Source organism: Athene noctua, chromosome 12 (assembly GCF_965140245.1).
Source record: "Athene noctua chromosome 12, bAthNoc1.hap1.1, whole genome shotgun sequence".
Lineage (NCBI taxonomy): Eukaryota > Metazoa > Chordata > Aves > Strigiformes > Strigidae > Athene > Athene noctua.
The window spans coordinates 12,157,664-12,286,614 of record NC_134048.1 but is presented as its reverse complement, the minus strand read 5'-3'; the positions used below and the strand labels follow the sequence as shown (position 1 = coordinate 12,286,614).

Genomic DNA, 128,951 nt, shown 5'->3' with positions numbered 1-128,951 from the left:
CCCTCTTCTTGGGGTGCTCTGGATCTCGTTACACACTGGGGGAGAAATGACATGGAGCTATGAGCAGAGGCTGTGTCCCACTGTCCCCCAGGCCCCTACGCAACAAGAATGCTTCCTCTGCCTCTCACCCCCTGAATCTTGAAACACTTAGAGGCTACCTCTGGATGAGGATCAGCACTCTGGCAGATTGCGGATGAGAGACTCAATCAAGGTCTGCTGAGTCCGGTGATTTTATCACTAACAGCACATCATGCAGTGGCTTTTATCAGCACCTCCTCAGGGGTCATGGGGTTAGTCCTGTCAAGTCAGGACATTGGTGTTCCTTCCATTTTTTTTTAAAGCATGTTGCTTCCTCCCAAGACTGGAAAGAAAAACATGTTTGAGAGCACCCCAAACAGCCTGGAGAGCATGGCGCAGTGGAAAGGAGCCTTATCCCTCCAGGAGCTTGTTTGTAAATGTCTCTGTGATTATTAAACATGGTATTTCCTAGGCACCCTCCTCATTTCTAAATCCTGGGAGAGATTCACAGGAGACTAGGTCTGACAGATGCTGAGTGCTGGACCATCTACCAGAAGTCACACACAAGGGCATGGCACTGCGACTCCACTGCGCGAAGTATCCCAGGATTCAGACTCAGGCCAAAGCACCTGATTCCAAAAAAAATGTGGCTGGAAACCTGGGGCTCCAATCCTTTTATGATCATGTCCTCCCAGGGTAGGATCCACTTGTGTCTTGTCATTTCCAACAGTCATCTGCAGGCCTGAATATCTTCTCTACTCAATGGAGCAGATTTTCATGTCGTTCAAAGGCTGGTTCTTGTTGAGATAAAAAAACCCCATGGGCTGAGAGATGCGGTTTGATTATGCCTGAATTTTTTCTCTCCCCTCCTCCAAAGAGCATCATGAGCTCTGGTTCATTAGCGTTTGTGAAAAGCACAGGGTGGAAAGTGCCAGATAAGGGGAAAGGCTCATCACATGTTATTGTCACCACAGTACTGGAAATATCACTAACAAATCAATCAGCCCCTTGATGTGCAAGGCCCTGCTCCACATCTCCTCCAAAGCAGCAGTCACACCATGTGGGTCCCACTTTATCATCTGAGGAGCAGAGCAAGCAGATGAAAAGGGTGTGGGCTGTCCTGCTTTGATGCTCTTGAGAGCAAGCTCTTTCAAGGGCTCCTTTTTTGATAGGCCTTTGGCTAATTTTAGCACCGGTGAAGAGCAGCTCAGCACAGTCCAGGGGAGCAGGGGCTGTGGTTTGCCAAAGCAGGTGTCCATGTTAGACACTCCAGCCAACACGTGGGCAACCACAGAAACGGCTCTGTGGGATCTCTCAGACAGCCCTGAGCTTGCCATGCCCATGCTCCAAATCAGCCGGGGACACGCCAGCTTCAGTCCCAGAGCTGGGTGGCAGTGAGACCCTGTGGGGACAGCTTAACCCAGGCTCTGTGACACAGCAAGCCCGCTTTTGGCCACCGTGTTTTCTAGCAGTAGACTGAATTGCTGCCTGCTGCTCATAGGCACCGGGCCAGCCATCTGAGTGCCCTGGGAAGTAGCTGGGTGCTTTGAAGAGCAGGGTGGTTCGCTGACACGCATGAAGCAAATTTGTGAGCAGCACCAGCTAGGGGCGAGCCTTCCTTCTGCTCTGCACTGACGGCAGCTCTGGAGTGGGACAAGCTCCCTCTGCACCATCCGCCACCGAGGGTTAGTGGGTGCTGGAGGGGACTGGTCCCTGCTACAGAGCAGGAGGGCACCTCCAATAGCCCATGACCAGATTCAGCTGCAGAGCAGCTTCATGACAGGAACACAGCTCTGCTAGTCGCTGCTCTGTGTCTGGTCTTGTTGGCACTGAGACTGAGTGAAAATACAGACATTTTTATTATCACTGCATGAGGCTCCGGATGCGGAGCTCTTGTGCTCAGATTCATTTCTGCAGCCATCTCCTTTGGGTCTGTGAGGCCATGTCCGTGTGGTGGCAACTGACACTTGGTACAGGAATGTCACGCAGCGAGGACGGCTCTCCTTGATTACAGGTGCTGCCAGCCTGGTCCAAAGCCCACTAGTACCTGGGGAGAAGATTAAAATCTTGTGTGACTCAGGCACAAGACTCGTCACCTCTCCTAAATGAGGCGGTTCCCCTGATGTCACAAGGTATCTTGTGATCCTGCCTTCAGCAGAACACAGAGTTCCCCCGGGTTCCCAGAGGAGGGGAAGGCGTGTGGTGGCTGAGCTGTGGCTTCCCACAGCAAGCCCATGCTACCTGGGCTGATGGAGCCAGGTTCCTAGAGCTGGCACCCAACCTGAGATAAGCAATTTACATAGTTCTGAAGCTTCTCAGGAAAATTCAGACATGTGGGACCTACCTCCCCTCTGCAGGGAGACAAAGAAAGGTCTGAGACCAGAGGGGAAGAAATGTGTGTTTGACATTCACCCATGGAGTGCAGCAGGTGACAGCGTTCTTCTGTCCTGTGTCACTGCTGGCCAAAAGGTGGGCAATGCATCCAGAGCATCCCTTGGATGCTGTAGCGATACACTAAGTCAAAACAGCTGCCAGGTCCTGGCTGGGAACTCTTGCCAGCCATGGCACTGGATATCCCCAGCATCTCTGTGCTGCTGTACCAGAATGGTTTCTCATGGCAGGTTGGGACAGGAGCTACAAAAAGGATCATCCCCCCGAATGTCTGTCCCTTTCCTGAGGATCAGGTAGCTGCCAGAGTGATCCACACTGTGACTGGTGTGTTCAGTCTCTGGAGCACATGAAGGCTTGTCAGTCACCTCTTTGAAAAATTATCCTGAAAATAAATGTTTCTAAAAATAGAAATTTCTCCTTGTTTCACCTCTGCTGGACCCTCTCCCAAACAACAGAGGAGAGAGACCATAGTCAGATCGTCCCATTAAAGCTGGTGGAGTCACATCTCTGTACCCAGCAGCTGGTACCCAGCTGCTGAGAACTGGTGCATTGCAGGGAATGCCAGGCACATGACAGCATCTCTCTGCGTGCCCTGGGTGCGAGGATTGCGTTATCACCCCGGGGAACTGAAGATGATGTTCTGAAATCTCCAAACTCACACTGAATTCAGTAGGGCTGCCTGGCTATCACAATGATAAGATCATATCATCAGACCGTGTGACAGCAGGCAAACAGAAGACACTGGAGTCAGCCACTGTGTCTGAATAGCCAGCTCCTGCCACCTCAATAGCCAGCTCCTGAGCTGATTACAACTCATTAAGTGATGGAGAGGAGACATGCACGCAGAGGTGCAGGCTGGTGAAAGATGTGGGACTGAGTTCTAGCAAAAGAACTTATTTAAAATGTCTTTTTGTGACCAGAACATGTGTTGTGGTTTCCATGAATTCCCAGACTCTTTTTTCCTCCTCTGTCTCAAAGACATCACTAGGTGGCTGTTAGCAGCAGAAGTATTTGCTTTCATTAGGCTGTATCCTGCCTGAAAATCCGGAGGAGACCGGCCAGAGGGATGTTCCCCATGGTGAGGCATTCCAAGAAGTGCTTCAAGAAAGTAGTGAACTTCAGTTAATTGTTATCAACTATTCTCTTAAAAACAAAGGGAACAGGACCATTTCATGGTGGCACAACTGGTCTGGCACACAGCACGGGTCACACTGAGCCCTGTGTGGGGCAGCCTCCCCTCCCCTTGGGTGAGGACATGGTGTGCCATGTTCTGGGGAGCTGCCTGGTCTGTGGCTTCATCTCAGGCAGTGGTTTGACAAAACGTAAAGATCCATGTGGCAGCTCATCTAGGCCAATATCCTGGCTCCAGCTGTGGCCCATGGCAGATGTTTACCGAGGAACAGAGTAAGAGTGCAGCAAGATTTCCCAAAAATAGTCCCCCAGCTCCCACCAGTCCTCCAACTTTAAGGAAGGGATGGTTGTTCTTTGTATTTAATAACCCCAAGGATTTTTCTTCCATGAATTCATCCAGTTCCTGTTTAAATGCTTTGCATCTGTCACATCCTGTGGTGAGGAGCTCCATGGTTTAACTATACATTGCACCAAGAACCACTTCCTTTTTCTTGTTTTAAACTTCCCTCCAGGTAGTTTCGTTTGGAGCTTGTACTCCTATACTGGAAGAGGTGGTGAGTAATCATCCCTCTGTACCCTCACATGCCTCCCAAAACAGTGTAGATCTGTTATCATACCCCTCTCCATCACCCCTTTTCCTGGCCATGGAGACATTCCTCACACAGAGGCTTCTCCAGAACTTGGGTCATCATTCCTACTTCCCTTCTCTGAGCCTTTTCCATATTCCTCTTGAGACAGAGGCAGCAGGGAGAGCCAGACCTGCACGCACTCTCCTGACCGTGGGCACATCGCCATCGTTTCCTTTCTCGTCTTGTTTCTTTCCTATTCATTTCCAACATTCAATTTTCTGCTCTCTCTGCTCCACACATTCTGCAAACATCATTTAGCACCTCTCCCAAGATCTTCTTCCTGGGAGATGCACTGGTCAGAGCCCATCACTGGGCTACTTAGGACTGGTTTCTGTGTGTTTGCCCTGTCCTTGCCTGTGTGGAGTTTCCTTGGCCACCTTACCATCCCACTGCTCAGTGAGAGGGACCCCGCAGCTCCTCACAGCCTGTCCTTGTCTGCTCTGCTCTGTAAATCTCAGTGCTGGTGGCAAACCACTTTGCTATCCCTGATCTTTTTCAGATAATTTCTGGACACACTCAGCGGTTCTCCACAGGTAACACCTCTCTGCTGTGAAAACAGAGGTTTTACTTCATTCAGTCCTTCCTTTCCTGCATGACTGATCTACCTAGCAGGTCTTTCCTCTCTCCCTCCCACACAGCCCCATGTCCCCCAGGGCCTGTGGTGGGAGGCCTGGATGGACATCTCACAGGACAACCCAGCAGACCATGTGAACCATCCTTGCTGGATGGCCCTGTGATCGCCCTTGGCCCAAGGCTTGGCAGAGGTGGCTTGGGACATGTTATGGCTGGTGGCTCTCCACCATCACGGCCTGGGGAGGAGACCTGCAGCTGGGGCGTAGGCTCGTGAGTCAAGGCTGGTGCAAGAGCTGGAGTTGTCATCTCATCTACACACATTAATAATGGAGACATCCCTCTGACGCTGCAGTCATCTTGTGGCTGGAGGGAAGGAGGTGAAGTAATGGCTGCTGACGCACAGGGGAGCTCTGCTTTCAGCCAAAGCGATTGATGGGCAGAGCACACCCAGGCAGGCGCTGCTGCTTTGGCAGGAAGCCCCACATTGCCGGAACACGGATAAACCGACAGGTGTTGGGGGGGGCTGCACGGGTCTGGTGCCCAGTCTGACCAGAACTCTCCTCTCAGCTGCCAGACCTCAGTGCCGCCAGTGCATGGGGCTCCTGGCCATTGTTTTATATTCCATGTTGTTAGCTGCTGGTTTTTTCCACAGCAAACTCCTCCCTGGTAAAGCATCCTCCTTGTTAAGATATGAGGAGGTGGGTAAAGGAGGACATGTGGGCAACACCATGAGCTGGTCCTGCAGCCCCTCTACTGTTGCTGGGGCTTCAGCAACCCCTGGACCTCTGCTTCCACCTCAGCCTCTTTCACCCTCCTCTGGGTTCATTTGGCCACATGTCTCTGCATTCTCAGCCTTGGCATGTGGCAGCCCCACCAGCACTGCCCTGCCAGGGATCTGAAGTCAGACCTCCATTAATGCCAGGCAGCTGCCTACCCCCAGCTCTCCACAGCTTCCAGTGGAGATGCCCAGTTCTCCCTCTTTGGTTGTTTATCTGCTCATTACATGAAGGGGAAGCCCAGGCATTAAGTTGCCCCCATGAAAGGCTCTTGGCCGTGGGCTTCCCCATGTGCAAGAAGATCGGGGGCTGCCCACCCCTGTGCTCCTTCCCGGCAGTGCATGGAGCTGGTGGCCTATTGCAAGGTCTTTGCTTCAGGCATCCTTACTATGCTGTGAGACACATCACACCAGCTAGGATTCCTGGGCTGGGTTTCTGCCTTCAGCACTGAAACAAGCACACGATGATCCTTCTCAAGGGGGCAGCCTGTGGTGGAGACACAAGCCCTGTCATGGCAGAGGCACTCCCAGTTGCATCAGTGGAACAAGGAATGAAGAGTTTGCACATGGACTGGCTTGGCAGCTTCAAAGAGCAGCTCTTGCCTCCCTCCCACCCTTGTTTCTCTCTCAAGCAAGAGAAGTCAGCTCCTGCAATGTCTCCTATGCAGGCAGCAGCTACTGCGTGACTCCAGAATAACCACTCTTGCAAGAATTTGCCTGGAGGAGCAGTGTTGGTGGGACTCCAGAGGTACCTGATCCCAAAGGAGAAGGTGAATCTCGAGGGGATGCGTCTCTGCTTATCTTCTCGCGCCCTCACCTTGTGCAGGAGAGCAACTGCACCCAGGGGTGGGGTGCTGGCAGTGGGGTGCCTGGGTGCCAGGGTGTGTGGGTGGCCCAGGGCAAAAGCATGGCGTGCGGCTGGGAGAAGGCGGTGGTCACATGGAGCTCCAGCTCAGCGGGTGGGTGGTTGTAATGACTCGGCAGGAGCAGAAACTGTACAAAGTCAGGCAGGGAGATGTTGGTTTAATGAGTGGAAATGACTAATCAGCATAAACCACCAGAATTTTCTAAACTCTTCTTACGTTTCTCACATCTCATTACCTGCTCATTCCAGACAGAAAGTGCTCGGTGGGATTGTGCACCTGCCCCATGGGGTGCTTTGGCAAGGAGTGTTGTTGCTGGTACTGCCCAGTGATGGCATGTTGGTGGCCCCAGCTGGGGCTGGCCTGGCCTGGAGACACTTGTCCTTCCTCCCAGAGCTGCACGGTGCTGCAGACACCTCTATTCCTCCCTGGTGCCCCTGCCCAGGTGTCCGTGAACCATGCACAACTCTGTGTGCTTCTTGGCCATGGCTTTCCAGGCCGGGCCAGGGCAGAGGCAGGGCCTAAGTCCCTGTCCTGCTCATAGGTTTGGAGACACCAACCCCAAGGAAGGGCCCAGGGTGTCCATCCTTGATGTGCAGGGGTGGGAGACCTTGCAGACCACAGCCCTTCTGAAATAACCTGTTTGCTAACTGGGTAATTGTGCTCTCCAGCAAACTGTTGACCTTTACCAGCAGAGATACCAGCAAGAAAAACAGCCACTAGCATCCCTGTATTAATGGGAAGAAGAAAAGGATTAATATCAGCACTGCTTGGTTCACTGAGCTAGAGATTGCAGAGGGCTCCACACTGGTCCTGAGAGAGCAGGCACCACTGTCTGAGCAGAAAGGCAGATACCTCTGCATTTAGTGCCCTCAAACCAGTGTCTGGCTTTCTCCTTACCATCAGCTGCCTCAGCTGATAACAGGGACATGGGACAGGTGGGTGAAAGGCCCAGAGCCACCAACCCTGGGAGAAAAATTGAGATCTTGGGGTAGGAAAAGAGATACAAGACAGCAGGGACTCAGTGGGGAGAGGGAAAGACCACAGAGGCTGGTAGTCATGAAGCATTAAAATGTGGATACAGGAGAAGTGAGCTGCTGTAGCTTCAGAAAGGCCTGGAGGGTCTGAAGTCTCCTCCATGAAGGAGGTCTGCCTAAAGCCCATAAATAACCCTCTCAGAAATAAAGAGCTGACTCTTAATTTATTCCACTTGGATCAAATTCTATCTGCTTATTTTTAGGCTGTGCTCTGCCTCGTGGTGCAGGCAGTGCCCCCCAGCCATGAGGCTGGATGGAGCCTGCAAGTCCTTCCAGACTGCTGGAGCTAACACGATTTCTACCTGCTTAGGAGCCAGCCCTCGGCACAGCCCTGGTGAAGTACGTGGATGGGATCATCCCGAACAGGTACACACAGCCCTCCTTCCCTCCCACAGAGGATTTAAGCACAGGTTACCTTAGCTGGGAAGGGAAGAAGGAAAAGAAAGGAATGACATCTATGTGGTTTTTCAGGTGTTGCTCATGCTGACAGCCAGCTCAGCACAATGAAGACCTTTCATTTCACAGGATTTTTTCCTCCTTTCCCTAGTACCTTAGCTCAAATTTCCCTGCTTTGCACAGCACACACAAGCAAGGGTATTGGAGGCAAAGTCCACTTCCTAGACCTGCAGTGTGGGAGGAAGTTTTGCCATTAGGATGCACCTGCAAGCACATTCCTGAGTTGCTATTTTTTTCCCCCATGTTTTCATTTCTACCATGAATGGCTGATAGTGGCATGTGGTCACAAAGTCCTTTCAAGACAGGAAAGAAATCCAAAGAACAATAATAATGGAAAAGATTAAATAGAGGAAATGTAACTTTCCTGTGCAAACCTGCTGCTCGGAGAGGAACCTCCGCCTGCTGTTATTAGGCATAGCCTGAACTGTCGTGCTTTGCATGGCTGGAAGTTGTTTATTTTCTGAGCAAGCCCTGACTAACTCAAAGCTTATCTGGTGTGTTCCCAGAGAGCCCCCTGATGGCTTTAGCTTTCATCCGAATAGTCTGAGCTTTCGGTTTTGAGTAGCTGGGAAAATCCTTGTTGAAAGCAGCTTTCCAGGAGCTAGCAGAAGTTCGGGGCAACATTGAGAGGGGCAATAACCACCCTCTTGGCTGAGATGGTACCTTCTCCCCAGATGGCTGCATACATGCTGGGCAGCCGCATGTTCCTGCCTGAGCTCGGCTCAGGCAGCTGGCAGCCTCCCACCCTGCAAACCAGCCTCCCTCTTGTTGATGTTTTTACTGTGATGCCTGTTTTGAGTGGAGCCCAGCACCATCAAGCAGGTGTTTCTCCAGCCTCTGAACTGGGCCTGTGGTCATCACACAAGGAGTGTCACGGGGGACCTTGTCCCACCAGCAGCTTGGGGTCGTTTTTTTTCTTAAATACTTCCAGAAATGAGCTGGCAGAGCACTCCTGCTGTGGCAGTGGGTATGAAGAGGGCCAGGTGGTGCCATGGAGGTGGCTCACCCTTGCTCCATGAGAAGCATCCTGTAAAAACAGTTTTGCAATGAGGTTGCACAAACCTGGCTCTGTTGTGGGACAAGGCAGTCCTGACTTCCTGCCACCCACACAGTCCTACAACGTGGTCCCACGCCTTGACACTGCTTGCCAGGTTTTGTGTTAGCAGGGTGGGAGTGCTGGCTGCCCACAGGGGTGATGATGCCCAGAGTGCCAGGGGACAACCCACCCTGCTGGGACCCTCAAACTGGGCTTAACCTGAGCACAACATCTCGCCCTGGGACACAAACAAGTGTGCTCCACCAGTTGGCGCCTATTTGCTTTTCCTTGTAAGGAGAGCCAGGCCAGGGCAGAGAGCCTGCTCTCATGCCTCCCTGGGGAGCCCTGGGGTGGTGACAGCGCTGTGACACTGCTCCCGGTCCCCGAGTCACCCGGGTGAACCAAGCGGAGCTGCAGCAGCCCCAGCCACCAGGGCTGGACAGGAGGAGTGTGGGGCCAGCGGCAAGTCAGGAAGGAAACAGCTTGCACCAGGGGGAAGGAGGCATTAACTGCTCCCCACAAGTCTTGATGGCGAGGCCATCCTGCAAGGAACTCATTGGAGCCAGGATACCCAGCGTCTGAAAAACTGGACCGGAGTTGGAAATATGCCCGAGGTGACGCCTGTGGTGTGAGCTGGCCAGGGTGGAGAGAGTGGCTGGCGATGCTGCCCTGCTGTGCTGGCCCTGACGGGGTGAGGACACTGTCCAAGGGGGGAATGCTGCCCCGCTGGGACTCCTTCTGCAGCCACAAGAGCATGGTTTGTGCCCTGGCATGATCAGTCACAAGATGCTGATGGGAGCAAGGTGGTGGTGACTTCACTGGCTGGAGAAGTAAGAGCACCTGCCTAAAGATGGAGCTGGGGAACTCCTGACATCAGTGTGATGCCAGCCCAAAGGTTGCCTGGCCAGGCATTTTGCTGCTTCAGAAAGCGCCTGGGTGAGGACTGAATCCCTGCTGCCTCCTGCAAGGGAAGGACAACATCTGTGTCCCCAGGGCCACAGTCAGGTAAAGCCCTCGCTGCCCAGCCTTGTGCAGGTCGCTCCCATGGCCATGTGTCTCTCTCTAAGCCCATATGGCATCGGCCAGCCTGGGGACAGCTCTCATGGGGTGGCTTTACCCCAGTCACCCACCCAGCCAGGGGACATCACTGTGCATTGGCTTCTCCCCTGAAGACCTGCCTGGGTGTTAGTGATTCTGCCTCTTCCCATCCCTGGCTCCTTTTGCCATGTTGTTGTTAGCGATCCACAACCGCTCCTTCGTGCTGCAGCATCCCTCCAGTGCAGGGATGAGGGAGGGCAGTTTCATGCTCTTGCCTCAGGGGCCCCAGCACCCAGTCTCTCTGTGGGCAGGATGGGATGCAGGCAGGGAGGCAGAAGGGTGGGCTGACCTTCCCGGCACCAGCACTGGGTGGAAGCCAGAGTGGCAGATGAATGTGGACCCTCATGCTGCTCTGCCCAGCCCACATCAGCCCCCACACCTCAGCTAAGGGGGCTGGCTTGCACCCCCAGAAATGGACCCAGAGGGAAGTGCTGCACCAGAGAGCTCATCCTGGCTGGTGGGGAGCTTTGACTCTAAACACAGACGCTGCCTGTGACCTGTGTGAGTCACTGAAAGACTCAGAGTCCTTTTTACTGTGACACTTTTTGGACACTGTGGGTCAGCATGGAAAAACCCAGGTGTCACTGTCCCCTCCCCGCAGCCAGGCCACGGGCAAGCTCCCAGCTGGCTGCAGATCAGCCTCTCTTCTCAACAGGTTGTTTATAAGGGTACAAACACCTCACGAGCAAAAAAACCACTTCATGACAAATAGCCACTAGTTCCTAATGGCCCAATCTGTGCGACCATTTTCTCAGTTATATATTTTCATTTCTGTTTGCCCCTTCTCTGTGGCTGAGCACCTGGGAAGCAGTGGCAGGGCAGAGGGCCATGTAGCTGGGGACGTGCCCGCCTGGGGGGTAACACGGGGAGAAGCCTGGCATTCACGGATGGGCTGGGGGAGCACCAGGGCGCCAGCCGGGCTGCCCTCGCTCCTGCTGAGGCGGCAACACACTGGGGCCGTGGCGAGGCCATAAGAAGACGCTGAACACTTGTCCCTGTTTACTTATGGCAGGAGCGAGCCGGTGCATCCCCTGCTCCGCAGCCCGAGCCGCTGCCCGGCACACGCCGCCGGGGGTGCCGCTGCCTGCGCTGCCCACGGTTTGAGGACGGGCAAGGGGAAAAGGGGGGGCTGCGGCTGCCGTGCCGGGGGCTAATACAGCCGCAGGTGCGGCGCTTGGGGACCAGCTGCCTTTGCAGATGACAGCTGTCCCCCCCGCCGCCCGCCCCGCCGCTGCAGCGAGTCCCCCGGCTCGCTCTGCCCAGCTCCCCGACACCCGCTGCCCCCCTCCGCGCCTGCCCCCCTCGCCGGCTGCCTGCCCCCCCGCTAGGCCGGGCTTGCGCAGGGCGGCGCGGCCGCCGCCTCCCGCGGCCCAGCCCGCGGCGAGTGGGATGGCGGGGGCCGGGCTCGGCGGCGGCAGGCGCCGGGCTGCGCATTCCCCGGGCCGCGGGCTCTCTGCGGGCCGCGGGCGGGCCCGTCCTGCCCACGCCGGCCGAGCCGCCCCGGCCGCGGCGCAGCGGGTTTATCATTAACCTGCCGCGGGCAGCGGGAGAGCGGCCGCGGCCGGGCGCAGCTCCCCGCAGCCAGCCCCTGCCTCCGCCGCAGGTAAGAGCCGGGGAGGGGCGGGGGGGGCAGCGGGGTTTGGGGGCGCGGAGGCGACGCCGGGGCCGGAGCGGCGGGGGGAGCAGGGGAGGGGGGTGCCGCAGCGCGTCCCGCGGGGCGCAGGGTCGGGGCTGCGCGCTCGGGGCCGGCACGGCCCCGCCGTCCCCGGAGCGCTGGGGGGGGGGGGGGCGCTGCCCGGCCCCCGCTGTACGGAGAGGGATGCTCGGAGCCCCCGAGGCAGCGGTGACGGCTCGAGGGCAGGCAGCTGCCCGGGAGGAGAGCTCGAGAATGAAACCTGCCCCTACTCCCTCCGCCTGGTCCAACGCTGCCCAGAAATGCTTGGGTTCGGTCTTGGAAAATTCCAGTGTTCCTCTGATGTTTCAGGCTGGGGTGGGGAGGGATAGAGGCTTCCCCAGCTGGAGGGCAACCTCCCAGAGCAGCTGCATGCTCTGGTAGATGCTGGCGCAGGGACCAGTGACACCCCAATGCCTGCATGCCCCCGAGCTGCAGGGCATCTCTCCGGGGCTCAGGGGGGGGGTCTCATCAGGGCTTTCCACCTGCCTCCACTGCAGCCCTTCCTCTGAACAAAGATTTTGCTGTCACCCCCAGGCAGAGGATGCTGGGCTTGTCCCACAGTCCTTGATGGGCATCCTTCCTGGACACCCCTGAGGCACCCAGAGGGGCACAGGGAAGTGTCTCCTGCTCCCCTAGCAGCCAATGCCATGCCACAGGCAGGGGCAGCAGCCAAATCTGCAGAGGGCAGGGGTGACAGCTGGCAGGGTAACATGCCCCTGTAAGGCAGATGAAGGTCCCATACCTTCTCACATGCATTTGCTTGCTGTGCCAAGCCCTGCTCCCCTCCAGTGCAGCAGTGGGCATATGCCAGGAGGGGATGTTCGCCCTGCCTGGTGTTTGCAATCACTTGTTAGCTGGATCCTCGCCCAGCGGAGGCTCGGGCTGCCCTGCCAGCCCCTCTCCCTGCTCTCACTGCAGGCATCCAGGGCTGCAGCCACCGAAGTGGGCACCTGGCATGTTGCAGTCCAGCTGATGGTTGAGCACAGAGGTTGGCACTGGCTGGGCGGGTGGCAGAGGGCAGCAGAAGAGCCGCCCTCCCTGTGCTGCTGCTTGTGCCGTCTCGCTTTTATCCTGCCAAGCCACCTCTGCCCTCCCTTCACTCTTCACCTCCTCCTCCGCCTCCACAGGCAGGTGGCCTGGCAGCATCCCTCCCCTGGCTGGGATCTGGGTCTGGCTGAGCTGTGTGCTGGACTGGCGTGGGCTGTGCTGTGTATTCTCTTTCTCAAGGCCTTCTGCCAGAGACCGAGCACTATCTGTGATGCTTTAGGAGCTGCTCCATCCTCTTCGGTATCAGTTAGAGCAGAGAATGCTCCCTGGGAATCAAATGGCACGAATTTGCTCCAATGTTTTGTACTCTCTGCAGGCAGAGAGGAGAGAGGAGCGGGCTGTGCTGGGCAGGGCATGGGCATTACACACCAGGAGCTGCAAGTGTCTCTGGCAGAGGTGCCTGTGGCTTTGCCCACATCTCCTCCCATCCCCGTCACTTTTAAACCAGCTCTCCCTGTCACAGAAATGTCTCTTGTTCAAGCACTGCAAAAACACTCTTTGTACTTTGAATAAGACTCTTGAACATGAGGCAATGTGCCAGGCACCAACAGCCAAGGCAGGGAGGGAACAGCTAGCCTGGCAGCAAGGAGCAGAAGCAGAGGTGGCAAACCCTGCGCTGCCCTCAGGGACCAGCCCCTGTGCAGTCCCAGTGCTGGGTAAGTGCTGCCAGGGCCCTCTCTGCAGTTGGGGCTCCCCTTGCCTCCACCCTGGCCCTGCACGTTGTCGCTGGAGTTTGGGCACGTGTGTGTGGCAAGTCCCTGCCTGCCACACGTGGGTGTCTGCCAGCCGGCTCCTGGCTTGCAGTGCTTTATGGTTTTATGGTTTTGCAGTGTCATCTACATCTCGCTTGTAAATGCAGATGGCTTGAGTGTCCCCAAGGACTTGCTGTGGGGTGCCCACAGCACAGGGGAGGGAGCACAGGCACTGAGCAAGGTTGGGCATTGAAGCAGTGGGCCCAGAGCTGCCTTTGCCATAGCCTGTCCCTAACCCCCTGCCACCCCCTGCAGAGTGTCCTGCCAAGATGGCGAGTGCCCAGGGGGCAGAGGACGGGCCCCATGCTGAGGACACAGCTGAGACTGAAGAGACCATCTACGAGGAGGTGATGCCCTGCAACAGGATGGAGCTGAGCCAGCGGCTGGCTGTGGAGGAGCTCATCACCACTGAGGCCAGCTATGTCCACAACATCCAGCTCTGTGTGTCGGACATCAGGGCACACCTCCAGAAGAAGCAGGTGAGTCAGGGTATGTCCCCCTGCCCAGGGGATGGAGACTGCAGGGTGCATCTGTTGAGAGCTGTGGGATCACTGCAAGGAGGTCATCATGTGTTCACCTTCCACCTTCCTGGGCTCCCCCCAATCAGCCAAGGTCTTGGGTTGGGTGGACACTGGGTCTGACCCCATATAGCTATCCTATGGCTTTAACCCTGCATCTGTAACATGGAAGGGCCTCATTGCCCCACTCAGGAGCACAGCCAGGTCTCAGCATCCCTAGTGCCTCCTGAAACAGAGCATTGCTCCAGCTCCTCAGCTGTCATGTGGGGCAGCTGGAAGGATGCAGGTGCTTGGGAGGGCAAGTTCCTTCAGAACACACAGTCCACCTCTGATATATTTGGCTTACCCTGGGGCATCTTTGTTCCCTTCAGCTGCCTGATCTTGACCTGGAGGGACTCTTCTCTAACACTGACGACATCCTCCATGTCTCTATACGGTTTCTGAAGTGTCTTGAGGCCACCGCTACCCAGGAGCACGAGCAGCTGCTCTGCATCTGTAAGTGGTGCAGTGCCAAGAGCTGACCCGCACCCACCCATGCCTTTGCTGGTGCTGGCAGTGCCACTGCCTGGCACTGTGCCCGGTTTCAGCCCCCAGCCCACCCTCCCTGACACCTCCTGTCCCTCCCTTGGCTCCGGGAAGTGCTGCTGCCTGCACACCACCATCCACAGGCAGCCACCCATACTCACCCCACAGGGGCAAGGCAGACCCGTCCAGCCTGCAGAAAGTGAAGGGGTGGGCAGCATCAGGCCCAGCTTAGCAGAGGTGTCCCGAGTGCAGAGCACTGCCCCAACATGTTTGGCTGGCAATGCTCTGCTGGCTTCACCCTTCCAGCAGGCTGTGGAGAAACCTCTGCCTTTCTCTGAGGCCATAGGAAAGGACCACCCTTTCCAGCCTCACTCTCCTTCCCCAGGCACTGTCTTCCAGGAGTTCAAGGAGGAGATGGAGACCGTCTACAAGATCTACTGCGCCAGCTATGAGCATGCCCTTCTGCTGGTGGAGAGCTACCGTAAGGACCCCAGGCTGCAGGAGGAGATCTTGGAGACCCTGAATGCGACAGTGTAGGTACCTGCTGCTGAGGCCACCACCTCCCTCTGCCCGTTTTACCTACTGGTCTTGCCCTTCTCCTCTCTGGACAAGCCACCAGGCTGAGTGTAATATCACGGCCATCATCTTTGTGGCATTGCCTGGTGTAGTTCATGGCAGCCTGTCCTGCATCCTTGGGGTCACTTGCCAAAGGGGCACTACAGGTTTGGTGATCTTTTATGGTGGACCCCAAAACAAGGGATGGGGTGGCACCTGCGGCTCCTGCCTTATCCACAGCCTGAGGCTGTGCACAGGGAGGGCACATATTTATTTTCCAGCTTGACCAGAGAGACAGGCTGGTCCTGGGGGACCTGCCAAACCCCTCCTGAGCTATTGGGGGGGTCATAAACGTTGTTGGGGCCAGAAGAAGCAGGAGTGGCAGCAGATGAGCTGCTGGGATTTGCTGCTCTGTTTCAGGGTACTGGTGATGTGACTCCCAAATGAGAAATGCCTTGTGTGCAGGGGAGTCCTGCCTGCAGTCTGCCTGCACTTTGCCCTCACCCTCCCTCCCTGTTGCCCCCGGAGCAAGCGCTGATCCCGTGCCTCCTAGCTAGACAAGGGCAGCACTGTTCAGGGAGGCAGGGTGCCCGCCCGGGGCTGGCACTGCCTTCGTGACTGGCAGGGATAGCGTCCCCCTGCCAGCACTCCTGGGGGGTGGCCCTGCAGCTGGCAGGGAGTAGGGGTTCACAGCCAGAAACCCCCCGACAGCTGCTGGGCACAGCTTCCCTGTGGGTCCACGACAGCAAAGCTCCCCTGCAGCTAGAGAGGTGCTGCTTTCTCCCCAGAATGCTCGCAGAGAAGCTGGGAGGAGTGGAGGGCAGGAGGGCAGCCCTCCACACCGACCTTGAGTGATTCCGCTCTCCACCAGGCCTCACACAGGTGCGTCAGACCTCAGCTTCTTTCTGGTGATGCCAGTGCAGAGGGTCACCAAATACCCGCTGCTGCTGGGGAAGATCCTGGAGAACACCCCCACCAGTGCCAGCGCCTACCCGGCCCTGCAGGCAGCCGTCCGTGCCATGGCCCAGGTCAACGCCAACATCAACGAGTACAAACGGCGCAGAGAAGTAGGTGAGCGGGCAGGGGGCACAGTGCAGGCAAGGGCCACGGCGTCTGGGAAGCCCCAGCCCAACCCCAGCTGTCTCCTCTTGGTGTTGCACTAATTCCCACTTAAATCAGTTCAAAGCTGTCCTGCCCTCTGCCCATCCTGCCTGGTGGAGCCACAGACTCGTGCAGGCAGCTCCTGGCACTGCTCTGGTCCTGCAAATGCCACGCTGGGCAAAACCTGAAGGCTGCAGGAGCAGGGTGGCAAGAGAGGGCTGAGCACAAAACCGGTCTGTCTGCATTCCTGGAGCTGGGGAATAGGGAGGAACAATTCTGCCCTTGGGATAGGAGAAATAAGGCTCCCCACAAATGGAAGCTTACTCTTCTTTTTGGTTTTCATAGTACCATATACGTAATACCCTGGGGCTGCCCTTCTTTGATGTGGATTGTGCTTATTCTATTGATCGTGACTTGTCAGCTCTGGAGCTGGTGCTGCTCACTCGCATTGCCCACTCAGGCTGCTGAGGATGCTGCCCTGAAGTTTCCTCTTCTGATCTTTTTTCCTCCCACCTTGTGTGCCCCGACTCGAGGCAGCAACCAAATACAACAAGGCCGAGCACCTGACGCTGCGGGACCGCTTTGCACGCCTCAACACACACTCCATCGCCAAGAAGACCACGAGGCTGAGCCGGCTCTTCATGCACGAGGCCGGCATCGTGCCCAAGGTGGGCAGCCTGCACCCCACTGCCTCTCCTTGAGTCGTTCCTGGGGCTTTCTGCTGCCTCCCGAGACACCCCTCCAGCGGGACGGGGAGAGCGGAGCTGAGGTGGCTTGGCCAATGCTGACACCCAGTGGTGGCCCGTGCTGTCACATGAACATAGTCCCATTTTCGAGCAGCCTGAGGGTGGCTCCTGGTCCCCAGTCCCAGCAGGGTAGGAGGGATGCAGGTACACACCTTGGTCCCTGCCTCAGAGTGATGCAGGGCCCCAGAGGACCCACAGGATCCTCAGGCACCCCAGCAAAAGGAAAGTCACCCTGGTGTTCCCATCACCACAACCACACTGAAAGTCTTGTTTCTGCATGCATCCCAGGCACCCTAGATCTTGGCCTTTTTCAGATTCCTGGGGCCTCTTAGGGTCTCCCCTGCCTGTCCCCAGCACTGTGAGCTTCAGGCAGGTGGCTGGCTGCTTTTTTTGTTGGCACCCAGCGAGAGGCATCAGCCCTGCCTGAGGAATTGCTGGCCTGCCCGTGCTTGGGATAAGCTGCCCCTTGCCTTGCAGACAGAGGACAGGGAGTACGATGACTTGGAAGAGAAGTTCCAGTGTGTGGTATCCAGCGTGGCTGTGCTGAAGGAGAACCTGGCATCCTACCTGGGCCACTTAGAGGTAAAACCTTGATAACTTGCAGGGGGTTGGGCCGATGCAGGCCTCAGGATCTGTTTCTTGGGGTTGCAAAATACTTTCAAGCCCTGTGGAAACCAGTGTCACTTGGAGATGTTCAGTGACTTGCATCTCTCAGCTGAAGATACTGTGCCAGGGGCTTTGCGCAACACCCAAGGGTTGCTCGGGTCCAGCTGAGCTTAAAACAAAGTCAAGGCTTCATTGACACAATCTGAGCTGGGTTACATCTGAGAGTAATCAGTCCTTGAAATGATCATTATTTCAAGGCATTAAATAGCTAAGAAGGCTTAAGTGTTGTTCAGCCTGGGAATTCTTGCGTAAACAGATGTAAAGCAGGAGTGTTCCCAAATCAGGAAGACAACAAGCTTCCCTTCTGAGATGACCTGGCTGAGTAGCTGCAGTGTTTTTCTCATGGAAATTCCTTGGGGCATCTGAGGGAAATTAAAGTATGAGCAATGGCAGAACTTGAAATCTCCAGACACTGTTATCAGGAAAGCCTCAGGAAATGGCAGAGGGTTCAGAAAGCAGCAATTCAAGGGCTGGAAAGACCTCGTCATTAAAATATTGACAAGGGCTCCCCATACAGGATTGGGAAGCAGGAAAAGGGGACAGAAAGACTCTCTGTAGCGCAAAGAGTGGGTAAAATAGGATTAGAATAGAAAACATGAGGATGGCAATCTGTATGACAGTGAGATGTGGCATTAGCGAGGAGGACAGGGTATGACCATTCCTTGAGACATCGAGTGCTCCTGGGGACCTGCCTGGTGCTGCCCCTTGGTGAGCTGCATCTCTGCAAGCCAACTTCTTGGCTTCAGCCAGGACAGCAAGTGTCTGCAGATAAGGCTGGACAGCCTAGATAATAAGCTGTGGTTAGGAGTCATGTCGGGGCTTGGATGCAGTTTCAGGGAAGGTGGTGGTGGGGGAAGGTGGGGCTGCATGCATGCACTGTCTCTCCCTCTTTGAAAGTTTCTCAAAGGCATCCTGAGGAGCTGATGAAGACATGTTCTCATAGGGCAGAGACAGCCTGGACTCTCTTTGTGCTGGCGGGAAGTTCCCTCCTGTGCATCTGTCTGTACCGGTGCCCCCACCACAAGGAGAGGCAAATCTTGGTGCATACAAGATCATCACAGCCACCCCTGCTTGTGTAAGAGCCCCTGTAGGGTTGAGGAAGAGCACACAGGTCTCAGAGCTGCTGCCTTCTGCTCAAAGGGTCATAGAATCACAGAAAAGACCTTGAAGATCTAGTCCAACCATTAACCTAAAACTGACCGTTCTCGGTCACGGTCAGTCCCTTTCGCGTTTTATGCTTCTGACTCCAGTCCCTCCCACGGCAAGGAGGACTACAAAGCAAGGGTCTCCTAAACGTGACCACAGGCAAAAACACAGGATTAAGGACCAAGATCAGGGCACTCCGAGAGGCCCATGGCAGCCATGGTTGATGAGAATCAAACAGAAACTGCTCCAGGACTGACTGCAGAAACAGTGCTCCAAGGGGCAGTGAAGACCAGGAGGAGCAGGCTGGGGCTCTAGGAGCTCAGTGGTCCCTTCTCAGGGTCTAGAGGTGGTGGGTCAAAGTCTGCCTCTAGGCAGGAAGGAGGCTGCTGCCCACAGAATTAACATTAGAGCAGTCTTTCAAAGCAGAGGAAGGTCTCCACCCAAACCATCCCTAGCTGCTTTCCTTTCCCACCAGTCTTACTCTCCATGCAGAGGCAGGGGGAAGATTTTGTACACAAATACAAGAAACTCCATGGAGCTCCTGGAGCAGCAAACCCAAGCATCAAAGCACCAGGCAACATCAAGCTGGGGCAGCCTTGGCCACCTTGCTGGAGTCGGAGTGCTTTTTCAAGCCAGCACATGACCTCTGCTCAAGGGGAGAGGTTTATGAACACCTAAGTGAGCTCTCTAGCTTGCAGACAAGAGCATCAGCCCCCCCGGGCTGCTAGCGCAGAGCACTCAGGCTGGGACATTGGCATGCCTTTAGGAACACGGGGATAGGTTACAGATGGGTTAGCTAGCATTGGGCAGCTTCTGCAGGTCAAGTCTGATGGCTTTCTCCCTTCCAGGCATTCCTGTTGCCCACCCCACACAAGTGTGAGCTGCAGATCAATGAGGGACCTGCCCAGCAGTACCGCCGCTTTGCAGAATACCTCCATTGCACTGTTTTCCCAGAGTTTGTGAGTGCTCCTTCCTTGTATACCTCCTTCAGGGTTTCAGCCAAGCACTGCTCTCACACCTTCTGCCAGGATTCAGCAGGGGCTGGCTCCAGGGCAGGGCAGCCAAGACCCAAGGGCAACCCCAAAGCAGGCAGTGTCCTCACCAACAGTCACAGCCCCCGGGGCCTCAGCATGAAGGGGCAGGTAACAGGGGCCATCAGCAATCCCAGACACACAAAGTGAAGAACCAGCTCTAGGGTCCAGCCAGGAAACAAAAGGAGACAGGGCCAGACACATGGCTACAGCACAATTCTAATCTAGGGCTGGAGGCAAACTGCAGGGTCCATCTGACAGACTTGTCCAGGAGCTGAGCTACCTACAGCAGAAGTTCAGCATCCACCCAGGAGACAGAGGCAGAAACCAGCTCACCCACAGCAATGCTTAAGTAGCAGCTGAAGGCCCTTAAATGGGCTGTGGGCAGGGGTGTGGGTGATGGCCCCAGGTGAGGCTGGTCTGGGCCATTAAAGACTATTTGTGCCTTCAGGGCCCTGACATGTTCATGGCCAGCCATGCAGGTAGGGCTGCAGCCGAGCACAGGATGGTGGGAAACCAGGCGTAATGTTTGACTCATACATGGTGTTTGCCACCAAACCTCAGCCCAACCTAGCCGCACTTTGTGGGCATCCGTATTTGCCTTTGGGAGCCCAAGAGTCTCCCATCTGTCTCCTTCCACCACCCCTGCTTGGTTCTCCAGGACTCCCTCTTGGGCAGTGGTTGCCACCATGAATGCAGTCAGGGAGGTTTTCTGAGAAATGAAGAGTGTGGCAGGGCAGCCTGAGCCTCACCCCTGGATGCCAGCATCCCCAGGGAGCACCAGCACAGGGAGGGAGGGTAGCTACATGGGATAATCACACAGTCCCTGGGCTGAGGGCCTCCATTAAACCAGGACACTGTGACCTGCATGGGACACTCACTGCAGCACCCACCTTGGCCCATGGGACCTTGCGTGTGAGGGCCCTACCCCCTCATTTTTGTGGAGCACAAGTTTTGAATCGTGGCACGCATGACTGCCGTCTACCAAGGGTTTGCTTTGGCTGGCAATCTGTGTGCCTTCGAGGAAGGATGCCTCAGATGCTCCCCACTCCATACAAGCCCTTCAATGCATCCCCGAGCCTCTTCTGTGTAAGACAGTGCCCCATGCAGATAGCTGGGCCTGTCTGGCGGGTTCATGTGGAGACTTGGGTTCTCTCACTCCACAGAAACAACGGCTGGACAGGCTGGTCTGCCAGCCCCTCTGCAGCCTCTCAGACATGCTGGTGGGGCCACAACAGCTGGTCAAGAAGCGACTGGACAAGCTGCTGGACTATGAGGAAATCCAGGAGCGCAAGAGTGAGATGGGCAGCGTGACATACGATGAGGAGGCAGCCATGAACACCTACCTTGCCATCAATGCCTTGCTCGTTGCCGAGCTCCCACGGTTCAACCAGGCGGCTCTGCAGCTCCTGAGGCAGATAGTGTGCTCCCTCAGCACCCTGCAGCGGGACTTGGCTGCCCAGATCCTGCACCAGGCAGAAAAGGAGTTAGAGCAGGTGAGAGTGAACCCTTGGCATGTGTGCCCAAACCAGCACACATGCTGAGCCAGACCTGCCTTCTTCACGCTTTGGGACATCACTTGAATGGCTGGGCGCTGGAGGTTTGCTGTAGCCCAAGCCTGCCCTTGCAGACACACAGCTCCCTGTCTAGCGTATGTAAGTGGTCTCTCCTCCGTTTTGACTGGAGGAAGGAAAATTGTGCCTTCACTACCAGGAACTGTCCTGCTCGCTCTTTGAGGACACCGCTGGTAACTTATTGATGTGCTGTGTGAGAGATCAGTGTTAACTCTGAGCTCCTGAGAGCTCTGTGCTGGGAAGGCAAGGGGGAGAAGGACAACTCCTGGCCTGAGGAACGATCATCCCTTGAACCTCCAGCCCTTGGGAGATATCTGCCAGGGCTCCTCACTGCACAGCTCGCTCTGAGCCTGACATTTGCAAACGCAGTGGGTCAGGTCAGTCCAGAGCCCTGGGGCAGAGCATGGCCCTGTCCTGACACATGACCAAGGTGAGAACAAGATGCAGCTACATGGAGATAACCTCTCAGGCACTGCTCATGAGGGTGGATTCCCCTTGATTAGTCTGGGATGCTTACGCTGCAGATATCTACCTTGGTGCTACATCCACCTGTGTCCCTTTTTAGTCAGGTGGGATGGACTGTGGGCTTGGGGCAGGACAGCAGGACCCAGGGTCTGCTGCGGTAGGCTGGGTACAGCCCAAGAGCCCCACGTGTGACTGCCCTGCCCCTAGCAGTGGGCTCAAAGCCAGAGAGCAGCAGCTCCCCCTGCCAAAGGGAACCACATCCTAGATGCAAGGTGTGTCTCTAGTGACAAGGTCTTTCTTTCTCACCTCTTTTCTTCCTGCTCCTTTTCTTTTGACCCTACCCACAGCTCTTCCCTCTCCAGGGCTCACTCTGATCTCTGGGTCTCTCTTCACAGATGCCCCATGGCCGCATGCCTCTGCCCAGTTTCTGGAAGATGGTGGAAGACACCTTGCAGCAGTCTGGTGCTCAGCTCCGTACCTTCTGCCAGACATTTGAGACAGTCACACCAAGCCCTGTGACACAGGTAGGAGCTAAGAAGGGGTGTCTCAGGGCACCTGGATGAAGAGGTAGGACTGTGGCTTCCCAGTGCAGCACATCTCCTTGGGGGGAGGATGGCTCAGAAAGTACCACAGGACATTGCCACAGCCACAGTATTTCCCTGAAGCCTCTGGCAGCAGCTGGCTGGGAATAACCAGGGATGAAACAGTCTCAGCTCTTCTGGTTCTGGACACTCGTCTCCAAACCAGGAGGTAGAGCAGATAGCATGAAGGAGTTTCTCCTCTAACCTGTCACTGGGATGTGATCCTGCAGAAAGGAGGGCACACGTACATGGAGGGCCTCAGTCTCTTGCCTGTCTCATCAAGTGCTCCTGTGTCTCTTGCTCTCCAGCAGCCTCTGAACCCTGCTGAGGAGCGGAAGGTTCTTTCCCTTGTGAGCAAGCACGGCCCAGACAAACTTTACCAAGTGACAAGCAACATCAGTGGCAGCAAAGACTTGGACCTGACCTTGCAAAGGGGACAGATTGTAGCTCTGCTGCAAAGTGTGGACACTAAGGGAAACACGAGCAGATGGCTGGTGGATGCTGGAGGTACTGTGAGTGCTATGGGCAGCCTCTCCCTGTCTCAGCACCAGAGTCAGAAACCAAAACTGAACCACTTCCTCATCTTGGATGAAACAGCAGGCCATTGCCTACCGGGTCCTCCCTTCCAGGGTTTGCTCAGCCCAAACCCACCTCTGCATTGCCAGCTGCACCCGTAGCCGTTAGCTGTAAAGTTCAGGTTTCTCCATGAGGGAGCACTCGTGGCTCATCATGGCTGGGAAAGGAGAACTGTTCACACAGAAACGTCTTGAAAGCCCTTTTCCGGGGGGGTTGCTGCTGGATATCCCCTAGTGATGGACTAGGTTGAACAGGGCTGCTGTGCCATGACAGGCAACAGCCAAGCTATCATTCCTCTCTCCTCCAACCAGTCCTACATGTGCCGGGCAGTGGGGCCCCATGACCTGTGCGTGTGCATGTCCTCCAGGTCCCCGAGGGTTTGTGCCTGCTGGAAAACTCCAGCCCTATTGCCCAGTACAAAGCCAGCAGCCTGGGATGCAGATGCCAGCCCTGGAGAGCAGCACAGAGAGAAGGAGACATTCATATGCGTCACCTGAAGCTGCCCAGCCCCAGGTGGCCACCTTCACCCCAGCTTTCCAGGTGAGAGTGTGGGACACCCCCTGTGGCCATTCCTAGCAACCCCACCAGCTCCACGTTAGTCACTCTGCGTGCAGCGTGTGGGTGGGAAGGACCTGCTTTTCCAGCACACATGTGGTCATACATGTGCAGCCACGTGCCTAGCAGGGGAGTGTCAGAGCCCCTGGCTGTGTGCCCCACGAGGCTGATGTCTGCCTTGCTGGGACATGGGGTGGACAGAGCAAGTCCTTGGTGGGGTCCCCAGTGTCCCTCCATCAATGGCAGTACTGCTCTGCCTTATTGGAAACAGCCTCTGTGTCCTCTCTAGGTCCTGCCCTGCCATATATGTCCTTTCTCCCTTTGACTCTCATGTCCAGCAAGGGCTTTCTCCCTCCTTCTGCCTTTCACAGGTGGTCGCCGGCTTCTCCTTTGCAGCCAGGAGTCCGCAGGAGGTGAGCCTCCAGGCAGGGCAGCCCGTGGTAGTGCTGGAGCCACACGACAAGAAGGGGAGCAAGGAGTGGAGCCTGGTGGATGTGAACGGCCAGAGGGGCTATGTGCCCTCCAGCTACCTGGTGACTGTCCCTGTGCAGGAGCCCATGGGCTGGAGCTTGCCTGTGTGAGCATAGCCAGCCTGGCACCCAAGGGCACAGGCTTCATCGGATGAGAGCCATCCACTTGGCACCTGGGTACTCAGCACGGGAGATGCTGGAGGGGGGCAGCCATGGTGGCCCTGGGCCGGGAAGGCAGTGGGAGGCTGCTGGCAGAATATGGCCGAGAGTATGTGGGTGCAAGGGGTGGCAACTGGGAGGCACATTTTGATGGGTAGGCGTGAGGGTGCCGTGTCCCATTCGTGTTTGCACAAAGGAAAGGAACATGAGGGAGTGAGGGCAGGTGGCTGCAGTTTTTCTGGGATTTTCTGAAATCCATGTCAGTGACAAAAGTTTCCCTAGGGTTGGTGAGACAGCGTTGTCCCCAGTTAGATCAGGACCAAGCTGCAAAGGCTGCAATGCTGCAGAGGGGGTCTTCAGCCTGGCATGGAGCGTCTGGTGCTCTTGGGAAGGGGCTCTCAGGGGACTTGTTGGTTTGAGGGCAGAGACAGAGGCGAAGCAGCCCTGGAGACATGACTCCCCACTCTGCACCAGGGTGTCACGCCTGCCTGGGTGCCCACCCTGGTGTGCCATTGTGGTCCCTTCGGCAGCGCAGCCTTCATGTCCTGCTAAAGGGCACCACAATGCACCCAGCCACCCCACCAGCGATGGGAGGTGCCAGGCTGAGCACCGTGGCTGGGGTCCTCCCCAGCCCTCCTGGCCACCGAGCACCACTCCTGGCCTCAGTTTCCCCGTGCAGCACAGTGGGGCTGATGCTACTGACCCATTTGAGAGGCACTTTGAGTTCTGGTGATAAGAAGTGCTCTGTCCACCACCGATGCTATTTCATGTGACTGTGATGCTGACATTATACTATATTACACTGTCTCTCTGTCCACCCTGTGCAGATGAGCCCGACCCCATGCATGGAGCCATGCTGTGGGGCTGCGCAGTGCCTATGGCAGCCCGGTGTGGTGGCAGCACTGCCCAGCCTGCTTCCCACTGTGCCTAGTCAAGGGCACTGGGAGCACTGGTTTTGGGGTGCTGGCAGGCCAAGGAGGGGTTTTGCTGCTGTCATGGACTGTGCATGTCCTTGGCCAGCGTGGAGGCAGCCTGAGGCAGGATGGCTGGTGGTGGCTGTGTGAGCACGGCCGGGCCAGGGCAGTGGCTGGAGAAAAGTTGTGCAGTGTTTCCCTCCCTGCCAGCGCTGCTCAGGGAAGGGGATGAGGAGCACAGCTCCCAGGGCTCTCAGGACTCCCTGTCCCCCTTGCTGACCCACGCCAGTTTCCAGCGATTTGACACACACATGCTCTCTAGAAGCACAGGTCCCATGGAAGAGGTTTTTGGGAGAACCAACCTGTGTCGGTTTGTCCCTGACCTAAGGCTTAGTCTGAGGATGAGACTGTGCTCCCTCCCACTGCTGCTCGAGGCATCGCAGCTCTGTGCCTCAGCTTCCCCATGGCTTGCTCTGATGCTGGTGGGGCTCAGGGCAGGGAGCTGTGCCCATGGCAGCAGTGACATGCTGTCAGAGGGGAATTCAGGAGCTCCCGGCTGCAGCCTTCAGGGACCGGCACTGCGCTACCTCTGCGGGAGAGCTCAGCCACTGTGCCCACCCCTCGCCCACTGCGGGCAGTGGAGCACGGAGACACCCACCGGTGCAGCAGCCTGGCGTCGTCCCGGCTGCCCTGGGCACCTGCCGCTTCCCACATCAAAGGTGTGATGGCCCGGCTGGCGAGCGCTGGCACGTCGGCTCCTGCGCCCTGCCCGGCCGGGGGGCAGCACGCTCGGCCGCCCACGGGCTCCCCACGGGACGTGCTTTGGCGGCACAGTGGCTGGGCCAGGTTCCCGCAGTGCTGCCCTGCAGCTGTGGCAGTGGGCTGGGCAGGCGGGCAGAGGTGGCATGTCCTCACCCAAGCTTGCACTATGTGGGGAGGGATGGGGTGGGTGCCAGGCAGGTGGGGCAGGCCCCAGATGCTGCTCTGCTTTTGCTGTGTGCCACACATGTGGGTCCAGGTGCCTGGTTTGGGGCAGAGCTGCCTTGTGGGGCTCACCCTCCTCCATACCTGCAGGGTCCTGGCGCTTTATCTGCAGGGAGGATGGGGGCTTGCTACCTCCGCCCAGGTGCCATTGAAAGCCCTGGGCAAATGCTCGCCCAGCTAAACCTGGGCAGGGATGGCATCACCAGAGCTGGGGACATTGCCTGGGGATGCTCCCACCCTGGGGAAGGGCCGATGTGCTCCTCAGCCAGGGAAGTGGCAGGCTGGGGGCACGAGGCCTGATGCACAGGGGCTCTGTTTCTGAGGCTTGGCTGCCCAGTCCCAGCCCTACAACGGCAGGGTTTACACCTCCAGCTCGGTGCTGATGGCTCCTCCAGATTTTTCCGTTGCTAATCAAATCACATCAGGTCGGATTTGCCTCCCAGGTCGCCTTCCTGCCAGCTCAGTGGGGTGCAGATGAAATCAGCCCTGCACCAGCACAGGCGATGGCAGGAGTCAGCAGCTCAGGCAGGTCCTGCTCCACAGCCCATGGGTGCCTGGGACCCTTCAGAGGGTGAAAGGTGACAGCAGGACAAGGAGAGCAAGAAACTCCTGCTGCCTGTGACCTGATCTGCCTGCTGGAAGGAGACCTGGGGTGGACAGGACTTGATAGGTAGCTTATAAAACCGGTTGGGCTTTCTCTGTCCCACTCATCATGACTCTGGATTTCATGTGCTCTGAAACAACAGCTCCCCTTTTCCTCCTTTCAGCCAGCGCCGGTGCTGCCTGCATGTCAGTGCTGGCCAGAAGGAGCTCGTTGCCCTGCTTGCAGCTGGCATGGGGAACACAGGCTGTTGCGAGGTGTCCTAGATCCTGCTGCTTCTCCTAGGTCCCTGCTCTACCCATCAAATGTCCATCTGCTAGCACTTGCCAGGGCTGGCTGGCATGAAAGGCAAGGTGGAAACATCCCGTGCACATTCCACCAGGAGATGTACATGAGCATGTCACATGCCAGTGCTCTGCAGGAGGTGGCAGCACACTGGGGACACGCTGCTTGTGTCAGGCACTGGCCGCCTGTTCCCTGCCAGGTAACGTGGTTGTGCTCCGAGCTGGGTGCAGCCAAGGCACCAAGAGGCTCCTTGGTGAGCTGAGCCAGCCAGGACCAGCACTCTGCCCAGTGGTGGTGGCACTGGTGCCCTGCCTACCCCAAGGTCCTGGTGTCAGCTGAAGCACACTGTGGACTTCCTTGCTAGGAAGAGGGAAATTAGCTCGCGTGGCTCTTTCGGTCTTTGGACCCAAAGAAGTGAGCTGGGCTCTGCAGTACCCACCAGTCCTGTCGCCACCCTCAGTGGCTGTGAGACCTTCCCCACAGGGTCTGTCCTGAGGACATGGGCTAGTACTGGGCTGCAGGACACGGGGTGCTGACATCCCTCACTTCTCCCATGATTTCCCCCAAACTCATTGTACCTGCTGCTGCCCACAGGCTGGAAGTGCCCCCTCAGAGCCACCGGAGGGTACAGGGCTCTTCCAGCCTAAACATGAGGGGGAATAAAGGGCACAAGTGTGCCTTTAAATAGCCTGGCAAGGACAGGTTCTCCCAGGAGGAATGCTCTGGCTGGCCTGGTAGAACATGCTCGTCGCTGGGGGCATGGGGGGACAGCCGGGCAGGGACGGCTCCTCGCCGGGAGGTCAGGTGAAGGTTAGGCATTGCCCTGGCTGGGCGCCACTGTGCCGTGGCTTGGCACTGCGATAGCAGAGCCATGCAAGGGGGAGGGAAATGCATGCCAGGCCGGGGACAGGCCATGCCTGGGGCTGCTCTGCAAGGTGGCAGTGGAACCAGACAGGCGCAGCTGCCTGCACCCTGCCGGCTGGCCTGCGAGGGGTTTGGCACTGGCACAGCCTGGCTACCGGAGCAGCCTGCTGGGCATCTGGTGTTGTCCAGGAGTGGCTGCTGCACTCCTGTCCAGGCTGATTCATATCCTGGACATACAAGCATTTGGATACCATCCACCCGCGGGGTGTGACAGCACACAGCCATGTCCCTAGGGTGCAGGGTGCCAGCCTGGATGCGTGCCAGAGATCAGGGTGGTGGCAGCTCAGACCCCACTCTCCCCTGCTTTGCTGGGGCATGCTGGTCCCCAACCACACGGCAGTGGCCATGGGCAAGGTGGGGAGACACAAAGAACATCTCCAAATGGAGACACTTGGGTCACGGGGAGGATGGCTGTGTGCCCAGGTGTTGATGTGCCCGCTGGCTCTGCTGGGGCGCTCAGGTGGCAGGGAAGCACAAGAGGAAAGCAGCTGCCAGGGAAACCCCAAGCCCCAGCTCCCAAATCCAGACCCATCCCCTCACCATGGGGTGCCAGAAGGGGAGTAAGGGGTGCAGCAGGGATGCAGTGGGCAGGGAAGGAGGGGAGCAGGGGGGACCCAGAAGGAGCGGGGTGGTTCGAGTTCACTATCACTGCCAAGCAGAGCTGGCTCCCGCTGTTCCCAGGCACCCACCCGTGTGTGGGAGCAGGGTGGCCCACGAGAAGCAGCCTGGCCACTGGCAGCCCATGCTGGCCCTGTTCACCATGCTGCCAGCTGTGATCAGCACGGTGCTGCATGGCCTGAGAGAGGGCTGCGCCCCACAGAGAGTGTCCCTGGGGCTGCGAGACAGGAACGGGGGTATGAGCAGCAGCACTCACTCCAGGCTTGCGCAGCCGGCACCTGAATTGTCTAATAAAGTGTGAAATTGCTTTCATGCTCTGCTACCTTTGCTGAGATGGACCATCATTATGGCCCCCCCTTCCCAGCCAGCAGCTGGCTGCCGCCGATGTCCCTGCTGTTGCAGCGCTGCCAGATGAGCCCCTGGCTGGAGCTGTGCCTGGCACGGCCCTGCAGGACCACTGTGCCAGGGGCTGCCGGGAGGTACCCGCTGTCGTGGAGATGAGCACCCCTTCCCTCAGCCCCTCCATTGCTCCCACGCCATGTAGAAGCACAAGCTGCTGCAGGTGCATCACCCTGGGCAGGAGTAAATCTCTGCCATGGGGCTGGGGGCTGCAGACCCTCTTCCTTCCCCCCTATCAGACACCCTGGGGGTGCCGGGGTTAGCTCAGGTCTGATCCCTGCCCTGGATCTGTGCCACTGCCAAAGCAATGCCCTTTCCCAGGAAGGGCTGGCAGGGAGCACGCCCATCAGATAGAGCCTGCAGGGAGATAGGGCTCCCTCCGGCTGCGCCAGGAGTGCCAGGAGCTGTTTCGAACCCTCGCTCGGGTGGCAGAGGGCTCCCACCTCAGCAGGGAGAGAGGGGCAGCCTGGCCCCCCCTCACCAGTGGGTGACTAATTGCTCCTGAATCTCCTGGATGTGCACAGAAACCGTTCTCCAGCCTTAATAATGATGATCAATCATCCTGCTCCTGCTCTAAGCAGGGGTTGTGGAAGGCTTTCCAGGACTGGGGAGCCAGCAGGGCTGGTGAGGGGAGTGTGGTGCCAGCGAGGGGGGTCCCCCTGAAGGGACACGGAGGTTTTTGCTCCAGCGGTGGTTTTCCTGCTGCTCTACCTTCCAGGAGGGCAATCCGTGCCCAAGTATACCCTGCAGGGGGAAGTGCCAGCTCCTTGACGCTGGCACCATGCTGGTGCACTGAGTCTGGGCAAACTGTGATTTTGGAGGGAAGATGGGGCCAGCTGGGAGCCCAGGCTGTCCCCAGGGCATGGGCTGCTCCCTGCCCCAGAGGGTCCTGCAGGTCCTCATGCCGAAGGGCCAGATGTGAGCACCAGGGAGCTGCTGAGTGAGACCTAGGAAAAGGAGCCGCTTCTGGGATTTCTGCAGGGATCAAGATACTTTGCCCCAGGAAAACAGTGCCACATTTTTCCAACCACTGATAATGTTAAACCCTTGATCTGGTTAAAGATTTAGCCCACAGGGCAGGCCTGGGTAGGACAACAATGCTGTTAGTGCCACCGACCTGGTGACACTTGCCCAGGCAGAGGGGACTAAACCCACTGCCACCCCCCACCCCCGCGGCTCACTCCTGCTGTCAGAACATGTCCCTGCAGCTGGACCCCACTGTCAGAGCACATCCCTGCAGCCAGACCTTGCTGTCCAAGCACATCCCTGCAGCTGGACCCCACCATCAGAGCACATTCCCGCAGCCAGATCCTGCCATCTCTGGGCTGCCTCCAGGCCCCTGCATGGGGGATGAAGCTGGAACATCCCCAGGCGCCAAGCTGAGGCTGGGCAGGCAGATGGCACACAGCCAGGGAGGGGAGCATCCTGCTGGGAGCTGCTCTTTCTTCAGTGTAACCTTATAACCCGCACCCCCCGCCGCCGCCTGCCCTGGCTGCAGCTCGGCCCAGTGCCACCAGTCGGGGGGAGGCTTTATGCCACTGGGAAGCCAGCCTGGCCCTGACGTGACATGAGTCAGCTGGAGTGGCTGGGCAACGCTACCCACCACGAATAGCTCAGCCAGCATGCCAGCCCCCTGCACCATGTGCCCCTGCCCCACCATGCCCCAGGGGGTCTCCAGACAGGGATACCCAGAGCCAATGGTCCCAGGGTGATGCACCCTTTTCCTTGGGGCTTCCTTGGCCCCATGGCATGAGGGGCTTCATCTGCCTGGCAACAAAAGGCAGATTCCTGTGGGTTCATCCTGTCCCGAAGGTCACTCTGCTAGCCAGAAAATGTCCTGGGGCTTTCCAGAGATCACAGGAGTTAAGGAGTGAGTGTGGTGGGGAGGAGGTGCAGAGCACCCTCCTGCCTTCCTGCCAGCTCCTGTGACACTCGCCCTTTCCCACTGCCCAGCCTGGCAAAGGGGACAGACACCCACGGCACAGCTCTCCTTCTGTGACCCTCGTGCCTGTGTCCTCAGGGTGGCTGCGCCTGGTTGTTGCAGTGGTACTTGAGACTGCAAAGGCTTCCCAAATACAACTGTTGGTCTGTCTTTGGGATGCTGGTTTCCCCCCAGGATGAGAAGGCAGCACAGCTCTGGAGCACAGCTCTGCTCCTCTCTCTGTGGGTGAGCAGATGGCTTCCCCTGCCTGGATGGGCTCGCCGCCCCAGGGAGAAGCTGTGTGTGTGATCCCTGCGTGCCACCAGGCACTGCCACCACCCCCTGCCTCAGCTGGAGCTGCCGTGGCCGGTCCTGCTCCTGAGCCAGAAGCTTCCTCCCCAGTCTGAGCCCTGCAGCTGCAGCCCCGGGCCCAGGTTTCCCTCATTATTCAGGGTGGGCTAAAGGGGCTGTTGAGTCCCAGGCAGCCAGGCCCTGTGGTCTGTAGGCACCGTGGCTCAGCTTCCTCAGCCAGTTCCCAGCTCAGCTGGCTGCTTGCTGGAGGCACGGCCCTGCTGGTCCATGTGCTGTGGCGCTGAGGAGATCCCAAAGGCAGCTTTATGTGCAGGTGGGAGGTGGGGATGGAGAAGAGGGAAGCGTAATACTGACTTCTGCAGATGGACTCAGCTGTCACGACACAGTGGGGGTAGCACATCCCTCTTCTGCACAGGCCCTTTCAAATAGGCCACCAATTCAGCATCAAGAGCTGTTTCAAAGACCTCTCCTCACATTAGGCACCAGAGGCAGAAAGGCTGCCTGATTCCCACCTCACCGCCCCGCTGCCCGGAGCCATCCCATCTGCTAGAGAAAACCCAGGCACTGGGAGCAGCCGGGCAAGTGGCACTCTAACCCAGGAGCATTCCCAAGCCCTCCTTCATTAGCATTCCTCCTCTCCCAGCCTGCACAGCCTGTTCCCAACGCCCCGAGTGTTAATTGAATTACTTCCCCCAGAACTGCTGCAGCTTCGGGGACTCGAGCATCTGCATACACCACGGGCAGCCTGCTCGGCACTGGCTCAGCCCCTCCCCATGCTCCCCGCTTTCCTCACGGGATGAGACAGCTGCACGGGGAAAAAACGGATCTGGCAATGGCAAGTCCAGGTTGATGTGAAGGTGCAAATGGCCTGACTGCAAAGACTCACGAACAAAGGGAATGGAGTCAAGTGTAAATCAGAAGCCCCAAGGGCCATGTGAGCCCCCCAGTAAGGTCTGCAAGTGTTCAGCAGAATGTAGGGCTGGGAAACGTCCTGCTGTTGCTAAAGCCATCGCTATGCCCACAGTCCATCGAGCCTCAATCCGAGGCTGTTGCTGCATCTCTACCCAGAGGAGGTGATTTGTTGGTCTAAAATTTGCCTCCTTTGGGCTGCGCTGGACTATGGCTTCAAGTTGCAGACACAAACCCCCTTTGTGTGCCCAACCCACATCCTGGCTGGGATTTACCTAAAACAGCCCTGGGGAGGAACATCTGGGCGGGGATGGGGAGAGGGGTGAGGGAAGAAGGCTGCCTGGTGTTTGTTTTTACTAATGAAGCCCCATAATCAAATCATTTCAATTTTAATTGTAAAGCCAGCAGGCAGATTTCTGTCTCCAGATGGGACGTGATAGGAATAGCTGAAGGCTGGGCACGTTCTGCGGCTCACCTTAATACATGGAGCAAGACCAATGGGAGCAGTCCTGGGGAGGCTCCCACCTTGCCTCTGAAGAGCCTGGTCCCTGAGGGGTGTGGGGACGGTACAAGCCCTCTTGGCATCATTCAAAAAAAAGGACTGAGGAAAAAAACCTAGGGAAAGAGAGGTTCCTTCACCCCGAGCCACTCCTGGGTGGAAGTGGGGGCACATCCAGCCATGGTGCCAGCAGAGCCTGGGGCTGTGAAGCTGAACCACAGCCTTGGAGCACCAGGCCAGCGAACTTGCAACCTGCCTGCACCAGCCTGGGACCTTGTCTGGTCCAAACCCCCCACGCCTGGGGGCAGAGGACACCAGAATCCTTGGGGATGGTGGCTTTCCTAAGCAGTTGGTAGGCAACATGGGGCTTGAGCTGTGGTCAGCCCTGAAGCGTCTCCTGCTTCTTTGACGCGGGTAAGCTAACCCCAGGGAGGATGTGCTGCCACCGTACCCGGATCTGAGCAGAGGAGGCTGCTTTCATCTCCTGGCTCTGTCAGGATGCGTGAAATCTATTTGTGCCTTCCACTTACTGTCTCATTTTTTGGGTGTTTGGACTTTGGAAAAAGAGAAAAATAAAGAAACTGGGTCATTTTCTATTTATTTGGAAGAACTAAGATGTTAGCCCTCCAGCTGCAGAGAGCTCTGCTCACATCTCTGTGGGACAGAAAGAACTTGGAAGCAAGAGATGGGGGAGAGGAGAACCCTCCTCCCCACCAAAGAAAATGTGTGGTTTGCCCAGTTTCTTGTTTAGGCTAGGGGGACACTTGCTGGGGGGGAGTGGGGTGGAACTGTTTGTTTCTCGTGATGGAGAAATGCAGCCAGGAGGGGCTGGGTTGCTCTGGGACTGATTAACTCCCCCAGATTGGGGGTATTCCCTGCTGCCTGACAGGCCTCAGCAATCATCCAGGGACAAGGGATGGCTAGACAGGTTCCAGCTGGAGGTGTCAGGGGCAGAATGTCTCCTTTTCTCCCCACCAGAGAGGTTTATTCCTCCCAGAAGAGCACAAGGTCAGAGGTCTGGAGTGGTACAGCATGATCCAGGCAGGTCATGCCAAGTATAAAGTACCTAGTGCTCTTGTTACTGTGATTGCCATAGCCATAATGGGGCAGAGCCCACCTCTTATCAGGGATGGTTGTTTCTGCTTTCAGCTTCACGGGGTGCTGCCCTCCCCATGCCTGCAGTTGTGCTCCCAGTGCCAACAGCATTTCTGGAATCCCCTGGAAGGGACCCAGGCAGGGAGGGGGACGCCGGGCACTGAGCAGCCAGCAGCATCCCTCTGGCCAGGCCTCTTTGCTCTTATCTGGTCTCCCTTTTCGTGCTTGAGTCATCAAAGACAAGAGCATCAAATCAGAAATAAAGTCATTAACTCACTAAGCAAATATAGATGAAAATCCTCACTTTATTTTTTGAAATCGGAGCCCTTGCTTCTCAGGGCTTTAACTGGTGACTTCCCTCCTCCAGCCTTCCCATGGCCTGGTCTGTTCCAGCCCCATGCACGTCCTGAGAGTGAGGAGAGGGGAGACACAGGCACCCGTCGGTTTGGCCCACAGCAGCCCATGCACTTGCCATCAATGTGGCACCCCAGCAGGGATGGAGGGAGCCCCATGCTTCTTGTAGTCCCTTGCTGATGGGCTCCAGCTATATGAAACCTCAGTGGCTCTCCCAGCCGGGGCTCAGGTGTGCTGGGCACATCCAGTGGGAGCAACGTGTCCCTCTCCTCCCCCTGCAGCACCCATCCCTGCTGCCATCATGCACCCTCTGCCTGGGGCTGGGTGCATCCCTGGCAGCTCGTGCCTCCCACATGGCTGCAGCTCGCTCATCCCCATCCCAGCCGATCTGTGCCGATCTGTGATTTCACTCATCTTCCTCTTTTTTTTTTTTTTTTTACCATGTACAAATGGGAATTAAATTGAGGCCACTAAACTCATTCGCGCTCGCAGCCGTAATGGGATTGCAGGAAGCGTTTCACCACCAGCTCTTCACAGCAGCTGCCTGTCTCTGGCTGGAAAACGGCAGCATGCTCACTCCTGCTGCCAGTGCCTGGCATGCCCCTGCCTGCTCCCTGCCTGCTCCCTGCCTGCTCCCTTGTGCCAGCAGCCGGCACAGGAAAGTAGGGCTAGGGTTAAACCTAACTAGACCAGAACACATGTGAGCAATTTCTGTCTCGTGCAAGCATGCTAGAGGCCAAAAGGCACCTCTCAGCTCCTGTGTGGCGTCCCGTGGCTACGCCTGGCCCAAAGTCTCATGGCACTGGGTTTACCCAGGGTCTCAGGGGTGCATGCTTGTCTGCACCCCTGCCCCGGGGAGCTGGGTGTGCTTCGGCACGGGGGCCAGTTCTCCCACTGGAGCAGTGTGGTGCGTTGCCAGAGGCAGGCTGGCCGCTGCAGTGTGGCTCAGCCTCTGAGGCTGAGGCACCATCACGAGGAAATGGGAATGAGCCAGAGCCAGGGAGGCAGCCATGGGGCACCCGTAACCGGCTCAGGGGCTGGGGGTGCTGGTGAGCACACAGGGCTCCTGCCACAGGGTGAGCACCCGGCCAGCCCTGCATGACCCACCGCACCGGGGCAGAGAGGAGGCACCATGGGGAGCTGAAGCCCTGGTGGGTGCAGACCCCTGAGAAAGGAGTAGCCCTCAGCTACCATCCCCCCAGGGATGACCACTTATTTTTAGCATAAAAATAAGAGAAGGTGGAGGAGGGATGCTGGGAGACCCACTCCCCTACCACCCAGGGAAAAAGCCCCCAGAAGTGCCTGTGGACAGCAAAGGAGAGCAGGCATGAGTGTGCTGGGAGGGAACAGCTGCTGGGAATTTAAATGACTGCCTGTGAATGCTGGTTTTGTTTTGTCCCAGCCATGGCTGCACTCTGCTCCGGCCAGGCAGCATTCACATACAGCCACTCACAGGGCTCGTGTCTGCAAATAAAGCAGGTTTGGAAAACTCGGGGAGAAACTGAGCTTGAGAGGAGCACTGGTGCAGCACCCTGCCCCTGCCTGGCCCTTCGAAAAGCCACGACCCCATGGGAGAAACCAGCAGAGCCAGCTAGATCGGGCAGAGCTGCAGCAGCAGGGCTGTGCAGGACATGGGCTGGGCTTTCCCCGAGGCCTCTGGTAAAGCTTTATTCCCGTCTGCCAGAAGGAAGAGAGATGGAAGGAGAAGGGATGCTCAGGAAGCGAGCGAGGTGAGCTTCCTGCTCGCTTCCCGCACGCTTCCAGCTCGCTTCCTGCTCACCCTGCCTGATGGGACACTGCCGTGGGGCTGGGAGCAGAGGCAGACTTTTCCAGGGACAACCTCGGGGTGAAGATTTCAGCTTGGGACATGAAACGCTGCCCCGTGACCTACCATGGCTCCCTGGGCAAATGGAGATGCCGTTGGTCACTGTGATTTATGGTCTCAGCCATGCACTGACTTGACACATGGATCCATGCCCTGAAAATTTAGTTTAGTATGGATAAACAAGACTTCTTGTTATTGTTGCTAATGTGGTACCAGTGCATTGCAACACTGATATTTTAATAATGCATAGTTATTTTAATGAAGGGGCTTAACAAACTATTTCACTTTCCAACATTTGTATATGTCATATTTGCTCATTTATTCTTATAATAAATGAAATTAAAGTTATGAAACATTTAGAAAATAACAAGTATACATAAGAAGTGCACTTGTGTATTAAAAAAAAATGCAGGCACTGCTTTTCCTGGCACAGAGGCTGCCTGCAGGCATGTGCTGCCGGATGTTTCCTCCTCTGCCCATGTGGTTACACAGGCTGGAGGGGAGCACAGCCGGGCATTGCCAGTCCCCCATTCCCAGGGATGCTGACAGTTGTGACAACCACTGCATTTTTATTTTTATCATCCCGACAATGTCGCTGTTTAGATCATCTTTTATTAAAAATAAATAACGCTTTTAAAATTAAGCTGGCACTGGGGCACCAAACTGTGACAAAGGCCAGGGACGCAGCTCTGAGGATGATTAATGTGATTTTTCCAGAAAAAAAATAGCAGTCCTCCCATGTTGAGGGCTCTGCTGGGGGGTGCAGGAAGGACGAAGGAGCTTGGTGCCGCTTGTAGCCCAGTGGTTTGTCTACAGAGGGCACAGCCCACGCTCGTGAGAGGTCTGACTGTGGTCTCACGCTCTCCTCAGGCCAGGCTTTGGTGAGCACGTGTCAGGCAAAGGCAGGAGGTTGAGGCACGGAGCCCTCCCAGCCCCTTCGTAGGTCCTGGCCCTGTATCTATCCCGCCTTTGGCAGTTATCCCCATGTCTGTCTCCAGCAGACCCATCTACCTGAGCTCAGCTGGGTGATGAACACAGCTCATCTTCAGGCTAGTTAAACAGGACATACAGTGTACCCTGAGAAGTAGAGTACGGGATCCCTGGCCTTCAGTGATGTCATATATCCATCGTTTCACCACGCTGCACAGGCTCAGAGTGGCCCATGCCAGGCACATCTGTATCACATATGGAGGCTTCCCCTGTATTGCAGCCTCTGGGTGAAGCAGTGCCCTGGGAAAACTGATGAAGGTTGTGCAAGGCCGGGCTTGCTTCCCCTGGGCAGACTCAGCCTGCTCGGGCTTCCCAGGAGGGTGCATCCCATCCACCCCAGCACAGATGCATTTTGCTGCACAGAGCACTGGTGCAATGGTATAGCTGCCTCCACTTGTGGCCATAGAGGCTGGGCTGCAGCTGCTGCCCTGTTGTGACAATGCCAGTTGCAAAACCCCTGTAGCGAGTGAGGCTTGTGGCTGGAGCTTGTCCAAGAAGTGCTCACCGCCTAAGCTTTCCTCCGCTTCCTGATCACAGCAACCAGAGGGAAAAGTAATGAGCAAAGTCTTAGGCAAACATTTTGGGAATCAAAAAATCTCACTCTGAGCGCGGTTTGGCTTAACAGCTTGATGGGGGATGGTGCACACTCAGTGTACAGATCGGGAGCAGAGATGCTGCCCCACTGAGCTTGCAGTTATCTGCTCCGGCAGGGAAGGGAGAAGGCGCTGCCGCACATTGCTTTGCTCCTTTTATCCTGGTCCCTCCCTTGTCTTTCCAGGCCAGAGCATTTTCCGAACTCTGCTTTATCCCATCCCTGCTGCTTCGTTTCTAGTGCTACCAGCATCGCTAATAATAACAGCTCTAAATTCTCCTTGCCTGGCACTTAGTCGGTGGCAATGGGCGCAGTGCAGCACCGTTGCATCTCTCTGCACCTCCCCTTGGTCTACGTCTCTGTGTGCGCCCTTAAATACATAAAATGTGTGGGCAGTCACACACCACTCCCTCCTCCCCCAGTTGTGCAATTCGGGTGTTTGGATGCAATATCCAACCCCCTGGCTCTTTGCTTACGGGAATATCATGCCCATCCCTGTGGCAGGCAGAGTAGCTAGGCAGCTGTATTCCTTACCTCTCGAAGGAGCTGGGAGTGCAGAGAGAGAGCTGGAAATAGCCCCGGCTGACACAGATACCTGTGCAAAACAGCAGGGGCCTGCACTTGCCTTGGTAATTGCATACTGCATGGCGATGAGTCACCCGCAGCCCCGCTCCGGCGGGCAGCACGCGCCCTCCCTGCCTCCTGCTGCATGGTGCGGACAGGATTCACCATGCTCAACTTGGTACCGTTAGTCTGGGAAAGTGCTGCGCCCCTGCCCCACCCCGGGAAGTGGGGCCCAAAGCACAGGCGGTGAGCAGCATGGGTAGCAGGGAAAGGATGGGAATGAGAGCATCTCGCAGCTTTTTAAGCTCTCGAGATGCTTTCAAGTGCCAGGAAGATTGTGTGAGCTGTGATTTTGCTGCATTATTTCTGTTGCTAGCCATCTCGGCATGGGGAGCTTCTGTGTGCAGAGTAACTGCTTGCAGTAAGCAGGCATTCACACACCCTCCGGTCTGGGGGGGAGGCTGAGCCCCGCACCTGACATCACCTGCAAAGGACCAGGGACCACCCTGGGACCAGCCCTCAGCACTTCCCAGGACAGGGACCCAGAGCCTCTGAGATGGGCCCCCCTTTTCTCAGCCACTGGTACATCTGTAATTGAAGTAGCTGGGGAAGGAAGCGATGTGTCAGCTCACCCTGAACTTCTGGGCCACGGCCAGAGGGCCCCACCAGCAGAGCTCTCCATCCTCCTCCTCAACCTCCTCTCCATGGCGGGGGGCTCGGGAGCTGCCTCACTGCTGGCAATTGCACTGTCAGGAAGAGATTAATAAATAATTAGCCGGCAAACTTCCATCGGGGAGCTTTGTTTCTTCTCCTCCAGTGGTGCTGCCTGTTCAGAGAGTGAAAACCAGGGGAGAGCGGCTGCCTCGGGGGCAGAGGGCCCGGAGGGGGTGGCATTTTCCCTGCCAGGCTGGCAGCTCCCTGGGCTCCTCTGCAGCTGACTTCACATATCAAAGGGACACGAGATAGGAGTAGGGATAGGTAAAATCAATGAGAACCTATTTGGCGGGATAAAAGAGAGTAGTTTTATTTATAGTGCTGGCTGGAGCTGAAGTGTCTCCTGCCCAGGGATGTGCTCCGAGGTGCTGAGGAACAGCAGAGCGGTGTCTGCGCAGGGCCGGGAGATGCGCCACTGTCTGCTCCCCCAGCAGCCCGGCCTCCAGCCCACCGAGCCCATGGCCCCGTCCCCAAAGTACTGCGGGCAGCTCCGCTCGCCAGGCTGGCAAGGGAGGAGGAAATGCCTGCAGAGTGGTTTCTGCTCTAATGCCAGTGCCTGCAGTCAGGGGGAACTGGGAGCTGACAACCAGCCCCTTCCCACCGCTGGTGCCTGGGCTGGGGGTGCAGTAGCTGGGGACAGTGACAGCCAGTCACTGTGCTGGGGGATGCTTGGAGGTGAGGAGGGCAGGAGTGGTGTGGAGGGGCTGCTGCAGGATGGGGGCCTGGGAACAGACAGAACCAGCCTGGCTGGTGATTTCCCTGGGCTGGGAGCCATGAGGCGAGGAGATGCCCATGGATGTCCCTGCCAGCAAAGGCTGCTTGAAGAACAGCAAGTCCTCGCTCAGCAGTGCTCGGGATCCAGTGTCTCCCTTTGCTGCTTGGCCCTTTGGCCAGCTCTGCTGATGCAGGGGGATTGGGACCTGCTCGGGTGATCACGTCATGTCTCCAGGAGGAGACAGTTAAAAAGAAAGAGGAAGACAAAACAGTGATGGCAGCACCCAGACTCTCAGCAGCCCCTAGGGAAAGGCAGGAGGAGTCGCCCTGCTTGAGGCCAGGCTCAGCAGAGGAAGATGAGGTCAGTCTGGGTCTTGGCCAGCCTCGCCCCTGTGCCTTGCTCCTCACGAGGAGTAGAGCAGGGGAATGTCTGGCAGCAGGTTGATGAGGATGGAGGAAACAACCCAGCTCTGGGTGCTGTCCTGCCGGGCAGGAAAGGGAGGCCAAGCAGCACCACCAGGACCAGAGGCAGCCTGACAGGTAGGGACAAGGCAAGCAGGTCGGTGAGGAGACAGCGGGGTGACACCGATGGGCTATGACAGACACCATCAATGCAGTGTGAGACCTGCCAGTGGCACAGTGTGGCAGGGAAGCTGAATTCAGCCAGAGCAAAAGAGTAAACACGAGGGACATGTGCTGTGTGGAGCAGCTCCCTTTGGTCCACACACGCTGATGGCTGGGCAGTGCCAGTGTGCCAGGCTGCCTCTGGGGCAGCATGTGGGGACACCGCCCATGAAACAGCAAGGGGAAAGCTCGGGTCTCCATGATGTGATGTCAGGCAGTGCAGAAAGAGTGGTGTAGAGTCTCTGACAAAGGGTTTCTTCCCCCACATAAAGTGAGGTACAGGGTGAGCAGAGTCCCCCAGGCTGCTGCTGGGCTCTTGGCCCCAGGCAGAAAGGGCCGGCTGGCCCGGCTGCACCAGGACAGCCCGGGGAGCAGGACAGGCTGCTTCAGCTGCTGCGGGTGTGCTGCTTCCCGCGGACAAATGAGTCACTGAAAACGCCATAAGGAGTCAATGGGCATCCTGGTCTCCTTGCTCAGCCCACACAGCTGGTGGGCAGCATGAGCCACCGCGTAGGAGCCTTCCCTACCCTCTGCTGCGCTGCCTGGCCTCTGCTGCTTGCTCCGGGAAATTCCCATCTGTCTCAATAGCTCATCCACAACCCCCTTCTTACTCCTTTGCCACCACATTTCCCTCTTCATAGGTTTCCTCTGCAATAACTACATGGCTTTAGCTCCACAGGGTGTACAAGGCTGCAGCTTTGGAGAGAGAGGAGCAGGGTGCAGAATCGGGCAGGCTGGAGCCCTGTACAGCATCAAGCTGCGTGTGTGCATCCCCCAGCCCTCAGTGCCAGCTGCGGGCTCCTTTGCCTGAGCCATAGCAGCCCAAGTGCCTGTCTCTGCTCCAGGGAAAGAGATCTGCAGCAAGCTGAGTTTGGTGGCACAGGGTGAGGAGGGACCCTCTGCCAGATGCATTCCAGAGAGGGGACTGGGGGGGTCTCTGCCACTGCACAGGCAGATATGGTGCCCGTGTGTGCCTGCCAGCAGGGCTTTGCTGGGACAGTGGAGCATCATTCTCTGAGGATGCCCAGGGATGCTGGAGCAGGAACAGCAACCTCTGAATAAGCACAGACACCATCCCCACTCCCTGGACAAGGTGGAGCTCAGAGCCAGGAGTCCAGCCACCGCACGCTTGTCCTCTGAAGCCACTCTTTTGTTTCCCAGATCCCTTCTGGCCCAAGAGGCCACATCCTCAGCCCTGTGGCAAAAAGAACGTCAGCCTGAGAGCAGAGGGGCAGTTTCCACCCAGGCTTGTGGGGAGCGAAGGGACCATGTTGCCCAGCAGTTCATTTCCAGAGGTTCACTCCTTGCTGACCATTAAGCATCACAGAGCCCTCATGTCACAAACTGAGGAGGAGGCAGGAGCTCCCAGGTGAACACGGCTGATCAGGAGCCACTGGACACAGAAAGTGTGGAGGAAAAGTGACGCTAGGTCCCTGCGCTTGGTGACTTCAGATGAAAGACAAGGCTGAGCTGAGTGCCGCGTGGGGCTGAGGGGAAAGCAAAGCAGAGCTTGTAGAGAGGAGCCAAGCAGAGAAACTTAGTGAAATCCAGGGGCATAGCCCTGCTAACCACTGCTGCCCCTGGGGAGTGGGACATCCAATTAGCAGCCCACATGGATGAAGACTGCCTTAAGGGAAGACTTTGGAAGAGCCTTGGGGGCACCTTCCCCCTTGGCCACCCTTAGCTTATCCAACTGCCAGCTCAGAGAGACACGGACAGCTCAGAGCCCCCTTCCCCTGGGTCTCCAGTAAGAGTGGCCACCGGCGTGGCCATCCTGGCCACCATGCAAATTCCCCCCAAGACTGCGTTTAACTTTAGTGCCAAGGAGAGGGTGTCACAAAGTGGGGGGGCTGGCAAAGACCCACCAGAGGCTGGGGATGTTGTAACTCGAAGGAGCCCCATTTGCTGCTGCCTCTCACTGCCTGTGCTGCCTGGTTCTTAGAACATTTTCCCATCCACAAACAGGGGCAGCTGCAACATGAAACCGAAGGCGGGAGTTTGCACAGCGCGGGGTGTCTCCTGTCCAGCCACCGTTCATTGGCTCCTGCCCCTGTCCCACATTTGGCCTTTGGTAGGCTAAGGGTACCTTCAAACCCTGTCCCCTCCTGACCGCTGACCTAATGACATTACTCGCTCTCTGCGGTTTTGAAAGGACATTTACAGACTTTTCCTGTTATATTTTACCTTGGTAATACTATCCACGGACCCTCTGGCCCTAGCATCATGTTGCTGTGGCTGGCTGCAGCGCCGGCGCAGTGCCACAGAGCGCTCTGGCTTAGCCAGGGCTGGCAGGTGAGGGGTGGGCACGGGGGGCTTATTTCTGCCTGACTGTGGCTGACATCTTCTTTGAGCTCATAAATGATCAGCAGAAGCTCAATCTCTGGCAGCTCTCCTGCTCACAAAGCTCAGGTTCTGGGTTAGGAGGAAAGCCCTGAGCTGTTAGGGAAACTGCATGGTCACTCTGTGTGCAGACAGAGAAGGGTGTGTTCACACGGGGAATATAACGTCCCGTTCACACCATTGCACTGCAGTGGATCAGACGCCCTTTCTACCCACTGTGGGTATTTCTGAGGCTGCCACATGACTGACTTCTAAGGAGGTGGAGACAATACCAGCTATAACATCTTGTCCTCCTTTGCCACTCTCCTGGTGCTTTCGAAGCCCTTTTTATAAGCATTATTCAACCAATCCCCCCAGAAGCTCCAGGGCACAGGGAAGTGGTATTTTATAGGTGAAAGAACCCAAAAGGCACAGAAAATGCTTTGACTGTGCAAAAGTCCAGAGCAGTCAGGAGCAGAAGTTGGAGCATGTTAACACTGACTTGCAGCCACGTGAGCAACTGTACTTAGCCCTCTGGGATCCCACTGAAACCCAGAAGTAGCAGCAAGTCCACCTCTCTGAGATGTCCCTGTTTTGCTCTGTGTCTGCTGTCCTCTGGCACCCTCTCAGCACGAGGGCAGCCTGACACCAGCATCCCATCCAGTTTTGCCCTCTTGGCTGAAAGAAGCTCTAACCTGTCACTGTTCAGAGGAGAAATGAGGCAGTGCAGGCCAGCCTTTGCTTTCCTCATGCTCCTGGGTGCCTCTGGGGTGCTGGCCGAGCCACGCCGTGAGGGTGGGTGGGTGCCCTGCAGGCTGCCGACAGCTGGGGACTGGGTAGGGCTCATCTTCTTGGGTTAGAAAGCAAGGAGGGAGGAACTGTGCTTGCACACACCACAGAAGGGAAAAGGTATTTCTGAAACACATGGCTATGCATAACTTGATTTTAGAACAACCGTTCACAAGCAATTCCCATAAACGGTTACTTCCTATTTGAGTACAACTGGTATAAAGGAAATCACGAGATACTCAAGTGAGAACCTTGCCTTTTGTGCAACAAATTCCTCACAGAAGACTACTTTTATGGTGAGGACTTCAAGTCCTGCTTTTTCCCCTGACGGGGCAAACATTCCTCCCGTGCTCAGCTCACCTCTTCTTTCCGTAGTGTTCAGCACTTGCATCTCCTGTAAAGGAGGGACTGGGGAAGGGAATGCACTCCAGATCCCCAGCCAGCAGGGCCAGCTGGGAGTTGAGTCTTGGTCTGCAAGGAATTGCACATGCCCCAGAGCAAGGCAGTTTCCTTCTCCGGGCCCTTCCGACGCAGTCTGGCAGTGCTGTGCTCTGGGCTGTGCCTGCTGTGAGCTACAGCTGTGCATCCTAGAAGTGGCGATTCTGGGCCCAGACCTCCCACCCACGGCAAGAAAAGTTTCATTGCTGGCCAAGCAGCTTGAAAAGCACCTTGGGTAACTGTTTCAGCACTTCATAGCAGCAATTAGTAATAAAGTGCCACAGCAATGAGGAAGATTTGGCAGCAGCTTCTCTCTCACTTTGTCCCATCCCAGCAGCTGAGCCGCCCCTGACCTCAGCTCTCGTCAGCCTTATAACACACACTGTCTGACAACATCTTTTGGTGCAAGGCTCAGGATCATCAGGGAAAATCCAATGTTACTACATTGGTGTTCACAGCATGTCCTGAACCAAAGGGAGGATGGAGGGTATTAAAGAGCAGCTGGAAACAGCTCTCCCTTTGAAACAAAAGCAAGGCAGCAAGCTTGTCCCACCACAGGAAGAAGCACCTTCTCTTTACCCATCCGAGCCTGATGCACAGCTCTCCACCAAGAGCACTCCACATCGTTTCACTTCATCAGCCATTTACACTGATACTGAAGGCCCATCTGAGCCATCTGAGGGGATCTGAGGAGCTGGAGCCATTAGACTAGAGGTGTTGCCACTCGGTTGGTTGTGTATCAGCTAATTCAGGCTGCAGTGCCAAGCCCTGCTCTTTCCCATGTAATTGGGTAAGCAAATAGAACATTCATGAGATTTTTGGTCCCGTCATTAATTATTTCTGAAAGGGCTTTTAGCATATGCCTCAAAACCCCAGACAGAAAAATGACGTGCATGACATCAAGATGCTCGCAGCAACAGTGGGATGAGCACTGAGATGAAAACGAGGGAAAACTGAAGATCTTTTCCTCTTTGTTACTCTTTGTTCTCAGCCACCTGGCCCCACTCCAGTGCAGGTCCACCAAACCTGGAAGTGACACTTGGCCCAACACGCTGCACTCAGGGTTGATATATCTCAACATGGGGTGATCTAGGGACTGTTGAATGGTGCCTGGTGATGCTGAGTGCCCCCACTTTTAAAGGGATGGCACCTTAAGGTGTGCATGGCACTGCTTAAAGCAGGTGTCCTGGGTGAGCACATGTCCTGCAGGAAGGTCCTTGTGCCCCACATGTGGCTGCAAGCTCCATGGGGCACTCTGCAACCATGGGTGTCCCTCTCACCAAGCCTAGATGTGACCCTCAGCCCAACACACTGCACTCAGGGTTTATATATCTCAACTCGGTATGATCTAGGGACTGTTGAGCAGCACCCAGCGATGCCAGCAGCACCCCAGGTTCCCTCACTTTTAAGGGCTGGCATTTCCAAGGTGTGCACAGTGGTGCTTGAAGTGGGTGCCCTGGGTGGGTGCATATCCCACAGGAAGGTGTTGGTGCCCCACGCATGGCTGCAAGCCCAGGGGGTCACTCTGTGACTGCAGATGTGTGTCCCCCCAACCCACCAAGCCTGGATGTGACCCCAGCCCGACACACTGCTCTCAGGGTTTATGCACCTCAACGTGGGGTGACCTAGGGACCGTTGAGCAGTGCCCAGTGATGCTGGGTGACGCCACTTTTAAGGGATGGCACTCTAAGGTGCGCAAAGTGGTGCCTAAAGTGGGTGCTCTGAGTGGGTGTGTGTCCCACGGGAAGGTGCTTGTGCCCCACACGTGTCTGCCAGCCCAACGAGGCACCCTGCAACGGTGGGTGAACCCCCACCGAGCCTGGATGTGACCCTCAGCCCGACGCCCTGCGCTCAGACCTCATATACCCCAACTCGGGGTGACCTAGGGACTGCCGGGTGGCACCCAGCGATGCTGGCAGCCCCCCGGGTGCCCCCACTTTTAAGGGCTGTCACTTGTAAGGTGTGCCCGGCGGTGCTTAAAGCGGGTCCCCCGCGTGGACACGCGTCCCGCGGGCAGCTGCGTGAGCCCGGCGCGTGGCCGCGAGCCCCACGGGGCACTCCGCACCGCGGGTGTCCCCCCGGCCCTGCTCCCTCCACCCCCCGCTCCGCCGCCCTCCCCGGCTCCCGCAGCCGGCGGGCGGGGGCTGCGGGCGGCTCCGCCCCGCCGGCCGCCCGGCTCCCCGCCGCCGCCGCCGCCGCCGCGCCTGCTGCATGCTCGGTGCCGCCTCAGCCCCAGCCGGAGGTGGAAGATGGCGGAGCCGGGGCCGGATTGCAGCTCTCTGCTCGACGAGGATCTTTCCTCCTTCGTCTTCAGTTACCTCGCTGACAGCCAGGTAGGGAGGGCGGTGGAAGGGCTCTGCTGTCCGGCTCCCCAGCGCGGTGCAGCTGGCGGGGAGGGGGGGCGAAGCCGGCAGACCCCCCCCAGCTCCTTCCCGGGGCACATGGGGGAAGAGCCGGTTCGCTCACCCCGCCTCCGGAGGGTGCGGGGACCGGCTCTTCCCCGCGGGGCCCGGAGGATCTGCGGGGGTCCCGTTTGCTCCACGGATGTGCGGAGGGGGAAATACGGGGAGGGGGGACGCGCGGAAGCCCGCGGCCGCCGGGGCTCTCTCCGCGCCCCTCCCCGCGGCTTCGGGGCGGCCCCGGCGCGGCAGCAACCCCGCAGCCCCGCCGGCGCTTTCAGCACCACTCGCACGTGGACTCCCGCCCCCCCCCCCCCCCCCAAGCTTCTGCAGAGAATTGGGGGGGGGGGGGGGGAGAAGTTGGTGGGCTGATCGGTTTGGGCACACACACCCCGCTTTGCAACAGCCCCCCCCCGCTGCAAAGATGGGGAGGGGGCCGCCGCGGTGCAGGGCGGCGGGGGGGGCTCCGCAGGGGGCTGCGCGGTGGGGGCTGATAAGAGCCGGGCGGTGGGATGAGTCATGCCGAGCGTCAGTTACACGCATACGGGCTGGGATCTTGGGGGATGGAGGTTTGGGAAGGGGGGGCTGGCGGGGAGAGGGGTCTCGGTGCTGCGAGTCAGCGGCTCCAAAATCTGGATGGGCTCCCTTTTGGACGGAGCTGGGTATTAAAATCAGATTAAGGCTCCTTGGCAGCTCCCGCACGGTCACGAGAGCGAGCCGTGCTGGCTATAGGGCTTGCATGCTTTTCCATTTTGGGGGGTGGAAGAGAGGCGCTATACAATAAGCCGGGCAGTAGCAAGAGCCGTGACTGATGTGGAGCACAACCGCGCATTTCGCAGTCGGATTGATGAGGCTGGTGCAAGTGGGAAGAGTTTTCTGTAGTTATATATCATCCCTCCAGCCCTTCACTTTCATAACCATAGATTACAAAATAGCTTCGATTGTGAAGCTAGCACATTCATCCCAACCCTTGCTCTCTCACCAGTTTAGCTCCGGGATTGCAAACAGCAGGAGTGTGTGCGGGGGGAACAGGAACTAATCCTGCTGTTTGGGTTCAAAACAAATAAGGTCTCAAGACTTGGTAAATCAGATTTGCCCCTGGTGCATGTGCCAGACAGAACCAGGCAGGTCTTGCCACCAGCCGGCTTGCTGTAGCCCCGGTGCCTCTCCTCGCACACACCAGCTCCAGCGCGCTCCGGCATGGCATGGGACCCGGGCAGCGTGCTGGGGGCAGCGCAGGGGCAGGCGGCAGCTCCGGCTGCTAACGAAGAGCTGCTGACAGGTTGATTCCAGTGGAAGGGTCAGGAAGGGTGAGAAGTGGGTCGAGAAGATTTTGTAAGCGGTTTGTGTTTTCTGATTTGGACGGATTTATTATTGCTGAGGGAACCGTCAGCTAGAGAGGAGGAGGCTGGTTGTGTGGGATGCCATCCCTAGGAAGTATGGCAGAAAGGCTGCAGCTCTCACCAGCCCCATCGCTCCCTGGGCAGGTGAAAGTTCCTGGCTCCTATTCCCTGCAATAACCTGCCTGTTCTCCACGTGCTTAACATGAAATGAAAAGCTTGTGTGATTGCAGCACACATCTGAAGGCTTGGGGGTTTTTTGCCTTTTGGTCAGCATTTGATGTGCCAATTTAGGAATCTTATCCCAAAAAGGGACTGCTAACAGGAACAAAAATTCCTGCAAATTGTCATCCTTCTCTGGTGCAAAACCACCATGTTGTGAACATCCCCTGCAAAATTTGGGACTGTGAAATGGCCTGTGATGAAATAAGACCGTTTTTATGGCATCTCCTAAAATACGCATTGCTGTGCCTGTCCCCTCTTTTTCTTTACTTCTCCCATCCCTGAACTATATTGGAGGGAGCAGTACACACACAGAGTTAGTGCTAGTCTGATGTCTGCGGGGTGTGTAACGTGAAGAGCAGCAAAGGGATCTTGGCAGCCAGCTGCGGGTTCCGTCGGCAGCGCTGTGCAGCCTGCGTTTGTTCTCCCACCCGGCGCCTGCTTTTGCTAATTGCATTTCCTCTCTGTCCCCACGTGCATAGGGGGGGTAAAGACTGGGGTAAAAAGAAAAGAAAAATAGGCCAAAAAAAAAAAAAGAGCTCCCCCCAGCTATGATTTGCATTCATTTGCTTAATAAACGCCTGAAGTAGTAAGCGTGTGTTGTGCTTGTACCTTAACCTGTGATGAAACTGCAGGGCAGGCTCCAGCCCTGGCTGCTGTCACATGCCCGCTCTGTAACGTGGCGCAGCCGGGCGCGGGCTGGCCGCTGATGGCTCGCCCCATTACTACTGTACGAGCCTCTGCTTACAACTGGGATACTCACTTCTCAATGAAGCCTGAAAGCTGCTTCCACAAAGTCCCCAGTGTTCCAGCACAAGATCAGATTATCCTGAGAGGCTACAATGTCAGGAGGCCATGAGATCATGAATATTAGCCATTTCCTTCGTGGAAATCTTGAGGAACTCTGACTCTCCTCCTCTCTCCCCTGTGCTCCTCCCCAGTCCTTGCTTTCGCAGTAGGTTTTGAGAAGGGTGCAGTCGGGTGCGTGCAGGTGCCAGGTGATCCTCTCCAGGGGAGGAATCCTCAGGAGGGCTCTCTGGGAAACACAGTGGTGAAGGTTTGACATGGATATTTGCATCAGTCCCCTAACTGTATAGGCTTGTGCTGAGGATGCCTGCTAACCTCTATTTACATATCGAGGACAGCGATGATTCACGTGGTACCTGCATTGCTACAGAAAGAAAATCAGGGTTTTTCACTTGGTCTCTGCCTTTCTCCTGCCAACTCCTTTTCCCTTTTTAACAACACAAAAAGTGATTTTATTTTGCTGTGGCTCTAAACATACCATTTCTGGGCCCGCTAATCCATTTTGTGCAACTCTTCGCTGCTCAGAGGTATGAAGCTGGTTGTAGCTGGTTCATCTGCTGGCACCAGGCACTGGAAAGTGCCAGGCAGGCAGCTCTGCCGAGAGCACCACGGAGCAGCCGGTGATTCTCAGCATCCCTGCAAGAGGAAGGAGCAGTTTGACTCTTACGGCTTCGATTTGTTTAAAAACCCCAAACAAAGTGCAGCAGGGGGAAAAAAAAAAAACAAAAAAACCCCAGGCTGCTTCTTGGAGAGATGCTTAAAGATCACATGAACTGAAATACAATATTCCCTCTTTAACTTCTCAGCCTCCTGCTAACAGCTTAATCCATTGGTGAGTGCAGGAGGCACAGTGAAGCCCTCGGTGGAAAAGCAGTCCATCGGGTAGATTGTACTGCTACTAATGAAGTGGGGATGCATCCCTAATTTCTGACGGTCCTCACCGAGCAGACCAATACTCTGCTTTCTCTGCAGCTTTTCCCTCACAGATTTTTGAGGGGGGGTGCCTGGATGACTGAGACAGCTCAAGGGGCTGTGCAAAGTGTACCTCCAGCTTGGCTGCATTGCTGCAGCTTGGGTCAAAGGGCCGCTGCATCGCTGGGGCTGGAGACTCCCCTCGCTCTCCCAGGAAAGCACTGCAAGGTGGCTGTGGCGTGGTGGCTTTTACCGACGGTGGCAGTTAGCAGAGGCCACGCCGGTACGTTTGCAAAGCGGGGGGCGGCTGTTGCTGGGGATGCCGGCAGCCGCCCGCGCCGCAGCAGTGGCTGCGGGAGATGGCAAGTGCGGCACGGCATGCTGCTGAGCCTGCCGCTCGGAGCCGGGAGAGAGCAGCCGCTGGGAGCAGCGGGAGGGAGCAGCAGTGGGGGAAAGGAGGGCTGGCCTGAGATCTGGCCCCTCGGAGAGCCTCCCCGTGCACACACCTGCCTTCATCGCCTGATTTTGACTGGATACCCTGGTGCCCGGCACACTGGCAGGGCCCCAGGGCTGCCCCACGCTGTGGGCTTTCCTCCCTCCTGCCTGCACATCCCTGGCCCGGTCTCGGTCTCATGCCGTAATGGAAAGGCACCTCTCCAACAGGTGAATAATTAAGGTCTCAACCTAGTGCCTCCAGCAAAGGGAGCTTTGTGAGGGAGACGGATCTCTCTCTCACATTAACCTTTCCAATGTCAAAAGCCTCTTTGTAGCTAGAAACTCCACTTGCTCCCGCACTTCAGCGCTGTCAGTTGTCCAATGAAAAATGCCCGGGGGATGCCCTTCCTGCATCAAACCCCTTCCTGGCTTTGAGGAATGGGTCCCATGGTCCCTGGTGTGGGGCTGGGGCCAGGGATGCCGTGGGCTGGCTCCTGGCAGATGTTTTAGTGTGCTGCCAGCCACTGCTGCCTCCTGCTCCCGAGGTGCAGGAGCCCACCAGACCCTGAAATCCCGTTTGGTGAGGCTGGAGGCTGTCTCATGGCAGAGCATGGGAGCCCTGTGTCTGCATTGCTGGTGGGCAGAATGCTGGCAAAGGGCACGCTTTCCCGTGGCCACCTTGTGCCAGCACCCACCGGAGCCTGGGGCCATCACCCTTTTGGCTGGGGCAGAGGTGTTGTGCAGGGACAGTCTGTGCCTTTGCTGCCCAGTGCCTGCGGGGCAAACGCCACCAAAGCAGCCGCTGCTTCTGCCTCTGCCCATGGCCTTGGGAAGATGGCGTCACGGGGGCGAGGGGCACCATCTCTGCAGTGTGCTCTGAGCTTGAGCACCCGTTGGGCTCTCCAGCACGGAGGGGGCCCTGGCTCTGCTGGGGAAGGGAGGGCTGTCCGCAGAGATAAGGCTCTGCCGGGACCACGCACGTTGTGCTCACTCGCTGCCACCGAGGAGCCGGGGCGAGAGGAGCTGGGGAGACGAGGTGCCGGCAGGGCCTCGGTCGGCAAACGCGTTTGCTGGAGGAATCGGCTTCAGGCTCCCGCGGCCGAGCCCCGCTCCATGGCAACCCCGCGCGGGCTTATATTTCTCGTGACTGCTTGGCAGCCTGAAGTGATTTAGCAGAGGGGGAACTTTGTACGCGCCGGAGCTGCTGCTGCCAGCGCAGCCGTGCTGGGCCGGCCGCCACGGCCCTGGCCACGCGGCACTCCTCCTCCCTGGGGGGCACAAGCTGGGGCAGCCCCTTGCCCGCACCCCAAGGGTGGGCAGCCAGCTCTGCTGCCTGCATGCCGTGCCGGGAAGGACAGTTTCCCGCCACCTGCCTGCTGGCCAGTGGTCTACCCTCTTGCGAGTGCCTGGAAGAGGATGTTTTAAGCTGCCTCTGCTTGTAGTAATGAGCCAGAGACTAAAGGTTGAAGTTAATGGGGTGGGTGGTCAGGTGAGGTAATGACCTACTTCCAGGGGCAACCGTGCTGTAGGTGATGGTCCAGCCAATGTGTTTCCCTTCCCTTATCACTTGGCTGTTCTGCTCTTCAGCACTTTTCCTGAGCTCTGGCTCACAATTTATTTATTTATTTATTGTTTTTTTATAATGGGAGCTTCCAAGAAAGGCCAAAGGACTTTGCACAACTCTGGCTGCACTCAGGGTCTCATCAGCCCCGTCCTTACCCTGCTCCGTCTTGCTGCACCTCCCCAGGCAGAGGCAACAGCCAGGGTTGAACTGCTGGAAATTGCTACATTGAACTGTTCACTTCAGCATTAAGACAGGAAAAAATAAAAGCTGGAAATCTCCTTTGGCCCTGTAAGAGTTGGAAACCCCCCGGGGAGGGGTTCCCCATGTGGCAAATCTGGTATCTGCTGGTGGGGGTGTGGAGACTGTGGCAGCCCTGGGGGCTCTTTGGGATGGCCCCATCCAGTAGCCAGACTAACCTTTGATCACTGCTGGCTCCCGGGCAGCAATGTGGGGCTTAGGGAAAATACTTTGCTTATCTTGCATCCCTGCTGTCCCGAGGCAAAGCCGGCAGGCACTGGGCGCCAGCTGCCTCCCCATGGCCCCCTGTACTGGGAGCTCATCAGGGGAGCACAATGAGGGTTCTGCTGAAGGATTACAGAAACTTTTTATGTCTGCCTGTGTGTACCCACCTTTCCCGCGGCACCCTGCCCACCCAGGCAGCGTTTGTCCTTGTGGCTGGGAGCAGGAGGCCTCTGCCCTTGGCGAGGGGGAGAGGGTGTGATGGGGGCTGAAGCGGGAGAGACCCTGGTGTGTGGGGGAGGTCTGATGTGACACTACTCCCCTCCCCTGGCACTGAGCCGTACATGCTTTATATGGATGTTTTTGTGCTGAGGTGCCAGAGGATAAAACGAGTGCCTCAAGCTCTTGCAGATCCAGACTACAGTTGCAGAGCAGCGTATCTTTACTGAGATGCATTTTCTAAATTCTTCCTCTGAGCTGCTTCTGCGCCCTGTGGTCGCTGCCTGCAGCGGCCTGGAGCATGCTGGCTGAAACAGCCCCTTCTGCTGAGCCAGCGCCACTGGTCAGGCTCCTCAGTTCCTGTTTCAGTTTGCAGCAAGTTCATCACTGCTGTCGCTTCTGCTTCCCCGGCCTTTGTTTGGGGAGGCTGCTAGACCCTGTTCAACCCCGGCACATGGGGTGGCGGGCAAGGGGTGTGGGAGGTGTCATCCTTTCCCCACGCCAAAAGCTGCCTTCCCCACCTAGTCCCTGAGGAACCCTCATTTCCTAATTTTTGTGCACATCAAGAGCAAGGAAATCCTGTGGCGGGGGGAGATGGAGGGGAGAGGGCAGAGCATCCCGGCACAGGCGGGGGCTGAGCTGGGGCTGTGCTGCAGCCGGCGCAGCGTGCTGGGGCGGCCAGCTGTGCCTTGCGGACGGAAGGAAGCCCAGCTGCCTCTGATCAAGATTCTTCTCCTCCCTCCTGCCCGGATGAGGGGGGACCGCAGGTTTCGCCGCCTGCTAGTGACAGCTGGGACCTGACTGTCCTGCCATGAGGGGACCCATGGCCGGAGCGGCCGCAGCTGCCTGTCGGTGCACAGAGCTGGGGTGCAGCGGAGCTGCTGGGAGCCGCCAGCGTGGTCCCTGTCCCCCAGCCTCGGCAGCCTTCTTGCTGAGCCTTTTCTCGTTTCGTTTTTAGCCAAAGTGCCTAGGTAGGAGCGAGTTACATTATTTTTTTAATGAAGAAAGTGTGAATGTAGCTGTGGGGTGTTTCAAGAAATATCCCAGTGCTGCAACCCTTTACACGTGCACAAGGCTGATGGGACTGAGCCCAGCCAGCCCCTCAACAGCTGGACTGGCTTAGAGGAAAGAGCAGCGCTGATCGAAGCCAGGGTGATGGTTGGACACGTGCTTGGGTAACACAGCAAGGAGCTGGAGGTGTAAAACATCGCACTTACACAGCTCCCCTTGAAGGCCAAAGCTGGGGCAGGCTCTGGTGTCCCTTTCTCCACCAAGGCCAGCCCCTCTGTGATCATCTGCCGACACTGGTGGGCTGGAGAGGCCGCAGCCCTTGGGCTCCTCACGTGTTGCCCAAGCAGAGTGTGTGCTCTCAGGGCAGTAGGGGACCCCCAGCCTGTGTGCTGGAGGAGCGGGGCTCTGCCTGCTCACAGGCAGCACTGATGGAGGGCAGGGCAGGACGCCGGGGGCTGCGCAGTGGTTTGTGCCAGGCGAGCCCGCGGTGCCCTTTCCTGCCACACAGAGGTTGCTCCCCGGCACCCAGCACGGCAGGGATGAACTTTGTTCCAGCTCAAGTCCTTCTCTCCTGATTTCCTGGGACTTGCACGGCCTCGGTGCAAATGTTTGCAACTTCCACGGCCCTTGGCTTCCAGCTAATTAAACTTTGCATTCCTGTTGGCTCCCTTTAAACTGCGTCTGCTTAGTTTCTTTCCTTTCCCTCTCTGCTCTGGGGTCTGCAGCTCTGCCTGTGTGAGGTGTGTGCGGCTCAGAGCCACCTTCCAGCATCTTAATGATGGGAGGATTTTTAAACCTTCCCTTGAACAGAAACCTAAAACATAAACCCCAGAGCTCTGCATAGCTGGAGCTGGAGATTTAAACCAACCAGCATTGTTTTCTCCTTGCGAGCAAGCGTGCACACAGATAGTCACGACCCAACCGTGCTAATAATGAAAAGAAAAAATTGCAAATGTTTTTCTTAAAAAGGAAGCTTCTGTCTCTGTGTGGGCCCCACCAGGAGACTGGCGCATATGGGTTTTGGGTGCTAAAACCCATTTCCCAGGTAACAGAACTCACGCCTGTGAGAACTGTGTGGTTTTCTCAGGCTGAAAGGTTGGATGGTATTTGAACTGCCTTTTTTTCTCTTGTGGCCATGTCCTTTTAGGAAGGAATAAGTATGTCCATTTATATGTATTTTGAAAATGAAAGCACACAGTACATGCTCCTAGAAACCCCTGTGGTGCATGTTGTCACCCAGCTCTGGTGAGGACGCTGCTTTGCTGATGATCAGGACCACCCTCCCCAGCAGCTCCTGCCGGCAGCTGAGCTGGGGAGCAGAGGCAGCCCCTGCCCTGCAGCCCGGGGGTGCGGGGTGAGCAGTGGTGGGTGTGCGGGACATGCTCCTGCACATGCGTCTCTTCTCCTCATGGGACCAGAGGCTTCGGGATGTGGCAGTGGATGCAGGAGGAAGGAAGTCGGCAGTTGAGCGGGGAGGGCTGTTGCGAGGGGACTGTTGGGACAGGCACAGATGGGGAGGGCTGGGGCTGCTCCATTTATTTACTTCTGTTGACTCCTCCTGCTCGTGCTTTCGGTTGTGCTGCCTGGCCTGCCTGCAGTGATGGCTTCTCCATTCCTGTGTTAGTGCATCCGGGATGCGGTGAATCGGCAGCTCCTGGGCCCCTGCCTCCCTGCCATGACCAGGGGCTGCCCACGAGGGTCTGCTTGCCCAAACTTCCTTGTCTCAGCCTGGACTGCCTGCCTGCTGCCTGGCTGCCAGGGGAACTGGAAACCCATCCGCACATCCAGCTGAGTCGAAAATAAATGAAAAGGAGATTATTGGGAGGAGACTGTCCCCAGCTCTGCTGCTCGCTTATGGCAGTACAAGGACCTGAAAACACAGCCTTCAAGTTTCTCTCTGTATTTATGTAACCCAAACTAACTCTTTTTTGGAAAGAGCCACTCTGTCTCATTTAGAGACCTAAATATAGCAGCTGCTCTGGAGGGGAGATTAGCCTGCGAGTGCCCTGGTGGGTATGGGACCTTTGTGGACGTCTGTAAGGGGGAGTTTAAACCTTGTTCAGTCAGGCCTGGGCAGGTTGTTCCCCTGCCATTAGCAGGGTGTCCTGAGGCAGCGGGGAGCTCACAGCAGTAACTGGATTGCACAGGCTGGCAGGGAAGCAAGAGATGTGGTCTGTGGGGTTTTTTCCAAATGTCTCAATGCCTTTTGAGGCCAGAGTCCATCTATGCCCAAACATGCTGTTTGCTAACGTGCCATCACCTCCCCTTGGAGGAAAGAACCATGATCCAAAGCACAGAAGCAGAGCTGAGCCACGGAGCAAAACCTCCACATCCTGCACTATCAACGGGCCTTGTGGGGCTGTGGCACCTCAGGGTGATCACTCAGGGCTGCTGGAGCAGAGTCACCACTGCAGCGTGGGGCTGGGCGGAAAGGCAGAGAAGGGCGAAGGTCCTCCTGCTTTGAGGTGTGCAGGGCACTGCAGGCATCAAAGTCCTTTGAGCTCCTTTGGTGAAAGATGCAGGACATGCCCTTTGAAATGCCGAGCTGAGGGACACCCCACAGGTGCCATTGGCCTTGCCAGGAACGTGTGCTCCCCACCGTCGTGGGCACGGGTGCCTGTCCTCTTGGCCGAGACACAGGTGGCAGCAGGATCCAAGCACTGTGCGCATCCCATGGACCCGCTTCTGCTTCTTCATGCACTCATGACCCCTCATTGCCTTTGGAGTGAGCGCAAGAGATGGGTTTGCCTGAGTGCTCTGACCACCTTACTAGCTTGCCCACGTGGTATGGTAGGGCTCTCTTGTACCATCTGGGATCAGCAAAGCTTGCATGTTGCATCAAGTATTGATGGAAACAGAGTTTGTTGGAGGTGCACAGGGTGGCCCTTGGTTTTGTGTCCGTGTGTGCTGGTGTCCCAGGGACTTGGGGCAATGGGACACGTGCTGCTTGAGTCTCTGCAGCTGGCTATTTATAAGTGCACAGAGGAGGCACCCTTGCGTGCCCCCTCTGCTCCTCCCTGCTTTGCAGCCCAGACAGTGAGAGCCCAGCTCCCCAGCCCAGCACTGCTGCAGGGGCTCCCTGATCTGTCTTGTGATTCAGGCCCTGATGGAAGTGCACAGGAGCTGCCTTAATGTTTTCTGTGGGAAAGCAGAGTGTCCCTCAGCTATTTGAGCCTTCATTTCTGTGCTTTTCTTGTTCTTCCTTTGCACATGGTGGCTCTGTCTCCCTGCACACCTCCACATCCCACTGCTGGCCATCCCTGCCCCTCACCGTGCCCTCTGCCCAGTGTAGAGCTGTGCAACCTCCAGCCAGCATTCACCCCGGTGTGCGAGGTCCTCTGCCAACCCTGCCACCCCATCAAGCTGAACATTGGGACCCCCGGGGAGGTGTCGGTGAACATATGCATGCTGGCTTGACACGGTGCCCTTGTACAACCTTGCAAACCCCCGTGCAATGTCCCCTCGGCTCCCATCACACAGGCAGGGACCCAGCAAGTTCGGCACTGCCTGTGGCAGCCCCACCAGTCCCTGCTGGGTGGAGGTGGCCTGGGTCTGAAGGAAGGACCCTGCCATTTTGGTGACGCCATCCTCAGGTCTGTGTTGTTTGGCCCTAGCAAGGTGGAGGTGAAATAGAGAAGGTAAAGGCTGCGCATTGAAATGGGAGGAGGCAGCGCGGTGGAGATCTGGCTGGAGGGTTCGCAGTGTCCCCAGGATCCCTGAGCTGCTCCGGCAGATGGCTGCAGCCCTCCCTCCCTGCTCTAAGGAATACAAATGTGCGGTAGATACGGTTACCCAGCCCCGAGAGCGGTGTTAGCTTTCATCTAGATCGATATCCATGCCTGCCTGCGTCTGAGAGAGCACTCAGCTGGCAACCCAGGCCCAGCCAGGAGGAGACACCCACCGAGACCCTGCCTGTCCGTCTGTCCCTCTGCCTCGGCATGGAGGCAGAGCCAGCACCAACCGCAGCACCGTTGCCGTGCTGTCAGACTCCGTCATGCGTAAAATGTAATAAATAGGGCCATAAGCCTTTTACGAAGTCTATTTCCACTCTTGGATCCGGGATTTAATGCATGGCTGCTTAGAGAGGCAGAGGATTTCAGGGGTCAGCAAGGCTAATTGCACTGCTGGAATAGAAGGGCAAGCAGCAGGATCCTGCACGCAGGTTGGGGGTGTGCTGAGGGTCCCAGCCACCCGCCACACTGCCCTGGTGCTGTGTGCTCCCGCCAGCAGCCTGGGAAAGCAGCGGCCACGCGCGGTGGCTTGGCAAGGGACATGTCCCTGGGGAGTGCTGCTGGGCTGGGCACAGGTGGCTTTTGGAGCTGGGGGGACCATGCCAGCTGGGGAGTCATACGCTGCAGGTGTTCGGTTCCCCACTGCTCCCTGGTGTGCCTGGGCATCTGACTGAGCACGTCTGGCTGGAGCACTTGATCTTAGATTACCTGGCAGCCAGGGAAAGCCTCCGTGGGTCCTGAGGGCCAGGGAGGATCAGGGCTGTCCCAGTGCAGGCTGGTACTGCTGGGCTTGTCTGGCCCTGGTGCCAGATCTGCCCCAGGCTGCAGCATCTTCATGAGATGCAGAGGGGAGCTGGGTACCGCCCTGCCAGGCTGCCCGCTGTGCCGGCTGGCCCTGGCACCACAAGCTGGGGTGCCAAGGGATATGTGTGCTCAGAAGTGTTGCTGCTGGGGAGACAGCCCCACCAGGAGTGGAAATGCAGTGCCAGGGTGAGAGCCAAGGGCACGTACCTGGCTGGGTGCTCTGGCACTGGGTGTGTGCCTGGCTAGCACGGGACTAGGGCTCAGCACCTGGACTGTGCTTCCATGGAGGTGTTGGGGAGGGACCGATGGGACAGGCAGGCTCCACTTCACGGGGACAACAGGCAGGCAGCGCACGCCCCGTAAGGTGAGGAGGACCCAGATGCCCAGAGGCTCCCGGGGCTTCGACCTGCGCCAGCCAGCCGCGCAGGGCTGGCAGGGCTGTGCTGCCGGCCACGGCAGACGGAGGACGCCAGCTCCACTCAGTTACTTTCCTGGCTGATCCCGTCATCTCCATCTCGCGCCAAGTACTGAAGTCGTCATGGAAACCGGCATGGCGGCAGCCTCGCCAGCAGCTCCCGCGCGGGATCCTCGGTCTGAGTGCCCGGCCGGCACTGGCCTGCCGCGGTGGTGGTGGGTGGCCGGCTCAGTCAGCCACTTGCTGCTGGTCTTTATTCCTCGAGGGCATCAGTCTGTTGCTGGGCTCCAGCGATGCGCACACGCATGGTCGCTTCCCTGGCATTGTAGCAGGGCCCAATCCATTAGCGTTCGCCAATCCCGGAGAGAGCCTTGCAGAAAGCACAAAAAAAAGCCCTATAGTATTGCTATTAATAGTACCTGTTCATAAAGTTATCTTTAGGAAAGCTGTTCCCACCTTCATTCATAACAGCCATCACATGGGCCTGATTCTTCTCCCTGCTGCCCAAGTGGCTTTGAGGTAACCCCAACCTCCTGGGGCACCCCACTCACCCCATGCTTCCACCGCTCACCAGTGCTGCATTTGGCTGCAGAAGATGGTCTGGAAACCTTTCCCTTTGGTGGGAAATGGAGGATGATTTTTTTTCCAGGGTTAATTTTTCTCTTGTGACTGTAATGCTGAACTCTGCTTGCCTTTGCCTCTCCTCCCACGTTGCTCCTGTCCAGCGGGGCTGTGTCGTGCCAAAGGCTTTCTCCCTGGAGCATCCCTGCTGGAGGTCTGCACTGGTGCTGGGATTTTGCTTGATCAGTGGAGGAGGCAGTGCCTGAACTTGACTGTCGGGGATGGAGTATTTTCCACATGTATTTCAGTGGGTGTTTTCATAGGTCTCAAGCTATGGTCCTCCCTTCCTGGCATCATCTGTCTTCAGAGCTCACGCAGACTCCTGGGAGGTGCAGGGCTTTGAAAGGGCTTTGAGGATTCATGGGTTCAGCCCACTGCTTTGAGGCAGCATGTCCTATCACTGCCAGGGAAAAGCCTGTTTCTCCTATTCTTGAACGCGGCAGTTACAGAGTTCCTCGGGTTCCTGGGCTAATCTGTTCCTGCCTTTAACGAGCTGCCTCATTAAAGTGTTTTTCCCTAATAATCAACCCTCGGGGCTGGGTGAGAGGCTGGTGATATTTGACTGTAGACAACTGGAGACCTGCAGGCTGCAAAGGGCTTTTCCATCTGCTTGTGGAGGTGCAGGATGAATACCAGCCCTCTCCTGTGTGGTGCAGGCAAGGCTGTGAAGGGGGCAGCAGCCCAAAGGACCCCAAACCATGGCTGTCCTGGGCTCCAGCACCAGATTGACTGGACCCACAAACCACAGCAGCACAGCTGGGGGGGGGCAGGTTGCGCTGGGGAAGGCAGCTGCCCTTGAGGTGCAGCAAACTGGGGATGCTGGGACTAAACTGCAGGGGCTCCACAATGTTCCTGCACAATGTTTTTACCCAGTGATGGGCCGCACTGGGGCTACTCAACATCACTCTACGAGCCAAACCCACACATGCAGGCTGCTGAGCGGGCATGCCTGTGTGCCTCGAGCCCAGGAGGTGTCTGCCCAGCCTTAATGAGAGGTTTTGAGCTTGTTGCTTGGGAGCTAGGGCGCCTGGTTTTGGTAAATGGAAGTGAAAATCTTCTTCCTGGGGGCCTGTTCTGTCTGGAGGAGTATGCATACAGTTTGCAGCCATGGCCTCCTGGGAGTGTCTGTCCAGAGGATGTCGGTCCCACCTGCACCAACCCGCCCTCGCATCCCTGGAGGCTGCCCTGGCCGAGCAGGGTGCAGAGCTGGGAGCCCTCCGGGCAATGGCTACGAAGAAGCAGATTCAGCAGTGCGTCTGGTGATGCGGCAGCATTTCACAGCTGCCACAAGCCAGCCCCCGTCTCCAGGCCGTGGTTTTTAGGGTGGCAATGATGCAAGGCAGGAAGGTGCCTGGTGCCGGAGCTGCTGGGGCTGCCTCTTTATATATAGCTGACCCACTTGCTGAGCAGGGGCTGCCGGCCCCTCCTGGTGCCACACTTGGGGGTGCATCTGTGCACCAGGGCTGCAAGGGGCTGCACCAGCATCGGCCTGGGAGCACAGGGCTGCGGGTGCTTGGGCTGCAGTCACCTGCAGCCTGCTCTGGGGAAGGGCTGCAGATCTCTCCGTTCGCAGGCGGCAGCTGTACTGCTGCCATGCCGGGGGTGTGGGGTCTGCTTCCTCAGCACCCCTCTCAGCCTCACCCACCCACTGGCACCCTGGCTCTCCCAGGGAAGAGAGATGGGAGATCTCCCAGCAGAGATGGGAACGGGCAGGAATTGCTGCTGGAGGGAACAGTCCAAAGCTTACGTGGCTGTGCTTGGGATGAAGCAGGATCCCAGTCCAGGCCAGTGCTCAAGCCCCCATCCTGAGAGGCAGCACCACTTCCCGTGGGTTTAGCCTGCCTCCCAGCCATCCCCTCCCTCCAGCCAGGCCTGGGTGTTGGGTGCTCATCAGGCTGGGTGTTGGGTGCTGGAGCAGCCGCACCACTGCTGGCCTCCAGTCTGCGTGAGCAGGTCGGTGTGTGCGGGGCGTGTGTGTGCATGCACCGGCAAGGCAGCGCACTTGCCAGGGCCACCTCCTGCCACGTGTGCTGGGCGCCTGTGTAGTCGAGCGTGCCCTACGCCGGTGCTGCTGGTGTGCGCCATGTCCCGCTGCCTGTCCTGCCTTGCCTGCCCTAGGAGGGGGGCTCCGAGCCAGTGGGCAGGCAGGAGTGCTGGGGTGGCTGGGACGGGGTGGCAGAGGCGCAGGTACCTTGTCTTGGTGTGCTGCTCCCCGGGGCTCACATCATCTTAAAGGCACAGCCTGATGCAGGGTGGTGGCCTTCCAGGTTTGACTTCCTGCAGGGGCCAGGGTACAAGGATGGAGCCAAGCAGACTAGAGGATGAGAGGAGAGTGGGCTGCTAAGAAGTGAGGACACAGCCCTGCTATGGGGTCATGTTCCCTTGGGCCAGTGGACCCAGAAAATAAAGCAATAACCCACCAAAATTCATGCCCTGGACCGTTCCGAGCATAAATCTTGTGTCCTCTTTCCCACTTGGTACTGGTGGGGCTGTCCTGATCTTCAGGAACCCCCCAGCTCCTGCTTACCCCTCCAGCTGACTGCTGCTGCTTGCAGTGGGTGCTGCTGGTGTACAAGGGGCTTGGGAGAACTCTTGGAAAGCACTAGGCTGCCAAAGCAGTGCCTCTCAGTGCCAAGCACCTGGGAGCCAGCCACTTTCCCAGGACAGGAAGAAGATAAAAAGAAAATCTCTTTTGAAGTATGTCTGGTAGGACACCCTGCCACATGATAGCCATGGTGCACAGGTCACCTGAGCAATGGAAGGAGGCGGCACTGGTGCCCTGAAGTCTGCACCCGCGCGGGACTCGGCTGGTTTCTTGGGGAGGAGACAGGGTGCATGGCTGCCTGCCTGTGCTGTGGCCATCCTGGTCATGGGCAGGCACGGGGTGAAGGGGCAAGGGCCATCCCCTCTGGGTGGCCTCCTACTGCTGCTCCCATGGGAGGGGGTCTGGCCTTGTGGATGTGGGGTGGACCAAGTGGACTGTGGTTTGGTAGGAGAGGAGCTGGGAGCCCCCAGAGGCAGCAATTGTCTGAGCTGCCCCAGGTGGCTGCACAGAGCCATCTCCTGCGCTGCCCCATCAGTTTTCAACCCATCTGGAGACCAGCCCTCGGGTCAGAGCATTGTGGGTGTGCTGGCAGGCGTAGGGACAGGGTCCAGTGCTGAATTACCCGTCACATGAGGGTGCAGATGACAGCATGCCTGAGCTCTCACCTGCAGTGAGCTGCTCCACAGCAGGACACCAGTGCTGGCACAAGCAAGCGGGTGCCATAACAGGGGACATGGCAGCAGGTGGCATGGGAGCATGGCAGGGTGGGCCTGGAGAAACCACAGATCTCAACTCCGTTAACCCTGCAGCTTCCTCCCTGGGATCAGGGCGTCTGGCCAGGACGCTTCCCTGAAAAGAGCCATTATTGATGCGTAGTTGCCTCTGACAGGCTAGAGGGGACATGGTGTTCCCATCTGATGGCCTCTTGAGACCCCGTTGGCTGGGTGTTTCCATAGCTGTTGTGGTTGGCACACCTGGAGAAAGGCAAGTCCCTGAGGTAGGTCAAAGCAAAACGCTTGCTGCGGAAAGGGAAATTAATTATAGGTTCTTTGCTGCACTCCAAGCAACTGCAAAGGCTGATGTTTCTCCTGTTGGCCAATAAACTAATTGTAATGACAAAACCTCAACAAAAGCAACGCTCTTAAATGCTTTCTTAATTAATAAGTCTCAATAATTACTTGACGTCAATGACCAATAAACATTTGGGAGACGGGAAGTTGCTGTTAAGTGCCCAATACCTTTGCTCCTCCAGTCATGTGCCTGGGTTCCTGCAGCTCTGATGAATCTCACAGAAAAGCGCAGGGAAGGCCAAGCCCGATGTTTTTAAAGGAAAACATTAAGAAGGAAAAAAGTGATTATTTACGTACATGTCCACAGGGAAAAGAGGAGGGAAGCTGAGCAACTGCTCAGCCCTGCTGCTCCCCGCTGAGCAGCTAGCAAGGGATGGATGGCAATGCCGACAGGCAGGCGCCAAGAGGGGTGGCACCCATGGGTGCCCCTTTCCTGCCCCTCCAGTGCTGCTGAGACCTGGTGGGGTGCTTTCCTGGAGGCAGCATGAGGGGGAGGGCACCCTCACAGGGAGTCCATGGTCAAGGGGTCTTTGAGGCCCTGCTGAGTGTCCTGCACCTGTGGAGAGTCACCTCCCTTCTGCAGGCATCTGTCACCTGCCTCTTCTTCCTCTTCCTCCTCCTCCTCCTCCTTCCCAGGACCCGTCTAAGGGCAGCATCTCCCAACTCTGTGCTGCCAGGCCTGAAAGGATCACCAGCTGCATTTTATCGGGTGGGAGTTGGGGGAACCCCGTTCCATCTGCTGTTAAGAGGAGCCTCAGGAAACCTGCCATTCATCCTCACCGCAGTGCTTCTGGCTGCAGCGCAGTGCCGGGAGGGTTAATGTCCTCCTCCTCCTCCTCCTCTCAGCTCCACAGCCATCTTAAAACCGCTGGAGCCGAGCGGTGCAGTCCCTGTTCCCACTCCTTTTACAGTATGGGCTGGCTAGCCAGCCAGGGAGCCCAGCCGGCTCCTCCATCCGTCCGACTCCTTTCCTTGTTTGGATGTCCCCTGCGCTCACTGCCCGGGCCCTGCCTCCCTCCCACGGGACCTGTGCCCCTGGCCAGGGGCGATGGCCAGGGCGAGGGGCTGCCTAGGGACGGAGGGCAGCGGGCACGGCATGTGATTTTTGCAGAGGTTTCTCCGGGACAGTGCTGGGTGTCTGCCAAGATGGATGCCAGCCGGCTCCTGGGCATGGTTAGCACTTAGCGAGCCCTTTGTACCTGCAAATCCCTTGGCGGGCATTAGCAAAATCCTCCTGCAGGAAAAGGTAGGAGAGGGTCACTGTTAGCTGGAGGAGGGTGGCACAGCCAGGGGACGGGAGCTGTTTGGGTTGAAGGAGCCTGTTGCAGAGCATCCCATCATGGATGGGGACAGGGCTCCCTCCAGCAGGACAGCAGCAAAGCCTCACCTGGCACATGTCACCATCCAAAATAAGCTGCGGTCCCGGGGGGGACAAAAGCAGCAAAGCCACGGGAGTTCCCCCCAGCCCAGAGAGCTGCAGGCAGGGAGGGCAGAGCTGCAGGCAAGCAGGCTCTGCCCCCCTCTGAGCTCTTCCTCCATCTGCCACCCCTCACATCTGGACTCAGGGGTCCCGGGGGTGTTTGCTGGTGGCCGTGGGAGAGTTGCTGGAGCATGCGCTGCTGTTGTCCTGACGGAGGGATGGCCGCGGCTGTGTCAGGGCAGCAGCAGCGCATGCTCCTGGCTCTGCATCCCCAGTGCTGTGTGGCCTGTTACACAAATACCAGCTACTGCCCAAGGGTTTATGGCCCCGCGAGCCTGGGGAAAGCAGGGGAAAGGCCTCTGGGGCTGAGGAGGGGGGGCAGAATCAGGGTGTCGGTGTGTCCCTGCTCTGCTACTTCAGCAGATGTCAGCACAGGGAGGAGGAGCTCATCCAGAGATCACGTTCGGGGTTTTTTGGGTTGCTGTAAGTCTTCACGCACAGGATAGTCTCTGAGCAGGGAATGAGGGGAGAAGAAGGACCAGCCCCCAAAAGCACAGGGAGGTCTCTGATGTGCTCCTGCCTTGTGAGCCCAGATATTCCCCAAAAAGAAGACCTGTTACCATCTGTTAGGTCTGGCTGAGGAACATAATAGCATGGGACTGGCCAGCTCACCCTGAGCATGGGGATGTGGTGAGGGTCACACTGCTTCAGGCTTCCCTACACTCCGGAAACATGAAGGTTGGTTGGAAGATGGTGAGATCTGAGGGGAAAGGGACAAAACATGTCCCCTGTCTCTGGTCCCCAAGTGAAGACTGAATGGGAATTTCAAGACTGAGAGCATCCCATTGTATCCAGGATTAGGCTGAGTGATGTTTGTGGGCATGGGGCTCCTGTGGGCTCACAGAGTCCTAGATAACTCCCCACTGTGCTACTGCGGGTCCCTGTGGGCCACTGGCAGCAACAGTCCCACTGCAGCCCCCACGGCAGCAGGGATAGTCTGTTGAGGCCGAGGACCCGTCAGTTGGCTTCTTGAGCTGCCTGCATGAGCCCTGCGCCTTGTCCTGTCTGTCCCTGCATGGGGTGCAAGCATCCCTTGTGTCCAGAGGCCTCTGCAGCCGCCCAGCTCAGGTTCCAGCCAGTGGCTGAGATGCTCAGGAGCAGGGGGAGTCACCTCGGGATGTCCGCGGGATGCTCGGGATGCCTGCATCATACTCTCACTGTGACAGCGATGGGCGGGTGTGTGATGGGCAGGTGTGCCATGGGCAGGTGTGCAATGGGTGAGTGTGCAGCATGGGGTTGTGCGATGGGCGGGTGTGCGATGGGCGGGTATGTGATGGGCAGGTGCCACTTCCCGGTCCTCATGTGAGCAGTGGCACGGGCACAGTAGGCACCATGGCTGCCTTTGCTGCTACCACCACATGATCTGATTCACCCAGAGGAGCATACGCAGCCAGATGCCAGCAGGATGGGGCAGCCCCCAGCAGCCCCCCGCCTCTCTGTGAGACCCTTGGGTGGTGCCAATACCGGGGTGCGAAGGGTGCAGGACTGGTGCTCCTGTGGGTGCCATGGGCCCTGGGTCCACCTGCTCTCGAGCAGGGATGATTAATGGCTTAACCCCTTCCCTCCTGCCACTTCCCAGCCTCCTGCTTGGCCAGTGAGGTGGCTGTAGGGGAAAGGCCGGGTGGGCTGGGGAGCCAGAGGGCTGTTTCCTTTGGCCGGCACTGTGGTCATGGGGCAGGAGCTGAGGCCGAGGCTGACAGTGCTGGCAGCAGGGCACCCTGGCCACCCGGGGAGCTGGTGTCCCAGCATGAACCGGCCGACCGGGAGCGCTGGTGGCAGGAGGCAGGATGCCTGGAGTTCCCGTCCTGCTTGGCCCCGTCTCAATGGGACTCGATGCCAAGAATGGGTGGGATGGCTGCTGCGCGCCGTCAGCAGCGCCTCTGCCCAGCCTGGCTTCCCAGCCGCGTGGGGGTAGGGACTGGCTTGCAGTGCATACCCTTCTTTTACCCATTTTTCCCAGATGTCGTGATGGAGGCAGCAAGAACACAGCCTAGGGCTTGATAGCACCCATGGAAGCATGGTTCCCTGCCCCTCCTGCCTCTTGCACAGGGCCCCTGCTCCGATGTCCCCACCAGAGAGCAGCAGGAAAGGTGCCGGGAGCTTGCTCTATCCAGGCAGGAGGCTTGCAGCAGCTCACACCAGCCCTGCATCTCCTGGGATGGCTCTGACAGGGCTGTGGTCTGGGGTCAGCACTGGGCTTGTCGCAGGAGCACCTTTGAGGTCCCATCAATCGCACCCCCTCGAGGGCTCCCCTGCAGCAGCTCGGGTGAAGGGGCCGTGCAGCTTGGCCCAGGGTGGGGAGGCTGCGTGGGGCAGTGTGGGGTTGGCTGCCAGGGGAATGATGCCGTGGCACAGCAGCTCAGAGCTGCCTCTGAGTGTGGGCAGCAGCCAGCAGCATTTTATGGCATCCCAGGCTTCACCCCTCTTGCTCCTGCCCATGCCTCAGCCCCATGGCAGCTGCCTTCACATCATGGCCTGGAGCTGAGCCTGGCAGGATTTTGCGCTCTCCTGGTCATGCAGGATGTGGGCTCTGTCGTCCCCAGCCTGCCCTGCCCTGAACATCACCACCTTCACCCCCAGCACCACATTTTCCATCAGTGAACAGGGTCTCTCAGGAAAACCTCGGTAAGGCAACACAGGGGCTGTAAGTCCCCAGCAGATTTTATGCCATGTCTCCTTCCCTCTGGGATGTGCAACACAGGGACAAATCCTGGTGTGAACTGAGTGTTTGGCAGAAACAATCTCTCGCCCATAGTCCCAGGGAGACAGTAAGTGCAGCTGGGTCGAGGGCTGGCATCCGTGGCTGGTTTGGGTGAGGAAGCATGCCTGCATTTCATCAGGCAGGGAAGCCACAGGAAAGCCACACATCCTTCACCGGGAAGCCTGGGTACCACTGCTGCTCGAGGAGCAGGGGGCATCCCTTCCCACGCAGGCAGGACCTGCTCATGCCAGGCGACCTCTAAACCCTGCCAGGATTCAGAGTGAGGGATTTGGACCCACCGAATTTCACTAGCAAACCAGCTCCATTTCTCAGGAGACACCCAGGGAGAAGGCTCATGGTTTATTTTATGCTTTGCATGCTGTTTAAGCCAATGTGAGCTTCTGCACTGGATGTGTACAGGCAGCCCCCAGCTGCAGGCAAGGGGCAGCATCAGTGCAGCCCCCCAGCGCCTCTTGCACGAAATCCAGCAGCCAGCAGGGTAATAAATGAGGAGTCTATATTTAGATGCAGTGTCTGGAGAAGCGTCATGGCGTTGCCAGCAGGTTTTACTATTCAGCACAGACAGGTTTCCTTGCTCCTCCAGCTTGAAGCCACCTTTGCGGAAAAATTCATCAAGGACATCCAGCACCAGCTGGAAAAACACCCCAAACAGAAAAACTAACACCTGCGACAAGATCTTGGCACCTACCAAGGGATGGGTAGAGCAGAGCATCCCAGGGAGCCTTGGAAGGAGCTGGCTCAGAGCCCATTTAGTTTGGCAAAGGCCTTATTTTGTTGCACAGAAGTTTGTAGTAAAGAAACATGTTGCAGGGATGGAGCCATCTCTTGTGCCACCCCAGCCCAGTGTTGGCTCCCTCTCCCGGCACTGCTGCTGGTGCAGCCGGGCCGGCATCTCTCTTCTCTGTGCTGGGCTGGCTGATTCCTCTCCCTTTTCCAAGGAGCAGTACAAAGGTTGGCTCTGCAGCACTTCTCCCTCTCTGCTAGTCCATATAGTGCCTAAACCTCCAGCAGCAGCCTGGCTGCCCTGGCTGTGCTGCTGGAGCTGCTGGGAGCAGCCGGGGGTGGCTGGGGAACATTTCCCTGCTGGAGTCAGGGCTGCTGGGCCTCTGCTGACTCAATTAGCAGCATATGAAGTTCCCTGCAATCCATGTTGAAATTTAAGGAGAGGCCGAAGTGTTGTGCAAAGAATGAGGAGACGAGCTGCAGGTTTCCTGCTGTCCCAGAGTGTGAGGTTGTACCAGCTTGGGAAGGAGGAGATTTGCATAAAGATACTGGGTACTTGGATCTGAGTTTTTCCCCGTTTTGCAACACATCAGAGGCTGTTTGGAACAGATGCTCTCCACACGCTGGCTCCTCTCCCCTCTTAGCCTGGAGAGAGTTCCTCCAGGCAAAGCCAAACACTGAACCATTGCCATGAGACGTGAGTGTGGCTGAGCCAGCCCGTGACAGACATGGTGACCAGCTCTGCCAGAGGCCTCCTTTGTGACTCACAGAACTTTCACTGTTTTTTCCTGCACCCTTCCAAATTTTGATTGCAACAGGTCACAGGGAGCAGTTTGCTTGGGTTCCTGCATCCCACCAAAATGAACACAGGGTGAGAAATGCCAGCACGGCCACAGTGATGGGCAAAACTCAACAGCAATGGGGCAAACAGCCCCTTCCCCACCTCTGCTGCACCCTGAGGCTTGCACAGCCCCGGCTCCCTGCTCCCAGTGGACCGCGATGGGTGTCATGTGGGTGCAAGCTGCACATGGACAACCTTTCCTCAGAGTGCCTGTGGTAAACGCTGTGCATCGGCAGTACCGGGACACTTAAGGACACCTCAAGGACTGTGAAACCTGCTGACGGGGCTGGTTCACAGCTGTGCTGGGGGATAACAGTGCATTGTGCTGGGGGATGGTGAGCCCCCGTGCTTGCCCCCACTTCCCGGGACACCCCAGGGAGGGAGAACCCCTTGTTCACAGCAGGCACGGCGTGTTCACCGTGGGGACTGAGGCACCCACAGGAGCCTGGGCAGCTGCCCACAGGAGACTGGCAGCAGTTTTCAGGAGGAGGAGGAGGAAGGCACCTGACTGCCAGGCAGCAGTCCAACTAGTTGAAACAGCTTCCATTGCGGTTTGCATAACCAAGCACAGCTCAGCCGGGTCCCGGGACACGTGGCTCCACCTGGTCGTCCACAGTTGGAAACCACACTCGCAGAGGAGCGCTGGATGGAGAGACCAGGGGGTTTGCCTGCTGTGGTGCTGTGCCCCCCATGCCCATGCTGCCAGGGGCTCGGAGGTGCAGGGGTGGTTCCTGGGAGCAGCGGGAGGGTGTGAAGCCAGCTTCCCCCGGGGGCTCAGCCTGCGTGGCCCGGGCAGGGTCCCCACAAGGTTTCCCCACTGGTGGTGTGCCGAGAGCAGCTGTGGGCCTTGCTGCCTTCCCTCCCTGCCAGACCCCTTGTGCTCCCCTCCGAGGTGACATTGGAGACTCTGCCAAGGACACTTGGCCGTGCTCCCACATGGCAGCCCCCGACACAGGGAGCAGAGGCAGCTGAGGGAGGCGGATGGCCTCCGTGGAGCAGGGACATGGACAGGATAAAAGCGAGGTGCAGAGGTGTCGACGGGTCCAGTAACTGGAGCTGCTCACATGACTGAGGAGCTGCTGCCAGCGCTGGGACCATTGAAAGTGTATGAAGGTGGCACACCAAGCAGCCTTAACCCCTGCAAGCCCTGCGTGGGGATTCAGGCCATCTGGGACATGGCGCTGCCAGTGTAGAGGTGGCCTCCTGTGTGCTGGAGGGGATCCTCAGCTCTGATGCTCCCAACCTGGAGGCAGATGCTGGGTCAGACCAGTTCCTGGGCACTGGGCTGTCAGATCCAGAATTTAGGTCTGGATTTCAGGCCAGCGTGCCTGGGGGTCTCTGGCTTTATGTTGATCCCTGGATTAGCTAGGGTCAAAAATAAGGGGGACAAGGCTTGGGAGCAGGCGAGCTCAGGGCAGGGTTGTGAGGGAGCTGGCACAGGACATGGAGCGGGTCAAAGAGTTTGATTTAATCATAGGAAGTCATGTTTCTGGGCTTCACCCCACTGGTTCTGGGGGGCAGAGGGGTCCCAGCCCCCAGCCGGAGCAGGGGGGAGCGACTGGACCCCACCTGGGTGTGCAGCTCCCGCGCCCTGCTGGAGCCTGTTGGGCTGGTGTTTTGGGGAGGGGAAAGGTGTGGTCCCTTGCAGGGGGGAAATTTGGAATAGCATGAAGCTTTGTGTATGTGGGTGATCGCCCGCGTTTGTATGTGCTCCTGAAGGAGTGTTTTGCCCTTGGAGGGATTTTTCTATCTGGAGATCTTGGAGCAGTTTCTTTCCGGGGTGAGTCAGTTGTTTGTGGGGGGGAGTGGAGAGGGGAGTGCCCAGTTCTGACGCCGGGGAAAGCTTGTAGTAGCAGCCGGGTAGGCAGTGCTGACTCCAGGCTGTGGCTCCCAGAAATGCTCCTTGCAGAGCCAAAAGCAGGGACAGAGCCCGAGCCCCAGGTCTCCAGGGGCAGGTGGCCTGGTTGGGACACCCGCCACTTCCCGGAACACTGTCAGAGCTCCAGTGCAGACCCAGGCACAGCAAAGCCTTGTGCTGGTTGGTGTAGCACCGGGAAATCCCCAGGCCAAACAGGTTGTGCTAGTGAAAGTGCAGTGGGTGCTGGCACCTCCACCATCCACCTCGTGAGCTGTGTGCAGTTCGTGGTCACAGGACCTGCTGTAACCTGCTCTCATTTCACCTTCCCATGCCTCAGTTTCCCCACTGTAATAATTGGTATAGTATCAGTACCATTGATCTATGGTATTGAAATCAATACCGATGATTTCCTAGCACTGATGATGCCCACCTGGAAAACACCCAGCTGTTCAGCTGCCCCCTTTCCCAATGCTCTGTTAGATGGTTTGAGTTACTTGAAGGGGCGATGCAGCCATGCCAGCTCTCAGCAGTTTTGGGGTGCTGGGGCTGGCACAGCCCTCCCTGGGCAAGCCCAGGAGGCGGCAGCACCCACGCTGTGCCTGCCCACCAATGCCTGGGCTCCCCCGCTCCCCTCTTGCCTGCTTTACCGGGGACCACAGCCAGAGTCGTGCTGGAGTGGAGCCAGGCGGCAACCATACTGGGTGGTGACACATCTCCTTTGTCCAGAACACTACCAGACACTGTCCAGAAAATGGGCAGTAATTTAATCAGGGAGCCTGCGGTGGCTGGCTGATGGGCCCAGCCAAAGAGGGGAGAGGAGGGAGCCCCCAGTTCAAGAGAAGAGATGGGGAACCCCTCTCTTTGCTCTTGCAGGGGTGGGGAGCAGTGAGGTGCAGGCAGCGTGGCTGTGCCATGGGGTGCCAGGGCCTTGTGCAGGGCAGCAGGCAGGAGCTGGCTGGGCAAGGGGTGGCCGACAGCGCCCGCCCACCTCGCAGGGAGGGCTGGGCAGGGCTGGCACGTCCACCCCTGCCGGGACATGGGCCTGGCATGCAGGGACAGGCCTGGTGGGAGGGTACAAACAGATCTGAGCAGTTTTGCCCTTTCCACAGTGGTTTTCATCATTTGAGGTCTCATGCCTCTAGCTGAAAACTTCATTTTTCATGTGAGAGCTGGGCACAGTGGGGGCTCCCCCAAAGACCCCCCTGGCAGGAGGGCCAGCACAGCCAGTTTCTGGCAGGAGAAAGGGTCCGTTGAGGGTCACAGTGGGTCGGGTTTGGTGATGGTGTGTCACTGGAGCGTGCCTGTGGCAGAAGAGCATCAGGGCTGGACTCTCTGGGAGGTCAGGCTAATGCGGGAAGATCTTCCTTGCGCTTTCTTAACCCCAGTTTGAGCCTTCCCTGTCTCCCATCTCATCCTGATTAGCGCTAAGAGGGTGCTTTGCTGCTGGCAGTGCAGACATCAGTGAACAGTACAGGGCACCACACTGTCTTCCATGGCAGGGAAGGCCTCAACACCTCTCTGAGCTTCAGTACAAAACCTACAGCCTGGGAGGCAGGCAGGAGACATGCTTTCCTCCCTCCCCTGCCTGCCACCTCCCTGGCAAAAGAGACTGGGAGCACTCTTGGCAGGGGAGGTGGCTGCCTGGACAGTCCCTGCTCTGCACAGGAGCATCTGTGAGGTCCTATGGTGCGGGGAGGTGAAGAGCATCATGCAGATGATGGCCACAGACCTGGCAGAGGGCTGTGGTGTCCAGCAGTCAGCAGGTTTTCTCCACCCGCTCATCAGGTGTGTATGTAAAGGGGCAGGATTCAGCCTGGCTTTGACCTCAGCTCCCGTTGCACAGCTATGGATCTGCTGACATGGAGTGCCAGAATGCGCCAGGAATTACAGCCCCGCCACTGAGCGCGGCAGAGCCAGGCTGCATGCCGAGCTGCTGCCTCCAATTAGCTGCCACCCAGAAAGCCCTGTGCTTGGTGTCCCAAGCCAGGGGAGGAGAATATTTCAGTAATGATAGTTGACCCCAAGCTGGCCTCCCCTCCCCTGTCATTTCACAGCCTCAAAGCAGCAACCCCCGAGCTGGCAGCATGGCGGGATGATGGCTCCAGTGCAGCCGAGGGCCTGCCCCGCCGGCACGCTCACTCCCTGCTGCCTGCCCGTGGGCCCCAAAAGCTTCCTGGCTTCCCCTCATTGCCTTTGCCAGCCCCCGGGGGTAGTTCAGGGATTCCCAGGACCACAGGCTGTGGCTGTGGCTCCCTATCAAGGCCAAGGGGAGCTTTCCAAGCACAACACCGTGGAAGATCCTGAGGCTGTGGCTGCGGGTGGGGAGCACAGTGGAGGTTGGGATCGCCTGGGCAGCTCTGGAGCTGGAGTGGGAACCCAACGTGGCACAACATTGTGATGTCTACCACACTCCCTGCAGGCAGTGTCTCTGCTTTCCTTGTGTTACGGCATGTTCAGCTTCACTCGTGTTGTGGGGAGCTGGAGGGACAGTTGCTCGCTGCCTCCTGGCAGGGATTTGCTCTTGCAGCCAGCTGAGAGGAGTGAAGAGCTGCTGGTGACAGGGAGAACAGTGCCCACAGAGCTGAACTGATATTAGCTGCAAAGGGCTGTGCCACAGGAGGACATTTGCAATATCCTCCACACAAAAAAAGGCTCGTGGAGCCCTGCCAGCCCGCGAGCTGGTGACCAAACCTCCACAGGGACCTGTGGCTAGAGCAGGGCAGGGGCAGGGCTGCTCCTCCTCCAGCCCCTGCAGCCACTCCAACCCCGGGGGAGCCTCTGCGCTGTCGTCCCTCTGCCCACAACCATCATGTGGCTGCTTGCTGCCAGGACATCAGAAGAGGAAGGTCTGAAAATAATTGCCCCCTCATGTTTTCCTTTCAAAAGGAGGGAGTTGCCATCGTGGGGAATTTTTGTGACCAGCACAGCTGGCTAATAGTCAGCTCCTTGGTGAGTCAGGCACTTGCCCTCTCCCGTGGCACAGCCTGGACCCCTGTGCTGCCAGCCTGTCTGGAGCTTAGGGGCACCCCTGCTCCTGGGGCTCCCCAGGCTGCCCCACTGGGCCACAGCGTTTTCTGCCACCCCCAGCTAGGAGTCTGCAAGTGTAAGCAGTCCTGAGAGTTTCGGGTCTCCATGCCCCCGCTGGCCTTTGCAATGACCCCCACTGCTCCCTGTCCCGCTGGGCATCCTCTGCGCAGAGCCTCTTGAGGTTGCCACCTCTTGCTCTGTCCTCGCCCCGCATAGGCTATGCTGCCTCACTAGAGAAATGCTGTGGTGAGGAGGTTGGCTGTCGTGCTAGAGTATAGTACCTGCCTGCTCCTGCCTCTGCTTCTCTCCCCACAGCCAGGGGATTGCATGGCAGTGCTGGAGAACTCGTGAGCTGATGGAACATTGCAATTCCCATTGTGGTTTTGTACCCGGCTCAGCACATGCCAGTTGCTGTCTGTTGGTCCTGCCTTTGTTTTTGAGGCAGATAACAAAGAATTTCTCAGAAAACACCACCAGTGTTCAGGACCAGGCCTGTGCTCTGCCCAGCTGATGCCATCGAGCAGTGCCAGCCCCGCTGCTGGCAGCAGCACCCGTTGGTGACTGGGGCAAGGCTGGCAGCAGCCGCTGGCGCATACATATTTGGGGGGGCTGCTCTCTGCTGTGCCAGATCAGTGGGTGGTGGGCCGTGTTTGCCAGGCTGGCTGCTGGCAGGGTTGGCATGGGGATGCTGCTGTTTGGCTCGAGGGGTGCAGGATAAAGCTGTCACACTTCTCCTGAGATGGGAGACACTGTTATTAGCACGCTGTGTGTGCCTGAGCACGCTGGCACTGCCTGGACAGCCTCTGCCCGGCAGACTGTATCCTGGGGACATGCAGCAGCAGCAGCCGGCACGGCACGGCGCTTGGCCACAGCCACAGTCGGCATGTGCTCTTTCCATTAGCCAGTGTTGAGAGAGGAGTGTCCCTCTCTGAGAACAGCCTGTTCCCCACTGTGTCTACCTGCTGCCCCTCTCCTTGCACGGGGCAAAACAACCACCGGTTCTCCTTTTCTGCCCTTGCCTGTGGTTGGTGGTGCTGCCCCGGCGCTGGCAGCGGTGCCGGAGGGTGCCGGCAGTGGGGAGGTGCTCTGGGCTCTGTGTGGGGTGACTGGGGCTGCGGCATCTCCCTGACTCCAGTGGGTCCTGCAGCCCTGGGCTGGCCCGTCCCAGAGCTCAGGCAGAAATACGGTGGACTCTGTAATTTGGAGTGTAAATAAACAACTGCAGAGTATAGTACGAACATGCAGCTCTGTAACCTGTGATATACTTTGCCGCTGCCCTTCTTCCTAAACCCGACACACCTTTGTTTAAAGTGTTCCAGCAAAGCGTTGTTTATTCAGTGCATTATTACTAGTATCTCAGGCTCCCTTTTTCTATGCTGTGACTCAAGGATAGCTTAGCGCAATTTCTTCCATCTTTCCTCCATATCAAAGATATCCTGGCAAGTTTGTGTTTATTGTTTGCAGTTAATGTTTAATATTTCCTACTACTGGCATCTCATGGTTGATCTTAATTACACCTTTCTAATGTAAGACAAAAGTCAGCGAGCAAGACCGTGTTCACGCTCAGGCTGCAGCTCGGAGCCTGGCACCGAGCACCCCTTGTCCTGCTGGTGCCGCTGGGCCGGGCACTGCCTGCACCCGCTCCCCTCGCCTGCTCTGCACTGGGAGGGCGGCTGCTCCACGCGTGTCGGTGTGGGGTGTCCAGCATGGGGCCGGGCACTGCCGCCGCGGCTCCCACGTGCCGTGGCAATGCGGACAAGCTGCAGTTGTTTTTAAGCAGCTCGAGTGGAAGGAAGGATCAACCTGTTATTTGTTTTGTCCAGGCTTTAAATGCTGGTGCTGTTTTTTCCTCCTGTTGGCTGAGCTGAATTGTTAAAACAAATTAGTAGAAATTAAAAAAATTAGAAATCAACGGAGTGCAGAGGGTGAAATGCCCTGCTCCTAGCAGTACACCTCTGTGCTGACTTGGGAGTCTGGGAGATTCATGTGCTCCTTTCCCTGCAAAATTGGGGAGCTGGACAGCCCTGCCTCTGCACTCCTTGTGCCTCCCTCTGCCGTATCACGTCAGTGTGCTTGCAGGCAGGGTCCTCTCTGTCTTTGCTGCCTCCCGAGGAGGGACTGCTCGCCCCCCACTTTGGGGCTTACAGGATATAAATATCGGGGGGTGGCGAGGGTCAGCCAGGCCAAGGCACAACCCGACACCACCTCTCCCTCATTCACAGTGACATTTTGTCAAATGCCAGTGGGGAGGGGGGTTGCTTATCTGCTGGCACACACTCCAGTGACCTTCACAGTTCTGGCCAGGTGCCTCCTTGCTGTATTTACACTTATTTATAGTTCTCTCCTCAATCCCCACCTCTGCCCTCCTCCTTGGTACTGGAGGGGGGCTACCCACCCCATGCAGGTCCCTTGGCAGGTTGGGCTGCAAGGGAGCTGGTGAGTCCTTGGAGATGATAAGGGCCTGGCAGCACCCAGATTTGACCCCCCCCAGGGTGCTGCAGCGTGACTATCTTGGGACCATGTTCCCTGAGTGGGAGCCACGGGGACAGCAGGGTGCACCCCGGGGGTGGACGGAGCTGGGTTTGGGCCTGGCATGGGTCATGGTAGCTGTGTGGCCCCATCGCCTCCCCACTCCAGTGCAGGGGCAGCCCAGGAGGGTGCTGGAGGTCTGCAGGCACCCATCTCTGCCTGCCCAAGTAGGGCTCCCCTGTGCCTGAAGCAGCTAGCGGGGCGGGCAGCCGTGCCCACCACAACACCAGCCAGCCCGCTGCCCAGGGGAGAGTTCATGCGGGTGAAACAGCCGCCTGGCGCCCGTCTGCCTGCATGGCTGTAATCCCCATTTGAAGCAGTCTGTAATTACGGATTTCCCTGATAAGCCCGGACAGCTCTTTCCAAAACCCCTGCCCAAGGATTTTCTTTCCTTTTTAGAGACAAGCCTGAGGTGAGGGAAAGAAGGGGGAAACCCCCCGGCTGGCTGCAATTGCAGGCGCTGAGAGCTGGTGCTGCCCGTGCCGCCAAGGGAGGGCTAGCGGGAGCCGGCACTTCATGTTCTCGGCATTTCTCACCTTCTGCTGGTTTGGGTCCCAGCCTAAATGCTACTGGCTAATTTGGGGCTCTGTCTCCAGTGCATGTGGATGTATATTTATCCCTTAATGCTTTGGGTAGGCACTTGGCTGTAGTCACCACTTTGGCCCCTTGGCGAGGAGATGGGCTGCTTGTTTCTGGCTAGTTCCTACGGCCCCTCCGAGGAGCTGCCACTTTCCTTCCTTTTTTCTATACAGCAAAGTGGCGTGTGAGTGACAAGGCAATTGCAAAGCATCCTGGAGCCATGTATACAGGCAGCAATGGAAATCTGGCCTCTCAGGCTTAAACAGGATTAAGCTCCCGCAAAGACACTGCGCCCCTCCAGAAGCACTTCCATGCCGGCAGAGTTCAGAAGCTGAAACTTTTGCAGCCTCACTAAGCACAAGCACAATGCATGTGCCATCGCCCAGTGCTCACTGAAAAATACTTGGCCAAAACTTCAAGGGGCTGGACCTAGGGGGTTTGCAGATAAGGGAAATTTCTACCTGTGCTGTTGTCAGGGGTGTGACAGAGGAGAGGGCCTGCAGGTCTCTTTGTCACGGTCACTGCCCTGTCCCCAGCCCCTCTGAGCCAGTTAATCACCACAGGCTGTGGGCAGCTGAGCTCTCTTGCTTGCCCTGTTTAGGCTGCTATTGCTTGTCCTCAGGGCTGCGGTTCCTCCAAGATGGTGTCTGGAGGCGGCATCACCCCTTTGCTTCTTTCCCAGGCTTGCCGCAGGGAAGGCAAAACCCCAAAGCATCAGCATTTGCCTGAAGGCTGATGAATTCCAGGTGTCTAGAGCCTGTTTTCAGGCTGGCAGGCAAGAGGGCTGTGCTCCGCCTGCTCCTCGGGCAAGCTGGCTGCACACACGTGGAGCCAAGGTCTGCTGTCGGTGGGGTACGGCTGCCCCCAGAAGCCAGCAGCCCGGCCCCAGCCAACTTCTCCAGTCCCACTGACCACAGGTTTAGTCTGAGGAGCCCAAGTTGACACTGAAAGAGGAAAACATGTCCTGTCTTGTTAATCCAATATTTGAATTAGAGTTGGGCTTGGAGAGGAACCTCGTTTCTCTACAGAGATAAGACCTCACATGCTCCTGCACCAAAGTTAGCACTGCTCCAAAGCAGGAGAAAGACCTGGAAGGGGAAATGTCCCATCTAATGTCCTCACGATGCTGGGACCCAGCAGTGAGCTGTGCTCAATGAGGCGTCCTTGGATGTAGCTCTAGCCAGCGGCAGCCCTCACTCTGCTGCAGGTGCAGCCTGGGACATGTACTGGAGCTGATGAGGACACTAGAGATGGTTGCTCGCATTGGTCACCCTCACAACTGGGCAGAGAGATGGGGCTCACCCCCATGTCAGCTCCTCGTCCTGCTCCACCTTGCCATTGCCCTGGGAAGGGCAAAGACTGGGGGCTTTGCAAAGGGACGGGGAGTCAGAGCAGCAGGTGCCCTGGAGGGTGCAGTCCCCAGAGCACCTGGGAGCTTTTCCATTTGCAGCCCCAGGAGACAAAGGGATGCTGATTAAGGAGTTACCAGAAGCTCTCAAATTGATTTGCTCGCATGGAGTTTCCAGGAGAAGGCATAGCACAGGCTGTGGGGGGAGCTAGTCCCTCCTCACCTGCAGTGTTTAGGGAGAGGCCCTGCTGCTACTTGTCTGGAAACATTTAGGTGCAGCTGAGGTTCCCTGGGACAGGAGAGTTGGTGAGGTGACCTCTGGATGTCCTTGACTGCCACTTTGGGCACTGTCCCTTGTGCTTTTTTGCTATTGTCAGCTCCACCATGGTGGATGTGGATGGTGCAGCCGCGGCGGGCGCAGAGCCCTCCTGCTCTCCAGGCTGTCCCTGGGCACGCACAGCATGGCAGCTGCTGAATCCAGCTGGCCTTGTCAGGGGCACAAAACGAGCACAAACCCTCAGTGCAAGGGTCCCTGCCAGCTGCCCGGGGCAACCCCCATTCCCATGATTGAAGTTATAAACCCCTTGCAGTGGGGAAGGGCTTCCAAGCTCAGCAGTAAATGAATAAAACCGTTAATGCTCTGTCCTCCCAGCAAGCAAAGCCTCTGCAGAGGCAAAGTTCCTTGCTACATGCAAGCGAGTACCAGCTGCCTCTTTGTCCTGTAATTGCAGTTGTGTTTCTGCTAGGGCTGAGGTCAGGGTTGGTTCATGCTTCACAGAAAGCTGAGGAGGATGGATGGCTCTGAACAGAGGCCATTCCCCAAATGTTCTCCACCTTTTAGCTGTGGCTTTCAGGTGCAGCTGCCCACGTGGTGGTGTTGCAGGGGCTGCTGCTGCTGGAGGGGATGCCCAGGCTTGGGTTCCTGCTTCCCCAGAGAATGTAGGTGTGTGACACCGGGCCACCCGTGTAGCTGCCTGGGCATCCCTCTTGCTCAGAGCGGGGATTCATCAAAGTTGCAATGAGCTGCCGGCAGTTGTCTGGTCACAGCCACACTGCAGTGCACACAGGCCAGGTGTCTGGGCTGGAGGATGCCTCCGAATTTTTGAGCATGTCTCCATGGGTGTTTCCTGGCTGCACACCAAGAACCCATGGCTGATCTTCCTACAAACTCCCAAGTAAAATTAGAACAAAAGTTCACTCCTCTCCCAAGGCAGCAGGAAATGCAAAGGGTGGGAAAAGGGAAAGTCAGAGCAGATGAGGTCCAGTGCCCGCAGGCAGCCTCCCCATCACCGCTGCCACCCCCTACCCAGGCGGGGGGCTGCGTCCTCCCCCACCCCTGTGGCCAGCCCAGAGGGGCTCTGCTCTCAGCGCTCAGTGCTGGGCTAGCAGTGCTTGGAGTGATGGATTCCCTTCAGAGGCTCAAGTCCTCGGTGGCTGGGCCAGTTAAATGACCCTTTCTAGGAGAGGGGGTTGGCTGGAGCCACAGCTTCACGCTGGGATGTCCTGCTGGGTGCCCGTGCGGGCAGCCACCCTGAGCAAAGGATTTCCCCACTTTTTCCAAGGAGGAGAGTGACTGGTGCAGGCAGAGCTGAGTTTTCAGGCACACCTGACCTATGCTAGCTGGAAACCTGGGAGCATCCACAGCCAACCTCTGCCTACAGCTTGGCAGTGGCAGAGCACTCCTGCCTCCAGGGTGCCCAGAGAGAGCTCAGCAGCATTAGATTGCAGGAGTTTATTTTTACCCAGCCCTGTTGCCAATGGGGACATGTCACATCTGTGGAGTTGATCAAAAGACATCCCGAGCACTGGTGTCAGCTGCTCCTTGTGATCTCAGCACCAGGATCTTTTCCCTTGTGGCATATCAAAAGGAGCAGGAGAATTTGACTGCTTTGCTATTTTTAATTGAACACACACACGCACACACAGAGACACACATATATATATGTATGTATGGCTTTTCTAAAAATAAAAGCCTTTGCCTGTGTTCCCATGGGAAGATTTGGGGAGAAGGGGGAGCCAAAGTTGTTGCAAGACTTTTTCTGGAGCAGGCACAAGAGTGGTGGCAGGAAAGCAGGGACAAGCCACAGCAGGTAAGGGACACATCTGAAAGGCCAAAGGACATCTGATCCCAGAGCAGCCCAGAATGTCCCTGAGCAGACGGGACAGGAGAGCTAGGGGAAGGGTAGCATCTGCATCCATCCCCCAGAGCTGGCAGTGATTAAGATGGGGACCCTTGACCTGCTACATGCTCCCTGACCACCTAGGGACCAAAGGTTTTTGCAGGGCAGGTTTGAAGAGACCCAGATCCCAGAGCCATTCAGGTGTTTGCATAGACTTATTTTTTGTGCCTGATATACTTGATGGCACCACGCTCATGGATATCTACCTGATACACCTCCTTCCAGCATCAGGGCAGAGGCCGGGCAGTGGGGGGAGCATCCCCCCAGCATGGGGGCAGCTCCCTGGCTCCTGGCAGTACTTTGGCTGCACTGGCAGGTCCCCGCAGCCCCCGGCCCCACTGTGGCCATGGGCACAGCCGGGCTGGCAGTCCGTTGCCAGGACACAGCACTGGCTTGCTATGGGGCTGTGAAGCCACTCTCCCCTACGCTCACTGCATTCTCCAAACTGCTCACCCTTTTGTCCACCGCCCTTGGGATGGGACAGAGTGGGAAGCAGGTGAGAAATGCAAAATAGGAGTGGATGTGTGCACAGGAGTGTCCTTTGGTGTGTCACAGGATGTTGTAAACCCAGTGGGGAGCATGGCATGCAGACTCCTCAGCCTATGGGAACACAGTTAACACTCCCAGAGTATCCCAATTTAAAAAAAAAAGCAAAGAGAAAGAGAAATACTGTCTTTTCCATTCCTGAAGCTCAGTTTGAAATCCCTTTTACTTCCTGTTGAGTGTTGGAGGAGATCCTTCCAGCACATTTCAGGAGGGAAGGCCCCCATGTTCTCCTGCCCCAGCAGCCTCTCTCACATGCTCAGATGTTTGTCTGCTCCAAAATCCGTTTGCTCTGTAAATAAACTTGCTTCCCTCATCGCCAGAAAACTCCCCCTGAGCAGCCAATACCAGGAAGAGTCCACCAGACCTTTCCCCTCTGTGTTTGAACCTGGACATTGGGGGCAAAACCAAGCATGACCCGAGGCCCCCCCCCTCACTCCTGTGGGTGCTGGATGCAGCTGTGGGGCTTCGTGGCCATGCAGTGGCTGGGAGCCAGGCAGAAGCAGGCAGGTCCCAGCTCCTTTCTGTGGTTAAATGGAGATTTTTAGCTCAGTTCCTAGAGCTCGCATCCCCCCGTTTGCACCCGGACATCGATTCGTTTCCATGGCATTTTTCTAATCCTGCATGTGTGATGTGGGGACCAGGGTCTGTATTGCCTCGGCGGTGCCTTGGGACGTGCACGACATGCAGCTTGCCCAGGGGGACTGTCCCCGAGTGGTTCAGTGCCATTTGGCGGGGACGGGGACGGGGTACAGAGCAGCCCCACAGACTGGCTGTGAGGCCACACCGTGTGTTGCTGTCTCATGTGCACCCAAGTCTCTTGCCTCGCTCTGTTATTGATGATCTCCAGGGCAGCTGGATAACCTGGATGTCACCCTTAGGGCACCAAAGGCAGGAATGGCTTCACTTTTCCCTAAGAGCAGCAGCAACTGCTTTGCCACGATCCAGGTGGCTGTGCTGTGCCCTGAGCTTCTGCTCGACTGAGGAGACGAGGCTCTTCCAATGTAGATGCTACGGTTTTGACACCTGCCACAGCACAGGACGCAGGATAGGGGGTTTGGATGGCAGTTGTGGGGCAGATTTCAGTAACCAGCAGTGCCAGTGCCAGGCTGTGCAAACCGATTTGCAAGATGCACAGTGAAGAGGTGCTCTCCACTCTCTGCACTGCTGTGTGATTGTTCCTGGAGCCACTTGCCAAAGCTTATTCAAAAGAGGGTCTGAGTAATGGGCTGGAGTGGAGGTGACAGCAATGGGCAGACCAGCCATCTCCGCAGGTGGTTGCTGCTGCCTTTTGCTGCTGGTCCTGTGGTGTGGCGGAGGGCTCACCCCCTTTCTCTTCTCTCCCCAGTACGAGGTGTCCGGTGAGGAGCACCTCTACTCCGACTTCCCTGAGATTGATTTGTCTCAGCTGGATGCCAGCGACTTCGACTCAGCCAGCTGCTTCAGTGAGCTGCAGTGGTGCGGGGAGCACTCGGAGACTGACTCCAGCCAGTACAGCACTGATGACTCCGAGCTCTTCCAGGTACCCCCATCCTCCTGGCACAGGAGACCCGAGGATGGAGGCAGGGGGAGGGGAGGGCAGGGGGAGAAGGAGGGAGGAAGGAGGGGACACACACAACTATTAATAGCTCCTCCCCAGCTGATTAGTGCTTCATTAATTTGTACACCAGCTCTAAATGGGGCAAGCGGAGTAAAGCTAATGAGGAGGTGGATGAGCAGGAGAGGGTGCTGAGACAACCCTCCTGTGATGTATTATTAAAAGGGAATTACAGCTGGTGTGCAGCCCATCCTGTTCAATTCCCGGGATGGCAGTGTGTGCCAGGGCAGCAGCCTGGGGATCTCAGAGCTGTGGTATGGGGCAGGAATATTCATTTCCCAGGAGCAGAAAGCAGCCCCTTCCCCTGGCTCTCCAGCTTTGGCATCCTCCCTGTGTTTGGGGCTGGGAACCCTCTGGCAGAGGGTGGCTGGTTTTGCTCCTCACCTTTGTGCTGGGATGGACCCATCACTGTGCTGGCACCTGGGACTGTGCAGTGCAAAGCAGTGCTGGGGCAGAGGATGCTCCCAGGCAGAGGCAGGGCTGGTCCTTGTCCCTCGGCACTGTTTTTGCTTCTCCTTGCAGAAAAACTGAGTGTCTTGCAGAGCTGTGACACCAGGGCAGGGCTGTGGGCATGGCACAGGCAGGTTGGAGGCAGGGAGCTGCAGAGGCTGCCCAGAGACCGGGTGCAGAGCAGGCCAGGCACCCCGCTCCCTTTCCTGAACTCATGCCGTGCCCTGGATGTGTCCTGTGCTTGAGGGCTGGGGTGTCTGTGCCCTCCTGAGCAACACCCAGGCCCTTAACCCCCCCTGAGTAAAGAGGTTGTGACCCACTGGTGCCTGCTAGTCACCAACTCTGGGTTACATTTTGTGAGGGAAGGGAATCTGTATTTAAACAAGGGTAAAAAAAAAAAAAAAGCCCCTATGTTTTCTAACCTGGCCGTAATAACAACCCTCTCGCTTTTATGCTGTGCTGATGCTATGCTTGAAAATGGTCCAGTCCAGCTGAGGGACCTTCATCACGAGATGCATATTTTCCGCTGAACTTCCTGGGGAAAAGATAAACAGAAAAGAAATGCAAAAGACAGGCCCATTAGGAGCAGTGGAGTATGATGAAATGTATCCCACTGAACTTGTATGCACAGTGGTCTCATGCCAATAACAGGAGGAAAAGAAACAGAGCCAAAAATGGGGCATCCTGCTGCCTTTCCCTGGAGCCTGCTCTAGTAACTGCGAGCAAGGTTAGGGCATGGAACAAAAGATATTTAATTTTCAAACAAGATGAGAGAAACACGGGAGGCTGTGTGCAGTCAACAGTCCTTCTTGCAAGTCTGAATTTACTCCAGTGCTAATTTTATAGTTGATGGTAGCCTGCTTCTTGTTGGATATAGATTACATTCGGAACATGATGGAGGAGGACCAAAAAGAAGGAACTCCTGGCTCACTTCAGCCATTTCTCAGATCTGCATCCTCTTCTGGGCTTTTGCACCTTATTTCCAGACTGGAAGGGGACTCGAGGGGCTGTGTGGGACTTGGAGGGCACTGGGAGGACTGGACGTGCATCAGCCAAGGCAAAGCCCAGATGGAAAGCGGGGCGTGGGGGGGTAGGGCGGGGTGGCATGCAGGGAGGAGGCAGGAGCAGCCCATGGCCCTGCCTGGCCCAGTGCAGCCCTGGCACAGTCCCAGAAACTCACAGATCTCCCATCAGCATCCCCAGATCATGCCATTCAATGAAAAACATAGATCAGGGGAGCTGTAATATAAGGCCCATCTCATTTTGGGTGCAGTCCTCTGTCGCAGGGTCCCTCACAGAGCGCTGGGCACAACCAGCTTTAAGAGTGAGGGCTGAGAGCCCCTGTCAAGCTGGAGGTGCCTGTGTTTGGGGGCTTTTAGTGAAAACAAAACCCATATTGCTTGTTACAAGTTGTGGCATCTGGCCAGCGGTGCAGCCTGGGCTAAGCTCCCCCTGTGCCCTCTCGGGGTCCATGCCCTCTTGTCCACTGGGCAGCCCTGGGCTGAGCTTACAGCTCTTCACATTTTCTTTGCCTTCTCCATCGGAAGAGCTGCAAATAACCAGCTGTGCCCTCTCAGGCGCCCCCGAGCCCCGCAGAGGACAGGGGGCTGTGCCTGCTCCCTCCCCGGGCTCCCATCCTGGCTGGGTGCTGCTCCCAGCCCTGCTCAGCAGTGCTGTGATAGCCAGTGCTGGGGGAACTTGAAGCCCAGAGGCAGAAGGATTTGGGCAAGGAGGCTTTAAATCACACATCCTTTATCTTCTGCTGTTTGCCTCATGGTGGGGTGGAGGCAACTATTGGGAGAGAAGATGCTCTGATTGATTCATCATTTTCCTGCTGGAGGTGCAGGGGGACAGGCTGATGCTCCTTTTCCAGTTGGGTCTCTCTCCTCCTGATCCCATCCTAGTGTTGTTCTGGGGAAAATCTCTGCCAGGTGCCCTGCAGAGTCACTGGAAAGTGTGGGTTCTGGTGTGGCACCACCAATGCCTATTCCCTGCTGCCCAGCATCCCCTGGTCCCTCTGCCGAGCCTAACTCCCCCTCTCTTCTCTGCCTGCTCCTTTCAGATAATAGACAGCGAGAATGAAGCACTGCTGGCAGCCCTCACCGAGACATTGGATGATATACAGGGAGATGACATGGGCCTGGCTGCCTTCCGAACTATGGAAGAGGGGGACACGCTCAACCAAGCCTACACCTCGCCTGCCCCCTCCCCCAAACCCACCGCCCCGGTCACGGGGGGGCCGCCCCCGGCCCCCGAGTTTGATGAGCTGTCTCTAGTAAGAACCCACTTCCTACTGTTTAAGGTGGATTTGGATGAGCCCCTGATAAGCCGGCTGCATGGGTATGATAGGAAGCAAAGGTCTGAATTTTTTCATTCTAGGCTTAAAACTCTCTTTAACCGTCAATACCAAAGCATATACTTGTATTGTATACGTATACATGTTCTGCATCATTGCTGTCACCTCCATCACCATCCTCACGGGAACAAGCTGTGTGTATAAAAATATATATATATGAAGGGGGTGGGGGTGGGTGTCAAAGGGGTGGGGGCTGCTTTGGCAAGACTCACACCTGCTTTTAATTGGACCTGCAGATGTGGGGCTGCCCGGGGGTCTCCCCAGCGCATCCTAGCCCTGTGCCCATGGGCAAGAGTGGCTGCTCCTGCCTGGCTCTGCCTTGGGGTCAACCTCCCCATTGCTCTCGAAGGAGAGACAGAGGGGGGTTGGCCAGAGTGTCAGACAGCCCATGCCCTCAGCTTTCAGCAGGAGGGTTTGACCCCTGCCCCCCATGCCTTCCACCACAACCCCCTCAGGGGCTGTGCGGCCTCCAATCCCTAAAGATTTGGTGATCGGAGCATCCCTTTTGGTTCCCTGCAGTATCGGGGCTCCAGCCCCACTCCCCCTCCTGGCCAGGACTAACTGGCAACATTTGCTGCAAACCACCACCGTCCCGGGAGGGCCCCTAGGACAGGGGCACCCAGCCCCCTCACTCCTGGGGCTCACGGACCCCCCCAGGTACCCCCAGCCTGGCCCCGGGGTCTCCCCAAAAGCCGGGGCTGTGGCGGGGAGGAGTGACATCCAGTGGTGAGAGCGTGCATTTCCACCGCCCACACCCTGCGCAGGGGGGTATATATCACACACAATATGTATGTGTATATATAGGATGTATACGTTGCAGGGGTGGGGGGGAAAGGTGCTGGTTGCTTCCACCAACAGGAGCTGCACACCTAAAGCTGTGGGTGCCCCAGCTGACGTTTCCCAACAGACCCTGACCTGGGCACCCCCTATTTCTGTCACCCCTTAAAACCCCCCACGCCTGTCCCAGGGCTCTGTGCCCGCCGACCAGTGCAGGAGCCCCAGATCTGTCTCCCCCGTGCAGTCCCCTGGCGCCTACGCAGTCGTCTTGCTGTTGAGCTTGTTGTCGCCTTCGGTTGTTAGCGCGACATGGGTGGAATATGAAATGTTGCTGGGTGTGGGGTTTGGGGTTTTTTTTCCCCCCCTAACCAAAAATGGGTTTGGGTAGAAGAAAAATGTCATGCGGACCTTGCCATCAGAAGTGGTGGCACTGTGGGTAACCAAGGGAAAACCCCACTCCCACTGCCCGTGGGCTGACAGAACGTGTTGGGGAAGATCCTCAACAGGTCCCACAGGGGCTTGCGTCTGCAGAATGCCTTGAAAGCTCATTAGTGAGTCGAGGCACTCTCTGGATGTTTCAGCTAAATGAGCCTTGCACGGGGACCCAGGCGAACTGTCCAAACCCGTCACTCATGCCAGTGTAAAGTCTGTGTCATCTAAGGGCAGAATTGATGGAGTGGGAACTTTGGATGCCATGACAGCTCCTGTGCACCTGACTGGAGCGGGGGTGCCCCTGGGAAGTAAATTCCCTCATGCCCCCACCACCCTGACCTGCTTGGGGGTCCTTGGGGCTGTGGGTGAATGATGTGGAGACATCCCCAACCCCCTCAGGGCTGCCCTTGTGGAAATGCCTCCCTGCCTTTTTATTTTTCCTCCCCCATTTTTGGGTCAAATGATCAGCAATGGATGTGCCCAGAGCAGGCACAAGCCAAGGGGCTGTGGCCCTGTCAGCACTTTTTCTTGCCCTTGCTGCGATGCCGACTCTTTTTCTTGCGGTTTCTCTTTGCAGCTGAAGAAGTTGCTCCTCTCTCCATCGCACGTGCCTCCGAGCTGTGAGGCTCAGCGGGATGGGAGCACCCGGCGCCTGGGGACCCCTAAGTCCCGACCCGCACGGCCCTACACAAAGGTACTTCTCCAGCAGGCAGACCTTGAGCCCGTCCAGCACCCACCTCTTGGGAGCCATCCTAAAGCAGGCCACCAAAGGATGGTGTCAGGGAGCGTGGGCAGCCTCTGAGCTGGGGGCTGTGGACGGGGAGAGCACTTTCATCCCCGTCTGAATGGGGGTTGCAGTCTGGGCTCAGCAAAACCTTCAGGCTTTGTGCTGGGCTGAGAAATGTCTCGTCCTCATTTGGACCCAATGGGGTCAGGCATCTCCCAGCTTCCTTGAGCGCTGGTTTGTGAAAGCCCCACGTACTCCCTGGCTACCCCCTTGCCCTCTCCCCGCTGATTCACAGCCCAAGCTGGGAGCTATCGGCCAGGGAGAGCTGCATGCTGTGCTGCAGAGCTGACCCCGTCACTTAAGCTAATCTCCTGAAGCCCAGCAGAAGTTGCCATCAAAGATTTTTCTACTTGGCTAATGGCAATTGTGTGGTGCATTAGGCCTGGCAAATTAGATTGCCTGGGAAGAGCAGCAAATCCCTCCCGGGGAGAAGGAGCATCACTGCATGCCAGCTGCTGGAGGGGCAGCGCTTGGGGCGGTGGGCTGCCGGCCCCGTGTGCCCGTGGAACCCCCCTGGGGCATGGGGCTGACCCCCAGGCAGGGCAGGATGCTGATGGCCTGGAACTGGGGTGTTCAGGGATGTGGGGTGTCTCTGTCAGCCTGGGGGGCTTCTCATCCCATGCCTGGTACTTGCATCAGGTTGTGGCTGGAGGGCTCAGGACTGACTTTCTCCTCTCCTCTTCAAAGGTGGAGGGGCCCCGGGAAAGGAGGGCAAGCGTCCCACAGGCACAGAGCCGCAGCTGCACTGAGCTGCACCGGCACCTCACCGCCACTGCCCCCTGCCCCCAGACCAAAGCCCCCCAGACACCTGAGGAGTGTCCCAGCAGCCGCCACCACTTGTCCCCGGGTGACTGTGCCCATCACGAGGACGACAGTGACTCCAGCGAGGACTCGCTGAGCTCCGGCGACTCGGTGACCCCCTCCTCCTCAGCAGAGGATGGCTCCAGCAGTCAGTTCTCCTGCGAGGGGGAGATGCACTCAGTGGTGGAGCTCATCCGCTACATGCACACCTACTGCCTGCCACCGCGGAAGCTGCCCACCCGCGACGCTGCCGACGCCAAGCCCCAGCCCTGCAGCAGCCCCTTCAAGAGAGCCAAACCGGACTGTCCTGGGCAGCCGGGCCTCCCTAGCAGCGCCCAGAGCCGGCCAGGCTGTGCCTGGCAGGCAGCCGCAGGTTGCAAGAAGCCCGGAGCATCCTTCTCCATCCTGAAGGAGCTGCTGGCACGGGACCTGCTGTGCGATGTGAGCAAGCCATACCGCCTGAGCAAGCCTGTGTACGCCGCCCTGGCACGGCCACCTGGCTCCTGCTCCCCTGTGCCACCAGCCCAGGATGGGGAGGATGTCACTGAGATCTGCACATCCAGAGCCAAAATGGCACCAGAGAAGGGCGAGCCACGGCAGAGCCCCAGGGCTGAGGCAGAGGCACCACAGGAGCCATGTGGCCTCGAGGACGATGCTGGGAAGCGTACGGGCGTCCTGGGCACAGCCCCAGGGAAGATGGCCCGCAAGCAGGAAAGCACCGTTTACGCTGTCCGCCGGTCCAAAAGACTCAACCCCGAGCTTGGCCACTGGCTCTCCTTCCTTGACGAGCCATCCCCCGAGCCCTCTGTCCCCCAGGAGGCTGGGAACAGCCGTGGCACACTGGCCTCCAGAGAGCCTGCACTGTGCCCAGCGCTGGAGGGCTTCTCCGCTGAAGAGCCCGCGGCCGAAGTGGAGGTGGGGGACACAGCACCACTGGTGGAACCCCAGCCCCTCTCCCTGGGCTCCCCGGGGGACAGCGAGGTGGGCAACGGGGCTGAGAGCCAGCGCTGTGCCCTCCTGGAGCAAGCAGGTGAGGGGAGCCGGGGGGTCTCACTCTGCTCGCCCCCCCGCAGTGCGCACATGCTGCCTGTGGCACTGCTGGTGCTGTCCCTGCCACAGGCTAGCACTGCTGGCCAGGCGCCTGGCACTCAGCTGGCAGTGAAGCTGTGAGCTCCAAGCACAGCCAGGCCCTGACCTATGTGCCATCTGGCTGTGGGGTCCCATGCATGGGGAGTTGGGGGCCTGTTCTGGTTTTGGGATGCTGTTTCAATCCGTGGGGGCCTTCTGCCTCAGTTTCCCTATCCTTATAACAAGATAAGGGAGTTGGTATAGCACTAACCCAGCAAGGACCAGGCTGCCCATCCCTCTGGGTCCCTCTTCCCTGCAGGCTCGCCCTGTGCCTGGGCACCGGGGTTCAGCTGCACCGGTGCCCCAAAATCACAGCTATCTGCAAGCGCTTTGTGAGCATGAATGGCTCAACCCTGGCAGTGTTAGCCCTGCTGCAGACACTGCTGCCTCCCAGGCGGGCAAAGCCTATGATCCCCAGCCCCCTGCCAGGCCAGGGTGGGCAGAGGGGCCCCAGGTCCTGCCGTGGGCACTGTGGGCACTGGAGGGAGCACAGCTCTGCTGGTAACGCTGCTTCTCTCCCTGCCTTTCAGAAACACCCAGGTGTCTCACGCTGTCCTTGGCACAAACGTAAGTGTGCATGGGGCTAAATAAACCACGCTGGGGCTGGAAAGCCGCCTTGGTTTGTCTGGCTGGGCATGCATCTGCAGTGAGCAAGCAAAGCTGCTTTTGCAGAGCAGACTGAGCTGTGCAGCTGGGTGCGGGGCTGTGGGGAGCTGTGGCCATCGCTCAGGTGCAAGGAGCTCAGAGACCCCTGGGCTGAGGACAGGGCATTTCTGCATGCCAGGGGCAATGTGTCCCGGAGCTCTGGCTGGGACAGGGAGGGCACGCTGCTCACCCCACTGCCCCTTGCACCCCTCCACGGGGTTACTCCATCAGGCATTAGCCGTGGTGGGAGGGCTCGCTGGTAGGCAGCGTTTTTCAGCTTCTGTTCATGTTTGGGGGGCTGCAGTTCACCTAAATACCTTCTCTCTCCTTATTTTCTGCTCTTCTCCAGCGACTCAACCTTTGGGAAGAGAAACTTTGAGCCGATGCTGACTGTGGAGCTGTGTGGGACAGCAGGTAGGACAGGCTTTTAATTTTTTAATTTTGCAAAAATCCTCCCTGGGAGGGGGCAGATTTACCCTAAATTCAGCCTGGAGTTGCTGGTTCCAGCCAACCCCAGCCGAGCAGGCATGTTCGTCCCCTGGCCCGGGAGCCCCCCTTTGCTCCACAGGGCACTTCCCGTGCGCTGCCTCACCTCCACGTCCGAGCACTGCAAGCAGCTGACAAGCTGCATCCCCCATTGCTGAGGGGACATGTTTGGGATGGGAGGGGCAGTTCAGCGGGCCCCTGCATGAGCCAGGAGGGAAGGGGGAGTCCTCTGATCCTTTCTGGGATCAGGCATCCTTTTTGCCCAAGTGCTGCTGGATGGCTGAGGCTGCAGGGGCCAAGCAGCCTCCTCCCTTGCAAAGCGTGGTGCAGCCCAGGTGCTGGGATGGGACGGGGCAGGGCGGCGGGGGCAGAGCTGACTCCTGCCCTTTGTTCGGGGGGGATTCAGGTCTCACGCCACCCACCACTCCACCGTATAAGCCCGCCGAGGAGGACCTGTACAAGCCAGACATACCCCAGGAGCCAGGGAAGGAGGACGGGACGGCTCCCATCCCCGGGGGCGGAGGGGACACAGCAGCCTCCCGGAAAGGCCCCAGGAAGCACCCCGAGAGGACAGAGCTCTTCGCCCACCTGAGCCGAGCGGCCGGGCGCCCCACGCTCCCTGAGCAGCAGGGCGTGCTCAAGCGGCCTTTCTCCCGCTCCTTCGGGGACCACGACTACTGCCAGGTGCTGAAGCCCGAGGCTGCCCTGCAGAGGAAGGTGCTCAAGTCGTGGGAGCCCCCAGGCCAGGTGGAGACAGAGCACAAGAGGAGGGTCCCGGCCGCCCACTACCAGGGGCTGGACCTGGGCAGCAAGGAGGCAGGCAGTGAGATGCTGTGGAAGGACGGCGTCAAGCAGCTGAGAGACCAGGAGATCAGAGCCAGCTTAACAAAGCACTTTGGCTTTCTGGACAGTGCTCTTGAGGAAGAGGACATGGTCTTCTGCAAGACCCCCGAATATGACACCGTTTTTGAAGACAGCTGCAGCGAGAGTGGCTCCCCTGTGGAGGAGGAGGACGAGGAGGAGGAAGAGGAGGAGGAGGAGGAGCACGGTGACACCAAGCTGTGCCTGCGGAGAAATCCCCTTTCCAGGACCAGTTTGCATTACTGTTCCCGGAGCAGGTCTAGCTCGGGGTCTTCGTGCTGCCGGTCCCGATCGCCCGCAAGCAGACGCACCTTCAGGTACAGGGGGGCCACGGGGAGGGCACTTGGGACCATTCTTGCCCCCTGAGGTTTTGCCCCAGTGAATGGCAGCCCTGGCTCTTTCTGCTCTGCTGGCCCAAGTAATAAAGATGATAAGTAATGAAGTAAATCTATTGAAATAACTGGTACTACGTCAGCAGCTGTTCAAACATCAGCCATGGCCAGAGAAAGCAGCACTGGGGCAGCCAAGGTTTTCCATGGCGCTGGGAGTGATGGGGCATGGGCAGGGGCTGGAGCCGTGCCTGGGAAGGGGCAAGCTGCCAGCTGGGAACCCCCTCCAGCATCTGTCAGGAGGGACTTTCCAGTGTCCTTTCCAGTGCTTCTGGACCCCCATCTCTCCTCGGTTGCCAGTGCTCTGGAGTGCCTGCCTGCTGCTGCAGACACCACATGCCCTGGCTTCTCTTTGATGTTTGAAGCTTTCCCTGCTGGATCCCCCCACCCTCCCGGGCTGACATCCTCTCCCTTGCTTCCCAGGTGTGAGAACAGCCAGCAGTGTCAGGGTGGGAGTGGGCACCGGGGCCAGCTGGAGAAGAGACGGGAAAAGGCCATCGTAAGTGAGCAGGGACCTCGTGTTGGGACAAAGCAATGCCCAGCCCTCAGTTCATCTCCCGCTGCAGAAAAGCAGTGGTGGAGCCCGTTAACCCTGGTTTCAACATCCCTTGGTGCGAGGCCAGTGTTAAACAAGGACATGGGGGTGGAGGGGGGAGAACAACCCAACATGAAGCAGAAGCCGCCAGGCAACAGGCAATACATGGAGTCATGGGCCAGAAATGCCCAGAGCATCCTATAACAATGCTTCAGCACAGCTGGCATTGGCAGTTAGCAGGCTGAGCGGGGGAATCCCTGAAGCTACTCAGCCGTTACAGATGCAGTCCTGCTGCAGAGGCCGCCTCATGCACCAGGAACTGCTGTGTGCCCATGGGTGGGAGCTGGGGGCGTGTGGGCCTGCGCGGAAATAACTTGGTCTTTTGTGCTGTTGTGCTGTGTGCACGCACACACACACACACACACACACACATACACAGACCCCTCTGGCATTTTTTTCCTGCAAAGCAATTGAATTTTGCCCCTAGCAATTCGTGGGAATATTTCTCAGCATCTTCACCAGAATAAGCTGAAAAAGATGCAGGAATGCAGCAGAAATTTAAAACAGAAGAAGGGGGTGGTGGCTGCTTCAGCCTGGATATGGTCATCCCCTGCAGCCATGGTGTCCTGGGGCTGACACCCATGAGCTAGCTGGAGTGGGGACGGCCGGACCCTGGAGATGTCAGGCTGTGCCCGTGGCAGTATTGCCCTACTTCAGCCCCATTCCCAGTGCTGACTTGCAGGGGCTCCTTGACGGCCCCACATTTCCAGCACCCGTCAACAGCAGAGAGGCACAGGGTCCTGGGGCCTGAAACCTTTGCTTGATTTGCCAGGGGGAAGGCAGGGTGGTGTATATCAGGAACCTCTCCAGCAGCATGAGCTCCAGCGAACTGAAGAAACGCTTTGAAGTGTTTGGTGAAATCGTGGAGTGCCAAGTCCTGTCCAGGACTAACAGGTGGGTGGGGAGCGCGCTGTGGTCCGGGGCTCCAGCGACTCCAGACAGCCCCTCTCTCCAGCCAGCATCAGCACTACCGGGCGGTGCAGGGTCACCCCCGCATCCAGCTGTGCGTGTGCGAGTGACGCAGTTGTGCTGGTGGGGTGAAGTGCTCTGCACCACGCCAACCCCCTTGGTCAGCCGAGCCGATGGTCTCAGCGCTTTGGGCGAGGAGATCAGTGTGTGCCCAGGTTCAACGGCACAGGGAGGGCTGGTGGGATGGAGGGACAGCAGGATGGAGGGACAGCGGGATGGAGGGACAGTGGGATGGAGGGACAACGAGATGGAGGGACAGCAGGATGGAGGGACAACGAGATGGAGGGACAACGAGATGGAGGGACAGCGGGATGGAGGGACAGCGGGATGGAGGGACAGCGGGATGGAAGGACAACGAGATGGAGGGCCAGGGGCACAGTGCTGAGCAGAGCTGTGTCAGAGGGACTGTGGGGCCCATCGCATTTTGAATTCCTTCTCTGGTTGCTCAGGGGGGATAAATACGGCTTCATCACCTACCGGTATTCAGAGCATGCCGCCTTATCTCTGAAAAATGGCACCTCGCTAAGGAAGAGGAACGAGCCTTCGTTCCAGCTCAGCTCTGGTGGCCTCGGGCACTTCTTCTGGACCAGATATGCTGACTTGGGTAAGAAAGCATGAGCTGCTTTTTCTAAAGCATCTCATTTATCAGCACACGGCTGTAACGGCACACTGCACTGCTGAACCCTAGTCATGCAAAGATCCTAAACCTCTTTAGAGCCTGCAGGAAAAGCCCACTGGCTCTCCTATGGCTCATGTAGCTGCTCTTGGCTCAGTCAGATGGCTTGGGAAACTGGGGGGAGAAAAGCAGCTAGCGTGAGGGCCCAGAGGGTGTTGGCTGCAAAACATAGCATCATGCCCCAGGGCTGCTGGGTCTCAGCTGACCACAGCCCATCCTGTCTCTGCTGCATTTCTACACAGCACTGGATAGTTTCCAGCAGAGAAGTCCCTTCCCAGTCATTAGAGAGAACAGTCAGCAACATCTCATTAGCCCACGAGGTAGTCTGGGTGGTTTGCTGCTCTGCAGGGCAGATCCACCACACTGCACATGCACTTTGGAGCCAAAATGATGGCACTGAAGTGTGCTGCAGTTGCATTAACTCTTCCTGTGCTGTGTGGGCTTCTGCAAGATTCAGTGAGTGCATTAGCCAGGGTCTCGCTGGACTGTCCTTCCACAGGTGGTAGGGCTGCAGTCTGAGCTAAGGGACAGGAGTGAAACCCTGTGCTAGACCTGCAAGAGAAATGGGATCTAGGCTTTGCTCAGCCCTTGTTGCTGTGATCTTTGGTGTTTCACAGACACTGCACATTCATTTCTGTACCTTCTGCAGGGGGTAAAGTGTTCTAGTATCCCACTTCATGCATGAGAGACTGAGGCCCAGAAAATAAAGCCCTAAGTCTTGACTTATCTCATGACACCCAGTCTGACACAAGTACTGCCTGATCTTTCAGTACCTCTCATCTGCTGCAAGCAGCATTCCCTCTGACTTTGGTTTTGTGTGCAAATGGCTGTTGTTCATCTGAATAAATCCCAGGGCCGCTCATTTTGGGCACAGAGAAGATAGGAAACGGCACCCTGTGAGGAAGGTGTTGGCACATGGGTGTGCAGTGCTGTGGGGAGGGGGCCAGAGCTTCCCCCCTGCATAGAAGAACCCCCTTCAGTGCTCCTCACCTGCAGATTTCTGCAAGGCCAGAAGTCACCCCCTTATTGTGCAGCCTGGCTTGTTCCTAAAATCCTGCTCGCCCTGGTACAGGATAAGATGGGGAGCCCACGGGCAGAGGTGAAATGCAGCTGTGCCATTCAAGGCTCATTCAAAAATACACACCCAAAAGGGCTCAGCTGCTGTTAAATTAGGCAGCCTTATTTCTGGCATTTGCTGAATTTCCCTGTCTTTGTGGTGGCACTGTTTGTTCAGCTCTGATGGAGGGCTGGGGAGCGCTGCAGGTAGGCACCCCCCTCCCCACAACCGGCACGGCTCCCGTGGGGTCAGCCCCGTGTCAGCGCCTCAGAATTCAGCTGCACCCGGCAGATTTTTGTGCACCTGGAAACAGGTATCTGTGGTGTGTGACCTGCCAGGCTGGGCAGTGCTACAGCCCCTCTCTCCAACAGCTCTTCAATCGGGGAGGGACAGCACCGTCCCCGCTCCCTCTCGCCATCATCACCTCGTCTGGGCTGGCTTTGCAGTGCCAGGATGCAGCATGCTGGTAGCGGGGGAGTGAGTAGTGCCCTGCCGTGCCTCAGTTTCCCTCCCTGCCAGGCAGCGAGCGTGCTTGTGTGCCATTCCCTGACCCGGCTGCCTTGTGTCCCTGCCCTTCCCAGATTGCAGCGCGGAGGAGTCCTCCTCAGCTCCAGTGAAAAGCAAGTACGAGACCATGGATTTCGACAGCTTGCTGCAGGAGGCCCAGCTAAGCCTGCATCGGTAACAGCCTTAACCTTGGAGGAATACCTCAATACCTCAGTCAAGGCACTTCCAATATGTTTACGTTTTCAAAGAAATTATTCAGTCTATAGAAAGCGAGAGAGAGCGAGAGAGAGCGAGAGCACGCACGCACGAGAGAGAGACTGCTGTCCCTTCTGATCGATGTTTACATTGAACAAAGCTGCTTCTGTCTGTGAGTCCCCATGGTGTTGATGTCTCACTGCCACACGTTAGTCCCCCCGCTTCTGACTGGTTGTTTTAGGGTGAGCCTAGGAGCCCCCCAGCCCCTCTCCTCCCTTCTGGACCCCCCGTGCTCCCACCGCGGAGTTGCAGCTGTGTTCACCATAACATTTTTTTGTCCGTAGTGTGTGATGATGAAATTGTTAATTGTGAATAGAATCAGGATTATAAACTAATTTTTAATAGAAGAAGAGAAAAAAAGTATATACTTAAAAAAAATGTATTTATGGCTCAGATGTACTGTAATTCAGATTTATTGTACCGCTTCCTTGATTTTTAACTATGCACTGTAATGAGGCACTTGCCACTCAGCAAATGGGGGGGTCAGAGCAGAGTCACGGAGCTGGCATTCATCCATCAGCCGCAGGGGCACCCGCCTCCCCCGCCAGCAAACCAGGGTGCTCGGCGGTCACGTTGGGGTCACCCACTTTGCTGTCAAAGCTATTCTTCCTGCTTGTGTGGCCCAAGCCCCCCAGCCCCCCGCCCAGCTGGGTCACAGCACCCAGACGCTGAGCTTGGTTTTGGTGCCTAATGGAGCCGGCGGGCAGTGGAGCACGCCAGCCCCGTGCCATTCTCACCATGGGGCCAGGCAGCTTTGCAGGCGTGAAGGAGAGGGATGGTAGAAGAATGCACTACCCGGGGGGCTGTGGGACCGATACCTGCCAGCCAGCACTGCTCCGTCCCCCCGCTGCCTTTGGAGGCAGGAGAGAGGGGCTGAGGGGCCGGGGGGCCACAGCTGGTCTGGAATCGATCCGGTGGGTCCTGCCAGCACAGCCTGGGGCATGGGTTCCTCCAGGACCCTGTAAGGGAGCTGCTTCTCTCTGTCTCCTTAGGTGTCTAGGAGACCAGCCAGGCTGAGCAGCTTGCTCCCCGCTCACTTCCACCGCCTGCAAAGCAAGCGGGGTGAGAAGACCCATCTGTGATCCCCACCCGGCAGCCAGCCCAAAATCCAGAGAGGCAGGAGAGGGCACAGCAGTGCACCAAACACCCGTCCCACCCAATGCCCTGCCCGCGTTCTGCCTGGTACCTGATAAGCCATAGACTTCCCCAGCACCCAGTTGGCCCCCAGGATCCGTCCCCCATGCCCACCAGCACCCCATGGCATGCTTGCCTGCTCTGCCTCTGGCCGAGGGCCCTCAGGGCTGCCCGGTGGTGCTGGATTTAAGGCATGCTCAAGCAGCACCCCCCTGAAATTTTCTTGCAAACTTGCCCGCCATCTCCAGCTGAGATGGGAGGGGGAGAGAGCCTGCCACCAGCTGGAGCAAACCTCACCACGAGCTGACCAGAGGCACTTTTTCTGAGGGAGCAGGAACCTTGCTGCTCCTCAAGCCATCACCCTTATCTCCATTTATTTTTCAGACCCAGAGACCACTAGGGATTCAGCCATCCTCTGTAGATAGAATATTATAGCCTTAACTCTGCCAATAGATAGAGTCTTCTGGGGTCTTCCCTCGATATGACTTGGGGGTTTTATTCTCATTTCCCTGGTGTGGGTACTATTTTGTCTTGCAGGGAGTGTGACCAAAGCCTCCAAAGTTGCATGAGATACGATGCCAAGAGCTTGAGCCCTGCCACGTTGGCCCTTGACTCTGGGGCCGTGTGTGCAGCTGGTCTCTGCTGGCAGCGCTGATACCAGCACAGTTACCAGGCTATTTCTCCCCACTTTCAGGGAAGCCATGGTTCTGATGACAACCAGCCTGGCAGCGTGAGGCCTCACAGGCCACTGTGGGGTTTGAACTGTGGGTCCCCAATATGCCGCTGGTGACGACCACTGTCAGGGAACAGTCCTTGTGCCATTTCAGTCTCAGCAGCAAGGTTCAGCGTCTCTCCTGCCACAAGCTCCCCCCACTTGTCATCCCATCTTAACAAACATGAGCAGCTCTGGCCGAGACTGAGCATCTGCTATTGGCAATTGCCTCATTGTAGCTTTGCCTTTTTCTGTCCTAGTATTTCCTCACAATGATGATGTTTACATGTGATTGCTATAGAGCTTATGTAGAATGTATATAGCGACACATTTAGGGTGGGTAGTACTGTCCTGTGCTGTGCTGATGTTTTTCAGAAAACGATCAATCCAAAAAACAACAAAAAAAAGCAAAGTAAGTGGAATTCTTCCATCTCCCACTCAGCCGAGGGCACCGAGCCCCCACGGCCGGGCCCTGCTGGGGATGCATCAAGCGTGGCAGAGGGGAAGGGTTAGTGCAGAGCTGGGGGGGCTCCAGAGCCGGGGGAGCCCTCTCCTGGAGGATGACTCAGTCGCCTCCCAAGCATTGGTTTTGGTGTACCCAGATACAAAATTTCACATTGTTTTCCTGCGGCTGGGCCCCCTGGGTCATCCCACAGCCCCTGCCCATGCCTGGCTTCTGGATATCAAGGCCAGTGCACGGGAAGGGGAGGGCTTGTCCTGCACAGAGCTGATCAGTACTGCACCTGTAGGGTAGGAGGAGATGCAATAAGTGGTCTTCGTGGTGCCTAAAGCCTATAAGTGGGGTGGGGGTGGTTTTTTGGGGGGTTGGGTTTTTTTCTTTTTTTCCTCCCCTAAATTGGGATGGTTCGTTTTCCTTCCTCCCCTAAGAAATTTCTCCAGGACTTATGCACTATGCGCAGAGGTGTGCAAGGAGCAGAGGCACAACTGTGGGCTGGGGCAGCCCTCTGCAGCTGCCTGCACCTGCCAGCCCATCGTTGCAGCAGGGAAAAGCAGGGGGCACATGCTGCCTGCCCCGGGGGCTTCCCCCAACTTTTAGGACTGAGTGAGAGTGGAGGGTGTTCAGCTCAAGAAGCACAGGTCTGCTGGGTTCAGAATCCCTCACACAGGATTTGTGGTGAAAAATAAGTTTCCACTTGATTTTTATTTTTCTAATTTTTTTTTTTTTTTAAATATAAAGGTGTCTAGCTTGCAGTGCTCAAGTCTGCAAAGGTGCAGGAAGGAGGGCTCTGGCATAAGGGGCAGCTGAGAGCTCACTCCCTTAGTGGCCTGTGATTATTTTGGGTGCTAACGGCGAAGCGGAGCAGGAGCAGAGCGATCGATGCCCGGGCTCTGCGTGAGGAGAGGCAGCCCACGCCGCCGGGGAAGCCAGAGGCACCCAGCACTCTGCAGGAGCTGCCAGGGACGGGGATTGTCCCCGCCCAAGGATTAGCTTTACATCCCGTCCAGCCTCTGGCATCATGGCAGGTGCCCTGGCATGGGTGCAGCTCAGAGCTGGGCACCCCAAAAAGGGAACTCTTGCACCCCAGACCCTATGGCAGCCCCGGGAAGCTGCCCCCCACCCCCTGCGAGGGCTGGGGCTTCAGGGCAGCCGAAAGTGCTACTTCAAAGCGAAATTGGGAGCAAAAGGGTTTATTACGGTAGGCAATAAGTAAGGAGGAGATTTATTTTTGTAAAAATATATAACTATAGAATGTCCCCCAGTAGTTTCCTGCAGGTGCTGTGGGGAAATGCTGAATGTGAAGAGTTTCATGATAAAATGTCCCTTTGCCTTTTTTGCACAGATTTGCCCCAGAAAAGCTTGTTCAGGGTGGGGTACTCGGTTTCTGGCTGGAATCAGGCAGAATCCGCAGGAAGGAGCAAATGTTTCTGAGTGTCTAGGCTGAATGCACAGGACAATCCCGGGTTTTAGTTTTGATGCTGCCCCAGAGAAAAGGTTTATCCCGATTCTTACTCAGCGCAGATGGTTGGGCTGCACATCTTTAATGGAGCAGCAGCTCAGTCACCACATTACAGTCCTGAGTGTCTGATTTCAGCACTGGTCCATGCAAAGGAGTGTTGCAATTGCAGGCCAGCGCTTTTTTTCTTTCTTTTTTTCTGTTTTGTTTTTTTTCCTTTCTTTTTGGAGGTATGCTGAATACTGAGATACATCATTGTTTGTAGCTGAGCCCTGACACCCTTTCTGTTCTAAGTGTTGCAGTCCATCCCTGACAATCTGAAGCAATATAGAGCCAAATGCAGCCTTCGGGTTTCATTCCTCTTCCCTCACCCACCCTGGGGTCAGGGGCAGCAGCAGCAGCCTGGCCACAGTGCCCATGGCCATGGCCACGGCCACAGTGCCGAGCCGAGAGCCACGCTGAGGTAAATACTGGGTTGGGGAGGGAGTGTGTGTATGCATGTGAGAAAGAGAGAGAAAGATTAAATTGATGCATTTCTTGAGAAAGGTGTAAGAATTTCACCTTAAAAGGGGCACATCTGCTTTGTTATTTATAGAAAAAAAGCTAATTCTGTCTTTTTCTTCTTTTTATTTTTAAAGTAAAAGGACACTGCTAATAATTATTAGGGGCCAATTCTGCCTCCCTTCCTCATGCTGAGTAAGTACTACTTAACTCTGCAATTCTCTACCTGCGGAGTAAGTAAAAGTAGCAGAATTGATCCCTCTGTGATTAAGAATCAAGTTTTTAGTCTGTTTTTTGTTTTGTTTTTTTTTTAATTGGTAGTGGTTTTTTATATTTCACTTAATTTTTTCCCCCGGTTCCGTTACGTTGTGTCCTTATTTATGTAATATACTTTAACCTTAAAAGATGGCATGGATTCTTATGCCTTTCCTTTATTATTATTGTTATTATTTTTAAAAAAGAGATTTATTTCTAGTGTGATTTAACTGTCTACCTTCTAAAACAAGAGAACGTTTTCTTGTATTTTTACATTGTCAGATTCTATAGTTTCATAGATAATTTAACCAAATCGCTCAATGTATTATCTATATCTATCCGGTGGGTATAAAAGTTCTATTTTAAATTGTGTAAATACTTCAGAACTGGCTTCTTTTTCCAGACTCCCCTGCCGCGGAGTTACTTGTTTACATCAAAAAGACTGTAGACTCTCTACGCTCATGTACTGTAAATAGTGAAGTGATCTGCCTATAACTAAATGATAACATATATACTATAAAGTGGAAAGAAAAAAAAAGGACCAAGTCTGTGCTTCTAATACTTTAGTTTATTAGTGGAAGCCTGCTTGGGAGGAAGTGTTTTGCTTTGCAGAACCTGCTCTGCTGCACTGCCTGCCTGGCAGTGGGACAGTTGGGGTACGGCCAGGGCCAGGGTGGGTGGTAGAGCCCCTCAAGCTCACTCACAGCAATGCTGCACCACTGCCAGGGATGCAGCTCCCGTGGGGGAATATCCCTGTGTATTGCTGTTATAAGTGTGGCTTCTTCCAGTTTAACTCATGCAGAAAAAGCCTGGGCTCTGTACTCTGCACTTTGGGAGTGGTGTCACTGCCACAAGACCCGTCGCAGAAGAAACCTCCTAGAGTGGAGGTGTCAAAAATGAAGTGGGGCACACACCCCTCAAATTTGCTTGAGTGGGAGTAAGAGACGGCAAGCCAAAGTGTGGGAAAGACTCCCCGTGGTGACACAGCAAGCCTGCGGTGCAGGACGGCCCCTGGATGGTCCCGCCGGCAACAGGAGAGTGTATCCCGGGAGCCAGCCTGCTCTCCCAGAGACACGGCCCGGCTGGCCAAACTGCTCTTTCCAGCACAGGGTGTCCTGGTCATCGTGGGAGCCCAGGCTGTGGAAGGGAGGGGATGGAAAGCCTGGGCAGCCGGCGGCAGCACGGGGGCAGCTCCCCCACAGCACATGGTGCGCAGGAGCCCAGCACCAGCCATCGGCCCTGTGAGGGCTTGCCAGGCCAGAGGCATTGCACTGAATTTACCCAGAGCACGGCACGGTGATGCTGCCAGGCAGGAGGACCTCAGCAGCCTGAAAGGAGGAGGTATGCAAGGTGCTGAGCTATCCTGGATATCTTTTTCCAGCTGATTTGCACCAATTTAGGCAGCTGCCCTCAACCTGCCCATCTCTGATGCAGCACAGCTGGTGAGAGCCCAGCATGGGCCCCCCTGCCCAGCCAGAGAGCCAGAACCAGCCTCCCACCCCAAATCCAGCCCCTCATCTCTCCACCTGCTGCACCCTGAGCTGACAGGAAGCCTGTTTCCCTGCTGCTTTCCACCAAAATATGGGCTTCAGGGCCATCAAACAGGAATATTTTTCTGAGATATCTGGGCACAGTGACGCTGCTGCCAGTGCCAGGACAGATTACAACATGAAATCACAAGGTGGAAATGTGGGGATACAGCTGGGGCAGCTGGTGCTGGGGTGCCTGGGGTGGGTGCACAGGGACAGGAGCAGGGTGCCTGGCTGGCAGGGCTCCTGGCTGGAGTGGGGGCACACACAGGAAGGGTCTGGACAGAGGGACAGACCCACAGCTGAGGTTTGTCCTCCCAGCCTGACCTGTGCCATCCAGTGCTGCGTTCCCACGCAGCTTCCTGGAAAATAAAGGACTGGTATTGTTGCTCGAGTGTTACCCTGCAAGCAGACGTAGAGACTGAAGGGAGCTGTTGGTGAACTGCAACATCACTTCAGCAGCTCTATTAGTCCCAGCAATTACTTCTGACCATTTGGGGAAAAACCCACTGCGACAGTTTTCATTTGGGTATAACTTTGTGATAAAACAGCTTCTTTTCACACAGACAGGTGCTGCTTTTGGAGTAGCTTATATACAACTGCTCTTGGGCTATGGGAGGGAAGGGAGGTGGCATCATCTCCTGCACCAGGCACACCATGCCTTGTGGGAGGGGAGAATAAGTCAATAACCGGTTTTTGTGAATAGGGACAGCTTTTGTTGCTGACCTTGGCTGGCTGGCACCTGGCAAGTGGTGTGGGCAGCAAGTAGAGTCGGCAGCACACACAGTGCAGGCAGCAGGCACAGCAGGGGCTGCAGGGGCAACGTGGGCAGCACCCACATCTGCCTGGCTGAGCTGAGCTGGCTGAGACCAGAGCTGCTCCAGGCTCCACTGCCTTGGTGGGACCCCCCTGCCCCACAGCAAGGGCCCACAGAAAGGCCTGTGGGTGGGCAGGGAAGGCAGGAGCACAGCAAGGCAATGCCTGCAAACACTGCACCAGGCTTGTGCTCCTGACCAGTGTGAAATGTCTGTTGCTTGGGATTCATTGCACTGCCTGGCAAACTGTCCTGGGCTGCCCTTTGGAGTTTCAGCTCCCACCTGTGCCGTGGCTTCTGGCACCAAATCCTGCCCTGGGCTCTGCTTGGTGCAGGAGCTCCCTCCTCCCCAATACAGACCTCAGCTCCTGGGCCATGCAAAGTCCATCCAGGGGGCTCTGGAGGCCGTACTTGGAGTAATGTATGGATTTGCCCACTCTCAGCATTTATCAGTCCCAGCTCATTGTCTAGGTGTCTTTGCAGAGAGGAACAGGGACAGGTTTGGTTTCTCTGCTCCCTGCCAGCTCTGGGACCTCTCTGCCTGCTGGCCCCACTGTACTGCCCTCCCTGCCCCCAGCAGCTGCCCACAGGGATTCCTCCCAGCTTTCCTTCCCAAGCTTTGCATCTCTCTCCCTAAGGCACCTACACCTCCTGCCTTGGCTTGCTGTGTGTCTTTAAATGCCAGTGGAGAACTTTCTCCAGGTGCTGCTGGTTTTGGGTCCCACAATCTCTTTTCCCTCACTCTCTTCCCCTCAGTCTTTGGCTGGATACATTTTAATTTTTCATATGCCATCCCTGCCTCCAAATACCTTTTCAATCTCAGACTTAGGGCGCTCTTAGTTTCTCAGCAGCCTCCTGCAGGTCAAAAGGCACCATCCTCTCCCCACTAGCTTTTCCAGCCCTCATCCTGCTCCTGCAAAAAACCCCACCGCCCTGCTGACTCTGAGGGAGTGTTTCCAGCTCCATATGTCTGCAGACTCTTGCTGCCTGCAGTACACAGTGGACCACACTCGGCAGCGGCTGAACAGACCCTTTGGTGACCAGGGCAACAGCAGCAAATCTTCCCTGGCAGTGGGTGAGGTGGTGGTGTGGGGCTCTCAGGAGGCAGCTAGCTCCATGCAGCTGTGCAAAGGCTGCCATTCTCTCTCCTTTTCTAAGCGCCTCTGTTTCCTTTTCAGTTTGACATCCACAAGGACCCCTCCTTGCTCTCTCAATTGTGCTTTGCTCGCCAAGAGCAAGCGGCCGCCTGTGCAGAAGTTGGCACTGAAGGAATATCAGGCAGCTGGAGAGAGCAAGGAAGCGTGGGTTTGCCAGGAGCTGCCCTCTGCCTAACTGCTGGCTGGTCAACAGCCTGCAGAGCAGAGGGAAGGCACCTCCTCATCACCTTAATAACAGTGATGATTTTAGAGGAAAACTGCCCACACTGCAGTAGAGTACAAGCACACAATGCCCCGGGCTCGCAGTCGACCCAAACCACTGAAGGTCGACAGCTCAGGCAGAACCTGCTAAAGGAGGGCACAGAGAGAGGGAAGATTGCCCTGGAGCCTGGCACATGATGTTTATCATCTGTATCTTTCACGCTGTCTTCCGATCACTCGTAGTCTTCATTGCAAAAGAGCAGTGTCTGCCTGGAGAGAGGCAGAGAAAGGATTTGGCTCACCACTGCTAAATAGGCAAACTCTTGGGTGAAAGCCCTGGCTTTTGTCACCACCACTGTCTCCATTTGTCACTGCCAGCTACTGAAAGTCAGCTCCAGGCGCAATTCAGCAGTCCAAGGAGAAAAGACAACTCGTGCAATCCCCCCTGGCAGACTCAGGCAGAGGAGGGAAGGGTGCTGCTCGGAGCACCCTCACTCTTGGGGCTCAGCTCATCTTCCAGTTTGCTTCCAGGAAACAGAAGTCCAGGTTTGCTCTGCTGGGTTTTTGCAATCAGCCAAAGCCAAGCAGCACTGAAATGTTGTTGTATTCAAAAAGGATACAGAAAAATAAATGCATCTGGCAACTAGCTATTGCTCTCTCCACAGTGCTTCTGTTATATGAGCTCTGTCCCTGCTACTGAATTTACCCTCCCTTCAGTCCTGCGTGGTGGGGGGGACCCTGACATCAGTGTAGCTGTAAGGCCAAAGGTAAGAATTAAAAAGCCTGTTTGGCTTTGGCCATGCACTGTTTTGCCACATGGGCTGCCCACAAGTGGCCCAGGAGATACCAGCAGATTATTTATAGTGGCTGCTACCTGCAGCTTCCAGCATCCACTGGCCATCCAAACTCCTGAAGGAAATAAATTTTTCATCAGTGAAAGGATCAAGAACTTTAATTAATGAAGGGTAAAGAAATAAAATTTTAGGCTAGGCAATTTCCAGGCAGCAGGTGCAGCAGCAAGGCTGGAGCTGGCCCCAGCAGTGTGCAGCGGTGGAGCAGCAGCTTGTGTCAGCCTGTGTCTGCAAGCAGGGCACAGTAAGTAACCCAGAGTGAGCCACAAAATCCCCACGGACTCCTGCAGGGAGCAAGCCCTTCTGCAGGCTCCAAGTAGATCAAACGGAGGATTTTTCCTATGCAGCATCCTCTTCTGGGGTTGGGATGCACGCAGCAGCATGGCAGTCAGCTGGTGCCACATGCACTAGGGGCAGAACTGCAAATGGAAAGCAGCAGTTTCATGTGCTTTGGGGGAACAGCAAAGCCAGGTGAGCACTGCATAAAGCCTTAGTCAACTGTGGAAAAGGGATCAGCAGTAGTGAAGTGTGTAGCCACAAACCCCATGGCAGGGTAGAAAACTAACAATAAAGGACACACTGGTTTGGAATAAGAAACATCACTTGGAAAGTACAGCCAACATATGAAACATCTCCATTCAGTGGTCCAAGGTCTTAAGAAAGCATTAGGGAGCAGGTAATAGGCAGTAAGATGAAAATGAGCCTGTGCTCTGATATGGAGGGAATAATTCTGCCTACCCCCAGCAGGTGCATTATGTCAGAGAGGACCGAGAGACCAATACCATCAGGAAGAGATCTGTATGATGAATCCTTGTGAAAATCACTAAAAGAACAATTGCTTGTCTCAGCATTTAGCCAAGTAGAGGGCCCTTGCCTGGACAGCGGCTCAGAAATCTTGCTTGGTTCAAGTAATATGTGTTTAACAAGTCCTCAGGAACCTAGGAGCAACCAGAGCAGTCCAGTAACACTGGTTTCTGCAAACACCACGGGCAGCAAGGCCTCTGCCACGGGGGTCTCACGTGGACCGTTTTTTGCTAGGACGCTGTCAGTATGGCTTGTGCCGACAGCTTCTCAGAATAACAGGACGGAGAGAACAGAGAAAGGAGTAGCTTTTAAAACAGTAAAAATAAGCTGCCTCCATCCTCCTCTCTCCCCTGCCCTTGAAACAAAGGAGCCTTCTATTGCCTCCTGTTTCTGGGAGAATCTAAAGTCTAAGACTTAGCACCTCCAAGGAGGGAAGGAGGGAGCAGCCCTGAGCAGAGCCCTCTGGCAGCTCCCGGAGGAGGGCAGGGCGGTACAGCCACCCGGCCGAGGGGCAGCAAGGGAAACTTGCTTTATTCTTCCTGCTTTAATTCGCTGCACTCACATGCTGAGGGCAGGTAAGAACCTGGGCAGTGCTGGAGCAGGGAAAAGGACCGCTCGGCGGACACAGGGAGAGGCTTTAAGGATGGGCGATGGCCAGGTGTCATCTCCAGAAATGCCTACGGGAGGACCGGGCTGAAGAGAAGTTACCCAGGCGCGGTCACACAGTCCCTCCGCGCCCTGCCCGCCCGGCTGGGCTCGCCCCGGGCCGGCCCGCCTCGCAGGGGAGGAGGCGGCAGCTCCCAGGCTGCAGAGCGCGCAGAGGCAGCGCCACGCTACCGCCCTCCGTTTCTCTTCCCGGCAGGGCCGTCCCCCCGGCGCCCGGGCGGGGCGGGCGGTTCCGGCGCCATGGCCGCGCAGGACGTTGTGGCTGGGCTGAAGGAGGAGCTGACCTGCCCCATCTGCCTGAGCATCTACAGCAACCCCGTGTCCCTGGGCTGCGGGCACAGCTTCTGCAAGGAGTGCATCCTGGAGGCGCGCAGCCGCCGGCCCTCCCCGCAGGGCCCGTTCAGCTGCCCGCTGTGCCAGGCCCGGGCGGACCCGGCCGCCTTGCTGCAGCCCAACGTCCAGCTGCGCAGCATCGCGCAGAAATTCTTGGATGCTCCCGCTCCTCAAGAGGAGGAAGAGCCTGAAGTGCAACGCGAAGAGAAGGGGGAAAGTTCGGGCCAGGAAGATGGGGTGGTCCTGTGCGATTTCTGCCTTCAGGAGCCCCAGCCGGCCGCGAAGACCTGCCTGAGCTGCGAGGCCGCCCTGTGCCAAGCCCACCTGATCAAGCACAATACAAAGAGCCCCTCGAAAGACCATGTCCTGATGGAGCCCTGTGATGCTCAGATTTTGGCCAAGAGGAGATGCCCCCAGCATGGCAAACTGCTGGAGTGCTACTGCGAGACCGACAAGGTCTGCATCTGCATGCTGTGCTGCGTCATGAGCTCCCACAAGAACCACAAGATCATCACCTTGGAGGAGGCTTTTAGCCGAGCGCAGGTAAGAGGCTGCCAGGACAGCGGCCTGGGCACGGATTGCAGTAGGAAAACTATGGGGGTCTGCGACACAGAGACCTGCCCACAGCACAGGGATAAAAAAATCTCCCAAGTTCCAGATCCGCAGACTCAGGATAGGGCTAAATTTCCATCTTGGGATATTGGGCTTTTATTCCTAGTTTTCCCTCTGGGTTTGCCCCTCGGTATATGAAACAAGATGTTATAAACACTTTCTTCTCATCCTGAGGAGCCAAACTGGTGGGATCGAGTGCTTGTGTCTATGCTTTTAGTCCTCAGTGCACTTTCAAGCCAGAAGATCAGCCTGAGCTGCATTTAATGCAATGAAAATTAATGACAGAGTAACAGAAAGGAAGCTCTTGGCACTGAAGGTAGTAGCTTTATATGTGACTCTTGCACATGAAGTTTTCAGTTTCAAAATGTCTTTCCTGTGCTCATAATTGTGGCAGTGGTCTGGGACAATATCTTCCAGTAAACCTTTATGTATGGATTTGACCTGAGAGCATGCAGTGAACAAACTTTTTGCAGGTCTAGCTTAACCCATTTCCATAAAATTGCGGATCTCATGCACGTATGTTGGTCCTATCCTGCTATCTCTCTCTGGTTATTTTTATAGAGTGTTTTTCCTGAAACTCTGAACAAAGTGGAAAGCCATGAAGCTGAGCTGAAACAAAGCATGGAAAACCTGCTGAAACAAGAGGAGGAAGTGCAGGTTTGTTGCATGGTCCAAGCTTTTTCAGTTTCTAGTTGGTTACTCGGATATTATCTAGGTTTTGTCTTTGAGGGCTTTTGAGCTTGAAAGTTGCTGTTAAGTCCATGCCTCCTGACTGGTGAGTGGTGGTTGGCTTCTTTTTTTGTCAACCTTATTCAGTTTGCAGACTCTAAAATATTTATGGAAAAGATACAGACCATGTTATAGTGATAGCATTCCACTTTACAACAAGAAATCCATTTTTGGTTAACCTGTGGTTCTAAGAAGTCAGTAGGAATGAGGTTAAAAGATTGCCCCAATGTGTCTGATTTTTGCTCCCAGCATGCAAATCCATCTCTAAAAGCTCTGGAAGAGCAGGCAATTTAATGCAGGTTTCCAAATCCTAGTTCATTCTGCTTGGCATTTGCCTTCCTTCACCAGTAAAAGTGATGGGACTGGAAGTTCTGGCACTGGGCAAAGGAAATGTTCCTTCTAGTCTGAAGACAAAACTGTGCCTGTTGGCAGTGTTCTGTCTGGAAGTGCAGCTGCTTTTAAACAGTGAAGGAAGCTTGATGGAGGCAGTAAGCAGAGAAATTGTTTTTCTTCACCATACTTAAAAGGACCAAAGGCAATCTATCCATAGAAAAATATCCATGCAGAACAAGGAGATATATGTATAGTGCAAAGTCTTCAGCAAGCATTGTGCAAGAAGCACTACTTTTTTGTCTTTTTCTCGTCAGGTGCCAGATACTGGGGAACGCCACTTGTGTCACTTGGTCTTTCTGCTGTCAGTGGGATATCTTGGTTTGTAGTCACAGGGAGAGGCACTAAGTTAGTAGTTACTTTTCTCAGCCCAGAAAAGACCTGGCTCTTTCACAAGTGAGAGTTAGTGTGTAAAGTGTAAGATTCAGTCCCTAACAGATTTGAAAGTGTTTTCTTAATAGACTATGGAGCACCTGCAGAAAAGTCAGCTGGAGAGCCTCTACGAAGAGGTGCATCTGCAGATCAATAACAAAAAAGAAGAGGTCCTGAAAGCTCTCAGTCAGAGGAAGGAGGAACAGCTTTCTCAGATTCGGAGTGAGATACAAAAATACAAAGAGGTGAAGGACGCAGTCAGTTGTGACATAAAGGAGCTGAAGGTTCTGAGAGATGAGAAAGACCACCTTCTTTTTGTCAAGGTACCTAACAGCATCTCCCTTCCCAGAGACACTCAGCTCTTGGGCTGGCCTTGGCCTGCACGATGCTAATTCGAGTTTCAAAATATCTTTTACAGGCTTTTGCAGCAATTCAAGCCAGGTAAGCTCTTCCTGAGATGGTCTACTACTGCATTACATGTTGCTTCAGGTGACTGATTGCTAGCCCAGCCTGCGCATACTGCAGGTCCACAGCTCCCGGGCTCACCTGAGCTGTCCCTTGGGCATGCTGCCTGCACACTCTGAGCCTGCTTCATCAGAGACCTGGAGAAGCCCCCAGATATTAACAGAGGTCACGTGTGACTTTTCCTATACAAGACGGCTTATTTTTCTGTACCCTCTGCACCTGTTCTTGATACCCATTCTGAGGGCAAGTCCTGAGTATTTAGGTCCCTGGGTGTGCATGCAAAGGATGGGTGAGCTTTGGTATCCTGAGTTGTCCTCCAGCTGGCATTGCCTTCTGCTTGTAAGAAGCAAATGCAACAGGAGCCAAAACATGCAGTGAAGTCATAAGTCTACAAAGTTTATGGCTTTTCTGCTGAGCTGTTCCCCCAGTGCCTGCCTGGCACGGTTCCTCCACCACAGCCCACCACTGCGTGCACACAGGCTCCCCCAGCCCGGCCTTTCCCCAGCCCTGCATTTCAGCTGCAGCAGCTGCCCCTTGGCTGTGATAATGCAGTACCTCTCATTTGCTGTCCCAGCATCCCAGGGGCTGCCCCACACCTCATTAGCTCCTGCTTTGGGGATTTGTGTGTAACCTCAAACATGATGCTAGGGTCTGTCCTGGCAAAAGCCGAGGCTGAGGGGACTGAGACACGTTCCTCTGGGGACAGTTGGCGTCCATGGAGTGAACTTGATCCTAACGATGTTCAAGAGATTTGGGGTTCTGGGAGAAGACCAGTCAGAGGGGCTGTCCCTGGTAAAGCTGCAGAGGGAGGGAAGGTTAGAAGCCGGTTTCTGTATCTCCTATCAAGGCTGGGTGTGGCGTAGGGGATGCAGTTGTTGACTCAGGGATGGGCTCAGTGATGGTTTTCTGATGACTTGCAGCTCTTCTGATGTCTTTCTGCATGTTTTAGGGAACACGAGCCAGTTCCTGATGCAGACAGTATAAAACTGCTAACGCTACCTGTTATTGTGGATGAATCAATAACAAACAATACTCTAAGGTTTTTGGAGGATTTCTTCTCAAGAGTGCAGTTCTTATTTAAAACATTACCTGGTAAGTGATCATTTCACTATGTGACAAGCAGGATGGAGAAACTACCAAAACATATTTAAAAAAAGATTGTAATAAGACACCCAGTACACCAAGTACCTCTAGAAGAACTGTTAGAACTTGTTGGCAGTACAATGTGTGATTATTTTCACACGTGTACCTAAAAGGGTGCTCGTCCTGGGCTTCAGCACTTTGGGACAATACACTCTGTTAAAATGGGCTCTGTGTAAAGAGGTGTGCATGTCCTAGGACTTTTCTGGGAGGACTAAGAGAAGAGAATGGCAACACCTCTTCTGTCTGTATCATCACTTTGATTCAAAGTACGGGGAAAGTTAAGAGCTCATCACAACAGCAGCAGGTCGAGTTTGTCCTATGCCATAAATAATCTATTCTTTCTATGTAAATAATTTTATGCTTTTGTAGTGTTTTGTAAGATGAGCCTACAGTCTCGATGCTCTGCACGGTGGGATGCCTGTACAAGTGAATCAGAAAGATGAGGGTTCCCTTATTAATGCTCTCTTGATGGTGCTTGAGCCCTTGATGACAGTGAGCCTAGGGTCAAGACCAAGAGACAGCTGGCGTGAGAAGGCTCTGTCCAGAGCGTGACAGTGTGTGATATGCACGCCAACCTGGCTGCTATCTGCACAGCCTTGGGTACACAAGAAGCACACTGCTCATGACTGCTCCTGAGCTCAGCCTCTACCATCCCTGTACGCATAGTCTAGACCTATTCTGGCTAGAAAGCCTGAGATCCAGGTTCTCCTCTGGCATCTCTGCAATTTTGGTTGGTTGCCCAAGTCACTGCTGCTGTTTGTTTCATGAATGAATAACTTCCAGAGCAGAAAAATACCACAATATCCAAATGCATTATGTGCAAGAGAGGTCTGAATAAAAACATGCTGCAACTTCCTGAGTGTAGAATTAACTACTTGTGACTGGCTGTACTATGAAGTTTTGAGAGTTTTAGAAAATAACTTCAGATGATCCTAAGCAAATAAGTGTTTTTAAAATGGCCATGCTGCTGTTCACACATTTCTTGTACATGGAAGTTAAGCTGGAAAGTTCTTAAAAAGGCCTGATGAAGCTCTGCTGGACAATGATGGGAAACTAAAATCTAAGAGTTGTAGTAGTTGGAAACAAAACGCAAAAAGACACTTTAAAATTGTGAAGGAGCAGCATTTCTCGATGTATATCACCAACCCCCTTTAGAATGACATAAGAGCAGCTAAGAGAGGTGCAGAAGATGTTTCACTTAACATATGCTTTTAATGATTTAGGCGGGTTGGACCTGGATTGGATGACTTGGATTGACTTGGATTGGGAAATCCAGCTTCAGCAATGGGGATGTATGCACATCTGCACAATTATCTGTTAATCTTAATGTGGTTTTTTTCTTTCTATAGTTCATGAACATCTGACTTTTACAGTACGTTCGAAATATGAAATCCGTTGCAGTTGCAAGAAAGTCACTCCATCCTCAGTCGGTTTTCCAAGAGCTAAGGGCCTCCCACATGTACTCAGCGACCAGAAGTTCTCAGAGGGCTGTCACTTCTGGGAGGTAGACACCAGCAATGCGACATGCTGGAAGCTTGGAATCATTCATCAGACATTTGAGCTGTACCTGGAAAGGTCTCATGATTACCTGCGTGTGATCGACAGTTTTATACCGGTCAAAGAAGAGAAATTTACTACAGCCCCCAAAGTGATCAGGTTATTTCTAGACTGTGGAAGAGATACACTGTCATTTTATGACGTGTCTGTCAAGGATGGAGATCCTGATGTGAGTGTCAGGTTTATAGAGTCAGTGAGCTCCAGTGGAAGCTATCCTGTCCGTGCTACCTTTGGAGTGTATGATGGCTCTTTGAACCTCTTGTAATGATGTGGGGACAAGGTGCTGTTCTGTATTTCCAGGCCTAGGTACTGGGACTGCTGCTGCGCGGAGGCTTTGCTAAGCTGGTACATTAGAAATTGTATTTTTGGGCTGCTGTGACAGCTTACCTATGTGAGGGCAAGGCCTCTGTGGGGTATATCACAGCACACTGCCACTTACTGCAAGAGCTCCTATCTTGTTCTGTTAATCATGATGGAAATACCGTCAAGTTGCACTTTTTTGTTCTGCTGTAGGAAATGCTGTGTTGGCTGCATGTTATTAAAGTAATTTAATTTGCAAAACTCCATGGCAATTTAGTTTCTAAAGCAGTTGACAGCACCACATTAACTAAGCAGTTCTAATGCATCGGCTTTTACCCTGCCCTCCTCCCCCTGTCCTGCACAACCTCAGCCATCCTTTGCAGAAGCAAAGCTGGCCTGGGAGGCAAGTAGAGACTAGGCAGTAAGACACCAGGTTTCCCTTGCTGTCTGCTGCTGCTGTCCTCTGTGAGCTCTCTGATAGATCGCTTGCCTAGTTCTTGCCTCAGTTTTCATTTTCTCCTCACAGATATGCAAATATCTCACAGTACAGGGAGTAATAAAGAAATAAAGAGGAAAATGCCTGTGCCTTTAGTCTGTGCCATAGGGGGCCTGGATGTTCTTATGACTGTTACAACATCTTGAGGGAGGAAGAGATATTCCTGCCTGCTGCCTGTGTTCCTGCTGCCTTCAGACAGAGCCAGGGTATTGGCAGGAAGAGGTCCAGGCAGGAGCTCCCTCCTGATACAGAGAAATGATTACTTGTTTTGAGACTTACTTACTTACAGCAAACTGCTTAGCAACTTATTTACTTATTTATAGCAACTTACAGTATTTTTGATAATTGCTAAGAATCCTGGTTGCACAGACTGTTCTGTGGAATTTTACCAAGGACTACTGTGTTCATCAAAACAAAGCAGTTTACTGTGAAAATCTACCAAGAACTGCAGTGTTCAGCAAAATATCATGTTTTTGTCCTTGGAAAACAGATGTGCTCTAATTAGTTGGGTCTTGGTAATGAGTAAAGATAGCCATATACAGACAGTAGAAGTTCCATTAGTTCTCTTAGATAAGATAGAATGAATAAACCAGCTGAAAAACACTCTTGTTATTCAAGAAATTGGCCAAGAGAATCTGTGCATGCTCTGGAGAAAAGTACAAGGTGAGAAAGGCTACAAGCCTTCCTCCCGAAGACCTCTGAAGATGACCACCAGGAGGCAATGCGCAGGTGCAAAGAGAACATAAACTGCTGACACCATGCTTTCTAACTAACCCAGCCCTACTCATGCATATGTATGTTTGTGTTATGTAACCCAATGAATATGGATATCCACACTCTATAAGGTTTTGGTAAAATGTGTGGTGGGTGTGCAAGCTTTGTGGAGAGATCCCCTTGCACCCTGGCGCCAGAGTAAACATACCTGCTGTATAACTCTATTCAAATTATAGAGCCTGTTCTTCGCAAGTCACTCCCCCAGCAGGGACAGTGAAGGACCTTGAGGGACACTACAGTTTTGCATATGCTAAGAGAAATCCTTGTTCAGTCTTAGAAGAAAGTGGCTGTGGTTTGTCTTTTGCATTTAATACACCAAAATGATAAGGAAAACCATGTGGGTAAAGTTGGGTCTCCCAAATGCACCTGCAGTGGCTGCTGCTCTGCCTGGTCTCAGGTGGTACGGGCAGAAGGTGAGGTAGGCAAGGCTGTTGACATGGTACAGAGATGTTCCAGTCCTAGAATGCCTTTCCAAGAGCCTTTACCAGCCCCCTTTCCCTGTCAGCTGGCTTCAGGTAGGAGAAACCAGCCTCAACAAGTCCCACTTGGACCTGCCCTTGGGCTCTCCCTATTTTACCTGTCTCTGTTGTGGAGAAGAACCAGACAAAGCAGAGGCAATTCCTGGTTTACCCCTGCCAGGCTCATACATTTAGTTTGCTGCCCCTGGCGTGGGATGGAGGATTTTTCCAGGAGGGCAGAGGGCTGTAGAAAAATTGTCCATCTCATGACCCCCCGGCACACTCTGCTCCCACCAGCCTGCTGGGGTTATACACAGAGCAGATGTCTTAAAAGCAGCTGTCACGGCTTACAAGAGCTGTTTGCGGGTGGAGCCTGGGACTGGGAGCGTATCTCTGCTGGTTTGTCACAGGGCAGAGAGGAAGGACTTGCAGCCTCTGGGCTGGGTCTCCAACCGGGGCACACTGCCAAAGATGTCTTTTTAGTTTCGTTTCTCGTAGACTGGCTAACACGCCATTTCTGCAGCCATGGCAAAAGCTAGGGAGGAATTTGGAGGGGGTGCCAGCCTGGAGGACGAACTCAGCTGTCCCATCTGCCTGTGCCTGTACAGGAACCCAGTGTCGCTGAGCTGCGGTCATAGCTTCTGCAAGCAGTGTATCCAGAAGGCACTCAGTGCCCAGCAGCAATCCAAGGACCCTTACTCCTGCCCCATGTGCAAGCTCCAGCTGGGGCCCATCCTGGAGCTGCGGAAGAATTTCCAGCTGTGCAGCATCGTGGAGGCATTTCTGGCTACCACTTCCAAAGAAGAACAGAGTGAGGGCTCTGCAGAGAGGAAGAAGGAGGTTGTTCCCTGTGACTTCTGCCTGGAGCAGTCCCAGCCAGCAGTGAAAATCTGCCTGATGTGTGATGCGTTTCTGTGCCAGGCCCATCTGATCAAACACAACGCCAAGGCTTCCCAGCAGGACCACGTCCTGGTGGAGGTGGGCGCAGGCGGTGGGGCGGTGGAGAGGAGGTGCCCGGAGCACGGCAGGCTGCTGGAGTGCTACTGCCAGGACGAGGGGCAGTACATCTGTGTGCTCTGCTCTATTGCGGGATGCCACAAGGGCCACAGCATTGTCACCCTGAAGGAGGCACATGACAAAGAGCTGGTAAGGTGCTTTGTTTCCCCACCACCTCTGCAGGGTTTGCTCCAAACTCCTGACCCGGAGGAAGGGGGGAAGCTGCAGGAGGGGTGGTAAGACTTTCACTAGGGAATGGGGACGAAGGGGTGAGGGCAGGCAGGCAGCAACTCAGGCGATTTCATGTCTGCCCCAGCTGGGACTGTACATTGTGCGGCTATTTTCTTTTCATTTCCTCCTTTGTGTTGCCAAATCAGCCTGTCAGGCTAAGCAGAGGGAGAAGAAAGAGCAGAGAAAGGTGTTTGGGGCAGACAGAGACAAGGGTGAGTAAACCCGGAAGTGTGTGTTGATGTGGACATGCATGCGAGAGGGCGAGCAAGAGGCAGGCACAGGGCTCCGCTGTCCCATGCCAGGGAAGCGAATGCCCGTCCTGTGCAGCCCCAGACAACTGCAAACTGCCACTGACTAGTGTTTTCCTGGCAGGGATTAAGAAGTATTCGTGCAGGGATTAAGAAGCCTCTTCCCTCACAGAGCCTGGGGGGGACCCCACCACTGCGGAACTCTGGGCTGGGAAACAGGTTTTCCCACTCCAGGCCCTTCCGCCTTTCTCTCTCCTCCCCCTGCCCCTAGTTTTGCCGAGCCAGTGTCCCAGCAGGCACAGAGAAGTAGGGCCTCGATGTCCCTGCCTTGGAGTCCAGCCGCTGTCCTTGAAATCCTCCAGCGTCATCTGAGACTGAGGGTGTAAAATACATTTGCTATGCTCACTCACTGCCTTGCATTTGAAATTTCTGGGGTCCTGCAGGAACCCAGCGCACGGGCAGGAAATGCCTGGCTCCCTCTGAACCTCTGGACAGGCCACAGCCTCCTCGGGAATTAGCGAGAAGCCTCCTTTGCAGCCACATGTATATCAAACTGACTTTCTCCCTCAAGTTACTTGTACAAAATTCAGGGCTGCCCAACAGAAGTGGGCTGTGTAGAATAGTAGCCATTTCCTTCATTCCTGGAGCTCGTAATGGAGCAACACTGCCCTGCCTCTGGGGAAGCCATTTCCATGGTAAGCTGAGATCTCAGCTACATATTCCTCTTGGGTTTTTTTGGGTTTTTGTTTCTTTTAAACTCCCCAGGATAGCTAGGGAAATCAGGAATGCAGCTCTTCAGGAGGAATTATAAAAGGGTTTTGGTGCAAGGAAGCTCAGTCAAATTTGATTATTTGTCTTGGAATTTTTCAAAAATTTAAACTTCCCGGCTGTGACAAATATCTCATGGAAAACCTAAGCTTTCTGACGGGGTTTTTTTTGTTTTTTGGGTTTTTTTTAAATATATGGCAATCTGGCAGCTCTCTCTGCCATGGACATTCATGGGTGCTGGAGGTGTGAAAACACTGCTGGAGGCTGCCAGGAGCAATCAGAACTATTCAGAGACTGTTTAATCCCCAAAGAGTGAGGTCTAATTATGTCCCCTCTGAAAGGCGTTACCTTGCAGTGTAACAGCACTCAGTTATCATGGTATTTGTTAAAATAAACAGTTGGATAAGTAAGTACTGCTGTTTTGCTGATCTTCAGAAAAGAGGGATGCTTATTACCTTATCCTCAGATCCCACAGCTGCTGACAGATGTGAAAACGAAGGATTTGAATCACAATAGGCACATGTGGAGATTCTGGCAGGAACAGAGCTTTAACGGATAAAAGGAGTGTGCAGGGTATGTGTGGTGGGGTTTCTGGTAGCAGGGGAGAGGGCTACAGTGGTGGTCCCTGTGAGAAGCTTCTCGAAGCTCCCCCCCCGCCTGCCCCCCCCCCCCCGCCCCGGTCCAAGTCCAACCTGCCTCTGGCTAAGGCCGAGTCAAGTATCGAGAGTGGCCACGCCTCTATGATAACATATTTAAGAGGAGGAGTTGTGAGAAGGACACCTCTGTGAACACGGAGGTCAGTGGAAGGAAGGAGGAGAAAGTAGGGGAGGTGTGCTGCAGCACATCCCCCCTGTGTCCCATGGTGATACGGTCAGAGCTCCCCCCTGCCACCATGGAGGTCACCGGAGACGCAGGGATGTGCCTGCAGCCTGTGGAGGAACCCTCACCGGAGCAGGCAGCTGTGCCCAAATCAGGCCAGATCTCTACTGGAAGAAGGAGCCCCCGCTGTGGTAGTTCAGTGCTAGGAGTACTGCAGAGCTTGGAGGTGACCCATGCTGGAGCAGCCCGGGAATGGCTGTGGCCTGTGGGAAGAACTCATGCTGGAGAAAGTTCATGGAGGACTGTCTCCCATGAGAGGAAAACCATGTGGAGTAGGGGGAAGAATGCAGAATGCTTCCCCCTCCTTGGAGGAAGAAGCACCAAACTGACTGTACCCCCCATCCCCTTCCCCTGCATGGCTGGGAGGAGGAGGTAGAGATATCGGGAACAAAACTGAGCAGGAAGATGAGAGGGTTGGGGGGTAACACTTCTCAGTGTCTCATTTTGTCTGTTAAGTGTTGTTGCTCTTGTTAGCGTTTTGAATTAAAGTTATGTTCTTTTGCTTTCCCTAACGAGCATTTTGCCCCTGACCTTAATGGGTGAGCCACCCCTCCTTATCCTTTTGTCTGTTCCTGAGCCTTTTGATTCATTTTCTCGGTCCCATAGCTGCAGGGGAAGGGGTGAGTGAACAGCTTTGTGGTGCTCAGTTGCCCTCTGGGCTCAAACCACGACAGTGAGATTTATTCATTTAAAGTGAAATTTACTTATTCAAAGGGAAAGTTGTTTATTAACCTACTACATACAAAGTTACAGATATATAAATATATATCAATATTAAACAATTACTTAAAAGATTTCAAGATCATATCATTTTTTGTTATGCTCTGTCATTATGAGAAGGCAAGTGAACGCCGTTTATTATAGGACTCACTGGTAAGAGTGGGCAGGTAGAAGGTGCCTGTGCCATTTCACTAGCTCCACAAACTGCCAGTCTAGATTAAAGCTCTCTGTGCTGCTTCCTGCTATGAAGCTCAATGCTGTCTTTCCTTCTGCTAGGGTAAACTCTCGGAAATCGTGACATGGCTGCAGCAACGTAAAAGCGCTTTAGCTACTGCCCTAGAAGAGCTTCAGAAAAGTGAGGATCAGATCAAGGTTGGTACCCAGCTCATCGCTAAATCAGAGCATCTCTTCTCCACAATTTCCCAGAAAGAAGTGATGGCAACTATACTGTTAGGAGCAGATGAATAGAAAGAGATATAGCTCAAAGTAGGCAAAACACTGGTGTAAGAAACTGCCAGAAACCAAGCTTTCTCACAGCCTCCTAGCATAGCTCCACGGGAGGAACTAGCTTGGAGACTCCACCATTTATGTGTTTGCACAGAGCAGGTTACAGAACTGGCAGACCACAAAGTTTTCTATCCATTAAATAAAAGAAAACCAAATTGAGTCTTCAAGCGGGATTTTCGGCGTATATAGTACCAATATAGTTCTCACATTGCAAGCTGCATTTTATCTGATTGTTACTTTATCAGGATTAATTTTCATAACCCTTTGTTTAATCAGATATTCTAAGCAAATGCTTATCCGCTTCCTTTTAAAGCCAGTGCGAAGGATAGATACAATCCTAATTAATAAACAGAGACACTAAGCTGAAGTGTTGAGTTCCTGAGCCAATGCACCATGTTCTTATCTGTTCATTTAGACCAATACAAAAACAGTGACTTCTCAGATGCAAAAGCTGTTTGAAGAGATGAAGGCAGAGATGATTCAGAAAGAGAGGAAGATCCTGAGTGACATTCAATCCAATGAGAAAAAACAACTGGCAGACATTACTGAAGCAAAGAAGGAAATGGAGCAGAGGAGAGATGAGTCTGTGCAGCATCTTCAGTCTTTGCAGAAGATGAGAGAGCAACCAGATATTTTCCTCTTCTTAAAAGTAAGCAGGGATATTCTGCTTTTCTTCATAAATATGCCTATTTCTTAGCCAGCTGCCCTTTCTAGAAATCACACTAACAGGTTTTTTTCCTTTTTTTTTGGCAATCCTATTTGTAGGAATTTAAACTGGCCACGGACAGGTATGTTCCACCTGAAAACATTTGTTTTCCTCTTTGAAAAAATATAGTGTTGATAACTGGAATCAGACCCCACTGCCTGTGATCCCCTGTCCCAGCACCCTGTGCTGCAAAGCTGCTCCCTATTCCAACCAAGCCAGAGGGCACCACGTTCACACTATTAACAAGGATGGAGAGATAGATATCTGCCTGCTGTTCCAGTGCTCCCTTTAAGTTTCAGTTTCCTTGGCAGATACACAGTTGCTGGATTCTGATGAAAACCACTGGCTTTTACTAACAGAAAAATGTTTTTATCAGAGATGAAGCCCATAGGGTTCAGTTTACAGCAACATTCTCTTGGATACATATTGGTGACACTCCTGCACATAAGTCCCAGTGAACATCCTTTGGCTGCAGAGGTAACTGGCTCATTTCCACCAGTTTTTGCCTTTGCTTGTGGATAAGCTTAATAGCTAGACAGATTTATTATTTGTTCTCTTGCAAGTGATAGATTTAATTTATAAGTTCTCACTTCCTAATTGACACCTGGTGTCAGCTGTAATTCAAATGATGCAAAACCACACCAACAGTGTTACAGATTTACAAGAGATTTTGCTGCACCACTAAACTCCCCAGCCACATGAAGGGCTAGCTCAAACATCTAGCTGGATTTTACGATGTCATATCTGTAACTTGTACAAATTAAAGCTGAGTATGAACTTGAATTGTAAGGATAACTTTGAATTGCCATGCACCTAAGGGCTGTGCTGGCAGCAGCACAGTCCATTAGTCACAGCTGTGCCGCAAGTCAAAATCTAGCCTGTGGGATCAAAGTAATTTTCCAAAAGCCTGGAAACCATTTAGTATGTTTGGCATTTTCTTTCTATCATGACAGTGGCTGTGCTAGAACAGTAGGAGCCTGCCTGCAGCAGGTCAAAGCACTATTCGTACAAGGGTATTAGCAAAACGTCTCCCCCTTTCTCATTTTCAGCATTTGAAAGTTCCCATCCAGGTTTGGTAAGCAAAAGTCATTGCCAAATAAATAACAATATATAACAATTGCAATTCACTTAACCTTATCAGAGAGCTGTTCACTTGATACTTCATGTTGCCAAAACACCCTCCTCTTCGTAGAGTCCTTCCTAATGAAGGAGTTTGTTAACTTTCTAATGCTAAATGGTTTTCCTTGGTGAAATAACTGCCTCCCCCTAGGATTGCGAGTCAGAATTTCAGTGTCAGCAGGATGGATGTGGAGGTAGTGCAGCTGGATCAGGCCAGGATTGACCACTGCCGACACCTGATGTGGGACTTCATGAGTGACCTGGACTCACTGCTCCAAGACACCCACAGTGAGTGATCTGCCCTGACCTGCCGGCTATGTGCCGCTGACCCCGAGGGAAAAACGGCAAGCCATGGGGTTCAGTGGCCTGAGCTGATGGCCACTGAATGCTGGCTCCTTTATACAGGGTGTGTGTATGGCCTTGAGGGGCTGATGAGGATTCAGATGGGAACTGTGGGGTGTTGAAGAGGGGAGGGCAAAGAGGGCAGAAAGGCAGTTTCTGGGAATAACAAGGAAGAGGTCTGCTCCTAACCAGCATAAGACCAGCTTCCCCCCTGTCTGATGTGGTTATCTGTTCCCACCTACCTTCTGAGTCTTTGGGTGCTCAATCATACTTTTGAGAAATGTCCTCTTCATTTGCCCACCCCTATCCCCACCTAGTTTATCCCCAACCATGAGATCCAGGGGTACAGTACAAAATCCCAAACTTGAATGCATTGCCCAGCTTTGTAAAACATTCTTCTCCATCTTTCTTAGGTGAACTCACCAACCAGATTAAGAGGAACAGGTAAATACTTGTCTTTACTTACAAAATGTTCCCTACAAATTTCATAGAATCATGGAGTAGTTTGGATTGGAAGGACCCTGGAGATCATCTAGTCCCAACCACCTTGCCACAGGCAAGGACACCTTCCACTAGCCCAGGTTGCTCACAGCTCACACTGCCAGGGAGGGGGCAGCCACAGCTTCTCTGGGCAACCTGTGCCAGGGCCTCACCACGCTCACAGGGACGAATTTCTTCCTTCTAATCTAAATCTGCCCTCTTTCAGTTTAAAACTGTTACCCCTCGTCCTGTCCCTACACTCCCTGATACAGAGTCCCTCCCTGTCTTTCCTGTAGCCCCCTTTAAGTACTGGAAGGTGCTCTAAGGTCTCCCCAGAGCCTTCTCTTCTCCAGGCTGAAAAACCCCAACTCTCTCAGCCTGTCCTCACAGGGGGTGCTCCAGCTCCTGATCGTCCTTGTGGCCTCCTCTGGACCCGCTCGAGCAGGTCTGTGTCCTTCTTGTGTTGGTGCCCGTGGGCTGGACACAGCACTGCAGGTGGGGTCTCATGAGAGCAGAGTGAAGGGGGAGAATTCCCTCCCTTGACCTGCTGCCCACACTTCTCTTGATGCAGCCCAGGACATGGTTGGCTTTCTAGGCTGTGAGTGCACGTTGCTGGCTCATAGTCAGTTTTCTATCCCCTAATACCCCCAAGTCCTTCTCCGCAGGGCTGCTCTCAATCCCCTCATTGCCCAGCCTGTGTTTGTGCTCGGGATTGCCCCGACCCATGCACAGGACCTTGCACTTGGCCTTGAGCTTCATGAGATTTGCACAGGCCCACCTCTCCAGCCTGTCCAATTCCCCCTGGATGACACAGTCCTTCCCTCCAGTGTGTCGACCGCACCACACAGCTCAGTGTTGTTGGTGAACTTGCTGAGGGTGCCTCGAGCCCACTGTCCATGTCACCAACAAAAATGTTAAACAGTGCTCATCCTGACACTGACCCCCGAGGAACATCACTCATCATCCCCCTCCACTTGGACATAGAGCTGTTGACCGCAACTCTTTGAGACCATCCAGCCAGTTCCTTATCCATTGAGTGGTCCATACATCAAATCCATGTTTCTCCAATTTAGAGACAAGGATGTCATGCGGAACAGTGTCAAATGCTTTGCACAAGTCCAGGTAGATGACTTCATCTGTTCTTCCTTTATCCACCAATTCTGCAACCCTGTTGTAGAAGGCCACCAAATTTGCCAGGCATGATTTGCCCTTAGTGAAGCCACATTGGCTGTCACCAATCACCTCCTTATTTTCCAAGTGCTCTAGCACACTTTCCAGGAGGATCTGCTCCATGATCTTGCTGGTCACAGAGGTGAGACTGACTGGCCTGTAGATCCCCAAGTCTTCCTTTTTTTCTGTTTATAAAAATGGGGGTTATTTTTTTCCTTTTCCAGTCAGCAGGAACTTCACCAGACTGCCACAATTTCTCAAATATGATGGATAATGGCTTAGCCACTTCATCCACCAGTTCCCTCATGCATCTCATCAGGTCCAATAGACTTGTGCACCTTCAAGTTCCTTAGATGTTTTTGAACCTGACCTCCTAAGTGAGCAGTTCTTCATCCTCCCAGTCCCTGCCTTTGCCTTCTGCATCTTGGGCAGTGTGGCTGGAGCCCTTGCTGGTGAAGACTGAGGCAAAAAAGTCATTGAGTACCTCAGCTTTCTCCATGTCCTAGGTAGCCAGGTCTCCCATTTCCTTCCAGAGAGGGCCCACATTTTCCCTAGTCTTCCTCTTGTCACTGACATACCTATAGACACTTTTTGTTGCCCACTATGTCCCTGGCCAGATTTAATTCTACCAGGGCTTTTGCCATCCTAACCTGATCCCTGGCTGCTCAGGCAGTTTCTCTGTATTCCCCCCAGGCTACTTGTCCTTGCTTCCACCTTCTGTAGGCTTCCTTTTTGTGTCTGGGCTTGTCCAGGAGCTCCTTGTTCACCCACACAGGCCTCCTGGCTTTTTTACCTGACTTCCTCTTCATCAGGATGCATCAGTCCTGAGCTTGGAGGAGGTGATCCTTGACTATTAACCAGCTTTCTTAGGCCCCTCTTCCCTCCAGGGCTTTATCTCATGCTTCTCTACCAAGCAGATCCATGAAAAGGCCGAAGTCTGCTCTCTTGAAGTCCAGGGTAGCAAGCTTGATGTGCACCCTCTTTGCTGCCCTAAGGATCTTCAACTCCACTATTTCATGGTCACTGCAGCCAAGGCTGCCCTGGAGCTTCACATTCCTTACCAGCTCCTCTTTGTTGGTGAGAACAAGGTCCAGCATAGACCTCTCCTCATTGGGTCCTCTCTCACTTGGAGGAGGAAGTTATCATCAATGCATTCCAGGAACTGGCTGGATTTTCTCCAGCAGTTGTTCTTTTAAGGACCATGTGTCTTGTGCTCCCCTGCTTTGGTCTCAAGGAGAGCCAAGCAGAGTCTAGAAGGCTGTCCTTCATCTCAAATTGGGTTCGGATCTATTCAGGTCTCTTATTTTGTTGTTAACAAGATGTAGTTTATGTTTTATGAGACACTAACATTCAACAATTTCTTTACAGTGGGGCTTCCAATACTGGTACTGCTTCAAACTGTAAGTGTTTAGAAATACTAGCTATTCCTTAGGACTCTGGCCTGGGGCTGTGAATCTTGCAGAGAAAATCTGTTACCTAAAAATGTGAACAGCATTTTGTTACATGTATCTCCTCTCCTTGCCAGAGGTGATACCAGCAGGACTGCAGCCTCTGGGTGCAGTTCTCAAGATCTGCAGTGAGCAGAAATCTCTGGGAACTCACCAGAGAAATCAATTATCTTCAGCCTGAGAGAGACTGGGTTTGCTTCAGTACTCAGTAAAAATCTGAGCCTGCTCTGAGGAAAGACTGGGGGGTGGGGTGGGGGGGGGGGGTGGTTCCCACCAGCTGAACTGGAGCTGCCTGAAAGGATTCACAGACAAATCCAAATGCTACAGGAGATAATAAATCTGTAAACATTATTTCTCTTCAGGTAGCGCGAGTCCAATGCTCAAATAGATTTCTTCTGGGTACAGTGGTGCCCCTTTTCTACAGGCTTTTTTGAGGAAAACTTATTCAGAAGTTATTTGAAAGATTTTTTTTAAGGTTTCTAATTGCTGCAACTGAAGCTTAGTTTACAAACAAGTTTTTCTTAATTCATAAATTCAAAATAAAATCCTACTTTCTTCATCACTTTAATTTTTGGAGGGGACAAATACTCTCCTCTGACAAGCATTTCTTAGGGACAGGTTAATGGTAAAATTTTGCTTTGGAAGGGGTATGTTTGAGAACAGCTGTCCAGTGCAGGGGTTGAGGATAATGTAGACTTGCCCTAAATGCAAACATATTTGTTTTACCAGACACATTTCCAAAACCAGAAGAAATCTTGTCTTTTGTAAATAATGGATGGAGACCACAAAAGGCATGGGGTGCAGGTAAATGATTAAATGGAGTTTTAATTACACAATGTAGCTTAATACAGTTGCTTTCATTTAACATAATGCCAGCCTCAAATCTAGAGGTCTATTTTTAAATCAGTGTACATGGCCATTTATTTGTCTTGTGAGCTCAGACTTCTACCGACATATTAATGTCTGTGTTCCATACAGAACCAGACAGTTACTCAAAACAGGGGAGGGTGAAGAAATATTTTTTCTGAGGCAATGCAAAACTGTACTTGGAAGCAACTTTTCAAATATGTTAATAGCATAGCAATAAAATATTACTTTATTATTACAGTAAGCGAAGCTTTTCCATCTTGTGTATTCCTACAGCAAACCAACCAAAAGGATCCCATGCTTCAGGTGAAAGATGCGAACAAAGAGCATGGTTCCACTTTGCCCAAAAGTAAGGGAGAGATGAAGAAAAAGAAGTCAGAACTGAAATGGAAAGAAAAAGTTAAATATTGTCAAAAATGTCCTCTAATAATGGGGACCTGCCAAGTGTCTTGAGCTCCTCTGCATACCTGCTATTAAAAGCAATTCTGTAATGTATGCAAATTTAGAAAAGAAGTGCTAAGAGTTAACATGAACATAAGAAAATCTCCAATTGCTGGTGGCTTCCAAACTGTGGACTGTATCATCTCATGGTACTAATGATACTTGTGTACTATTAATTGTGGTGACTGTTGTATTATGTGGTTAGATAACCAAATAAATGGCAATCTGATTTCATACCATCACCAGGAATTAATTGCTGAGAGCATGTGGATGGGTGCAGTAGAAAGCTGTTCAGGACCACACCACAGATTTATATTATCACATTAAACACAAGTGATCTGTGTAGCAAAGAGTTAATTATCATTGTATGAAACCATCTTAGTCAGACTTCAAGCCACTTTGTAACACTTCTCCTGCAGAGTGCTCAGACCCATTCAAAATACCACAGTCAGCAGTGCACAAAGCTGTTTTACCAGCCACATCTCCATGTGTACAGATGTTCTTTCCTGATCAAGCACATGCTGTGCTTTCCAGATGTAGCCCTTATTGCACATGTCAACCCCACGAAAGGATTTCATGGGCACTGCCAGGCAGATAGGCACACTCTTTGTTGCTCTAGGCTGCTCTGTGCCTAGCTGTGGTTCAGATCCAACATTTAGGTTCACAACCTGGTTGTTTCTTCTCAAAGTGATAAAATATTCTGTTGCAAACCAGGATTGCCAATGGAAACATTTTTAAAAACTAAAGGTTAAAGTTCTGAATGCTTCTGTGTAAGTTAGGATTCATGGCTACAACCCTCTGTCACTTGTGATAATCAACATATACCTAACTGCAGGGATTAAAACCAATAAACTCAGCAAAATTCATCTCAGATTTAGAGAAACGGCTCCCTTCGTGGTTTAAACAGACTTACCAAGCTGTAACGGATCCTCAGTCCTTGCACTGCTGCACACATCAATTGTCAGCATAACGTGGCCAAATTCTGGGAGCTCAGCAGTAGCTCAAGGTGACTTTACAAACATTCCCCACTGCTCGAAGCCAGCGAGACATAAAGGACAGCTGCTCTTAACCACTCAGATGAGGTAAAAGAAATGAGCCTGTCCTTCGGCACTTCTATTACCTGGACTTCTCTGGCTGTGAGGTGGCTATTGCTTTCACCCCAGGTGAGGGAGCCATGACCAGCCGATGCAGTTCAGTGCTGCTGCTGCAGACAGCAAGATCTGCACTGCTGTAAATCACTACAGAGTGAGAGATTTACCCAAGGATGGTATTTTAAGTCACGCCGTCCCCCCATCTCACAGCACATCCTATGTTGACTACGCTTAGGAGACGTCAGCACCTCTGTAGCCCCTTCTGAAATACCAGTTCGGCATTTTCTCAGTGAAAGCTGCATCATTAATGTACTCCGGTGCCTCCAGCCACAGGCTGCTGTGGGATAACCAGAGGACGGCTCTACCCCTTGCTAGCAGAGGGAAAGGGCAACTGGCAGCAGGGTGCTGAGCAATTCCAGCACTTCCAGGCAGATGCCCTCACCAGCATGTTTCTGGATATATGGCTACCCCTTGTCTGCAATCGGTTCTCATTTTTTTAACACCATTTCTGACAGTCTGGGAGAAGCCATGATGATATTTTCTTTCCCCAGGGAGGACAATGTACTGACTTTACCTTTCCTCCAGTGCCAGCCGTCAGCTGGCTGAATCTCTGAGCCCCGGGCAGAAATGTCTGTGACCTCTTTAGAAAAGGGTCCTCGCAGAAATCTTCACTGCAGATGACCATCCAGTTCTCACGAAGAGAGTCACGTTCACAGGAGGCTTTCAGAAGGACGGGGAGCAGTCAGGAAGGGAGTGTCTGCAGCAGGCCGGGTAAAGGCTGTTCGTGCTTAAAGGAAGAGCTGTGCAGCCCTCACTAGACAGATGCAACGCTGCCTTTGAAGCATCAATCACAGATGATACAGTATTGCAGTAAGATTGAAGTACTTAGTATAACTAAAACCCAGGACCAAGTGGGGCTTATTGACCAAAACTAAGACAATAATTGCCTGAATGGAACTTGCCTAGCATCTAATTCGGAGGGAAAAGTGCACGTTGCTCTTCTCTACTAGGCTTATCAGACTCAAATTTGTGGCTGATGTAAACACTTGTAAAGTGGAGCAAAAGAAGGTGACTCTATTGTAGGCAAAAATAATGTGATCCAGGAGATAAGGAGATAAGTGCTGCTGTATGGCAAAAGCAAAGGTTTTCATTTCAAGTAGACTGAAAAAAATACATTTTTTAATACTGCTGCAGGTTCACAACGCTTTGGGATGAAAATTAATATCTAGGAAGTTAGATGTTCAAAGTTAGATACTAAGCTGATGGTACAGGTTATTGCCCCCGTACATTTGCCTGCTGTAGTATTAGTGAAGATAGACTCCTCTGAATTTGAGACTTGTCATATTTTTAATATTCCGTGCATTAGCCTTGAGGAAGCAAAGAGAGGTGAAAGACTAGATGAAAGCAATGTATAAGAAAACACACTGGAGTCCAGCAATTATTTAACAAAGTCTTCTAACCCACAATACTGAAAATTTTAACGTGATTAGTGTTTGACTCTAGGAGACAATATTGGACCATGGCATATGGTGTAGCAATTCTGCACAGGTGTTTGTGCAGAACATTCATTCTTGATAACAATATAATTGTGAGATACATAGTCCTGAGATATGGACAGAGGTTATTTCTTTTTGATATCTTCATGGTTTAAGTATTTTGATTAGCTAAGGACTCTGATTCATTGCATCTTTCATTATTTATTATGATCTTTTCCCTCCACCCACTTCATTTTTACTTGGCATTTATCTCATCTTTGATGGAAACCTTTAGAGGGGAGGAGAGTGGATTTTATGGCTCTTTTTTAGCTTTTGCCAAACATTGCGCGATGTGGCTGAATGATAATGAAATGCATAAATAAAATGCATTTCAAACGCTAGGACAGGCCTCTTTCTGTTACTTACTCTGATAGGTTTTCTAAGTAAGTCAGACACGCCACATCTAAACCTTTGTATGTCTGACACTAGAACCTTCTAAGACCAGCAGGTTAGACACCAAACCCCAAGAGTACCGCTTTGATTTTGAAACACTGGGCACTGCAGGAGGTTTTGAGGAAGCTTATCCTAAGGTCCCTGATTTCTCCCCCCAAAGGCCCAAGTTTAAGAAGCTCAGGGTAGCTTAATGTTACTTCTGTTTTGTCCCTATTTCCTGACTACTAACATTTGCCTGGCTGACCAGACAAACTGCCTGCATGGGGAGGCAGGTTTGTACGAGCTCTGATATGCAGGTAGATCTCACTTTCTGGGCAGCAAGCTAGGTAGTTCCCATTTCTCCATCTCTAAACTCCATGCAACTTTTTGCAAATGCAGGCCCAAATCTCAGTGGATGGTAAGTTGTACATGGCAGAAAGGACAAGGAGAGAAAATAACACATTTTCAGCTGCTTTCGCTATAGCTCACTTGTCCTACCAGGGGGCCATAGAGCTGGTGAGACAGAGGCAGTGGGCAGGGAGGTAGTAGGAGAACACTACCAGAAGCAGGAGGATCCTTACACAAGGCTGGGTTCCAGGCAGCATAAATCAGCCAAGAGCTGGGGAAAATCAGAGCTGGAAGCTTGGAGAGGACTGAGAACCTGGGAGAGCCAATGCACAGGGGTTTTAGTTGTCAGGGCAGAGAGGGGCAATAAGACTGTGCAGTCCATAGAGCTCTTTGTCAGGGGGACCAGCGCATAGTGGGGCTGTATGAGAGCTGCTGGGCAAGAGGCAAGGCAGGAGCCCTTCCTCCACTGCGGTGTGCTGGGCTGCCCAGGAGTATGTGCCTGATGGAAAAAAATGGGGCATTTTTCAAGATTATTTTGTAGTCTGAGAAACTGGTATCTGGAGATTTGATATTAAAAAGGTGATGGGGCAACCTGGAGAACCAGAGGCAGCGGGTTTGACAGGCAGACTGAGTGGGATGGGGAGATGGCACATGCTACTGTATGTGTGTTAGAAACCACAGCTCATCATTTCTTGGCAGGAGATTCTGGAGCATGAAAAGCCACATTTCTCCAAGGCCAAAGGTTCCCTTAGCTCAGAAATACATTAATCATAAAACTTAATATACCTTGAGAAGCAGAAAGTAGTTGGAAGTGAAATGATTTACTTATCTTAAATATTTACTAGAAGTTTTCCCCCATCTTTTAGAAAATCAGTGTACTGTAAAAAGATAATAATAACAGTGATTAAAAAAAAAAAAAAAAGAATGCTTGGGAATTTTTTTAATATCATGTTCTTTATTTGTGCTCCAAGAAGATATCATTTCCCTGTTTCTTCCATGAAGAAATGATGTATTTGATGATCCAAGTTGTTCCACAGGCAACTTGGATCAAGACTTCATCAAGATCAAGACAACTTCCTCAAGAACAACAATGAAAATGCTATAAAATGCCTGTTGCTTGGTTTTGTGGTTTCTGATTAGGTTTCTGCAGAGTCCCTAGACAAAGGGCTCCTCTTAAATGCTTTTGTCATAGATCACAAGGATTGGCTCTGATAGTCTTGGAGTTACCATGTACAAACTCCTGTGGAAGTCCCTAAAAGGACTGGGAACTCAGAGCCACTGATGGTTTGATGGTGGGTAGCCAGAGGAAAGGGAGGGAGCTCCTTTATTTCCTTTGCAACTTGCCTGTTCTAGTTACAATGACATCTAGTTAAACCCTGGTGGAGAGGGTAAATGTTTAGTATTGGAAACATTCTGTATTTCTACAGCAAGATTTATAGCATTTGCCTAACACCAAAAGACATGAGCATGGATTCTGCAGGCTTGAAGTTGATCCTGCTTTCTCTGACCATGTGATGGGCCTTTGGGCAGCCCGAGGTTCCACCTGAACTGCAAGTATTAGGCAATGCTTGATTTCAGAAAATGTCTGCTTTTCTGTGCAAATGGTGAAGAAAAGGCTGGGTATGGCCCCTCTGACCTTGAAACTCATGTCCAAGAGATATAAAAAGATATACCAGGGATAAAAAAAAGTCATACTTCCAATACTGACATTGTCAAAGAATCTCTGTCCTTCCGAGTTGGAAGTACCTCTCAGACAGATGTGCACACCAGGGGAAACACCACTGAGGGATTTTAAAGGACATTTTTTTACGAATACTAGTGGTACCACA

At 55.0% G+C, this 128,951-nt stretch overlaps 4 protein-coding genes across 5 annotated transcripts; all 4 read left to right on the top strand.

Annotated features, from left to right (window-relative positions):
* The first annotated feature begins 11,376 nt into the window (after positions 1-11,376).
* On the top strand, positions 11,377-26,757 carry ARHGEF37 (Rho guanine nucleotide exchange factor 37). Of its 2 annotated transcripts, none has more exons than XM_074916028.1 (13): positions 11,377-11,610; positions 13,737-13,960; positions 14,371-14,494; positions 14,910-15,057; positions 15,951-16,150; positions 16,718-16,848; positions 17,404-17,508; positions 19,587-19,697; positions 20,936-21,265; positions 22,204-22,332; positions 22,701-22,896; positions 23,333-23,505; positions 23,892-26,757. In XM_074916028.1, exons 2-13 carry the CDS (start codon positions 13,751-13,753, stop codon positions 24,099-24,101), a joined length of 2,067 nt encoding a protein of 688 aa, XP_074772129.1. In that variant the 5' UTR covers positions 11,377-11,610; positions 13,737-13,750; the 3' UTR covers positions 24,102-26,757. The 2 variants fall into 2 exon arrangements, with proteins under 2 accessions (XP_074772129.1, XP_074772128.1); XM_074916027.1 differs by having other exon boundaries at positions 22,698-22,896.
* A 19,017-nt stretch (positions 26,758-45,774) lies between these two features.
* On the top strand, positions 45,775-99,709 carry PPARGC1B (PPARG coactivator 1 beta). Its single transcript, XM_074916166.1, has 12 exons — positions 45,775-45,866; positions 81,266-81,439; positions 84,027-84,239; positions 86,107-86,223; positions 87,004-88,147; positions 88,776-88,812; positions 89,240-89,304; positions 89,783-90,554; positions 91,050-91,125; positions 91,994-92,115; positions 92,640-92,794; positions 94,505-99,709. The coding sequence occupies exons 1-12, from the start codon at positions 45,783-45,785 to the stop codon at positions 94,606-94,608; spliced, it is 3,063 nt and encodes a 1,020-aa protein (XP_074772267.1). The 5' UTR covers positions 45,775-45,782; the 3' UTR covers positions 94,609-99,709.
* A 5,690-nt stretch (positions 99,710-105,399) lies between these two features.
* LOC141965103 (E3 ubiquitin/ISG15 ligase TRIM25-like) lies at positions 105,400-111,390 on the top strand. The gene is made up of 6 exons (XM_074916218.1): positions 105,400-106,101; positions 106,732-106,827; positions 107,751-107,984; positions 108,080-108,102; positions 109,076-109,218; positions 110,619-111,390. Exons 1-6 carry the CDS (start codon positions 105,466-105,468, stop codon positions 111,089-111,091), a joined length of 1,605 nt encoding a protein of 534 aa, XP_074772319.1. The 5' UTR covers positions 105,400-105,465; the 3' UTR covers positions 111,092-111,390.
* Positions 111,391-113,362: 1,972 nt separating this feature from the next.
* Positions 113,363-123,992, top strand: LOC141964986 (E3 ubiquitin/ISG15 ligase TRIM25-like). Its single transcript, XM_074915981.1, has 9 exons — positions 113,363-114,000; positions 116,973-117,068; positions 117,619-117,852; positions 117,969-117,991; positions 119,180-119,316; positions 119,784-119,814; positions 122,389-122,420; positions 123,198-123,272; positions 123,612-123,992. The coding sequence occupies exons 1-9, from the start codon at positions 113,380-113,382 to the stop codon at positions 123,686-123,688; spliced, it is 1,326 nt and encodes a 441-aa protein (XP_074772082.1). The 5' UTR covers positions 113,363-113,379; the 3' UTR covers positions 123,689-123,992.
* The last annotated feature ends 4,959 nt before the right edge of the window (positions 123,993-128,951 follow it).

What these genes read in the sequence shown, in the direction of transcription:
- ARHGEF37 (XM_074916027.1), top strand. Translation starts at nt 13,751, where the DNA reads ATGGCGAGTGCCCAGGGGGCAGAGGACGGGCCCCATGCTGAGGACACA. An exon ending in GAGACCCTGAATGCGACAGT is followed by an intron (nt 15,058 to 15,950) that starts GTAGGTACCTGC and finishes GCTCTCCACCAG; the next exon opens with GCCTCACACAGGTGCGTCAG. An exon ending in CACCAAGCCCTGTGACACAG is followed by an intron (nt 22,333 to 22,697) that starts GTAGGAGCTAAG and finishes CTTGCTCTCCAG; the next exon opens with CAGCCTCTGAACCCTGCTGA.
- PPARGC1B (XM_074916166.1), top strand. Translation starts at nt 45,783, where the DNA reads ATGGCGGAGCCGGGGCCGGATTGCAGCTCTCTGCTCGACGAGGATCTT. An exon ending in ATGACTCCGAGCTCTTCCAG is followed by an intron (nt 81,440 to 84,026) that starts GTACCCCCATCC and finishes TGCTCCTTTCAG; the next exon opens with ATAATAGACAGCGAGAATGA. An exon ending in GACCAGATATGCTGACTTGG is followed by an intron (nt 92,795 to 94,504) that starts GTAAGAAAGCAT and finishes TGCCCTTCCCAG; the next exon opens with ATTGCAGCGCGGAGGAGTCC.
- LOC141965103 (XM_074916218.1), top strand. Translation starts at nt 105,466, where the DNA reads ATGGCCGCGCAGGACGTTGTGGCTGGGCTGAAGGAGGAGCTGACCTGC. An exon ending in TTTGCAGCAATTCAAGCCAG is followed by an intron (nt 108,103 to 109,075) that starts GTAAGCTCTTCC and finishes TGCATGTTTTAG; the next exon opens with GGAACACGAGCCAGTTCCTG. An exon ending in CTTATTTAAAACATTACCTG is followed by an intron (nt 109,219 to 110,618) that starts GTAAGTGATCAT and finishes TTCTTTCTATAG; the next exon opens with TTCATGAACATCTGACTTTT.
- LOC141964986 (XM_074915981.1), top strand. Translation starts at nt 113,380, where the DNA reads ATGGCAAAAGCTAGGGAGGAATTTGGAGGGGGTGCCAGCCTGGAGGAC. An exon ending in AGGCACATGACAAAGAGCTG is followed by an intron (nt 114,001 to 116,972) that starts GTAAGGTGCTTT and finishes TCCTTCTGCTAG; the next exon opens with GGTAAACTCTCGGAAATCGT. An exon ending in ATATTTTCCTCTTCTTAAAA is followed by an intron (nt 117,853 to 117,968) that starts GTAAGCAGGGAT and finishes TCCTATTTGTAG; the next exon opens with GAATTTAAACTGGCCACGGA.